Source organism: Apus apus, chromosome 3 (assembly GCF_020740795.1).
Source record: "Apus apus isolate bApuApu2 chromosome 3, bApuApu2.pri.cur, whole genome shotgun sequence".
NCBI lineage: Eukaryota > Metazoa > Chordata > Aves > Apodiformes > Apodidae > Apus > Apus apus.
Genome location: NC_067284.1, coordinates 55,086,104 through 55,187,615, shown reverse-complemented (window position 1 = coordinate 55,187,615; position 101,512 = coordinate 55,086,104). Strand labels below are relative to the sequence as shown.

The window sequence follows — 101,512 nt, the reverse complement described above, 5'->3', positions numbered from 1 at the left end:
GCATCGTGTGGTGGTGAGACTACAAGAACAATGGTGTCATCTGCACTGTTGGTGTAGATCCTTCTGGCTGGGAGTACAAGGGGTTGATTTTGCAGCAGCCTGACAGACAGGAGGAAATGGGGAGAGCTGTGCAGGGAGGAAAGGAATAAACACACGCACCCAGGGACACAGAGAGACTGGAGGCATCAAGTGCAAGAAAGGAAGACAGTCTGAAAACTTTCTCTTACAGAGGAAGCAGTGGAGGAGATGGCTGGAGGAGGCTGCAAAATAATAAAAAAAAAACCTGGACAAATTTTAATAAACAGATTAAGTAAGGGAGATAGTCCACACTTTCAGAACCTCCGCACCTTATTTTATACAACATGCCCAAGAATGTGACCAGAAAAAGAAGGATCCTCTGGATGTGCCTGAGCCCAGGTGGTCTGGACTATCAAACCCATCTGAAATACACTAATTACTAGGACTTGCTATAAGCATTGTAAGGACAATGACCACCTGCAAAGTCCTGGGCAGCTAGATCTGCCATATTTCTGTAGGGCATTCGTGATTCCAGAGTTTGTGTAGCTGGTATAGATTTGAAAAGGGTCATAATGTAGGTGGATTTTTCCTTTTCTTCTTCCTTCTTCACATGAGTCTGTGACCTGTGACGGCAGTACCCCTTGGTCTTAGGTATTCAGTCTTAGCATTGTGCTTTCCAGCTTTTTTTCCTCTGTTGCTAATTGACACAGACAGTTAACCCCAGCCTCCTGAAATCAGCCTCTTGCATTTCTGTTCCCAGAGAACCCCCCGTGCCTTGGCCAAGGCCTTCTGCTCTCTGCTCCTTCCAGCAGAACAGTTCATTTCTGTTAGTCCAAAAAAAAAGGCAGGCTGCTTTGCCCACCTGTTACGTCCAACTTACCATAACACACCTCTTTTAACTGCTCTGTCCCCTTCTGTAAGCGCTGATCTCTCGCTCTCTCTTGGAGCTCGCCACAAAAGCCAGGTGATACCATTCCCTATCTCTCACTGGGCTCTTCACAGCTATGAACTGTGAAATTATTGCCCTGTTCTGTGAGCACAGATATGATATAGCTCTTTATTTACCACTTCAGATTATTGCAAACCTTTGCCCTTTCCCTTCTGGCCTCCCTGTGAACTCCATTGCATTTATGCATTCACTGCATCTTTCTCCAGGACAGAGCCAAACCGGTCTCTCCACTGGGACTGAACTCCTAAGGACAAGGATTCCAGGCCAGATATTGGCTGGTAAAAGCTGGTGGAGTTGTACATCGTAGGAGTCAGAGCTGTAGTAGTTTCCAGTCCTGAGACAAAGTACTTTTCAGAAACCCATTCAAATTAGGCATTTATGAAGGCTTAGAACAAAGCTGTTTTATCTGTCAACCTCACCTGTCACTTGTAATCCTGTAAAAGGCTGCAATCCTAAGAAGTGATGGAGAGAAAATGTTAACCTGTTCTTGAAAAAGGCCTTCAGTTTGTTTTAGTAAAGAATGCCAAGGACTTTCTTCAATGAGGAGCCCAAGAGAAGCAAAATCCACTGTGTGTAAAATGCGTTGAAATGCTTTTTCATGTGACCTGTCAGCGTGAAACTTAGACTTACACCAGCATACCCATTTCTAGAGATCACAGTCAGTTAAAAGTTTTATACCTCTTCCAGACTACCACTACAGCCTTGCTCTTCCTTTGAGATTCTCCTTCCCTTGGGAAGATGTTACAAAAGGTGATGCCATGCCACAGAACTACGAAGAGAGGAAGAGGCTGGTCTCTGCCCAAGGCACCTGCTGTGAGAACTGCTGCCCCAGACGACACGTAAGAGTATTTGCTACACTGGTTTCTCCTGTTCCCCTCTCAAGGCATCACACCTTTTCCTTGAAGAATTGTCTTGCAGACATGAGGAACAGGCTCCTGCATGCCCCATTCCATAGAAGCTATTAAGATATGTGGATTTTCCCTTCATTTTCTTGTCTTAGTTTTCTTATCTTTGTCAGTATTCACCAAGAGTTGCACTCACACGATGTGCTCTCTCCTGCAGGCAATCCTGAGCTCAGCACCATCTCCTCTGTGTCTTCTGCCAGCTTCCACGAGAACAGTCACAGCACACACTGGTGTACTTGCTCCTTCCCATCTGGGAAGGGTTCTTCTGAAAATCTAATATGAAACAGTTAAGGCACCACTGGGCACTTATTTTAGAGTCACTTGTGCTTCTGAATTTGTCTGAAAATGCTGGGGTCCCCCAGGAAAGCAACAGGATTTAGTTTACAATAAGCCCAGCCTCAGGGTGCTGCCCATAAGTCTTCTGAAAAAGAACCTCCTGTGCCACGAGACTATTTCTGGCCAGCTTTCTGAGAGATTTTCATGTATGCCAGGTAGGCAGGCCAGATTTAATTACTGTGAAAATTAGAGAGTTCAGAAACTCAAGACTTCAGTAATTCTGTAATTCACACTAGCAGGATTCAATACACACTTTTAAATGTGCTGGGTGTCTACCTGCCCTTGGCACCTACAACATACGCAGTTTGTTCCGCAGCTCAACTGCATGAGCTGGGTGTGAAGAACCACACGCCTTTGTTTCTTTTCTTTCTGCCAACTCATAATTTCATGTAAAGCTCTCACTCCCTTACATTCTGAGGTGCAAACTCTGATTCCTTCTTTCCCCATCTCTCCTCTTCAGTGATGATATCACAGATCTCTTTCAATCTGCCTCTGAATTCTCCTTCCACAACACCTCAACTGAATTTCCTTTGCTTCATTTCAAGCCCATTCCTCCTTGCCCTCAATACAGAGAAGTCAATTCCTTTTTTGAAGGCTTCACCATACCACCCAGGAGGAGTGCTACACCATTTGTGTTTGTTTGTTTGTTACAGAGTCCTGCAGTGTTTGGGTTTTTTGGGAGCTCTGCACCATTTATTAGTTGGTTTTGTCAGGTTTTTTTAAGCCTCCAACCCAGGGCTTATTGGGAGCTCTTTCATGGTTTTGCTCTTTTTTGGAATGCTACAACACTTGGCATTTTTTGAATGCTTCACTGCACTGTTCTGGAGGAATGCATCAATGTTGGGTTTTCTGGGAGTCCCTCAACATCAGAGTGTTTTGGAATTCCTGCAGCCAAAGCCCTGTCTTTTTTTGAAGCTCTCCATATACTATGATGTTTTTGAGCTCTCCAGCCTGGGACTTTTTCACAGCACTTCAATGTTGGGATATCTTAAAGTGCTCAATTGTGGGGTTTCATAGGAAGCCTGGGGCACCACCTTGAGGTTTTTGGGAGTTCTGCACCCTAGGGCTGCACCATCCCAAAGATATGTGTCAGAGTTTGTATTCTTTTGAGAGTCCTGCACCATTTGTTTTTTGGGAGAATTGCTCCTGGGGACTTTTCAGGAGCCCTGCAACCGGGATTTTATTTTTTTTTAATGCTTCACCATTTGTTTTTTTTTTGTTTTCACTATTTTCTGGAATACTACAACACCCAAAGTCCTTAGAGTGCTTCACTGTGTCCTGCCCCACCCCCAGAGGAATGGATCAATGTTTGGTTTATTTGGAGTCATTCACCATTTTATTTTTTGGGAGTCCTGCCCCATTTGGGCAGGTTTGGGAATCCTGCCCCATTACAGTTTTTTATAAGCTCTGTACCCCAGGGCTTTTTTGCAGTTCTCCTCATACTAGGATTTTTAATGCTCTCTATACCAGGGATTTTTGGGAGCTCTACAGGAGGCTTTTGCAGCACTATCCATATGGGCATTTTGGAGTGCTCTATCCCAAAGCTTTTTAAGAGCCCTCCATCACTTGGGTATTTTGAAGCTCTGCACCCTGGGGCTTATCAAGTGTTCCTCAACCCAGGGCTTCTTTGGAATGCTTCACCATTTTGGTATTTTGGGAGCCCTTTACAGTCTTGCTATTTTCTGGAATGCTACAACACTCAGCATTTTTGGAGTGTTTCACTGCACTGCCTCAGAGAAGTGGATTATGATTTGGGAGTCCTGCACCATTTGGTTTTTTTAGCTAGTCCTGCACCCTGCAGCTTTTCTGAAGCCCTTCATACACTAGGAATTTTGTGGCTGTCTTGGTCATCTTGGGAGCTCTATAGCCTGGGGCTTTTTGCAGCAATTCAGCATTTGGATATTTTGGAGTGCTTCTCCATGGGGCTTTTTCAGAGCCTCCCATAGGTGTTGGGGCTTTGGGGAGCTCTCCACCCTGGGGCTCTATACACTGGGGCTTTTTTAGAGCACTTAACCATTTTGATTTTTTGGATGCCCTTTAAGGTTTGACTTTTTTCTCAGAATGCTACAAAACCTGGCATTTTTTGAGTGCTTCACCACACAGCCCTGGAGGAATGCGTCACCCTTCAGGGTTTTTTTGAATGCTTCATCTACCAGCTTTTTTGGGGACCTGTCCATCACTTAGATCTTTTCAAGCACTTCACTCCCTGGCTTTTATTGGAGGTCATCACTGTGAGTCCCTCGAAGAGTGCATTGCATTGGGGTTTTTGGCTCTTTTAAGTCAGTTTCAGTATAATGTCTCTTAGATTTGTAGATATTTGGAAGAATAAACATTATATAATGAAGGGAGTTCTCTGAAATTATCTGACTTAACTAGTGTTGACTTCTAAAATTGTCTGAGAACTCAACATTTAATGTTATGGAAAAATAAGGGTGAAAATAATTGTTGGGGGTTTCCTTGCTTAAGAGTAGTAGTGCTGTGTTAAGTTTTAAGGACAATTTCACACTTGTGCCTAGGATTGTAAACTGTACAGCCATTAAGAAGCCCACTGGTGATTAATGTTCTGTGCAGCTTCTTTTTTGGTCTTAAAAATTCTACTCACTCCTTGCAAAAGTGTTTCAACATCTTCATTAACCTTGCCTTCTGAACTTGGCTCCCAGTCTAATCTTGCTGTCTGAACTTGGCTCCCAGTTGAGTCTTCAAGAGTAGGGTAACACTCCTCTTCATCATCATCTATCAAGCTTGCATTAAGGTTGTATTCATTTGGTTCATAATCATCACTGTCACTGTCTTTCTCCACAGCCCTTCTTCCTACAGGGAAAAACCATCATGTGTTCATGAAACAAATAAAGAACAAGAGTGACATCCCAGAGATCTTCTCCTCAAGAGAGAGTCAATTTGGGTGTTGATATTCAAGACTGTCATGAAAATCTGTGCCACCTCTCTCTGACCCTTACTGCAGCACTTACCTATCTGATCACTTAGGAAGTTTTCCATCTTGGCCTTAAACCCAGTCTCTTGTTACAGAGGAGCCAGAAGGTGATTTCCTGTCTCTCTGCAGCACCTTTTATTTCTTTCCTCCTTCTCCTCAAATTTTCTCTAGCCTAGACTACACTACCTTTACTCTCCCTTTCAGCTCTCCTGCCTTTTTCCTGAGCATCTGATTGCTCATGCTCTCATCTGGAACTCAAGCCTTTTTCACAAGGTCATGGCCCAAACAAAGCTCCAGGTAAGGCACTGCCCATCCTAGGCAGACATAATGTACTGTTGCATGGTTAATCTACACTCACCTGGCTAATAAAATACATCACTAGGATGACTGCTTTTTGTAACTGCTGTTCCTGAAATACAGCCAAAGAACGTTTACTTGTCATCTACTGCACCTTCAAGACCAGTTTCTGCAGTACAGTTTTGTAAAAGCTAATGAATGACTCCCAGAAAAACAAAAGCTGAAGCACTCCCAAAAAAGACCCAGCAGCGAAGGCCTCCCACACTGCACTCTGCTCCAAGGTGGTGCAGTGAAGCATTCTGGAAACAAGCCCCCAAGGTGGACACACCCCCAAAAAAAGCCCCCAGGGAGGAAGTACCCCAGAAAAAAATTCCCATGGTGGGGCTCATTTTTTTCCCCCATGTCCATCTGCATATACCCTGCCAAGAGCCCAGGTTCTTAAAAACATGGCAGAACTTTGCTATTTTTGTTCACAGGTCCAACACCCATGAGATCATCTTCTTGAGCAAAAAAACCTTCAATAGTACACAGCTGCTGCAACTTTTCAGTACACTCAGTAAGCACATAAATTTATGGACTGAGCATCTGGAACAGATATACAAAATCCCAGACAAAGGAATAGAGTCTGAGCAACAGGCAGCCTTGCTAAACCTGTGCTTTCCACACCTCATGGCTGATTCAGCTCCCTCCCATGGCAAAGGGATTGCTCTTTTTAAAGAACTGGGCAGGAAAGAAAAATGTTGAATCTTTTAACCTTCAGTTTAGGTATTGCTTCCCTTCTTCACCACTAGCAGTAGTGGGACTCCTTGGCCAGCTGGTTGTTCTCTGGACCAGTATGAGTCAGGGCTCATAAAAGCCAGAAAGGAGGAACAAAATCTGATTAATGCAGAACACCAGCTCCTTCAGGAACAGCAGGCTAACAACTGCTTAAGGGCATGTTAAGAATGTTAAGAAAATATTACTTGAAATCAACAATCTGAATAAGTTATCCCTTTGCATCCTATTCCATCTGGGTTATTAGCACTGAAGGGGCTGTCACAAGTTCGTAAGAATATAAACTGTTTTTGTTAATTGCAAGCAAAAATCTCAAAGAAACTCATGTAAGAAAACACGTGTTCATTTTTTGTTTCACTTGCACCATAAGTGCTCCAACTCCCAGCCTTTGTGACGATGAGGTTAACAGCAATGGCCCGTTTTTCCTCCTGTCCCCGTTTCCATAAGCAGGAGCCTGAAACCAATTCCTTCACATGCAGATTTCACAAAATGTAGCCCATTTTTCCATCATCACTGCAACATGATCTATCTAGAAATCAAAACCAGTGTACAATTGGGCTGCCCATTTATACAAGTGAACCATGACAGTGGGATTGTATTACACAGGTCTTCCTGTCCTGGTGAACACCCAGCTGACCATGAGCCAAAAATGTGCCCTTGTGGCCAAGAAGGCCAACGGCATCCTGGGGTGAATTGAGAAGGGTGTTGCCACGAGGTCAAGGGAGATTATCTTCCTGCTCTACTCTGCCATGGTGAGGCCACATTTAGAATACTGCATCCAGTTCTGGGCTCCCCAGTTCATAAAGGATAAGGAACTACTGGGAAGAGTCCAGCACAGAGCCAAGAGGATGATTAGGGGAATGGAGCATCTGCCCTGTGAGCAAAGGCTGAGAGAGCTGGGGCTGTTGAGCCTGGAGAAGACTGAGGGGGATCTCATAAACACTTGAAAATATTTGAAGGGAGGGTGTCAGGAGGATGGGTCCAGTCTCTTCTCAGCAGTGTCCAATGACAGTACAAGGGGCAATGAGCACAAGCTGGAGAACAGGAGGTTCAAGTTAAACCTACAGAAAAAACTCTTTACTGTGTAAGCTGCCCAGAGAGATTGTGGAGTCTCCTTCCCTGGAGACATTCAAAACCCATGTGGATGTGTTCCGGTGTGATCTACCATAGGTGATCCTGCTCTAGAAAGGGGGTTGGACTAGATGATCTTCAGAGGTCCCTTCCAACCCCAGCCACCTTGTGATCCTGTGATTTCAGAAGCAAAGATAAGCCTACAATGCTTATATCTACACACAGTCACATTACTAAACATATACAGCATTTTTTCAATGTCTGCTCTGGAAAACCATGTAAGGATCCTGATTCAGAGATTCAGATTGCCATATATGGGGAGGAGTTCTAAAAAACCCACCAACCACTAAGTCAAACTGAAGAAGTACTACATAACTAAACAGGAAATAATTGCTACTGTTTCTGTGACAACAGTAGAATATCAGATCAAAACACTACCTGCAAAACAACCACCAAAATCCAGAGTTCATTGTTATTCCATCATACAAAAATTCATTAACCAAAATGCCTCACAACTGGAAAAGCCTTATTACTCTGGAACTGAGCTATGGAGTGGAGCAGAACTGGGATGGGCTCTATTGGGAAACACCAGCCAAGCAAGAGATGTGCAAGGTGTGTGTCTGAAAAGGAAAGGAGGAGGAAAGCTAGCATCTAGCACTGTCCCTAATATATGGCACAGTAGCAGATTCATGAGAAGAAGTCTATGCAGCTAAATCAGTAGAGACATAAAATCCAAGGTCCAAGGAAGTAAATCTCTTGCCAAGCTTATATTTGTCCTTCAAATGGAAGCTGGTAATATCAAGTGTATAAAACCAAAGTCTAAGACAGTAACAACAGGGTGCTTCTCCTTTTTACTATTACCTATGCAAACTGTTGAACAAAATGCAGTGATCTCTAAACAAGTTGCTGCTTCATGGTATAACTGGTCCCAGGGCACAGACAGGCTTCCTAACCTGCATTACGTCAGCTATTCAGGAAAAGACACGCAAATGGCTTCCCAATCCCCTAGCTCCCAGCCCTACAGGCCTCCCCTTCAGCCTCTCTCAAACCCACACAACTCCCCCAGGAGCTGATTCAACTCCCCAGCCAGGCAGAAGCCACTGGCTTCCCTTTTTTTTTTTTTTGTTAGTTTTCTGTCAGGTTAGCTAACCACGCTGACCCAGGCATCATGCTGAGTGCAGAAGCTAACATGAGGTAAGCTGAAATACAGAGCTTTCAAAACAGACAATTTATTCCTAGCAAAGTCATAAGGAGGTTCAACAGCTATGAAGTCAAATCAAGAAGAAATAAAGATTAAAATGCCTATCAAAAAGCACATAAATAGAAGTCCATTAATATTTCAGAAGCAGCAGAGCTGTAGAAGAATTGATGCCTTCCTGGATCACCCCAAGAAGGAGAAGCAAGGGCACAGACGTAGAGAGACGAGATTTGTACGTAGGACTCTGCAAAATGGGAGATGACTCAGGGTTATCTGTTCTTCACACATTCTCTTCCAGCAACACACAGGAGCAGTACCAGAAACCAGAGACTCCAAAACACAATTGAGAGTAAAAAGCAGTAACAGTCACCAGGTGTTCCCCAGAGAGGTCCACAGAATCCAGGAGTTTCAGTGTGAAGCAGCTGAGCTGGTAGATACACAACTTCCCTCACCTCATGCCAAACAGCTGGAAGCAGAAAATCAGGGTTTTTCTTTTTCAAAATGAGACCTCAAGCAAAGCACACCCTACAAGAGTTCTGTGTCTGCGTTTGTTAAACAGCTGAAGCCTAAATGACTGAAATAGGGCAGACATGGAATAACAGATACCTTTGCAGGAATGACAATCTCACTATTTATCACAACTATTTGAATTTCAGTGAAGAGGAAAGTAAAGGAAGGGCCTTTCCTTTTGTAATATGTTGAAAATCTTTGGAAGGGCCCACCCACACTTGATGAATGACCTGTTAGATGGCAAATGAAGTTCAGCCTTCATTAAACTAAAGCAATGACTTGGGTTTTTTTTTCCAAGATATGCTGTGATATAAATTAATCATATGAAGAAAAGAAATGGACATACAATCACCCTAGAATATGCTTCAAAGCAGTTAACACCCAAACCAAAAGTATTAGGATGCAGGCAAACAAGACAAATTATTCCTAAGTGTGCAACTCTTGTAACCCAGACCTTAAAAGAATGGCATAAATTACAAAGGTCCTGGGAACAGAGGTTATTAGAACAGCAATTACATACTAAGAGACACAAAAGTCTTTGTAAATGAAGATTAGGTAAATACTAAGCAAACAAAATTAAGCAATCATCTCATTTAACTCTAGGAATATTTCCTGAAACTGGACAGGACAGGATGTCTTTTCCACAACCAAAAAAACCTAACTCTTCTTTTACACTTTGCTGATCTCCCTACACAACTGAATTATTTGCAGCACTGAAATACAGAAGCAGGACAGAAGTTACATTTTCTTCTCTGGAGACATTAAAAACCTGACTAGATGTGTCCCTGTGTGATCTATCTGTAGCAGGGGGTTTGGACTAGATGATCTGAAGAGGGCCCTTCCAACCATGACAACTCTATGACATGCAGACAGCACAAACTAATTTTCACTCTTTCTAGCATATGTCATTTTGGATGAGAAAATTTGACAGAAGATAAAATTCAAGAATTTTTGAGACACAACTGCAATCAGAAAAGCAATTATGCTATCAGTCTCCCAGCTAGACTTTAGATGAAACTAAATTACTTGACGAAAAACAAAACCATGGAAGTGAAAATATGATATGCAACACTGAAGAATGCTCAACCCCCCCAAAAAAGCCATTACTAGCTAATTGTCTGTGTTTTGTTATATCAACCATTTTACAAAGTAGTCACTCGATTTCACCATTACTTTTAGTGGTCTTGAAAGAAGACACCTCTGGACAAAGAAACAGATTTTAAGTCCTACAAGAACTTCACTAAAAAAATTCTTTGTAAACTGAAACATCATCTGTCTTTCAGACTCTCACTGAAAAGAACGTTATGTCTCCTGATTATATCCCTAGGATACAAGAAGAACTAAGCAACACAGATGAAGCTTCATCTCCTGCAACAAATTTGCACTGGTGCTAGCTAGGTTCAGTCCACACCACAGGCTCTTACTTTAAATTCTAAGATGTCCAGAGTAGAGACATGCTTGCTATGGAAAGCACACGGATAAAGTAATGCTTCCAACAGGCAACAGACAACTTTTTTTTTCCCATCTTCCTTATTGTGCCCTGGGAGTAATATTACACATGTAAATGTTGCAACGAATTAATACAGAAAATAGTTTATTTTCCACACTGAGAGATCTCAATAGCTACACTTCAAATTAATCAGAAACTAGGTTTAAAGTAAAAGACTGCATGGTAAAGCATACATCCAGCCCTCAAAAGGAGCTGGAGACTTCATCAGATAAGAAGTGCTTCCTAAAAAATACTGCTGAAAGTAAAAATCCATTTACATTTGGTTTTGTAGTTCTGCAAATAGCGACGTGTCTCCCAAAGAAACTCCTCCCAACATTGCGAGGCTCTCTCTCATTACAGTATTTTAAAATAAAAGCATCTGAAACACTAGTAGACATCTTCCACCTCTCCTAAAAGCCAAAGAGAAAAGCAGTGCCTTAGGACAGCCAACAAAAGTGAGGTGAACTAACAAATGGCACAGGCTTCATTTGGATCAGCAGAGTTCCACCAGATCACTGCCATGCTGCTTTTCAAGTGTAATCAGGATGCAAGTTCACTTTGGCATGGTGCAAGAAAGCTACCAGTTCCCAGCAGCAGAGGTCTTCCTGTACTTGTATATGAAAGCATCTGTCTTTCCAAGGCTAACCCCATAGACACCATCTGGCACCAGAGACCCAAAACGTGTCTGTCGGCTGCTGAGAAGGGATCCTTCAACACCATTCCCCAAGGAGGAATTCCCATCAACATTCAGAGCTTTTGCAGCGGCGGTTTCACGTGCACCTTCAGAAGTGGCACTAGAAGAGTCCTTTTCAGCACACCTGGTAATGCCATCCATGCACTTATGGAGATCTTGACTCAGCAGCAACACAGCAGTGCCTCCAACACAGAGTACTCTGCAGCAAAAAGAAAGGTTAAGTGTTCAGCCTGCCTGGCATTCATTCATCTGTGCAGCACTCAACACTGCTGGCATTTCAGATGTCAGCTGCTTTCAATAAACCACCTAAGCATGTTCAGGGTCATGGCTCAACTCAGTAAGCTATGTCTCCAAAGGGAATTCAAATTTCCTGCTGTCATAACTCTTCCTAAATGAGAGAACTGGGCCCTGTCCTGACTCCCAAACATTTCTGACCCCAGGAGTTCTTTCCATTGGGTTGGCAGGGATGATGGAATCAGTTTTTTCCCTCTCAGTATAGTTCCAATGGTTTGAGGGCAACATCACCTGCAAACTCTGTTTTTGGGTCACATAAGCCTCCACCAGTCTTCAAAGTAACAACTTCCCAGGGCAGAAAGAGCTTCTCAGGTAGGTGAGGCAATTCCAAAGCTGGCCTTTCCCTTTGGAAATTTTAAAAGCTCTGTCTTTCCCATGCTCCACTGATTCTTAATGACTTTCAGACTCAGGGAACAGAGGAAAATTAACCACTGTTTGCAATCCATTTTCCTTAGCACATGAGCAAACACTACACTGGGCTTTGAAAGAGTGGAAGACTATCCTGGCTCTGTTCACAGCAAGTGGGTTCAACAGTCTTAGAGGTGGGACTCTCATGGTAATGGTCCCTTCCTCACCTCCACCTCTAAAGGAAATATTTTGCTTAGGATGGCCCAACAGAGCAAATGAAAACAGAAGACAGGCATAGCCAGAAGGATGCATAGACTGGATTGGGTGAGCGAGGTCAATCACCCACAAATGAACAGTCCTATAGAAAGGGCTTGTTTTCAGCCAAGAAAGGAAATAAAGGGACAGATGGTTTGAACTGCCCCTTAGAAGCAGCTCACGATTAGCCTGGCTCAACTCTGCCACAAAATGACAAGGTGAGAGATGAAAAGAGGTATCTAAAAGCAGAGCAGATGGCTAGCTGGGTATTTCAGTATATACTAACAGAAAGGAAAACACATACCACCAGTTCCTGGTCTGATTCTTCCTGCTAACGCAGGCTGCTAAAAGCTTTGTTGTGAACTCCAAACAAAAGCCTGTAACTTTATACAAGCAGACCTTAACCAAGAAAGGCTTATTGATTTATTTGCCTGGCTTGTGCTGCCATCAGCACTTCCACAGCTTGCAGGTCAAGCCACAACAGCCTCTAAGCAAGGAGTCAAGGGCTCAGAATTTCACAGCCTGCACAAGATCAGGCTACAGAGCTGCAGACTGTTTAAAATAAAGCAAACCTGAAGCTGCCTGAATGCTTAGGATCGCAAACCATCATGACACTTAGACCAAACCCAAGCATGTCAAAGGCCACACATACCTCTCCATTTCCTGGAGAATATCTGGCAGAAGCTCTATGTCTTTTGTGATCTTGAACTTCTTCCCAAACGGAATATCCGAAATCACAGCGTCAAAGCTTTCTGAAGGCAACGGCAATGCTGCAGAATAAAGGCAGGTCTTTACATCTAACTCTCTGAAAAATGAACAGCAGTTACGCTCCCATGCACCTTACGAAACTGTTTGCCAGCTCTTTTGTGGGTTACACCCCCAGGTTCATAGCTCCTTCTGTACTTATCCTCACCAACAGCACTACAAAGCCACCAACCCCGTGCAGAACAGGAAGAGACACATGCAGGACAGTGGGGTTTAGCTTGCAGATTCCCTGTTCCTGCTGGTATGAGAGTAAGGCTCTCTTAAAAGGGAACTGCACGGTTCCAAACTAACTGCTGCTTCTCAACATCTTTACAAGCAAAATGCAAAAGATGAGCTAAGCTTGCAAGTACTTAGCGCAGATGTTCAGATGCACACATATGAACATCAAGGACCTGCAGGTTCAATTCCTCTCCTTTTCTCTTTTCCCTTTTCTCCTCTGAAGAACCCAGTTACAGCCACCACCTGTGGGAGACTGTCGGTGCCTGTCGCAGTGACTCTCAAGTATTGCCACACACTCTCTGCATCCTGGGAACACTGGGTTCTCTTGACCACTGTGCATCCTTGTGGTGATGAAGGACAGGCACACACCAGGCTGTGCTGGCCACAGTGTAGCCAGCATATGAAACAAGGAGACTGTGGGTTCTCCACCCCTCAGAATGCTCAAAACTCAACTGGACAAAGCCCCAAGAAATCTCACCCAGCTTTGGGTTTAGCCCCCCTCCCAGAAAACTGCAGGACTACAGATCTCCAGCAGTCCCTTTCTCTCCTAAACCCTACTGTGACTCTATGCCAGCCTTTCCAGAACTGGCTGGAGATGGTTCTTGGACCATCCCTGGATCAACACTTAACAGCACAACTTTAAATCCATTTTATTTACAAATGGAAGGACAAGTAACCTACAGTCCTTCTCAAAACATGCAGAAATAACAGTTTGACAAAGGCACCAGTTACTTTTTCAGTATTAGAAAAGCTTGACAGAGTACCTTCTGTTATCCTACAAGTCAAGCACAATCACGCCTTTTAAGTAAGAAATAAAGATATATATGTATATATATATATATTTAGCAAAAGGAAAGAATAATATTTCTTAGTATTCTGGTAAGAAATAAATATTGCAAGGTAAAAAAATACACATGTGTCATTGCCCATGCACAGGGATAACACAGCCAACTTCTGTCTGTCATGAATTTCATAAAGGACAAATTTAGATTCAGGCTTTGAGGACCAAAACAAGGTCATACAATTATCACCTTCTCCCCAGACTAGCTCATTCACTGAAAGCAAAGAGATTCCCTCTTCCAGGAGGAAGGCATCATCATTTAAAATAAGCCTACCACAAAACATCAACAATTCATCTCTGAACTTCAGGAGTCCTCACTATTACTCATTTGGTACAATCAAGTGTCAACTGACATTTTATCTGGATTTGTCCTTGTTCTGTTCCCCTTAGAAATAAAAAGCTCTCACACGTGTGTACCCTTAATGGTAAATTTGTGAATACCACAAAGACAGAATAACTGCCTTTATCTGACAATTATTATTTTCATTGTCTTCTGCTCAGTTTATTCTTGCCAATGTTCATATAGGGAAGTACAAATAATTATCCATTCACTAGCACTACAGAGTCACTATTCAGCTATATGTTAAGAGTTACCACTACTACACATCACCTCAAGAGAACCTACACTATCTGTATAATGCCAGAACCACAAAAAAAGTCAAATACGTCTCACTTGGAAAGCCTACAGACATACCTTTCACAGAAGCTTTAAGTAACTCAATCTTATCCATCAAGCCTGCAGTTCTAATATTCACATCTGCACCCTCTAACTGTGAATCACTTATATCAACACCCCAGTAACAGGCTTCCTGTTCAGAGAAAAAGATAAAAGTAATTTAGTTGACAAATGAACCTTTCTCAGAACAACCTTGATGCACAGGCCTTCTACCACAAACCCCTTTCTGGAAGATCTACTACCATTACAGAGTAATACACAGACCCAGAGGACAGCAGAATGAAGTCCATGCTATCTCAACTCCATGTTCTGATCTGCTCAAACCACTTGTAAGTTACAGAAGCACTGAGGTTATGTTCTTACAGCAAGACCCCAGCTAGCTACAGACAGCCACACTGCCTCTGACACTGACAACTGACTGTACCACCACACCAACAGCTCTGCTCCCAGGATAAGCCCAGACAATTTTAGAACTCCACGGTTGCCTCACACAAACCCCACAGTATATATACAGGGCTGTCAGCACCCATCTGCACAAATATGCAGGATGTGGATGCACGTTCCTCTGGAGGAAGGTCTGTACTAAAACACTTCTAACTGCCTAGGAAGATCAGTTTGGTTCCACTTTCCAGTAATGGACTTTGGTGTAGCTGTGGGACAGATTTTTCTTGATGCAACTTGCCATCTTGCAAAGGTCCCAGCTGTTGCCACTGTGATACTCACAGGCCACTCCTTAGCAGCTTCCAGCAGTATTGTTCCTACTCCACACATGGGATCCAGCACAAAGGCACCTGCCTACAAAATTAAAGGGGTCATTGCATCCCAAGCCCAACAGACTCCTCTCCCAGGACACAGCTTACTCAGGGATGTACAGATCACCTACAGACTCCCACTGAATCCTGTGCAAGTAACAATAATCACTGGTTTACCAGGTCAAACTTGCTTATTAGAGTATAGTAAAAAGAATTAATGGTTTCACTAAAGACTATGCATCCAATCTTGAGGTGACATTTAGAGAAACAAATTATGACACTGCTGCAGACAGATACTGGTACTAAAATAACATGTAGAAAACATCAGATTTGCTTCTGTCTCCCTTGGGAGAACAACCCCAAGCCAGGTTTGAAGGAATAGCACCTTCCTGAGAAGGACCTGAGATTACAGCAGATATCTGGTTGAACTGCAGGTGACAGCACACTCTGATCACAGATAAGGCAAATCCTGTCCACAGGCGTTAGCGTATGGGGCATTAAAGTCACCACACTTCTTCAAAGACTCCAGCTCCAGCCCTGACGAGCAGCAGCCTAACCCCCCCCCCTCAGGACTCCACATTTTAGCCGTGGACATTCACTTACACTGATTTCAGCCAGAGATGCCATGGTCCACGCGACGGTCGATCGCAGCCCCGCCGCCTTGATGTACTCGCGGTTTGCCAACGGAAGCCTGCAGACAGGGAAAAACCAACACAAGATAATGGTATAACCACCCAGAAAAGCTCATGCAATATGAAAGAACAAATGAACTGAACAGACAGAAATCACAGCATGCTTTTATCCATAACTCACTGCAAAGTCTGGCCTACATGCTCAGATAAGCTCCAGACGCGTCATCAGACTAACAGGGGAGTCCAGTGAATACTGAACCAGAAGGCAAATACTCACAGGGCACAGCAAGACTATTTAGAAATTATGTCTGGTCTGATACTGCCAAGACAAATCTGGTGAGGAGAATGCCTACCTGAAAAGAGGAATCCCCACCACAGAATAAATGTCATTAAGATGTACAAAGACCTGAAAGAGGAAAAAAAATACCTTAGACACACTCAGCCTGGCACAACAACAGCTTTATCTCATTTAATCTAGACACAGAAGATGATTCTACAAACTTCTGATCCCAGTTCTTAGGAAAATACACATTGTAGACAATTATGATTAGTTGACAGAAATCACACTATATGATCCGAATGCCACTTTAAAGAGGATTTAAAATTTAAGCAAGCTGAGAAGGGAATTTTGTCAGCCAGGAATCCATCAGCAAACAACTGAACCTTTCAGGGAACCTATTTTTGTAACAATGGATGGATATTTTTAATTATTAAACCATTTACTCTAAGCAGGAACAGATTATTCCCTGTATACTAGCACTCAGCTATTTACACACACAAAAAACCCAAGTGCCACTAAGCAGCATTTCAGACGGAAGGCAAATGTGGTGAATCCTTCCAAAAAAATAGGCAGCTCAAAGGAACTGTCCTCCTGTCCCATAGAGAACACTCTAAAAGTTGACTGAGCTCCCCAACAGGTCTTGCATAACTGCAGTCCCTCCCCAGACACCCCAAAGGGACACAGGATGCTTTTGCAATATCCCAGTCCTCAGCACTTGAATGGTTCCAGAGCAAAAATCTGGACAAGAACAAGAGCCCCGCTTAAGACTCAACAAAGCTGTACCTGATGCACAGCCTGAGAAAGCCAAAGGCAGGAGATGAACTTTGTGCTTATACAGAAGGCCTCAGACCTCCCAGCATCAGTGCTGAGAGCAGCCTCCATAGGCCAAGCACAGGGATGGATAAACAGCTTGTCAAGAGCTATGAGTTATCTCCAGACTCCAGACAGCTTGCACCATGGAGAGTGCCTTAAGCGAGCTGTTTGTCAGGGGCAGGGCCTAGGAGGAGGCTCTTCCATAAGCAGAATTCTCAAGTCCAGTTCCTTGAGAAGACGACCTTGCTGCTTGCTCTCTTCCCCTACAGAGGCTAAGAGAGCTGCCCAGTGCCTCAGGTGATCTCCACTTTCAACACAGGCAGAGTCCTGCAGTTTATAAGCGTGCCAGATCCTGAGACATCGCCTGTCTGGATCCCTGCCCTCACGTTGAGCTCCACACTGGCCTTTCTGGTATTTATTTAAGTGCCCTGGAAGGCACACACATGGTGGCTACCAAAAAGCTTTGTTCAGTACTGCTAGGTGATTTCTAGCTAAATTCAGCTGAAGAAGGACGAACAGGGAAAGACCAAGGTCCCGAGTGCAAAGGGAGCAGAGAACAAGACAAAATACACAAGGGACAATTCCAGAAGCAGCAACAGGCCATCTGGCACGCAAGCACTGACTGCTACCTCCAGGTTTGGGTTCCGCAGATCTGTCCACCATCCAAACTGCTTCATGAGTGCTATGCCAATGGCTCTTCCAATCTCCTGCAAGAGGGAAGCACAGTCACAGCAGGAAAAATAACAGAATTAAGAAAACTACAGATCACAGCCTTGACTCCGCAATCCTTAGAAATAGCTGGGAAAAAGTCTCTCTTTATCCCTAGGAAAACAATTTGTACAAAGACCAGAAGGGATGCAAAAGGGCAGAGCAAGTGAGCAAGGGGCAGAGCACAAACATCACAGGACAAAATTACTACCACTCAGCTGGAGCACTGGAAGCTGAAGCTGAAGTCCTGCCCAAAGTACAACAAAAGTTGTTATCATTTTAGCATAATATAAAATGCACAAAATATTTCTGATGGCTGTAAATTTGATTACCTAAGAGAAAACCTGAGAACACACAACTGCAACTCACAGTTTTATTGCTTTTATGGCACCTAGAATGCCCTGACTATCTTCAGAATATGACAGTTCAAATGTGCAGTACAAATTTAAGCAAATATTCATGTTGGCCAGCTCATTTATTCCACCTTTCCAAGGCACCAGCTTTGGTAGAGGAAAAAAAAAATCTAGTTAAACTACTCTTATCTTCAAGTAAGAGAGAGTTGCATAATGTGAAGCTACACAGAGTTTCTTTTTTTCTTTTCATCACAGTAGAAAAGTATTATAGATGGAAAGAGAACTGTATGGAAAAGGCCACTGGAAGTGTCCACATCACTATTCCCTCCCACGAACCAAGACCCACACAAGCCCCCATGACACATTTCAAGGCTGAGTTCCCCTCCTGGGGAACAAGTTCTCCCCAGTACCCAATCAGAGTCCACCAGAACTGAAACATTCTGGTTTTGAGCTTTCTTTTACATTGTCTGCCACGAAGGCATTAACTTGAAAAATATTCAGGGTAACAATGCCCAGAAATGAACAACAGCCCTTGTGTTTCCATTTGTTTAAGGTAAATGCAGGTTAAGGGCTTTTTTGAGAAAATACAGAAAAAGCTGAGATTAGTTTCTTATTCTAAAACATACAACAGAATTTAAAGACAATGAAAGGACACATTGTCCTTCACCTTTGTTAAATTATTTTAAAATATTGATACATTAGCATACCTGTGAAGTAAGTATTTTGGCAATTGCTCCACTACAACGACAAGAAACTCTGAAGCTAAGCTGCTCATTTGCAATAGGTTCCTCTCCACTGCTTTTGGAAGGGTCTTCTAAGGAAGCCTTGCTTTCAGTTGAGCTGTCCTGGTTGCTCTCCTCTGGTACCACACACCTCTCTCCAGGTTCCATTTGACATTCCTCAGATACAGTCTTTCTCACTTGTTCTGTTTTCTGCCTTTTAGCTGCAGGATTTGTTCCTTCTTCTGATTTCCTTTTCAAAGGCAGCTGGCTTTCTTGAGAGACATCTTCTCTCCCCTCACTCCCATGAAGGTTTCTCCACATAGAGATAACATCTTGCAAATACTTCGGTTCCCCAGTGACAAGGCTTATGATGTCATGCAGCATTTTCCCTGGAAGAAACAGCAGTTCCAGGTTAAGTAGTTCAGCCTCATTTTATTTTCCTGTGGATTGAGAACGGCTGTTAACAGAGACCGTGTTGAGATTTCACTCATGTGTGAATCCAGGAGCCACAGCAGCAGCAGCAACAACCGCAAGAGCTGAGCTCTCAGCACCCACATACCCCACCAGCAAGACACCCGGGCATCCCTCTGCTTACAAACTCTGCAGAACCGATGCTGAGCCGTTCGGGGGTTGGATGCTGCAGCAATACGCAGCAGCTCGAGAAAGCCAGGCCACCTCTCAGCGTGCCGTACCTTTATTTCTAAAAACCCCGAGCGGGGGATGCTTCCTCAGCAGCAGAAACAGTCTCTCTCCCGACTTCAGCTTCCGCAGCTCGCCCAGCTCCGCCCCTGTGCTGAAGAAGACCTTTCCCGAGACGCAGGCCACCTCGGGGGAAAAGACAAGACAGCGGGCCGGGGAGGTGTTTCAGGCCAGCCCTGCCGGCAGCCCCTCACACCCGCAAGGCCCCGCGGCCAGACCGCGGCTCCCCGCGGCGTGCTGCGGCGGGAGGCGGCCACCCCGCGGCAGGGCTGGCACCCGCCGCTCCGCAGGCCCCTGCCGACCCACGCCAGGCCCGGCCCGGCCCGGCCCCAGCGAGCCCGCGCTCCCCACCGCACCGCACCGCGCCGCACCGCGCCGCGCCGCAGCGGGCAGGGCCGCCCCTCACCTCCGTGGCGCCCAGCCGCGCCCGCACCTCCCGCGCCAGGAAGGGCTCCAGGCCGCGGCCCGCCGTGCAGAAGTAGCGCCCGGGCCCCGCCGCCATCTCGGCCCGCTCCCGCCTCCCGCAGCCCCGCAGGGACCGGCCCTGCTGGGCGGGGCCGCTGCTGCCGCCGCCGCCGCCGTCCGGGAGCGAACCTCCGCCGCGGCGGGAGGCGGCGGCCCGAGGGAGCTCGGTGCAGGCGCCGAGACGCGTTCGAGCGGCGCGGCTCTCCCGCCGCCCGTCTCGGCAGCGGCCCCGGCCACCGGCCCCGGCGGGGCGGGCGGGGGTCGCCGTGGCGCCGAGGGGCTGGGTGGCTGCGTCGGCGCCACCCGGGAGGGAAACCACCCCCCGTGAGGCGTTCAGCATCCCCAGCCCCCGAGGGAGCAGCAGGAGGGCTCCTTCCCCCCGCCTCGCGGGGCACCTCCTCTGCCACAGGTGTGCAGGACTCTTGTTCTCCGGACTGCTCTCTTGTACGGGGCAACGCTCTCATCCTCCCTCCCTCCTTACTGAGGGGGGACGGAGCCAGGGCGTGAAGTAACACGGGCCTCATGGGTCACGTACAGCCCCGTCTCTGGGTGGGCCCAGAAGGAGACGCTCCGAATCAGGAGTGAAGCTGTCTCAGCTGCCACAGGTCTCAAGTCTCTGGGTTGGTTGAAGAACTGTAGCCCCCCCCCCCGGGTGGAGCAAAGCCACCTGTCCGCCAGACCACACTGGTCCACAAACGCTCAAAAGCAAGAGGTGGTGGCAGGATCCAAACCCGCCAGAGAGTACAGATTTCAGCAGAAAATTCAGACCAATCAAAAATCCTCACACTCTTGGTTCCCTTCCCTCAAGTCAGCCAGGGACGGGTTCCAGCTTTTTATTTCTCTGTAAACGGATTCTGAGCCAGCCTTGGAACACCAAACACCAGCTGAGCACCCCACAGCACACGCCCAGCCTGGGCTACTCTCATGGGGAAGGGGAGGCCACCTCCAGCGTAAGCAGTTAATGAGAGCACCTTCTGGAAACAGCCACCAATTTAGGTTATTGAAATGTCTTCGCCTGAAGATTGTTACACAAACCTCTCACACTCAGAGGAATACAGAGGTCCACTCAAGAAAGCCAGTCTTTCACTATTTTTGTTTTGATGCCCGTTTTAAGTGAGCTGGTTTACAGCTAGGGGAGAGCCAAGGAGACAGTTCTAGAGGAACTGGAAGTACTGAACAACCTATACAACGCTATTTACACACTGGCTGAGTGGCAACCTGACAGCTGCCTTTCAGCAGGCAACATGCTTACTGTAGTGACCTGCTGCTGCCATGCAGGAGCAGCTGCCAGAGCAGTCAGGCTGCAGAGTCGTCTCAGGCAAAATCCTGCCTTTCCAAGGAGCCTTTACCCCAGCATCAGTGAAGAGCAGATGTAAGTGCATGTGAGGGTGGGGGCAATGGAACGATTTCACAAGAATACCTAAAATCCTCTTTGGCCACACCACAGAGTTTCCCTCCAAGAGCTGTACATTCAACAGGCAAGTCACTTTCAGGATTTTTTGCTCCTTCCAATGAAGTCTCATAAACCTCAACCCTGGCCATTTCAGCATAAGGCTTACCAGCAGCTGACAGGACAGCCACAGAGCAACACAGATAGACACTCCAGTCTTCGCTCATCACCATGGCATTTCCTTAAAGGAGAAGTTTTGGTACGATACAGTTGAACTAACTCCTCCCACCAGTCCCCACAGCCCTGCTCTTTGGTCCCCTCTACCCCTGCTGGATTGCCCTGTTGACTGTAGCTCAACAGCCACTGCACGTGCCCAGGCTGTGAGCCCAGCTCCAACAAGTGACACAGCAGAAGAGCTTGTCAAAAGGTGGTCAGGTTTGGAGCAAGTTACCAACACAATTTACTTGTAAAATAAGGGAGTCAGCAAGAATACACTGAAATTGTAGCATTGCTCAAAACTATCTTGTAAAATGATCATCACAGCGGGTGTATTTATTTACAGGCAAATACTATACTCTGAGCATCCAAAGGCTGGTAAACAAGTTTTTAAGGGTACCAAGCCCTTCTCAGCATCACATGATTAGTCTGAGAGAGTGCTTCATACAGCACAACTTTTAAACCACCTTCACACAAAACAGCTCTCACGTTCAACATCTCTGTGGATGCAGTCACTGCCCAGCATTCATGAGCAGTGACTCACAGCTCTGGTAAGGGCTGCACATCTGTTGGAAAAGCCCTTGAGACCTGTCAAGAGAACCTGAAAGCAACACAAATTAAAAAATAAATAAGTAAATTAAAAAAAAAAATCACATAAGTGAGGACTTCCTGTATCAGGCAACAACCACAGGTTCCTGATGCCAAGAATCAGGTTCGGTGCCCCCTCCCTCCCAAAAACACAGCTCACACACTTCCAAAATTTTGGTTTCTTTTTTAATTATTATTATTTTTTTAAATAAAAGACAGCTTCCAGATATCTAATCATTATTGTGCTGTTTGTGCAGGACAAACGAACTTTAAATACTAAAATGCACAGGGCAAGTCGAAACAAGCTGTTTGTTTCAAACTGCTCAGCGGTGCAGGCTTCAAGCACTTATTTGCAATGGCTTTACTCATTTGTATAATCAGTTCTATGTAGCAATGGCTGTATATAAAGAATATAGTACACGCTATTGTCTTCATTATCAATTTACAAGAGAAAAAAAATAAATATTTTCCATTCTTATTATACATTAACACTTCAGTAGAAAGTTACAGCTGTTGTGTTGGCATGACCTGCAACTTGAGGAAGAAAAAGGACATGCATACCTATCTATTAAGAACTCTAAACTATGACTTTGTAATAAATTAGAGAGGAGAGATACCAGTCAACAGAATTACTGATTATCTGAATTCATTACATTTGTGATTCTTGCTCTGATGAAAAAAAAAAAATAATCTTGCAAAATACAAAGGCTAGTAGCTTGTGTTATGTAAATAAGAGAAACCATGTATGGTATAGCCTTTTCTTCACCTGTTTGTGGATAATAGGCTTGTGGTTTTAGGCAAAGAAGATTAAGCAGTTGAGTTAGTCCTTGCACCCTTCACACATAACTAGCACCATAAAGATGCAAGGACCTCAGCAAACACCTAAATTTCATGCTCAGTAACTGAAGCATGCATTTTATAGTTTGTGCATGGTACATACTCTGTTTATTAAGGTTGCTGTGCAAAAAAGATTCTCAACCACTGAAGATGTTTCTGCAATTCTCTCAAAATTATTAGTAATATTTCTAAGTTTAGCAGGCCTGAGATTTAATGAAAAAATCATACTTGTGGTTTGCCCTCGACTACTATACACAGACACTGTACCAATGAACTGGCAAAGCAGAAAATAATGGCAGTAGCCCAAGTATCCAATGAAGTGGGGAAAAAATGAGCTAATATGCATTGCAGCTTACTTAAAAATATACACATTTTTAAATGGCACAGAGCTTTGTACAGGTGGATCTATCAGTGCAAATAACATATATATGAGGTACCAATTTATTCAGACCAGATCTAATTATATGGGTCTTACAATCACACTCAGTTTCCTGTTGTCTGATGCAAGCTGACAAGCTGCAGCATTGAAGTGAAAGTCAAAACAATTTTTCAGCATACTCAATATGAGAAATACAATATCAGATCATTGTAATTTCCCTACAGTTTTGTTTCTGAGCTTCCACTCCACAGTCTACTTATTTTTTTTTATTTGTAAAAACACACTTAGCATTAATATTTTATTTACTTTTCCAAATTTTGAGACTTAATTATACGAAAAAAGTTAAAACTGTATATGTAAACTGGAACTATAACTGGCTGAATATTTTAACATTGTTTGAAATTTTAACAAGTTCTGTCAGGAAGGAGGAACATAGTTATTGCTATTTGTGGACTTAAAAATAAAACTAACAAATCAAAGGCATTTACAGCACTGTTCCAATGGTGAAAGTTAAATAGATACAAAACAACATTCTACCTAGATTCAGTCCTTTTGCATTTGAACACTCTTCAAGTTATCTACAGCTTTCTCTTCCAGGCAACTATGATGACATTTACATGGAGATATGGATTTAAAGTGGCTAACTGTGGGACACACACAGCTTTTCAACTCTGGTAATTCATTCTTGAGACGTTCTAGCTGCTCCACCTGGAATATATTTGGTTGTTCAGGATTCGAGTCATATATCCTGAATAAACAAGAAAAGAAAAATCACTCATCAGTATAACCTGAAAATTCACAGAAATGCAGACTACATGAAACAACTGCTCTGTTTTTTTCCCTACTAGAGTAAGATTAGTTATCAGCAAGTCTACAGAAACAGAATGTTCAAGATTAGTACCCTAAGTTTCATCTGGCAATATAACATGGTATTCCTTTTACACAATGGTTAATATTTCATTGGACATACTAAAAAGCGACCCACTGGCATCTACCTCACTTAAGTCTCCTGAAAAACATGGTATTATAGATGGCACGAAGCAGTGAAGAAGAGTTCCAGGCTTCAAACTTAGAAGCTTAAGAAATTTCAGAGCCCTGAAATTATCTGAACAGACTGTGAAACACTACTTGTACATAATGCCAAATGGAGTTTATATTTACTGTTTCAAGAAGTATTCTATTTTGCCCCTCCTCCCCCCCAATTCAGAATAATTTTTAAAAATTACCATTACAATATTAGGTGAAGACTGAAAAACAGAAAATCTGATCTTTGTCATACCTAACGCAAATTTAACTAGCCACGCTATTTTAGACAGTATATCCTCTTCTCACTTTCATGTTTTCACACAAGTAAACAAATCTGCAGGATTTGAATTGTCAACATTGAGTTTGACAGTGTAGGCACTGAGCTTAGTTCAAATACTATTTTGGTGTAATTATAAAGCAAAAACATTAACGTACCTGTAACTTAGCTTTGGTAAACCCTTCCTGTGACAAGGATATACTCTGATCTCTCAACATTTATTTCTAACATCAGTATCTTATTTGTATTAAAAATTTAAATCCTGGCATCTGATTCCCCTCACTTGTAGCTATTGTGCATATACAGTTTCAGGTACTGCAGGTCTGCAGGTTTATCTCCTTCAAAGGAAAACCTCTGGAACAAATTACTGTGGCTCCTGCCTTAAGTTTTCCATGAATATTCATGATTTGGTATAAGATTCCTTCAAGGAAGTGGTTTGTTTTATCTCGCATCACCCTTTCTCTTTTCATAACATAATTTCAAGGCATGTCCAAAAGGAACAAAATACCACAAGCAAAACAACAGACTGCTGTATGATAGATACAGTGCCAGGTGCCTTTTTCCCCACTAAGACAACTTCTGAACAGCTGCTAAGTCCAAGACATCAAAAATAATATACAGCTCAAAGACTGACAGAGTAAATGAGATTCAAATGAGGAAATGCTGCTACAGGAAATCTAGATCACATGCCCTACCTGAAGACCAAGGATTGTTTTTGTAAAGAAACTCCTATAAGTGAGGACAAATGCTGTCCAGTTTTACGGAATATAAATAGAAGGCACAGCAATTGAATTTCTTACACAGCACCTATAATCCAATACAAGCCTAAGAGATGACCTGAAATTGCCTAACATAAGATATCTGCAAAATAGAAGCCCAACCATGCTTCCCTGCAGGTATTATCTGTGTTTTCTTCAGTTAGCTTACACTTTATGAATGAACATACAAGACAAAACACTGAAACTAGAAGGTAGTTTTCTATACAGCAGTACACCTTAGAAACTGCAAATCTTAAGGTCTTCCCATCAGTTAAACACTAGAAAAGCAAAGGCACGTTTCTAAGCCTTTTGTTCTTAGAACATGGCTAATCATGTTTCTAAGCAGCTTCTGGCAGGTATTTAATTATTTCTTTACGAGGGTAAGCATAAATTCTAATTCTTGCTTCATATTCATTCTGTTCAATTGAGATTTTGGCCAAGTCCAACCCTCCAAGCTCCTTTCAGACTGTTCACTGGAGCCACTCTGCTCTGATACATATGTATTATTTCTTCTACACCAAAAGCAGATAAGTCAATTTGAAGAACAGCTACACGTGTAACTCAACATTTCTCGTCCCCACTTTTCTTTTGGGTCCATTAAAGTATACCAGCAGTTTGCTAAAACAGAGCATAGCTCCAGGACTTCTCTTATGAATAATTTCCATCATCATCACCAAAATATGGAATAAACTCTTACGTCCTTTAATTTCATTCTTCAACAGGACAATTATTGACAAGTAACTATACCCCAAAGTTCCTCCATTTCACTTCCTATGAAGAAGCCCCACAGAAGACTGAGAAGTCCCTTGTTACTTTAAAAAATTATTTTCTACAAGCAGCTTTGCAGGACATCCTAGGGTTATGCTGCAGGCATAGGACTGATGTGTTTGGCTCCTATTAGGTGTTTTTGCAACACATATATCCAGCAAGTCTCAGTCACAGCTGTTTTTCTTTGATATTGCTTGGTCCAAAACCGAAGAGTCAGCATCAGCAAAATACTGTTTTAATGCTATAAAGTTTTAATCAAAACTCTTCATTTTTCTTTATATCAAGGTACACTTGAGCTTACTTTGCAATTCACAAAACAGGAAAGACTCAGACTGCCATTGCATAACATTTTAATTCAATAATGGATTAGATTAGTTATAAATCAACTAATTCTACTTAACCTCCTACATATACCCATGCTGTTATTGATTTAAACAACACTCTGTTTCAGGCAAATAAAATGGTGCAGATTTAGACAGTCTTCTAATTTTTAAAAGTGTTTTGAATGCTTTTGCCTTTATTGCTAGCTAAATTTTTGTTAGCTTTGGAAAGTTACTACCAGAGCAGAGAGGTTTTGTCTGGAGTCTGCAAATGCAACATGCAGCCATAAGAAACTGTACTGTTTACACATGAGCCAAACACACTGAAAATTCTCACAGAAAAGCTTTCAGCATAAATGTTTGAGGATCAGTGATTTAATATTTTCATGCAGCTGTATGATTCAACAAACAGAATGCGGAACATGTAAAGTGAATTAAAAAAAATAATAATAAAAAAATGCAAGTCTAAGTTAGCACCCACCCTGTCTCCATGTTTTTATTTAACACATACCCAAGTGGTGTAAAAACGTAAGACTGCATTGTTCCTAACCAAGTTTAAGTATACTCAAACACAGATATATTTCCTGGACAGTTTACAAAGCTTATCCAGAAAAAAATACCAGGCAAATCGCCCCACAAATCCTGCTTTAAAATTCGTAAGTTTTGCCAGTCCAGAGAACTTCACTGCAGTAGGATAAAGTTTATTCTCTAAATAAAAATCTAAATATCAAACTAACAGAGCATGAGATTCAATTTTCTGTGTGAACAGAAAACATCTATTCACGCATTTAAAGTACTTTTCCAGATCAGGGCCCAAACAGAAGCCTGGAGGCAAAGGTGGCATCTTTTCTGTAAGTTGCCCTTTTAACATAAGTAGTGTGGATATTTTAGATGCTGAGATGAATTCTGGTTGGACATAGTAAAAAAGCAAAATATTGTCCTGGCAACTGCACTAGATCATCCATTTGGTTTAATGACTTTGGGTATGTTTAATATTCTGCAGCCCAAGTGGAGAAAAGACTGGACAGGGAGAGGAAGAAATTTTAAAAAAAAAAAAATAAAAAAAATTTCCCTGCCCCAGTGAGATAATTCTTTCAATAGCATTGGCATTTGTAAGCTTCCCAGATTTAGTCTTGCAGTTTTTCTCCATGCAAAACCATGTCAGACTCCCCTACCTGCACACTTGGTAACAGCAACTTTTGGTATTCAGGACACGGTTTTTCTGCCATCTTCACAAGTGGCTACAAAGCTTTGATCAATTCTACATAGATTATTGAAGTTCAGAAAAAACAGCTTACAGAAATAATCTCTACCCAGACAGTTCATAATCTTTGAAATAATTACCGCATGCAACAGCAGTAACTCAGGGCCATCTCCAAACAACCTAAAATTCACAACAATTCCTAGCTTATTCAGACAAATAAAACTTAATAAAATGGCTTAAGCAAAAGACTAATCAACAGCAACACAAAACACCAGGCACAGCAATTTTTCATAAATATCTGGACTTGGGCTTAAGTTAAAAATTCTGCAGAAGCCATGGATGAAGCACATCTTGTTTCAACCCTGGAAATATTCTGGAATTTGAAGATGCAAGAGTAGCATAAACTGGCTTTACTCTAATGAACAGTTTGCAGCAGTCCCCACTGATTTCTAGACCTTGCAACAGACATGCACAGCTCACTCTCTAAGTGACTTCTGCTTCACAGTAGTTTCAAATTTATCTATTTCTAAACTTCACAGAACAGGGTATGGATGAATACACTATACCTATTTGAACTTCTGACAATGCAAACTCTTTACATTAATTTCATACTCTCAAATTATCTGAAAGACTGCGTCTTTATCCAGCAGCTCCAGCTGTTAAAGGAAACACTTACTGCCAGGTTTTACATTTAGACATGCCATTGAGGACTTGTAGGTACTACCTGCATTTCAAAATGTCCTGCTTGGGATTTCTGATGCAATTTTCAGAAAGTATCATGTTCCTTTTAAGGAACTTACATTAGGAACAAATTTAATTCTATTCAGACAATTAGTAAATTTTGAAAAACAATTAGAAATTGTAAAGGAACAGTCTTTTATTTGTATTGGCCTACAGGAAAAAAAAATGTCAATGACATTTAGAAATTCATGAGCTCACAACAATTATACTAACAATAAGACAATTGTTTGCTACTCAGCTGCAGTTTGTAACTTGAAAAATAAAGAGGAAACACATCACCAAACTACTGTATTTTTAAACAGTTTTGGAGTTAATATATATTTTGGGGTTTTTCCTCAATGAAGTGGAAAGGTATCAACAAGGAGGAAGAAATACAGGGGGCAGGCAGTTGGAGAGATAAATAACACTAAGAATCTAGATGGTCTAAATATTGCAAAAAGGTTAACAATTTTTTGTTCAGTTAAATCCACAGGGAAATCAGCCTGTAAGCAATTCCAAAGAATTGGTTAATTATCAAAAGGTGAGATAAAAGGTATTCTGCTATCGTACTGCAACTCAAATCACACTGAACAGTACAAAAGAGAACTTAGGATAACGTATATCAGATTTGCAGCCTTGACATAAATGCAACATTATTTAAGTAATGTTGAGGGATTAAGTATCTAAAGTAATAAAACTAACATGAAGTCAATAATGTTTTCACCTGCTTTACTATTTTACCATAATACTACATATCTATTACATCAGGAGTAATTAATAACTCGAGAATACTAGATTAGAAAACATCAGATGAACAGCCATTTCATAAGAACACTTTTTTGCAGTAGTATCTGATTAAAACACCCCACCTGTGTACAGACCAGTAATTTATCACTTCAAGTTATGCATACCAATGGATCACAGTTCCTAACAAACCTATGACTCTATGCTGAAGCATCAGAGCATGATTTCATCTGCGTACTAATCCAGAGGTATTTTTCATAATCTGCTAAGGGTGTAAGGGTGCCTCACTTGAACTGCAGGAGCAGCACTGCTGTGGCAGGAAAGAGGACTTAGGTTTCAATGACCAGTGTGAAGCTGATCCTCGATGTAAAAATCCTGCTATTCCTTTTTACCATCAATGAAAAAGAGGCATATGATTCAGTACAAGCAGGAAGACCTCCAGCAAAAGACCACAGAAGCACTGGACCCACCACTCTTGAAGGACTCTCAGTAGTCAATAGCTTGAAGGGAGTTAACTCCTTTTTACACCAGGAGCATAGAACTCAAGAACAAACATTGGATTTCATGCCTCTTTAAGCTGACTCTCAGTTTCCACTTTATAAAACAGAGCCCTTGACAATTTCTTGACTCTGTCCCTACCCCCTTTTTTTCAGGTAAAACAATATGCAAAGCAATGCCCTTGCTAAAGCAAAAGGTTTGAAGGTCTTCTATAATTTAACACTTGAGTTACACTTCACGCTTTCCCAACTCCACGTTCTTTGCAATCCATCAGAAAGCCTAATTTAATACAGCTTCCCAAACTAATCAGCATCTTGTAGTAATTATGTTTTGAAGTGACTTTCTGAACTTGGCAGTTTGCCCTCAGAGTCACTGTAGGCTAATTTTAATGAGTGCTGGCAAAAAAAAAATAGTTAAATCATTCCAGTTGAGTTAACTATTTCTGTAACTAAATATAGAAAACTGAAGATTTCAGCCAAACAGTTAAATAACATTGTCCTTGCCACATCATGCACAAATTACCACCAGGAACATTAACAGCACGTTGAGCGTGTAAGCCATACACTAGTTCTTAAAAGGATCAAATTACATTTACATTAACCTCAGCAGAAACAAAAATTACTTTGCTTCATACATACATACGTACAGCTGAAAGAGCAGGGATTAGTGTTAGCTTTGTTCTTGAGCTGGCTTATGGGCTTCTTGTATTTAATAGTACTAAAGGAAGATATTCTGCACCCAGTCAACCAAAAAGCAATGCCAAATTTCACAAGAATCCACATACAATAGTTTGTCAGCTTCATTATTATTATTTTTAAAGCACGATTAAGTACCTGTCATATATTAGCCCATGAACGCCATATTCTCTCAATTTCTTCCTGTTATCTGGGTCATTTGCATCATCACCCCATGAAAAAATAACTAGGCCTTTAGATTTGGCCCTTTTAATAAAAGATGGATTCCTCAGAAGGTCTTCAGAGTGCACATTAATTCCCTGAAATACAAAAGACTTGAATTAAAATGTGTGTTTCTGAAACACTCACATCAGGTTTTCTCATTTTTTTACATTTGCTGCTCCTTACAAATTCATCCATAATAATAAAAAATAATTTAATACAATTACAGAGTTTACTGTTAGCTCTATTGTGAAACAATGTATTAAGCAGACATTCAAAACAAAGGACATTACTTTGGTGGTTGCCAAGTGTTAGCATATTTCTTTTATGAGGTTAGTTATAATTTTAAGCATGAATGCCAAAACCTGTAGATTTACACCAAATAGTAACAACCTCGTCTCATTTTACTGCAGCGTAATACCAGAACTTGTCAGCTTACCAGCAAGTTTTCAAATTGTGCAAAAGTAATGGCAATTGGAGTTGTACGAGATCTAAGATCCATAAGTTCTGGATAGAGTTTAGATTCTCCTTGGGTGAGAAATAACACAGGATACTTATTTTGCTTATGCCGAACCCTGTTAGAAAAAAAAAGCACAAGTAGCAAATGTGCTAAAAAGCAGGAGAATTCAACTCTACTGTTTGAGGAAGGTTATGCTCTTGACTGCATGTTGTTCTAGCTCTTAACTGGTACAACAAGATGGTACTACGGTTTGGTATCAAACTATGTGACAAACTGCTCCATAGGTTCCTTCTGCTGCCATTAGAGAGTAATGCACAGCTTAAGGGAAGCCAGACCTCCAAGTTGAACTCAGATCCACATCCTCAAAATGTTTACATAAAATCCTTGAAAATTCAATTCTGTAATTTTCTTCTTAAATGCATGTTAGAGTAAAATGAAGATTCATATGAATTTCTAAACCTGGTCAATATAAAACACCTAACCTTACTAACTTATTTGTCAAGCCAGATGCCAGTACAGTGATATGAAATGACAACAGATGGAAGCCAAGTTTTGAGATTTGAGATTTGATTTTGTTCTTCCCATTTACCCTTCAATGGTATTTTATCACTTAACACCCCCCCCAAAAAAAAAAAAAAAACAACAAACCCAAACAAAAAAAGCCTACAAAAAAACAAATCAAACACATGTAGTCCAAAGCTGTTTCATTTTCTGTCCTTTTAAAAAGGCAGATACGGTAAAAAAATTATAACAAGATTATTTTGTGTGTAAGTTGGCTTGCATATCCTTCAAGTATGACTGAAAAAGACTTTGTGATACCAGAAGAAATCTTGACATTTTCTACCGTGTCAAGAAAGACTGAAGCATCTAGGAAAGCACTTGGCAAAAATATCTACTTTGACTTTGTTCTCCTAGTTTATCTTTGGCACAGCTCAGATAGCAAAGTGGTCTCGTTTCTCTTCTGAACTATTTTGTCTCCTAATGTAATCAAAATGTGTTGTTTCCCATTGTATATCCTTATATCCAAAGTAAATTTAACAAAATTAAAAAAAGAAGAAAATACATTATTAACTATTCTTAACTTACATTGTACAAATATCTGCATTAAAAGAAGAAAATACAATTCTTCTTCTTCCAGCATTCATCAAAACAGTTTTTAGAATAATATCTAGAAAGAGGTTCATGTCAAAGTAAGTTGACAAGTTGCCATCCCACTGTCCATCCTAGAAAAAGAAAGGTCAAGTTTCAGCCATTTAAATTAATGCTTACTAAAATTACTTCAACAAGCAATGCTCTCTGTACTGAATGCCAGCTACACCTCTACAGGACTGTCAGTCTGCGAGGTGCAGCTGCACTCTAATAGCAGTGAGATTCACTGAAAAATTCCGTCTTCCCATCAAAGGAGAGAGTCTCTATGAAGCCTTTTCTGATTTCAAAACCAAAAAGGAATTGCATGAAAAGATCACCAAAAGCTATTATGGATATTTTGTATTGCTATTTCTAAACACAAAAAAGGCAACAAGATTTGTAGGGAAAAAATGCGATATTCCTTTGACTTTCAGAACAGCAGGTATAATTCTTTGTGCAGATGACACCTCCCCGAGAGCATTAGCAAGTCTCTACACCTACAAACTACAACCCATCACCCTGCTTAGTTTCTTCCCTCCACTGCACACTTCCAGTTCTAGACATGACAACTTTCATTCTCGATGGAGCACTAAGCAATCCAGCCGAAGCCACAGAACTGCAGACTAGAAGGAAACAGTTCCTTTTATTACTGCACCACGTTGTAGGGAGCAGCTCATGCACCAGGCCAGAAGAGTTTCAACTTCTAGTCACTTCTCCCATGTACAGCATGACTGACCTCCTGTGATTCACTGACTTGTAAAAGGGTCTTCTACTAAAAGCAATCTGAGCTGCATAATTAGCTCAATCCTGTAAGTACTTCCTATTGTTTTAAGAGTACATTGGTTCATTGGGTAGCGCGGTGCTATTGTACTCCCAGTTTTAAAGACAGTGGTTATAATAAGAGGTTATAATAAAGAGGCTATAATAAAAGAATCAACTTTAAAAAAAACCAACAAACGGAATTATGCTTTGTAACCCATAGATTGCCATGTCAAATTACAAGCTTTAGCCATGAGAAAAGTATTCAAAGTAAACCACATATACATTTACCTACCCTTTGTTGGCAGATCCATTTTATTTCTATGTTGAACCCAACATCTTCAGAAACAGACTCCAGGACCTGAAAAAAAATCATTATGAAGAGAACCCACAGCAAAGGAGGACAACTAAAAGCACAATGAGTGTATTTACTGAGAGACTACATTGAACCTTAAAGTTAATGGGGTCTAACAGTAAAATAAACACCTAAGTTGTTAACTTTAACACACGATATATATACAGATTTTTCTACTTCAGTTTTATTATTGGAAACATACAAAGATGGATAAAATATTAGGGATAAAATTTTGACACGATACAAATGCAAGTCAATTCACCCTAATGTGTAAGAAACACCCCATCTGCATATTTTTTACTTCTCCACAAAGTTTTTTTTAATACAAAAAGTCATAGCCCCAAATATGAAATCCATGAGCTTGCCATTACGGTAAGGACAAAAGAATGTGAAATTCTTTAGAGAATTAGTTGTAAGGTGACTTCAGATCACCAGGTGAAGTGAACAACTAATGAAATTGAGGAAATATTGATAGATTATTCTTTAACCTTATAAAGATTAGATATAGAAAAGAGTAACATACCCCTTCTTGAAGGAAGAAAATTCAATTAAATAAAATTAAACTGAACCTCAGTCTATTATTACACAAAGTTCCCTATTTTCTACAATTATGCAGTAATCTAATTACCCAGCAAAAAAATACTGTGGCTCATACCATCTGTAAGTGACGGATATTTTATACATGCTCTGACATAAGCCTATAAATATCTGTGTTTGGTCAACAAGTGTCAGTTGTTTCTGTGAAAAATAAGCCAACACAAAGGCTAGAGTTGGCAGATAGTCATAAATGAGACCATACTAAAAATTCATTTAACCTTTCCTTGTGTAGCTCTACTAGATGGCCAAGAGTATGTAATGAACTGCCAAAGCCTTTTTTTTTTTTCAGAATTAGCAAATAATTGTTGATGCACTGAAGTGCAATGTCCAGATGTTAACCAGCTGTAAACCCAAGTATATCCTGAGCTATACATCTTGGGTTCATGAACTAGGAAGCTTTAAAGATGCCATTAAATGATGAAAAGGCTCCAGTGGCCAACAATAAAGCTTTTCTTCTCAGTTCAGTATCAGAGGTCTAAAATAAAAAATGAATATGCCCTGCTATGTGTGCAAAGCTGAATGATAAATGCATGTTTTCGTGTTCCTCAATCATCGTAATTTCTATTGCTCTATATTCACTGCTTACTCTCTGTAGAGAAGGAAATGGCTGGGTCTCAAAAGCAGAGTTTTCTTCTTCTTTAAAAGATGCTAAAAAGAAGTAACAAATACTGAATCAAAACAAATAGCAGCACTGTTAATCCTACCAGGAATCAGGTCTATCATTTGATTACCTAGGCCTTCACCCAACACTGATGTACCCCAACAATGGTGTTGGCAATTCCTATTATGGCAGTGGAAAAATGTTCTTATCCCCACTAAAATCCTTGCCAAAGTATTTATCAGAAACAGCTTCTCCCATCCCTCATGGTGTCAGTCATCAAATCTGACACCGTAGAAGCAGCCTTGCCTGTCAAGGTTTCTTATTGATTTTGTCCTTTCCCAGACAGGTAGGATGCATGAGATACTGTGCCAATTTGCCGTCCCTGTAAAAGGGATGAATTAAGGCCAAAAATTTACACCACCCATAAGACACACTACAGCAGCTACCAAGGTTCTTGTTAGCAATTCTGAAGAACTGCCAAAAAGGTCCAATTAGAGAAGTGTAAGATGGAAACATTAGTAGAAATTTTATTATGAATATTCATTAATATGCAATTATCTATGCATTTATCTTCTACTCTCCTGCCCCCTCTTCCCAAAGGGAGTAACTTCTGTCCAGGTATTTACTTCCTAGCAAATAACTCTATAGCATGCACAAAATTGAAGTAACTACAGTTAACTTACTTCTAAGTGTTTAGAAATGTTCAGGAAGAAGCCAAATGTGATTAGAACAAGTGAATGCAACCACAGGATATATATGTCATCATATGGTAATTAATAAATCTCAAGACTCTTACAAACTAGTACATACCATTGTGATCTTTTACTTTCAGGGCAGTCACATGAGCCAGCTAAGGAGCATAAGAAGAGTAAAATCAACAAATACTCTACCCATGGAAATCTCACTACATGTAAAATGTAACTAATTTTCCTTATAACTAGCTTTTGTTAAAGTTTCAAGGTCCATTATAAACACAGTTTTAGTAATTTGTAAAAGAATAAAGGAAACCCTAGTATACATCACAATTTTCTTTCAAACTTTAAAATACAGATTCTAATGAAAGCTTAAAAACAAACCAGAAATATTCGTACTGAAAAATCAGAAAACATGCTCAAGGATAGAAACACAAATAATAGAATTTAACATTAACATGTGAGGAAGTCTGAGCATTAAATCCTCCTCTGTCAGATGTCAGACTCCTGTGTTTCCAGTGAAGTGCAGGCAGAGGGCCAACAGCAGTTTTATGACACAGTCACACACTGAGGTAGAATCAGGCCAGGCATAGGGACACCTCCCTTGCTCCATTCAAATTCTCTCTCCACAAACAGTAAGAGACCAAGTAATCTTAAGTAAAAAGAAATAATAGTTCTTGGGCCAAGCAGGTGCTCCCTTGGGCTGAGGACATATATCTCAGCTGGGTCTTTAGTAGCCCACTCTCATGCCTTGACCCTCCTTTTATCCAGGCAGGATATTTATGTTTGGAAGATACTGTGATATCTAATTAAAAAAACTACAGAACTATCAGTTCTAGACAGTTTGCTCAATCCATACCCCTGAATTAGGGACCCTGTTACACCTCCACATGCACCTCCAAAAAGCAGCTCAACGTAATTTGAATCTCCCTTGCTAAAAGGGTAGCATTTGAAAATTAGATAGACTTTGGGACAAATACTTTTCTTCTTCAACACAGACTCCAAAGCACTGGCTTTCAATGAGCCCACCACCACCTTCACTCTTTCTTTTTACAAATTATCAATGCTAGCATACTTACATAGATCTACACAAGTTCTCACACCATCTTTTTATAAGATACAAGTAAAGAAATTTATTTAAGTTGCAAAAACACCATTCTTACAATTAGTTAGTTGTTACACTTTTACAACTTTTAAAACTTGTGCTCTCCCAAAGCATCTACAGTTACTCCAAAAATAAGTAAGCTTCATATACAGTTTCAAATTCTACATGTAGCGTATCGTACTAGCCCAAGCAACAATACCTTCAACAACTGCAGCTGATCAAACGTGAGTTCTTTGACTGCAATCTCAAACAGTTCCAAAGGCTCCGTATCCAGTTTCTTTCAAGAAAAACAAACCATAATTAAGCACCACTGAAAACTACAAAAAAGGCTATCTTCTTTTAATATAGCAACATTAAAGCAATAACTTTTTCTCTTTAATTGATAAAGATAACATGTGAGCTCTTAATAGAATATATGTAAGATGATCAATTTTTAGGAGACAACACAGGCTCTGAGAAGTATAGAACAGGTGCCAATTTATATAAAAACAGAATCTGATCTTGCATGCAAGTCAGAGGCTTCTGTGTTTTTTCTTCAGAAAAGGTTAGCATATTTATTCTGCAAAAACTTCATCAGTTAATATATTCAGGAAGAAAAGTTTGCAAGTAAAGAAATGCATTAAAATAGTTCTCCAAGGCAGTTCAGTTCATTACTGTGTATCCAATATGTCAGAAACAAATTTTAAAAAGACAAGTGTCCTGGTAAAACTGAGATACACACCCCCTGCCCCCCAAATTAAATATGGTATAAAAAAATTCTGTCGATCCATTTTTTAAGAAATTTCTACTCAACTAGAAAATACTGATTCATTATACACCTTCATTTCCACAACTGTTCAAAACCAAACTTCTTAAAACTGCAGCATCACAACAAGTGTGAGTTTGATGACACAGACTTAGTAACAAGGAGAAAACTTATTTTGCAGGCTGCCATCCCATGCTATCTTTTTCACTGCCAGAACTAGAAAGGAAGAAAACTAGAAGAGTCCAGCTTTTTGTACTGCTGCTGAACGCAACTATTCTGGTCTCAGTGGAGAACATGCAGGAGACCAGATGGAAAGGCACCACAGTGGGTTTTTTTGAGTCCACTGGTCCTCATGCTTATGGTTCTCCTGTTATTGAGTATCGTGACACTTTACTCCAATAAAACACTCAACTGTGATGCTTCATAAAACTTGGGTATTTAAGAGGTATTGTGACAGTCTGTTCAGAGAACCTTTTAAGGAATGCCTAAATGTATGCACAAGTAACAGTATTGTTCACTACTGCTTATATACTATTGATGCTTACAAAAACAGCAGAAAAGAGGTTTTGGTTAAAAAAGAAGGAACAATTGCAACCTCATGAAAGGAAAGGAATAGGACACTTGCTTTTAAGAGCCATTTTCCTGCTTCTAGAATATGTCTGAACTCCTTTTCTTTTATTCCACAAACAATCCAAAATGGTCACATTCAAAGATAAAATACAGATTACCATCTTTACCTTTTTCATGGCCATGCAACATGTGAGATCATGGTACACAATAGGCACATGATCTTTAGAAAGATGTACATCAAATTCCACATACGCTGCTCCCTACAGAAAATTGAAGAACACACAAAACAAAAACACATTAACTATTTATGCATCAGGACTACAGAACTACAGACAAGCTGCCAAGTATTCACAGGTCCTAGACATCAACCACAAGTTGAATGCAACTGGCTATTACCAGTTTAATCATACTAAACAATGGATTAGAAAAATAATTAATAGCATTAATTAATTTAGCTTGGAGGAGACTGAGGGGTGACCTCATCAATGTTTACAAATATGTTAAGGACAAGTGTCAGGAGGATGGAGCCAGGCTTTTTTCAGTGATGTCCAGTGATAGGACAAGGGCCAATGGGTGCAAACTGGAGCATAGGAGGTTCCAGGTAAACACCAGAAAAAACTTCTTTCCTGTGAGAGTGACAGAGCACTGGAACAGGCTGCCCAGAGAGGTTGTGGAGTCTTCTTCAGTGGAGACATTCAAAACCTGCCTGGACACATTCCTGTGTGATGTGTTCTGGGTGATCTTGCTCTGTCAGGGGGGTTGGACTAGATGGTCTTTCGAGGTCCCTTCCACCCCTAAGATTCTGTGATTCTGTGGTTAATAATTAATAATAAGAATGGAAAGAATTTTAATTATCATGATGCAGTGCAGCTCTGAGATACACATACATATGTATACACAGATGTATATGGCTTGCTTAATCTTGTAAACCTTCTAGTAACACTGAAGTATTGTAAACTTGATTTCAGGGAAAGGCTAAAATGTTTTTGAATAGATGCCTTTGCAGTGCCCTTCTTCTCAGTGCTCCAGCAAGAGACAAATGATTGCTACAAACTGGCATACCTTTAGAGAGTTGCTCCGTATATTCAGGAGCTTTTGGAGTCACTGGTGACTTGCGTTATGCGTGCAAGACCAGAAAGCTATGTCATGTACTATCCTGTCCTTTCAACTGTATGTTATTTTCTGTTAAGCTTAAAAAGGAAGAAAAACCAAACAAGAGCTCCAAGTACAATGTTTTTGAAAAGAGGGAGGGCCAGAACAGAAGAGAGAGAAACACACCGAAATTTTTTTTTTTTTTTACTTATTTTGACTGTCTGTAAAGCATTCCTTTGAAAGTCAATAATCACCCTGACTCACACACTCCTTTTCAATCAATACAGAAAGAAAACAGGACAGGCTTTTTGTCAGTCCTTTTCACAGCAGAAGTATTTCTAGACTGGTGGCTTTCAGCATATTCATCTGCAAACAAATGAAACTATTTTTCTGGTGATGCCTTTGCAGTATTATTTCTTGTGCATATTTTAAAAGCCTGCGTATTTCTTGAGGGCTTTTTAAAAGCTGTCTATAAACCTGAGTGAACACGTAGAAATCAAGAACTACTGTTTAAAAGGAGCATTTAGTAGCTGTAATTTTCTTTGGCTCTATCATAAGCAGATGCTCCACACTCTCCACATCCAAGTTTATCCAAGTTATACTCTGACTCCCAAATGAAAGAAAGCTCAAAGTTTTTCACATCAGTGGTTTGATGTAATTTTTATCAGTGCGATTGCCAGTCATTGTATCGAGTCATGGAAATTAAGCACACCAGCCAAGCTAGCTTTATACAGGTACAATGCATGTGCAAATGTGCATACATACATGACTAGCAGCATTCCTCAGAGAGGCAATAGTGTTCTCTTGAACTTTAGCAAGTCTGAAATAATGGCAAAAAAAAGGTTTTGTTAGATGCAGCACGGCACAAAAGTCCATTGAAACAATACGAATCAGGAGTCTAATTTTAGAGAACACACACATTTGGTATCAAAGTGACTTACATGATTATGAGTTGCAGCTTCTCATCAGCTGATGTCTGTGAAACTAAACATAACCCCCCCCTTAGATGACATTACAAATTAACTTACTTAGCTGTTGTTGTAGAATTTCCTGCTCCCCTGTGTCCAACATCTAGAGTTGTTCTTGGTTTCCAGTATTTTGCATATGAAGCCTTCATATCACAAGTGTATCCCTGGATTGGCTTAATAATTATGTAGTCCACTACAAGGAAAATACCAAGTGTGTCACACGTCCATAAATAATGGATGACTTCCAGTAAAGTTATCTACATCTCTTTGCATCAACTGTACCTCTAACTTTTCCAATTGTCTTCCTTGGATTTCTGCTCATAATAGCAAGTGTAAGAATTCCAGCACTCTTTCCAGGTTCAGCAATTGTGGATGAGAGGAGGCAGGCAGAACCTACATGACCTGGGAGCACATCGCCTTGTACCACCTTCTCACCTAAATCTTCCTATAAACAACACAAACAAAAAAACCAGAACACTACTGTTATATGTAGGTGAGAATGCTAAACAAACTGTTCTTAGAAACCATGCTCCTCAGGAAGACATATACAGAAATTTCTTGTGTGTTACAGAAAACATTCGTTTCAGGCTAAAAATTGCTTCTTAATATTAATACAACTGTGTGCTGGAAGTTACGATCAGGAATATGAAATCATTGATGGAAACCTGTGAAACTGCATACATTTCTCTTTGAAAACTCTTAGGATTTTATAAGCTTTTCCGAACAAAATCACATTCATGAAATAGTCTGTCTTCTGAAAAGCCCAAGTCATGCTGAGAACAAAGATGAACTGGATATATGCTTAAAATAACATGATATTAACTTGCAGGGAAGGAAGAGGGCAACTAGCATGCAGAACATACACCTCTTGACTGTCATCAGGTTCAGAACCTAGGCAGTCACATTACAACTATGAACAGAAGCTATCCTTAGGGTATTTTTAGACCAAAGAGACAATGCTTAAAACTTGCTCCTCTGTAAGTAGCAGGATGAGACAAAAGTTGTATCCTTTTAAAAAGGACTAAATATTAAACTCTTTCAGGAGTAAAAAATAGTGCAAAATAACAGATGTAGTAGGGAATATGCAAATATCCAGTTTTCATTTGCACTATTTAGTTTGGATAAATCTCGTTTAGAACTTAAAAATGAGTATCAAATAATTGTAATGTAACTAGCTCACACACATTGTTCAGATTTAAGAAAGGTAAGCAAAACTTAGCTCTGATAAAGCATAAAGAGCAAGACAACCTAACTACATGCAGTACTGCACACTGAGATTCGAGTCTCATTTGTACTGACTTCTAAATAAGCAGAAACTGCAAAACTTTCTGTGCCATAATGAGAAGATTCATAACTTGTTTACAGAAGTCCAGAAGATTAATATCCAGCGACAGTCCTATACCAACAGTGAACTCTTCATAGTAATTGACCCTTATCACCAAGAAGCAGCTCCAGTCTACCTTCAGGAGTTGAAGAGACATACCTCAAAAAAATCAAAGATTAATTCCAAGTTATCAGGCTCCATGGTTTGTATGGTGTATTCTATCCATCGGTCTGGCTGCAGCGCATAACCACAGTCTGGCTGAGTGTGTCGACATTTATACTCGTTGTTACTTATTAAGGAGAACTCCACAGTGTTTGCCATTTTCTGAGGGACAGTAGGAGATGTTTTTTGTTGGCCCTCTTCATCATCCTCATCTTCCTCTAGGCCTTCTAGCGTCAATTTTACTCTACTCAACCAGAAATACAGAACAAATGGTTAAGTCACAACAGTGTCTTTGTAAACACTACACAATTAAGACAGACCCCTAACATTCTGTGATTCTGTAATACCTGAATGTTGGCTGCTGATAAGCACACAGATAACATTAAGTCTCTCTGAACACCAGTGAGGTGGATAAACGTATTCCACTAGACATAAACAAGATGGTATGAAGTAATTAGTAATTCCCTAAGAAATCCTAAATGATCATTTAAAAGTCAACTGAATGCCATTTCTGAAAAATGATGACCGAGAAGAACAAGCCCCTCTCCAAGACTCAGAATAATTTATTCTCATACAGAGCAAACCTTCCACACCGAATGAATTACGCCAGTGATGGAAGCACATCTATGAGTGATCCAAATCCCTTTCTGAATCATCTAAGCAGTAGGTTGCATAAAGCGTTATCATTTAGTTAGAGGCCAATTCACCAGTAAAACTGAAGTTATACCTCAAATAAACAATTACAATAATCAATCCTTTACACTAAGTCCACTACACAGATGCTCCACAAAATTCAAAAAGGACACCACCATAGCAGGTGGGAGCCACAAAAACTACCTGGGCAGATCTAATTTTTTAGATAGAACGCGGAAAACAGAGTATATAATGAATGTATCTGGCTTGTCAAGTTTGGAGCTCTACATGCTACAACACAGAGAAAATTTTCAAAACTCTAGAGAACAGAACAAATATTTTCTTAATATCATATTTTACAGTGAGACTTAACCTTCTCCTCATCAGAAGAGTTAGGGGGGGGAGCAAGGAAATAAAAATAATAAAAAGAAAACCAAGTGTCAGACCATCAAAATCAGGGACACAGTAAAGAAGCAACTCCCAGGTTAACTGAGTGTGGTGTGCTGGAAGTTACTCATATGTCACAAGCTCAAAATCTGATTTCTGGCAATTAAATACAAAATTGTTTGGGGTTTTTTTATGCTTTCCATTTAAGAAAACAGGGAACCATAACCCTGTCCAAACAAGAAGATGCGTTGTATGTAAGATTATGAGTCAAAGGATCTCAGAACTCCTACTCCCCTCTTTCCCATTGGTAAGACATGGCTAACATACTACCAAAAATTGCTATTGTAAAAAGGCACTTTTGCTTAGAATTGTTAGTAGTGACAACTGTCATGCATTCAGAGATCTGTCAGGCTCTAGTTAAGGAAGAGCGACTTTTCTGTATGTCTCTACTCCCTTTTTCATTGTTTCACAAAAAAAGACTGTGCAGAAAACAAGCCTACAGTGTCACACAGTATAACGCTATATTCTGGGATAAAGTTTGCCAAACACGGAGATCCAAAAAAGCGCAGGAAGGAAGGAAAAGGGCTTTGGGCTGAGGTGAAAGGAAGGAGGTGAACGACAGCAGGGAAAACAGAACAAGCTCCAGATTTCAGAAACTCAAGAGCGGAAGGAGATCAAACACCCAGGGCAACAGCACAGTCCTCAAAACATAAGGCCTAAGCTATCCACTTCTGTCAGTCAATATATATATATATAGTTGTTATAATAATGTCTGCTTTTTGAGACACCTTTACAGATAAAATCATCAAACTCATCTAAACAGCAACACAAGTGACTTAAGAATGCTATTATCTCCACCATCCATGTTGACTGGAAATATGTAATGCCAGTGGATAATTAACCATACATTATAAGGAGAGAGCTGTTTATTTTGGCAAGGAGAAAAAGCAGTAAGCAACAAAAATCCAGACCCTTCCTTTACCCCCAACACTCCCTTCCATTCTACTCTTTTTGAGAAGAACAACAAAGAAGAAAACTGAAAGCAATAGCAGAGAACTATGTAAAACACTATGGTTCCAGCCAAGAAGCAGGAAATACCAAAGCAAGTATGGGATAAGTATTTGTGGAAGACACCTCTTACCTACCACTACCACATCTGCTTTATACATATGTATAAAGTAATACACATACTTAGTAACTACCAGAAAGGCAAGAGCAGAAAAGTATTAAATCAGCAGTGAAACTGTTTGTCTTTGTCGAAATAGAAAGAACTCTTTTGACATCATATTAACAACACGAAGTAACTGACAAACACACCACTGATAAAAAGTTATCCCCATATTTTTAAGAAACGCTTAAACACCTGGAAATCAGCGTGACAGTACAGTCCTCTTAGCAACTCAAAATTAATGTAAAGGCTACATTAACTAAAAAAGATACACCGGTATTGATAAATTACATGCAACAAACTGCAAACTGAGATGAGCAGGCTCTTACCTGAAACGTGATGTTTTAAATTTCTTCTTAGATATCACTACAGGTGATTTCTCAGAATAATGCAGACGTAATCTTATCTCTGTCTGACACGTCAGCCATCCAGCATCCACAGTTTCTATACCATCTATCAAAAATAAAACACTTTAATAACTTTATTTTCTAAAGGGAGATGCCGACAGTTTCATGTACAAAGTATGAGTTCCCCTAACACCATTTTCCAGACAATCCTCCTTATCACCAGCCTTATTTAATACTACTTCCAGAACAACTGTTGAGTGTGTCCTTTCATCCATCTTTGCTGAACTACCCAAAACATATAGTGCAGTTGTTTGCTGGCTTTAAAGGGGATTAAATAACAGAATCATAGAATGGTTAAGGTTGGAAGGGACCTTAAAGATCATCACCTGGAGTACTGTGTCCAACTCTGGAGCCCTCAACACAAGAAGGGCATGGACCTGTTGGAGCATGCCCAGAAGAGGCAAGGAAAAAGATCAGAGGGCTGGAGTACCTCTCTTACAAAGACAGGCTGAGGGAGTTGGGGTTGTTCAGCCTGAAGAAAAGAAGACTCTAGAGCAACCTCACAGCAACCTTCCAATACCTGAAAGGGGCCTATAAGAAGGCTGGAGAAGACCTGTTCACAAGGGCATGTAGTGATAGGACAAGGGGTAATGGTTTTAAGGTAGAGAAGGGTACATTTAGGTTGGACATTAGGAAAAAGTTCTAATATGAGGGTGGTGGATCACTGGGCCAGGTTGCCTAGAGAGGTGGTGGAAGCCCCATCAAGGTCAGGCTTGGTGGAGCTCTGAGCAATCTGGTCTAGTTGGAGATGGTCCCTGCTTATTGTAGGGGGGCTAGACCAGATGACCTTTAGAGGCCCCTTCCAGCTCAAGTCATTCTATATGATGGGGAAACAAAGCACAGAAGACAATCCTCAAACCTCATCATCAGGACAAGAAAAGCCTACAAAAAGGCTGACCAGAAAGCACAAAGTGCCAAGACGAGGTGTTGAAGCAGATCCTGCAATTTTTATGAGCTCCTTACAAAACATACTATTCCGTGAGGATATGAGGAGTGGAAAAATGGAAAAGCTTTAAGATGATATGTATGAAACATAACAAAGAGTTTCCTTAGATGCCACAGGGCTGAGCATTAAGCAAGAGGTGGGCTAGAATGCCAAAAAGTGAGAAGCACAAGAACATGAGGTTTGAGCTTATAAGGGGTCTTGGTACTTATATGCCTGCCTCACCAAAGAGGCAGACTGTGGATGTTTAGTACAAGTGATATTTTTATAGCCAGGAAAAGTTTTTTTTAAGGATAGGTTTTAAGAGAAAGCTAACAGTCTACTCTGTATTTCCTAAAATACATGCTCAAGATCTAAAGTTCTCAAATTTCAACCTTTCACACTGACAGTATTTCAACTCTTCCTAGCAGTCTTTATTAACATTAGAAGGGATTACAGCCTGAGTACCTATTCAGAAATGCCAGATACAAAATTAACCATATAAGCAGAGAAAACAAACACTAACAGGCAATTCCTGTCAAAATTAACTTAGCAGCTCAAAATATTTTACAGCTACAACACTTAATCTTGTTAAAATTAAACGTGGCGAAGAATAAAGATCAATATATCTCACTTACTACGGATTCCGAAGTATCCATCGTCAATAGTAGTTTCATCTTCTAGAATTAAAAAGGAGGGGAAAAAATTAAAGAAGCTAATTAGTATTCACATTATAAAGAAACACCGCCAAGTTAAATCAATTCTACTTTTCCACTTAATTTCTAAAAATATTTCTAATAAAAAAGTAGAAAAACTGAGACAAAGAACAAGTATGTTTATTGCAACCTTCTATAAAGCTTTTACCAAATTTATGCTTTTTCTTAAGTTTCTGGAAAAAAAAAAAAGTAATCAAAACCTGAGCTGTCAAAAGATGTTTTAGCTGAAGTAATCTAAACTGAGAAAAGCAAGCAGGTTGCACGATTTCCTAGTCTTCTGCAGTATTTTGCTGACTTAGTAGAACTTAATATGCTTTTCTTGTTAGTGTTAAAGACATTAGTTTCTTGCAAACATACAAGAAAACTGTCCTCCTGCACATGTATGGCTTCTATTACAAGTTAGTCACAATTAAAATGCTTATTCTGCCCACATGACAGAAAACAACCTAGGGTGACATATTCAAAACACTAATTTCACAGTTACTTTTATCCTTACCCCCTCCAAAATGTTAATAACTAAAATATTAAGGCACTAAGTAAATTCACCAGCATTAACAAAATTGCAGTAGACTAAACAAACTACACATTTCTCAAAACATAAATCTTAAAAGTTTCTCTCTACAGCCATTAGTCCTATTTTATTTTTTTTCTAAGAATCACAGGCTTGCTCTCTATTTTTAATAACCATAGGCAACAATTTAGGATCCTAACGACAAAATGCTAACATCTTGGTTTTGCTGCATTTTCTTAAAGACTGCTTTATGAAGCATTGAGTACTACTTGGGAAATAAAACGAAACAACAACAAAAAAAATCAAACTCAACTATTTGGAATTAAGTTATCTAAATTTAGAGATAAAGTCTAGATCCTAACAGAGGGTAGGCTGCTTCCCTAATTGGCAAATACGTAAGCATTTTACAGGAATAGAAACACCTAACTAATTCAATTTAAATTTAAAAAAAGGGCAGGGAGGGGGAAAAACAGTATGGTACTATACATGATTAACGGTTTCTCTAATACCAACTTCTTTCTGAAAGACATTCTTTCAATGTATCAGAAAACACTGATTAGACAAACTTCTAAGTGTGGAGGAAATAACACTTTTCATATCCTAGAAAAGACAGTGCATAAAACATGCCATCCCACAGCAGCGTAAGAGATCTAAGTTACAACCTACATTCAAAGGTTCAGCCACTCTTAAAAAACAAACTTTTCCCCTGTTCAGAAAAGCATTACGAACTTGTATGCAAGTGTGCATGCCACCTTTTCTTCCAGCAAAATAAAACTGTTGAGTAAATAAGCCCATTCATGTTTCTACTTACATTAATACACTTACTTAAAGAAGCCTAATTAAGAACTTTTGCTGTAAAATCTTATTAATTAAATAATAGTTAAATAAAAACAGCAGTGACTTGACAACCCCCCCACCCTCCATTTGCTCTGAAAAAATAATATGGATCCTTAGTCTCAAAGAATTAAGTTCACAAAAAAATATTACAAGTCCAAATTAATAAAAAAAAACATATCATGTTGATGGCAGCAAGGAATTTAACTTCCCCTCCTTTTTTAAGACACTTATTTATATATGTATTTTGAGAGTAAGGCCCATGTTGTGCAAAGAAAAAGTTTATACCTCCAACTTATTAATAACTTAAGTATTTTAAAGCTATAGTTATCATTCCCTCTAAACCAATGTGCAGCATATTAGCAATCATATGCATATGCCTCAAACAGATGCAGTTGATGCCCATACCTAAAGGGGTAATTGATCGTGGTTGTAGATGAGTCTCCCACGTGTGAACTATGACTTCGCAGGGACCATCGATAGTCTGTAATTTAAAAGTTAAATGTCTGCAATAATTTCTTTTGTTGTATCTGATTTTCTACCCATGAAGCTGTTTGGGATGGTTGTGAACTAAACGTACAGATTGAAGAAAGAAAAAAGATGAAGGAGAAGAAGAGGGATGGAGGGGAGAGAGAATATGAAAGCGAGAAAACAGGTCAGGCTCATTTCTTACCCCTGCAACTGCTGCTGACACTATCAAATTATTAAATCTTTACTGTTTATAGTTACTTCACTGTAATACTTTAGGTCCCTACCAATAAAGAAAACCAAACAATCAAGTGTCTCTGAACTCATTAAGTGTGCTTTCTTTTTTCTTAAGACACTACAACACCAATTTATGAAAAACACATATCCCACATCTCTAATTGCAAACAGTGCTCAGCATCTACTCATGCAGTTCACAGTTGCAGGGCTGGGTTCTCCCTCAAAGTTTGCTTTAATAAGTCAAAGTCTATAAAACACAGTTATTTTAGTTGTGGTAAAGAAACCAAATTTTACACCATCTAATTAAAACATAAACACTTGGAAATTTGCTGCCTCAGAATGAGAAAGGCACTGATACAATCCAATCAGTCAGCAGTGAGCAGGATAAATTAAGACTCTTCCGCCAAAAAACTACTGTCCCTCTAAAGCCTACATTTGTTGACAATCACAGCAAGACTCAGACAGATAATCAGAATAGTTAATCTCTTCTTTCAGAACAACATAAATTCTAAACAGGTGAAAGGTTTTAGGTAACCACTTGCTAACAACATATGCCTGATTCCCAGCTCACTCAGCTGAAATAAGTTTCCTGTAACATTGCATCGTTACTATCAGTCATATGAAGCACTGTCAAATAACTGCAGTTGGTAATTTTGGCGTTTTGGGCCTAAGTAAGTATTATTATCAAAAAGATCTGCTAGTATTGCCCACCTGAGTCATATAAACTTCAATGCCAACTTGTCCCAGTACTTCTGGTTTTTGTTTAAATAGATTTCAGATCAACAAGGACATCCAAACAAGCTTCAAACTCAGCAGTATAATTACACAGTATCGTAATGCTTTGCTAGATTACAGCTCACTGAATATATTCTTCAGCAGCAGATGGGATTTCCTGACATGTATCAGATTTTATCTAGTATGCTTTTGGATGAGTTAACAGCAAACACCAAGTATTTTAAAAGCACTTGGTAAGATGGGTTTGTTCTGCGAGTCTTGGCTAAAAGCAATTTATTTTTTCTAATTAATTCTGAGGCATCTATACTTAAGGGTCATGTCAGAATAAAATGCGTACGCATAAAGTTCTGCTTTAAAGACAGAATGCATGTAAATATAAATAAAACTATACTAGTGTTTTCAGTTTATTCCTAATATAGGGCAGCTTTAATTCCTATCTTCTCTGCTGCTGCCACAATGATTGCTCTTACGGACTTCTGTAAAAGTAAACCAGTTATTTCCAGTTCCACACCTGCATGTCAATCTCAGTTTCTGAAGCTGAAACCCATGTTTGCCAGCAGGGAGGCTACCATTTCCTAAGACCATGCAGGCCTGCAAGCTCTCCAACAGCAACTCCCATGATCACATACAGAACCTGCAGCTTGTGAACTTGTCCTGAACTTGCACACCCGTCCTAACATGAATTCAGCAGTTTCCTTCAAAAGGTAAGCAAAGGTTTGTCCTCATAGAATCCCCCAACATATTGTATTAAATTATCAATAACAGTTAACTTCTTACACTACTATAGTTGTACATTTTAATTTGGGGTTCTGAAATTATGAGTAAGAACTTGAGTAACGTTATCCCAACAGTAAGTACCACATACTGGATACATTAAGGAAAATGTCATCTCCTGAGAGGAATGCAGTGAGATGATTATGCATTTAATCCCAGGAACCCTCAACACTTTCTATACTAAGAAGAGCCAGGCAAGGCTACCTGGAAAAAAAGGGGGCAACAGATCAGACAACAGGCACAGACACGACTCGGAGCCCTCTCACAATCCCTGCTCTTTGTATTTATAGGCATATAAATAATCTACAGCTAAGATGTTTTAATGACATGTAACAGAAGCCATTGTTACAATGAGGTTAAATTACTGATGTCATTTTAGTGGCATATACTGACAGCACTTGAACAGCCCAGATCAGCCTATAGCAGAAGCTAATAATGTATCATCAGTATTCACAGTATGGTAACATCTAAAAAGTCAGCCTCTGCTAGGACAGTCTTCAAAGGGCACCTATCCTAATGTCACATTAAGTATCCCAGTTGGCAGTACACTAAGATTAGAGTAAATGGCACTGTATGGCATGGATCCTGCTCTAGTAACACAAATTTGGTTTTTGCTTTTTTTTTTTTTTTAAAGCAAATACATAAAAACTGATTCAATTTTAAATCTCTTAAAGGACACTCAAGAATTTTCTAAAAAATCAAGTCCTCTTCCACTGTCAAAAACTGGAGGGTCCCCCAGTAGTCATTAGACACACTCAATATGAAGAGCAAAGTAAAGAGCATAATGTTCTAGAGGTTGAAAGCAATCTGACATACACTGGGCATGAAGTTCTTGGGTGCTCAGTAGAGTTAAAAAATTAAAGCACTTCTGTGGATGTTTCAATTATTATTTAGAAGACCAGCTCCAAAATCTGATCCAAGGCAACACAAAAGAGTAACCATCAGGAAAAAAGGTCTTGAAAGTACCACACATAACTACATTTCTCCAGCTGCACTTCTCAAAAGCTGTGTTTCAAGAATATTTATCTACCTCATGAACGCGAAACAACTAAATGACTTAGATGTAACTGCTAGTGCTGGGTTTCTGACAAAAATCTCACTGGATTTCTGTACCATGTAAGAGATAACAACTAAGCACAAAACTAAATACTCAACCAAAGCCAGCATAACTAACTTTGCAGGCAACTCCACTTTTAAGTTACCTGTCATGAAGTCCTGAGATCAACAGATTGTATAGCTCTGGTATTGCCATAACAGTTTAATACACAATCGGCTACCTCAGCGCAGTCATGGCAGAGGGGAGGGGTTCCTCTCTTATTATCAGGGTAACCATGAGTTATTAGTCTGCAAAGGATTTTTCTAAGACATTACTGAGTCTAGACCTAAGTTTCACCTTTATTACTATACCCCAGGCACTAAGTGGGTTTGTTTTATTTTTATTGGAAAAAATATAATCCGAAACCTCTAGAATTAAGCAATATTCTTACAGGTGTGAGAAAAACCCACAACAAATTATTGACCAATCCAGTTTTAAATGTTCTGCTACATACAAGGATAGCTTAGTTATTTTACACTTCCCTTGAAAGAAATAACTCTAAACTTGCATGCTTATTTATTGTCAGAAAAACAGATTTAAAACAAAGCTTAACAAAATAAGGCATGTCTTTTCCTTACTAAGGCTTTCAAATACACAATATGCAAACAACACATATCTAAGCATTCTGCTCAAACATACGATATACTCAAGGCTTGTATTCTAGACAAGGGGGTTTGGGTTCTCACCCTCCCCCTGAACACACAGACAGTATGTGTAGAATAAAACATGGGAAGATCCTCACAGTAAGGTAACTGCTACTGGACTATGTGGAAGAAGCCTCATGCAAAATAATTTAAATTACTGTCTTATTTAATTAAGTGTATATATTTACTTTTCCTTTAAAACACTTAAGATTACTCTTATCATTAAAATGTTTAAAACATAATAAAAGCTCTTGCTTTGCAGAAGCTGAGATTTACATTAATTTACACATTTATTTGTATTCCTACAAATATTCTATAAAATTTAATATATATATAGATATAATATTTTAAAATGCTATTTACATAACCATAATCTGTTAATGTCAAAAAGCTTCAGCAGAAACAAACCAAACTTCCCATCACATTGTACTATCCTTCAAGCAGAATAATTTAACCGAGATCAAATTAATGGCTTTTTTTTCCTAAAGGGAGGTGAAAAAATTACTTTATTGGGTTTTTTCCCAAAAAATGTGAATCATAATGTTTTGTCACATCTATTCAGTAACATTATCTTTAAGATAAGAGCTGTCACTTCTCTGTATAAACATGAATCAGTCCCAGCTTTGCTACCATGCCCATCACAAGCATCTTCAAAGATGCAGTGGTATAAAAAGGAAGGGAACAATAACTTAGCTGGGTGTGTCTTCATCATGATTGACTCCATTATATGGTGTCAAATTCATCTAGTCAGACTTTAACATATATTTAAGACTAAACATGTATAAGTTATCCTACTACAGGCCACGACACAAAAAACTGCACTGATTTAAATATCTAACAGTGTCTGAAGGCAAGGATATGGCAAGGATATCAAATTTAGATTAATAACATGCATTGCCTAATAAAAAAAAATTACCAACATAAAAATATTCAGAATCATTTAATTTAGAAGTATCTTTTCCTTATCAGAGTTGTTAATGCTTAAGTCCTCCATATACTGTCTCATTTGCACTATACTGTGCATTATATTCCTGTTAAAATCAAGGGATCCTGCTTTTTTATTGTTCTTCAAATAATTTACAAAAAGAGAAGAAAATATTGTAGCTGGATTTATTTTCTTCAAGGACTGTATGTTATGAGAAATAAAGTCCTGTGCACTTAGCAGGTACAGGCTAGACACTGCTAAGTGTATAACCATGTACTACAACAATTAATATACTTTGTTTTGTAGGTTGGTTTTCTTTTTTTCCTCCTTTTTATATACAGTAGCTCTTCATGCTGTTATTCCATAAAATGTATACTTACCTTGGCAGACTCTGCATCACACGGTACATAAAGCGTGCACGATACAGAGCACCTACTTAAAGAAACACACTCACCAATACATATTGTAAACTTTTTCAAATAATAGAAAGAAAATTGTCTTGTCTACGAGGACATTTTTCTGCCAGCCTGCTCTTGCTAAGCATGTTTTTTCTAGAGTGCTGTTGCTTCCACTTTAAACTTATGGGCATTTGAGAGAAACAGAGCCCCATCAGAGCTGCTGGGCTGTAAAAACTCTACTTTTGGCCTTAGTTTGACCTCAGAAAAAGAAATCTGTTATTTGCCTTCCCTTCTTTTGCCTCAGAACAACAATTCACACATCACTTTCAGATTAGACTATTTCACATTCTGTAATGAAAAAACAGAATGGACTCTCTTATGTTTCATTTAGTATTAACATCCTTCACTGAGATGGTACGTCTATCAAGTATTTTTTTCAGTGAAAGAAAGGCTAGTCCAGCTGATAAAAACTTACACACTCTTGACAGTAATTTTAAATATTTAAAAGATATAGACCAGATGATTCTATAACTCCTTTGCACATTTAGCTACACCCTTCATAATCCCAATTGAAGAACTAAAGCCCAGGGTGAACAGCTACATTATATTGAGTAAGAAAGACAACAAAGACAGCTTTAAATGGGTTATTTCTTACAGTTACTACTTGTTATTAAGAAAAACAATTAAAGAGTAGCTGCTTATTTTCTCAAATTAGTCCAGGTTTTTTTTTGGATGCAGTCTCATTCTTAGTCTGAAGAAAAGCCTCCCCCTTACCCTAGCATTTCCACAGACCAGTGTACTGCCACATAAACTCAACTCAAACTTTGACATCAATACCTGCAAAAACACATCTGTGCCTGTTTCTTGGGCTTCCCCACACCCCCCAGGTCAGGCAAGTACCTATATATAAATCTAGAGAAAACACTGGGGTGCCTCATTCATTTTACATTTTCACTCCAAGAGATTAACATGTTAATTACGCAGCACAAAAGCTAGTCAATACTTCTCATGCTTAGCCAAAAAAATCTGCACTAATTTTTAAAACTGTAGTAGATCAGGCAAATTTAAAGACACCTGCTCACACTAACCACTTTTCTCCTGCTATTGCTTGCTTCCATGCCAGAGATGCTTGCCCTGATGAAGTCCATATTCAATTATAAGTACAGAAGTTGTTACATCCTCACTGTAACTCCTAAGAATTTCACCATAAAATTTAAGCTTTCAGGCATTCCACTGTCACTGGAATTTTAGAAACACGCTAGTAAAAAAGAGAAGACAATTCAACAAAAATAATTAAAGTTAAAAGTATATGGTCATATATTTCCAGAAGTGAACTGCTTGTACTTCCACAAGTGTTTGCACTTTAGCATTTATTTTTAAAAACTCAAGTTTAACTCAGAAAATCTTTTTTACTTCAAATAAGTGAATTTTTACTAGGGATGAGCCAACTTAAAAAAAGAAAGGGTTGTACCTACCTTAGGTTCTAGGAAGTACCCTTTAAAATACCGATACCAAACAGGAACTCCTCTAGGAAGCTCTACAGTAGCTTTCCATAATTGACTGGGAAAAAAAAAACAAAACAGTTTCAAATGCAGCCTAACAGCCACCTCAGGCCTATGTCTGTCCTAAGTGATATTAAAAAATTAGCATATTGCTGCAAGATAGGTTTTTACAAGCTAACTTAGCCAAACATGCACAAAGTGCATACTTAGAACTGAAATTGTACTTTCTAACCTACAGATCTGAGGTGCTCTAACGGAGCAAGAATTCTCATCCTCATTTAAATATTTCAAGGTCTCATCCAAGATCACACAGTGAATCACTCACAGAAATATAAATACATCCTATGAGTTTCATATTCCTGCATCATACAAACAACAACAGGCAGGGCACCACTTTAAGAAAACACAGAACTTCTCCACTGTATTTAAGCTTTCCCCATACACACAAACCGCTGATGTGTTTTAATGCAACTCATTTTAAATATTCTTTTCCCCATCTCTCTGTAGCCACAATAATAACTTGCAGAAGTTAAAAGAAAGTAAACACTATAAACATCTCCTATGAGTTGCTGTACAGTTGTAGGACTGAGAATTATCCCCAGCAGTTTTTATTCAAAATATCTACAACTGAACTACCGAAATATGCCACCCACAATGGCAGAAGCATCATATGTAACTAGAATAAACATATCCAAGTAAAAAAAATTTTCTTAGACACTTCCCTAAATATTCAAAATGTCCAAGAGCAACAGAAGAAATTCTGGAGAGTTTCACTAACAGCAGGTGTAGCTCAATAGTCTCCAAACTCAAAACCAGAATAAATGTTGTTGCTCCAGAACTCCAGCTATTACAAAGGAAAGAAATAAAAAAACAAACCAAAACAAAAAACAACTTACTGATCATCGGTTTGGAGGACCACTGCAGCTTGTGGATTCCAGCTTCCCAAAGCACTGCAGCTCCCACATATTGCAAAAACCTCCCCTAGAAAAACAAACAAACAAACAAGCCCCCCCCCAAGTCATTATTATTCAAACCTATATGGAATTAATAAATACAGCCTACATGGTCAAACCTTTAAATATTTTAAACACGTATCCAAACTCCCTCTTTTTGTTTCAGAAAGGATTTTCCTATCCACTCAAAATAAAAAGTGTTTTCTTTTCCAGCATAAATAAGGACCTCATTGAGAGAAGCACTACTGGCATTCCTAGCCCTTAAAAGGGTTGGCTTCCAAATCTACTAATACTGATCAAAAATCTCTGCAAGTGCAGCAGACAAATTTTCAGGGCAAAACAGTTACTGTCAAGATGAACCAGTTTTATCCTGTATATTGTATAGCATTGTTATTATATATGTGTGTATATATATATATCATTTTACATATATATGTCAAAAATATGTCTCTGAAATTCATACCAATAGAAAGCACACATAAATGAGAGGTTACTAGCATCATTATCAAGACAATAAATCCATTTAATGTTACTCCTGTGAGGAGTGAAATTAATTTTGCTGCTATGCTTTCTGGTTTTCCTTGGCCATAAAACCATAATGCTGTTACACTAAAAAATGCACACTGAATTGTTACACTCTGTCAACCCTAAAGCATACATATATATGGAAAAAACCTAAAACATTACAATAGTATAAGAATACCTGATTTTGGGTTAACCAGGAGTTAAAGGTTAACCTTGCAATTTATCCTTATTTTAATACAAAACCTATAAATACATGCATGTACATATCTGTAAGAATAACAATAATAATATAAAAAATTGAAAGGACAAACTAGTATTTTGTGTTTATAGAGATTTTCAACAATATTTTTAGGCACATGACAAATATGTGTTGTAGAAGGAGAAAATATGAAGTTTTTAAAGTATATTTATGCACTATCTTCTTAACCGTTTAGTCTTGCTAAGTGAAATGTAAGACCTACCAGAGTATTGGAACTACTTTTAAATAAAATGTAATACCAAAATAATATTGAAATTTACTCCAGCCTCTAATAAGAAATTCCCAAATGCAAAGTTTCAAAGTCATCCTTAAAGCAAAGGAGACATGAAGAAGTTCATCTAAAGTTAAATTAGCCTCTAATGGAAGGGCAGGGGACAATACCATTTGAGAAAAAGGGGTCAGAGTATCCAGAACCATCCTACATGCCTCATCAATAGGAAAAGCAAGGATCAAACTGACAGCTGAAAAAGTAGTAGTCTTATAAAAGGCAAAATTCAAGTATCAGAGATGGTGATTTCATGTTCTCAAGCTAGGAAAGCAGTAACTACAGTGTTGCAGCCACAATACTATGAAGATACAAAGTAGGCAAGCTAGATAACAACAAAGATAGAAGCTCTTATCAAGTCAAATACCACAGCTGGATTTTGGGAAAAAACTGCTTTGCGGATGTACTTATACCTCTAAAACTGTGTCCTTTTTCTCCAGCTATATACACAGTGCAATCCAAGATAGGTTTGTTTGTCACCAGGTTTGTTTATGAAAGGAAATCCTGCACACAAGTTTTCATAAGCCAAGAATTAAGTAACATAGTTTGTTCCTAAAAATGGCTTACTGAAATATTCTTTGAGAGCATCCTGAACTATAAACCATTCTTTAAATAAAATACTTTATTCCAGTTAATTTAAAAAAAAAATAAAATAAAATTTAAGGTGCTCACTGTAAGCATACAAATGCAGATACAGAGAAGCTAAAATTCTTTTAATATCCCTTTAAAATAGCAACAATCAGTACCTCTTAGTGTACACATCAGCCAGTATCCGAAGTGCTAAAACTAAGTAACATTCATCTCAGCAGCAGCTAGCCAGAAGAGCTTTCTGGTCTTCTTCAAACAAAAATGTGTGAATAATTCAGTGGATACTTACAACCCAGGAAGGTACAACAAACAAAAGCCAACATTTGGACAAGGTGCTCAGTGACCCCTAACCTCACTTTAACATTGCAAGGCTGAATCAGGACTTTTAAAATGGCACTTAAGACTACCCCAAGAAAGGCAGAAGAGAAATGCAGGATAAACCGCAACCGCCTTTTCAAACGCAATTCTAAACTCAGCAGAGTTTTGTTTTGCGTTTCAAGCTCAGGGATCCTCAACTTCTCCCTCTGCTCTTGCCAGGGAACCCAATGCTGCTACTGGGTAGAGCTATTTTAGCTACAGCAAAGAGGAAGCTACTCCATCCCTTCTGCCCAGTCTCAAGGCAGCCTCACTGATGTTGCAATCCCTCTGGTCTGGCCAGTTCTCTTGGAGCAGAATTTCTGTGTACAGTTAGGACCTAGAAGCTCCATTTTTTATTTTATATTAACTAGTATTTGGGTACCTAGCAGTCCCTTGGTATGGGACTGTGCCCTGATAAAGACCTAAAGGAGTCAAAGCCAGTAACCAGAGACCCTCTTCCACTGCTAGCGTGAAGCAAAAGTGAAGCACTCCATGTCACAAGTATGTAAAAGCCTAGACCAGTGTGTCAGGCTTCACCACCAATGTTGACTCTAGAAGTGGCTTGGCTAGAGGGAGAGAGTCAAATCACCTTTCCTATGCTGGTGATGCCCTTTTATCTTGCCTGGGAACTACTGGCTTTGACAGCAACAGGAGGGGACAGTGATGAGGACACAGGGAGCTCATTAGTGCTCCAGGTGAGGATTCTTGTCTCACCAACTAGCTACTCACAGTGGTACATCTGAAAAAAATTGCAAATGACCTTTCTAAATAAACTGGAAATGCTGCTGTTTGTAGAACTGCTGATTGCTCTGAAAACCTAACCCCTCCCTCAGAAGAGTACATCTTGCCACTGCTGCATTTCAAAGCTCTTCTCACCAGCCAAACCACAAGTATCAATACTGCCCTAAGCAGAAGCAACCTTCTGTGTCACCTCCAGGTAATTCTTTGTAACCAGCCACTGAGGCAGGATCCAGCTCTCCCTAATACTAATTTTGGTTGCAGTTATCAACAGGAAAAGTTACACATGCAAAGTCAACTTTGCTAGTGACAGTGCCATCACAACAGTGGAAGCAACACTGTAAAAAGGGCAAAAAGAGCATGGCTTGCAATACTCAAGTGTATAGTTATACCAGTGCTGTATAGCCTTACTTGATCTAAGGTCAATTTATTTTAAAATTTTAAAATTTTCTCCCAAATGCTGTAAAAACACTAGTCCTTTCTAAAGGCTTCATACATCCAAGTTGTGTGTCAATGTTCAGTTCCTAAATTCCCAATAAAATGGGAGAAACACAGGAGAGGTCTAATATGTGGCACATGTCAAAAACTTTTTAGACGTTCTTATGGGTTATTTTTCCCCAACAACAACAGACACCTATGTCACCTGCTATCTGCCTCTAACAGCAATTGTGCCAATTTGTACACGTTCCCACATTCATCTGTTTCTGCTAAGTAATCTCTAATTTCTTTTTTGGTATCCTTCCTTCAAAGTTCCTAAAGATTAATGTGATCAAAGTAGCAAATATAAAATCTTGGTGCTGTACATGATCTGACACTCTTGTGCTCCTCATTTAAATTATGGAAGTTATTTTACACATTTTTGCACACATAAGACTACTGAATTCAGCTGCATATTCTTTCTGTCTTTAACTCCGAGTAGAGGTCACATCTCATTATATGAGGAACTTCCAACAGGGATGCAGAGAAAATAAAAAAAGACCAACCACATCAATGCATGACTGATTATCATGATGCAACATGCAAATACTCACTCCCATAGGAAAAAAAGTTAGAGACAGAACATTGATTTTAAAACAATCATAACCATATCTGCTCACATAAAAAAATTTCTAGCTCAGTATGAAATTGTTGTATGAAGAAAAGTGTAAAAATTCCCAAGTATAATTTTCAAATTCCTATGAGAAATTTCTTAATTATTTTCCAGGGACTTATCATTTTGATATTTCATCTGACAAGTTTTTACCTCTGAGGAAGACAGACAAGACAGCCTTTGAATGTTCTTTTTTCAATTTTCTTCTAGCTAAAACATGCAAAAAGGAGAAAGCATGATTTGGGTACCTGGTACTGATGGTCCTCTTACTTCAAAAGTGACTTGAGAAGAGGTCATATTTGCAGAGGTTTTGTCTTAGGATAGTTGAAATCTCCTATAGTGGGAGGAAAAAGACAGTACACTTAAGGAACAATACACTACATCTGTTGCTGTCCTGAGTAAGATGAAACACAAATCCCACCAGTTGCAGTGAAGCAAGCTGCTAGTGATGTTCCTGTTTGAGTGAGCAGTAAAAATAGAAAGTTCTTTCAAACCAGCAGCAGCCTCAGAAAATGTCATCCAGCTGCAGAAGACACTACTGCAACACTGGCATGAGAAAAATACTAAATTAAATATCATATGGAAGTATCAATATAATGCAGCATTAACAAGTCTTAAGCTTTTTCAAAAACCTCTGTTTTGACTAATTTTGCTCCCAAAGAGGACAAGACATATAAGCAAGTAAAACCTTTGGACTGTCATCCTATGCTATTTTTCAGTATCCTCTTCAATACGTAAGAAAGGTTTCATAGACAAGCACTACCACCTTGAAGGAAAAAAGGGAGGAACCCATGACAGAAGACAGACAAGACATCTGTTGTCACAGGCAGCAAGTTGTTCATCACCCTGGACTGTGCTCCCCTACCAAGACTTCCAGCCTTTCCTTCTGCCAGGAACTAGAAAATCCAAGCAGTCTTATCTTCAAACCACCATAGCAGGAAGGGTCTGTAGCCAGGACAGTAGTTGGAGGATTAATCCTGCTTCAATTTTCTACCCTCCTCCAATACACTAAATTGACGGAAAAAAGCTGGCAAAATCCCACTCTCCCCATTACAGCAGAAACACCACTGAGGAAAAATATCCGTTTACATTATTTATGAAAGTAGTAGTCATATCAAAGTCTATGTCTGGATGTTGCTAGACTAACAGTCATCACCTAAGTATAAATTTTGGACAGAGGTTGCAAAATAATCATACTAATTATATTCACATTTGACTTTACAGTGTTGTCAACTGATTCATTTATTCATGTGAGTTTATTACATCACTGTGGGTTTGTTGTTCTTTTCAAACCAAGCAAGTAGAACGCTTTTATTACTCTTTTTCAACAGGACAAACAACACTTCATCTCAGTACAATGTTGGTCATCAGTCCTTTAGTAACAGCTTTAATTATAATGCCAAGGATAACTAACAGCACAAGAGAGGCATCTATCTTTCATTAGCACTACTGCCCTTCAAAGAGCACAGGGTAGTTTAACAGAAGCCTTGAAATCAAGAAAAGCTAAAGTCAGTCAGAGATCAAGCAGGAAAAAATAGAGGAAAAAAAGCTTATAATCAATCCCCATTCTTCCCAGGGAATCAAAAAGTTAATTTGAGGTCTGAAGTTTAAAGACCAAGATTTTTTTCTTCTTGATCTTCTCTTCCTCTCTTATTTACTCCTTTTCTCACTATTGCTGTCCTTACTTTACACTCTTCTTCCTCCACCCCTGGTGCCCCTCTCTCCATGTCAAGGAAGATGTCTTTTCAGTGGTAAAATTAGAGCAAGAAAATCATAGCAACAGAGATGTTTCCAGTCATATACTCCAATTCTGCATGTAATCTTTTACAAGTAACATTTCTGTAAATAATATCTCAGACTAATTCCTTGAAGGGCACATGCTTTATGAACTTTGTCACGTGTGCCATTAGGTGGTCTGTATGTTAACAGTGACACATTCTAGCATTTATATTTAGCAGTCATTTAGAGACACAGAAGCACAGCATGCTTCGGTGCTGATTGGACTTGTGAAACTAGTCCAGTATGACACACAAATCTCAGTTTCAAGCAGAGAATACAAACTAATAATGTGCATTCATGAGGACACTGAATAGTTCAAGGCCTTGTTCACCAACTGTCCTTGCTTGGACAACCTTTAACTGAAAAGGAAGAGGAACCTAAGGGGAGACAAAGCAGGCAAAAATGCATTGCTAAAGACAACAAAGCAAATAAGTGACTGCTGAAGCCTGAACCCAGTTCCCCAAAGCAGTAACAGGCTTTTGCCTTATAAAAGAATCTGATGCCAAAGCCAATGAAACATGACACAATACTAAACTTGACAAAAACCAGAATGTCTCTCTTACTCCCAAATTAATTAACTGCCCATGCATTCCTAGAGAAAATCTGAAAACATGTTATTAAGCTTTTAGCCATTCTGGTAAAAATTCTGTTTAGCTGCTTGCAAGACGTGGGCTTTTCTAAGCCACCTAGCAAAAGAATACTACTCTTTATATAATAGCAGTTAATAGTAAAGAGACTTTCATAAACTACCTTTCTAAAGCTGTCAAAATTCTGCTCAAAAGACATTTTATCTTCAAGAAGTACTCAACTTGCCCAAGGATGTATATCAGGGGAAGAAAAACTCTAGTGTACATCACCAAACACAGGGATGATTTTTCTAGAGGAGCTCCAGCTACAGGTATTGCACTTAAACACACAGCAAGGAAAAAAAAAAAAAAAAAAAAAAAGAGAGATCCACTTTTTGTTAATGAGCCAAGCCGATGTTCTACATTATCATGCATTTACAAAGCATGCTTTCAAGACATGAGACAAAAAAATTATTTAGATAAAACAGCATAAGTTTAACTGTCCCACTCTTCTGATGGTTCCTGAGAAGAAGGAGTGATTTAATCGCCGGAGAAAAATGGCAAGAGATCCCAGATAATCAAACCTTCTGACCAGTAGGTGTCAGGCGATCTTTTAAATCCTATGCTCCTTCCTTCAGACTTTCAGTACTGCCTCACCAAAGAGGCTGACAATAACAAAATTCTCTCTGCTCCCCACACTTGTAAAGGTAAGAATGCTTGGGTGAATTTAAATAATCCTCTGCTCAGAGGGGTCATAACTGTCTGCTCAGCAGAAATGAAACAAGTTAGAACAGTTACATCAGAAAAGTTTAATGCTACCAAATCAGCAAATACTTATGAACTAGAAGTCCTTGTGTGACAATTTTTAAACAACCTTTGGGTTCAAAACTATTAAAGTTTAATTCATATCTGCTGCAACTGCATATAAGCATAGAATCATAAAATTGTTGTGGTTGGAAAAGACCTTTAAGATCATCAAGTCCAACTGTTATCCCAACACTGCCAAGGCCACCACTGACTGATCCAAGTCCCTTAGCATCACATCTACATGGCTTTTAAATCCCTCCAGGGATGGTGACTCCATCACTGCCCTGGGCAGCCTGTGCCAGGGCCTGATAATCCTTTTGGGGAAGGAATTGTCCTCAGCATCCAATCTAAAACTCCCCTGGCACAACTTGAGGCCATTTCCACATGTTCTATCACTTACCCAAATGATAGCCTGGTGTGCAAACCCCTAAAGGCACATGGAAGAAAAGACATTTCAGACTCTCCTTCTGGCATAACACAATCAACTACTGATTTATCAAAAAATACCATAGTTTTCCTCTAAAATGAGGTAACAAAGTTCATCGTGGATGGGGAAGACTAAGATAATTTTCAGTTGTAGGCAAAATATACCAGAAGGTGGATTTAAATTTAATAATTCCAAGATTGAAGTTCATTTGAATCTTCTGTCTTACATGTCTGGTACTATGTAAAACCCCTTCACAACCCTTCAGCTTTAGTAGACAATTTCTGCTCCCCCTGCTCCCCTTAATTTCCTTAACATTTCCAATATATTTTTAAGAGGTTTTCACTGTTTGCTGTCCTGTATCTTACACTCAGTGTTTCAGACTTTGATAACTACATATCAAGTAATCTGGGACAATCCTGGAATACAATAGCCTAGCTTGCAAAGACTGAACAAATTTTAGACTCATAAAAATTCATTGCATTCATAGAGTCAGATGACATGTTCTCTCTCTATAGAAGTGAGATTTTTTTAATAGCAACTCAAATAGGCTTGCAAGGGTATGACTTCTAATGCTCTAAGGATAATGTTCAAGACATGCTTGAAGTACGGTGGGATAATTCTTTTCTCCTGCAGAGACTTAAAAGCCTGAAGACCCTGAAGTTTCTTTTTGTTGTATGGACAGGAAGCTTTCAAAATTACTCAGGAAAAACTTTAGGCAATGAAATTAAGACAGATACGAATGAAAAGCTTACTTTATCAACTCTGATTTGGCTTAAAGGGCTGAAGAATGGCTGGTTATACCTACCACTAGAAGGAATAAATACACATTGACATCTAATGGGGGAAGAGAAAGGAGACAAACAAACTAAGCCTCACTAAATTCCAGGTTATCTTTTCAAACTTGGAAGGGGGCAAAGGGAAGATTTCTATTGAAAATGATCAGAACTCACAACTAAAATAACTCCAAGAAGAAAGGAGAAACAAAAGGCAGCTCTTCCAGTACATGATGGGAGCCCAAAGTTTTTTAAGGTCTGTCCTCTCTAGGATGCATCTGAGTGCAAACTGAACCAACTTCAATTAAGCTCCTAGAAGTTAGATGACCAGGATCATTTGAGAGCTTGAGCCTTTGCATGGACTTAGTCCACTGAGGATAACTGGTATTTGACAACAAGTCGAAAAGCAGTACTTACACCAAAATACACTGTGCCACATCTCTCCTCCTCTAACCCCCAAGAAGACCCAAAATCTTATCTAATAAACTATTAGTAGAAATGTTCTATATAAAGCTATCAATTAAAAACTCTCTTGGATGACACTATGTTTAAGGAAGACTGGGTAATACACAGCACAGATTTTTCAATGGGGAAAAATACAACTTATTGAAATCTCTTTTTAATAGGTGATTTAAGATATTTAGGTATATACATTTTTTGTAGGTATTTAAGGGGACTTTTCTAAGGCAATTGGACAATTAAAATGAGACAGCTAGGTACCTAGGTGCTGTGATATTCCCATAAAGCATTTTAATACTTTCAAACATCTGGTTCTTAATGTAAGAATATTTTTAACCACTTTATTGCTGAATTCACTTAGTTATCTACAGAAAAATAAAGACTATCTGTGCACTAACAGGCTCTTTCATACCATTAGCACACATTTCATCACAGACCGCAGACTACTGGAACTGCAAAAAGTAAACATATGCTCAATTATTTCAAAATACCACTCCATTTTTTTTTTTTTCATACAAAGATGAAAAGGGCAAGCACTAGAAGGCTGCAGTGTTGCTGCTTTTATTTTTCTGATTTTAAAGCAGACATTCTCCACCTTAAAAGTACAGACTTGTAAGACCTATCAACAAGGAGAGGTCCAACTCCAGCTTGCAGCAGGGGAAAGGTGCCACAGTTCCAGCCAAGTCATCAGACAGCTGATAGTGCAGGCTGGCAGGAGCAGGGCAATGCAGGGCACCCCAGCCTCCTGCAGCCTCCCTCAGGAAGCCTGCACTTCAGCACCACCGTGCACTGCAGGAGAACGTACTCATGCACATTTTACCTTCTTGAAAGCTGTACTACACACAGCAAGAGTATACCCACCATGCATCAGATCTGGTGCTATGCTGAAGAGAGATATAACGCTAACCACAGAAAAAAACTGCTGTTTTAAGACACGGTTTTGTTATTTTTACTCATAGCATTAGACTCTCAATCCTAAAAATATCCACTTGTGCTATTTCAGACTATACCTTTAATATTTAAATGGTACCTATTAAAATCCGATTAAACTTGTAGCATGAAGAGCAGATTTTGCTGCTTGTGGTTGTTCCCAACAAGGTATCAGAATATTATAAAGTATATGTAAAGTTACAAATTAGGTATGTAATACAATTAAGTAGCAATAGATGACAACACCTGGATGTTAGAACAAGGTCAGAGGATAAGCTTGTCAGGACATTCATTCACGCTAACAACTGGAGGAGAATTTTTAGAAACAGGCTACTGCATCAACTCCTTCATTTTCACTCAAACAACCAGAAGGTTCTTCCTGCCCCTCCGCACCTTGACTGCATGAGAAAGGACGGTCACAAAGTCAGCAGCTCTCTCATACTGCATTGCAGCATTAAGACCGGACAGAAACAAACTTGCACACAAGATTTGGACACACTGTTCAGATTCAAAGGCTGGAATTTTTCCAATAGGGTTATGCTGACATTTAGAAAGCAGCAAATCCCCAGTACTATTTCTGCAACAGCAACACATTTGTGTACAGCAACAGAGAAAAATATCCTTAAGATGCTATTTCCAGTATCAATTTAACTACACTCACCTGCAGGACCAGGACAGCCCTAGAAATCAAACACAAGCTCCCTATCTGACATACCATGTTAATCTGTAACACATCTGCTTTCTTTTAAATAGCAAGAACCTAACGACTTCCAGCATTTCTTCAATACCTGTCCACATAGCAGGCTCTCCTCTCTTAGCCCTGTCATAGCAGTTTTACAGAGTTTTTGAAAAAGACAGGAAATGGCTGGGGCGTGTTTATTTGCAAGTAAAGCAGAACAGCCCGAGTTTGATTTTTCTGCTGAAGTGCTGCTCGTTATTAACTTGCAGCTGACAAGATCCTCGCCAGGCAGGAATTCAGCTCTTTGTGATCACACTAACATTCCTCGCTTAGAAATGACATCGACAAATAACAAGTATAATCCTCCCCAAAGCTCTCAAAACAAGAAAAAACTGCTTTTAAAGAGGTTTTTCAAAGCCTGTACCCATTTTACCGAGGAGCAACCTGCTTTAGATTAATCACGTGGCAGTTTACACTACTAGCTTCCATTCCAGACAAAGTTTGCCCCGGTTTTTTTTGTATTTTCTACAGCTATTTTACAGGCAAGACTGCTAAAATCGAAATACACGTAGAAAAACGTATTTTATAATAAAAAGTAACTGCACTTATCAGCTATGTCGAGATGCCACTGACGTTTAAAATATCTTGGAAGGCTAAATCACCACCTACCAGTTAAGGAACCGACACCCCGCAAGACAAGCTGTTGACTGACAAAGAAAAATGGTAACAATCATTAAAAAAGTAAATGAATCTGTGGCTCCTGCGACTGCCTGATGAGGAAAGAAACAAGGAAGTTAATAGCGAGTGGTCTCATTAGCCGCCAGGAGACCAAGCACGCCCAGCCAGGAGCCGCTAGCGCCACCAGAGCCTTCCTGCCGACAAAACGCGGAGCGCCGCGCACGCCTCCCACCGCACGCAGCGCCGCCCGGCCCCGCAGCCGCCCCGCACGGCGCAGGCCGGGCCGGCCCAGCCTCCGGCCCTTTCCGGGCCCGCCCCGGGCGACACGACCCACCCGAGCCGGCGCGGCCCCCGCCCGGCCACGCTGGCCGGGGGGGCGGCCACAACCGGCCGCCGCCAGGCCGAGCGGCGCCCGGCCCGCAGCCTCTCCCTCCCCGCCGCGGCGCGGGGCGGCGCGGGGCGGGCGGCCATCCCGCGGGCACGCACCGGTCGCCCCCGGACACCGCACGGCGCCGCCGCCACACCCGGACCCACCTGGCCGGGAGCGCTGCTCGGCTCCCGCTGTGCGTGCGCGGCTGCGGGCTCCGCCGCGCGGGCCGCCGGCCCCTGCCCCTCCTCCCGCGGCCGCTGCCCGGGGCCGCCCGAGGGCGCGGGGGAACGGGGGGGGGGGGGGGGGAGGGGGGCGGCGGGGCCAACCGGTTCCAGCCGCCGCGCCGGGGCGGGGCCTCACGTGACCGCGCCGTGCCGACGCGCCCCTCCCGGTGGCCTCGGCCCCGCCCCCCCCGCCGCAGCCAATAGCGCGCGGGCAGGAAGGGCGGGGCGGCCGCGCCGGTTCCTCGAAAGCCGCGGGGCGGGGGCGGGGCTCGTCTCCGGTCCCCGGCGTGGGGAGCAGCCTCGTTTCCCTGAGGTGCTGTCGCACCAGGCCGGCTGGGAGGTCCTGGGACCAGGGCCGCGGTGCCGTTTCTCTCTCTCCTCTCCTTTCTCTCTCTTTCTCCTTTCTCTCTCTCTTTCTCCTTTCTCTCTCTCTTTCTCCTTTCTCTCTCTCTTTCTCCTTTCTCTCTCTCTTTCTCCTTTCTCTCTCTCTTTCTCCTTTCTCTCTCTCTTTCTCCTTTCTCTCTCTCTCTCTCCTTTCTCTCTCTCTCTCTCCTTTCTCTCTCTCTCTCTCCCTCTCTCTCTTTCTTTCTCTCTCTCTTTCTTTCTCTCTCTCTCTCTTTCTCTCTCTCTCTCTTTCTCTCTCTCTCTTTCTCTCTCTCTCTTTCTCTCTCTCTCTTTCTCTCTCTCTCTTTCTCTCTCTCTCTTTCTCTCTCTCTCTTTCTCTCTCTCTCTTTCTCTCTCTCTCTTTCTCTCTCTCTCTTTCTCTCTCTCTCTTTCTCTCTCTCTCTTTCTCTCTCTCTCTTTCTCTCTCTCTTTCTCTCTCTCTTTCTCTCTCTCTTTCTCTCTCTCTTTCTCTCTCTCTTTCTCTCTCTCTTTCTCTCTCTCTTTCTCTCTCTCTTTCTCTCTCTCTCTTTCTCTCTTTCTCTCTCTCTTTCTCTCTCTCTTTCTCTCTCTCTTTCTCTCTCTCTTTCTCTCTCTCTTTCTCTCTCTCTTTCTCTCTCTCTTTCTCTCTCTCTTTCTCTCTCTCTCTTTCTCTCTCTCTCTTTCTCTCTCTCTCTCTCTCTCTCTCTCTCTCTTTCTCTTTCTCTCTTTCTCTTTCTCTCTTTCTCTCTCTTTCTCTCTTTCTCTCTCTTTCTCTCTTTCTCTCTCTTTCTCTCTTTCTCTCTCTCTCTCTTTCTCTCTCTCTCTCTCTCTCCTTTCTCTCTCTCTCTCTCCTTTCTCTCTCTCTCTCTCCTTTCTCTCTCTCTCTCTCCTTTCTCTCTCTCTCTCTCCTTTCTCTCTCTCTCTCTCCTTTCTCTCTCTCTCTCTCCTTTCTTCCTTTCCCTGCCGTGTGAAGGGGCTGGCAGCACACCTTTCTTGACAGGCTTCGATCCCCATGGGTTTGCGGGTGCCACCTACCTCCGCCTGCGCGCTTCCGAGGTGTGCGGGTGTCCCGGCCCTGCCGGCAGGCTGTGGCTCCTTGTCACCCCCTGAAACGCAGAGCGGCAAACGCTGGTGCCCCTTGTTCCCCACCGTGTAGGTTCTGCCCCTCCCTCTGCTCAGGTCTGTTTGCCCCTGTGCCCAGCTGCATGAGCAGAAGGGCTGTCGTTCACGGTGCAGCTAAAGACGTCTTCACAGGAATGGCAGCAGGGCAAGCCGCCGTGGGAATGCCCCCGGCAGAATTTCAGCGTGAGACTTGCCTCTCCTTCAGGGTGGCTGAGGTTGCTGGGTGAAGACCTCAGGAAGCTTTGCTAGGCTACAAGGTAGTGTTGTGTTTGGGGTTGTGGCCTTTTGGCCCTCTGGAGACCTGATTTTATGACAAAAAGGCTCTCCTACTAGAATTCACCCAACCGAGTAATAGCGAAAAAAGGGGAAACTATTTTCCTCTATGTTTTTGAGGGAGCTTGTGCTCTCTTTTGTAGCAGAGCTATGGAGGGGTGATAATGTGACCAGACCTTTCACTTTAATAATACGCTTCCATAAACAGTTTGATAAATAACTTGCTTCTGGTTTATACAACTTGTGTCAGCTGACAAAGAAGCTGCTCATGTTGTGTTGGGAATCAGTGCCTTTAAAAGTATGATGCTTTATGCTGTCCTTCTATCTGTAATTTAAACAGCAGGCTATTTTCCATTCATTCATCCCTTGCAAATCCAGCCATGTTTGTAAGTAATTTGTGACACAGCCCTGGATGTTGCAGGGAAAAGGAACGTTAGTGTCAGATGTTCTATACCAGAAAATTATGTAATACTTCTGGATTGCTGAGTTCTTCATGTGAGTATTGCAGGACTAGAGTATGCTGCTTAAAGGGAAAAATATGTAGAGGGAGGTATGTGTAAAAAGAAGTTATATCTGAAAGCAGTTTATTTTGAAGCCAAAAAGATAAGAGGAATTCCTCTCTGCAAGGAGGAGGGAGGGTTGGTGGAAGGTGCTTGTTGGAAAGTGAGGATCTTTTTAAACATGAATGTGAGCTACTCTAGTTACAAACCCTTAATAATGAAGTAAACATTAGGAGCCATCACTTCTACAGGTGTAATCAGCTGTAAGCTGAAAAAAGAGGAAGAAGAAACTCTAGAGAAAATAGTATTTAGAAAAGTCATTGCCTACTTGTTTTCTCTTGCCCGTTTTCAATGTTTTTTAGTTCAAATCTTTTGTTGTAAAGTTGGAATGGAATAGAACATTTTCACACATGCTTTGGTGTGTTAATATTTTTTTTTTAATTATCTCTTATATGGTGCCAGTCTTGTTATAAAATAGTACCTATGAATTTTTGTTTAAAATTATAAGTGTAACACTTGGTCTATTTCAGCCCTGCCATTTATTTCAAAAAATGCCTGTATCTAGTTAAAACTATTATTGCATTTCCTACAGTAATTCATTATAGCTAAAAATTGAAATTTAGGCCCTAAGTGGATTCAAGAAATCCTCATGTGTTCATTTTATTAAAGATGAACATTTCTCGATTTCTTCACTAAGATAATCTAATATAATGAACTCAATTGAAATACTTAGTGAATTCTTTTTCTTCTTGTAAAAACATATGTGGTTTATTTTGGATAAAGCTGAGATTCTGTTGAATAAACCATTTAAAAATTATTCAGTTATCTTAAAATAGTATATATTTATTAATTTGGAAAGAATGTTAATAGAAATTTCTATGCTACATTAAGAGAAACAGCTGATTTTAAAGAGCATAATTGGTCATGGCAAGTTTCAAGGACTAATTTTCTGTTTAAAGGTAACTCGAGTTTGTAAAAATCAAAGACTATGTTCTTTATTCTGTAATTTTCAAAGGGAAGATATTTCATTTATCTGTATGACTTTTCTCTAAACAGCTGAATTTACCATGATTGCATCAGTAGGACTGCTCTTTGGGTTGAAGCAAGCAGTCTGCTCTTGACTCTGCCTCAACCTGTGAGATCCCCATCTTGCTTTGTTCTTAAGCCTTTCACTGAAATACAAATGTTAATAACTTTACTCCTGTAAATAATTCCACTGCATCTTGCTGAATGAATCAAAACCAGCTAATTAGGAATGATGATTAAGTTTGTGCTCAGTGCAGAGCAAGTAGAAGAAAGGAAGGGATGGGAAATATTATGCCTTAGCTTAGCCTGAAAAAACTCTACATTTAATTAAGCTTGACAGTGTACTTGTCCTTCTTTTTTTATCCTTAAAGAGCTGCCTCAATATGGTTGGATCAGATAAGGTCATATTTTGCCATGACGCAGCATGCAAGTCTCAGCTAATCCTTAAGATAATATAAAACTGCAGAGTCATTTGTGCATGTAGATGAGTTATGCAACTCTTAAATGTCTGTCAAAAAAATTGGTAGTCAGCTTTTAATGCTTTTGTAAAGAGAGGGGGGGGGAAAGAAAAACAACAAACCAAACCACAAAGGAAATGGGATTTTTATCTCATAACCTGAGTTGAGTCAAGTTGCTGTTTGTTAAAAAAAGTCCCAACGAGATCCAGAAAGACAAGATCTGTTTTGAGTTTGCAAACACAAACTGTGTATTTAAGCTCTGTGTATACATGTTGGACAGCACGTTTCCCCTTTTCCACTATAGCAGTCCAATACAAATTACTAGAACTTAGCCAGTACTATTGGGCAAAATGTTTTGTCTTTGTTCTGGCAATGATACTGTTGTGATGAAGTCAAAGAGCTAAAAGATGCCACGTGAACGCAACCTCCCCAAATACCTTGTGAAATCTGCCTTAAAGCTGTACTTTGCTCTTAGCTGTGACACAGGGGACAACGGAGGACACAGGTGTTCACCACAGGCAGAACATCAAAGTAGCCTTGAGGCTGTGCTAGTAGAGATGTGCAGCTCAGTGGGACTTACGCAGTGTGGTGTTTGTAAACAGTGACAAGAAAACTTGCCTGGGTGCAGAAAATAAGTGGTTGAGGCTAATGTATAGATTACACCAGCAAACACAATACAATAGCAAACCTCTACTACAGAGGCACTAGGAAATGCCTTCCAGGTTTTATGTCCTTTTCTGTAGCCAGTGTTGTATTTTCTTCACCTGACAGAATTAGAGATTCAACCTATGTATCACTCATACTATCAGTCGTTACAAAGATAATGAAGATCAAATTATAGATGTGCTTCTTCCTTCTCTGTAGTTTGCATTATCATTTCCAGTGAACTGGTTATACTGACGCCAGTGCTCACAGCTGATGAAAGCTGCATGCATTTAGATGAATTGTGCTCCTCATTATACTGCATTTGAGTTTTCTGCACTTGTCCTGGCTCTGATGGGTTATTTTGAATAAAAATAGCTGGCAAATGGATGCACAGCATTAGGCATGCAGTATGTCATTAGCTATTTTTCACACTCTTTGTAGTATCTCTTTTTCTTGAAAGCACACCACTTCTGACTCCTTCTCTGACACTGAGAATATTGCTGTATCATTACGTTATCTCATTACATTATCCATTACATTATCTAATGTGAAATTTGGACAATTTACAGGTGCTAAGAGACTGGAAAGTATCAAACAAGAATGAAAACTGCAAGACACTATCACTGCTATTAGCATGGTAGAAGCCTCTTAGTCTCATGGAGAATGATGAGAAAGGATTGTTACAAAAAGGCCTGAAGTGCAGTGGCATGTTCCCTGTAATGTATCCTATATAATATATCTTTCTCTGTGGACAAGTTAGGCTGGGATACAGAAACACATCAGAGAAGTGAGTGATAAGAATTAAGCAAGAAGTTAAGGCTGTGTTCAAAACTTTTTAAACACCTACAGTAGGTAAGCCTAGAAGGTGAGCGAAAGGTGTGGAGGGAGGGGAAGAATGTTACTCTGCATTTGCAATAGCTCGAATTTCTCTTTGACTAGGGGAAAATACTGCCTAACACAAGGACTAGGTGTGCTGGTAGCAAATGTGACAATGTATCAGAAAGGTGGATGAGAGAGAGCATCACTAAATATTAAATAACAAATATAAAATGAAACCCTTATGTGGCTACTACTAACAATTATCAGATTTATAACACGGAAAATATTATAGATATTTCACTTTCTCCTGTAGAAAATTCAGTCATTTTCAAACAATGCTAACTTTCATGTATAATCTGGCACCAGTGGAAGACAATGTTACAGCAGAATATTTTCCCCCAAAAAATGCAAGTGCTAATACAAGGCAGAAATGAGATTTGGATTAGAAATTACACATTCTAATCTAGTCTTGAGGGTGCCTGAACATGATTTGCTTCTTGATCTAAGCTATTTTATAGTTTCCAAAATATGTATAAGATAAGCTTTCTTGTGAAGCACCCAAGAAGCTCAAGTACCACACCATCAAAGGACTACATTTAAACTGGCCAGAGCTGATTACAAATATGAAACTTTCAGGGTTGTTTTTTTTTTAATAACCAAACAGGTTACCTAGTCAGTTTTATGTGTGTATATAACTTAAGTGATATGGTGAGTTATATACGTAACTTTTTTTTGTTTTGTATAAATGAATCTGTGGTATTCTGTGAACCCTCATCTCTGTTTGCATGCCCATTATAAGCCATTCTCGTGTTCTTAAACAAAATTTTCTTGTGTTCTTATGATCTCCATCTCATCTCTGAAATTGTATTCAAGACTTCCCATGCTTCATTAGCCAGCAGCACCCCTTGAATTTTGTCAGAGTGGGTGGTCAGCAAGCTAAGAAGAGCAGCCTTTGTGGTATATGATAATGTTGGTTGGTTTGGGGGGTTTTTTGTGGTTTTTTTTTTTTTTTCTTCTTTTTTCTTTTCCTTTCAGCTCAACACCTGCTCTAAGATAGGGAAAGTCAGGGTTTCCTGTGACAGCAGGAACATTTGACTCTGGTGCTGTTCAAAATACCATTTCAAAGGTCGTGTTTGTGCTTTAAATGAAATGTCTGGCTGGATTTTATGCTCTGCTAGATAACAATAGTAGTGATGCAAGTGCTTCCTTTGGACTCCACAGGTCAGGGCTAAGGATAATGTGGGGTTGTGTTGTGGTGGTGCCCAGTGTTCTCCAGGGGAAAAGGACAGTGGTGCTGCCAGTGCCCATCTGAACAGCAAAGGGCTTAACAGGGGCAGAAATATGCTACTTCTTACTGTCCATTGGAGCTCTCTACTTCCAGACTCAGCATTTCTTGAAATGTACTGGTACAGAATATTCTGACATGCACCAAGTTAAGAGGGAGACTCCAAATTCAATAGAGGAACAAGTTAGCTTTTCATATTCTCTATAACTTCCATTCCTCCTCTATTTATTACATGTTCCAATGCTGATGGAGAAATTTTACGTTTCCCTTACAGACATGAAATTATTTAAAAGTACAGACTCTTGTCTGTGACTGACATTTCATCCTTTTTATACTTACTAAGTAGGTATCTGTTCTCATGCAGTAACCCTAGGTTTACTGCACTGTTGTTCCCTGGGCATGCAGCTGTACTCCAGAGACACAATTTCTTTCTTGTCAGCAAAGCTCAGCCTGAGGAGAAGCTAAGAGTGTGCCTGGCCTAAGCCAGCCTGGCTGCAGCATTTTGGCTCTGCTACACCTCCTCTTGCACTCCTACATGCCCTTTGTACTCTCTCTGGCCCTGTCTAACCTTTCATTGAGCTATAGAAGCTCCCTGTCAGAGAGGTTTTTTTGTTTTGTTTTAATTAGGTTAGTTCTGTGTTGAGTCAGTGAGCTGAAAGAATTCAAGGCCGGGTTGGATGAATGTTAGAAATGCTTTGGCAGGAGTTGGGGCATCAACAGCTACAAGTTAAATCCTTTTTAGATATCAGGGAACTTCTTGTTGTGAAAATGGAGTTGTGGGAAAAAACAGCTCGGAGATAGACATCATTTGAGGTTTAAAACACAGACAGGTATCACTGAGCAACCTCAAAGAGGACTTCTGTAGGAAAACAGAAGAACATGGCAGTTACTGTACACCTACTCTGTTTTTGGCTGTCTCTGTCACGCTTAGCCAATAGCCCTTGTAAGCAGAATATGCCTATTCTGCTAATAACATTGAAAGCATCAAAACATGATTTTTTTCTTAAGACTAAGAAGATACAAACCAAGAAAACTTTTGGAACAATTCTGACACTTATTCTCTTTGCTGGGAGGAAGTAAGAACTCCCATTTCCAAACTTCTGCAGATACATACAGCATTTGTAACTTTAAAGTTGACAATTTTCCTTGTTCTACAAATCCAGATTTGCTTGCAGGGTTGTTGCTCCAGCTGAGTCTGACAGTTGTTGGTGGCTGTCTCCACCTGAAGTTGTTCACAAGTTTGCCATTCACATTTTAGTCAAAGCTTTAAAAATTAAGAGCAGCCACTAAGAAAATACATGATCAGTGATAAAAATTACATGCTGTACAGCTGAACAATGCATAGCATTTGTGTAACAGCAGCAGAAACTGGTTTATCAAGTTCACCTCAGGCATGTAAAGGGTAGATAAACTTTTGAAACAATACATAATCTATTGGAGTATTGGCTGATTTTCTCACCAAAAGACTACCAGGACTAATGGTAGCAAAATAAAAGCTGCAAAATCTCGGCTGTAACTGCGGTGAAGTAGGAAAAACTCAAGACTAGCTTGTTGGTTGGTGTGAATGCCCTTTTCTGTGAACCACTGAAGAGTGCTGAAAATAACCTCAGCTGCTCTCAGCCCCGAGACCAAAAGAGGTCAAGGTGTGCCAGAGAACTGGCCTGATCCCAAGCCTGTGCACAAAGGCAGCAGAGATAAAGCTACGGACAGGGAACTGATGAGCTAAAATGTGCAAGGCTCTGTTTTGTGAGCACTGGCAGCTCTGCTGGCGAGATTGCAGTCACACAGCTCAGCTGCTGTTCACGGTCTAGGGAAGCTGCATGTTGCTGGAAAACAACAACTGAAGGAATAGCCCTCTGAGCTGTCTCTCAACTCTTCCTCTTGGGACCTGACCCTGGGGAGAGGTCAGATGAAATCATGATTAAAATAATCCATGGGGAAGGCTTCCAGTGAGGAGGGGCTATGCTGCAGTCCCAGGCTGAGTTAGGTCAGTGTGAACCCAAAATGCAGCAAGCACGTTCTCACTGGGTGCTAGTGGCAGGAAAGGGGGCACTGTTGAGGTGTGACCGCCAGTCTCATGAAGACTTGCGTTGTGTGAAGTTACTCTAGAGGACCACGTAGGCAGAAAATATCTTTTCGTATCATGTATGTTACACTTTGCATTTCTCCAGGCTGCAAAAAGTCCTGCTGACTTGCAAGGAGATGGTGTGGAGTTCCTACCAATTTTGTTAAGGATTGCCTTGAGCTGAGACTGTTGCAGAGAGGTATGCATGCTGCTTCATAAACACCACCCACCTTCTTCCACAGTGGAAAAGTACTTGCCTTTAAAATTTGCTAGTGTTGAATTAAGGCCAGTTATGCATTATATAACAAAACTTTCATGTTTTTAAAGTACAAAAAAATAGGTTAGGATGAGGAGAGAACAGAAATTATCTCATTTAGTGTTAATAGGAAGCCTGTAGCAGTTTCCTGCTCTCTTCCAGAACAAGATACAGCTGTAATTATTTCTGCTGTTTCCCTTCAAAGTATTGCTCCACAAATAGTTATAACCCTTAAAAACTGAACCTATTTTTAACATTATTCTATGATTCTGGAGTCTCCAAACATCGACTGTTTTCAGGGATGCTGTGACACTCAAAAGACTTTTTGGAGACTAAATATCCTCCTTTGTTCAGTGGAATTAGAACCACAGAACAGATTCAGTTGAAAGGGAACTTTGAAAATCATCTAGTCCAACCCCCCTGCCATGGGACACCTTCCACTAGATCAGGTTGCTCAAAGCCCATCCAACCTGTCGAACTTCCAGTGACAGAGCATCCAGAACTTCTCTGGGCAACCAGTTCCAGTGTCTCACCACCTTCATTATAAAGAATGTTTTCCTTATGTCCACTCTAAATCTACCCTCTTTAATTTTAAAACCATTGGCCCTTGTCGTATCACTACAGGCCCTGGTAAAAAGTTTCTCTCCATGTTTCTTAAAGGTCCTTTTAAGTATTGAAAGGCTATGGTGAAGTCTCTAAGGTTCATCCATGTTGATAATCAAACAATAGAAACAAGAGTGATCTTTCACAAGGTTTCTCTTTTTGGGTTCCGGGACTGTGTGCATGCAGGCAAAATCTGCAAAGGTTCTTAGATGCTGTCTGAAATGAGGAGTCTTTTAGGGAATGGGTGTTAAAAGGCCCCTCCAAAATCCATTATTTTTATGGAGGGATGGAAGTACTGGGGGGTTTTGAATTAAGTAGTCTGATTCTGAGACAGGGGGCTGCCTTGCCTCAACAAATTGGTATATTAGCTTTCTAATTCCTTTATCCCATGGATCTTCTGCAAAGGATCCAGAACCAAGCCAATGGTCAGGCTGAATTTTATCAAAGTAATTGAAAAGACAATAAATGAGCCAGGGTTTTACATATTCTGAAACACAATTTGTGGCTTGTGCATTGGAATCATTGCCTCCAGCTGCAGACCTGAGATAAAAGTTTATTTATTCAAACTTTTAAGGACAGAAGGGAATGATTCAATTAAAGCAGGAAAGGAAAAGCAGCAGTTAACCAAAAAAAAAAAAAAAAAAAAAAGAGAAGAAAATTCCTGGAAAAAAACCACAATGGGAAAGGATACAGTTTAAAGCTAAATCAGGGGGAACTGACCTTAAAATATTGTGGCTACTCAGTCACTTATTTCCTGTTTATTTCTGTTTACTTTGTTTTGCACTTGCTCCAGACCTTTAATATTTTCTAATCTAAATAAAGAGTTATAGTTTGTTTTGTCAAATAACTTCACACACAGCAGATGTTTTAGCAGAAATGCATATTCAGAAAATGCTTTTTGTTTTAGTAAGGAAGGCAGTTTGCAAACTATTATAGAAACCAAACAAAGATTTCTTGTTTTTTCAACTCATGCATTTGCACAAAATTACTCTGGTTCTCAGAGATGGCTTTATATTTATTAACTGAGTTAAAACATTCTTTTTTAAAGTGTTTTTAAATTAAATATTACAGGCTTTTAAATTAAATATTACCAGGACACTATGAAAATAAAAATAAAAGCTGACTGTCAGCATCTCATTCCTCCTTGTGTGTTTTAAAGATTAATTTCATGCTGCAAGTTTCCCTCAGCAGTGGTACAGGAGCTCTCTGTCTCCTGTGCCAAACGTGCACCTCATGTCCTAGGTCATTAAGATCCTCTTCTGTGCCACTGGGAGGGTAAGAAGGCAAGATGCTGCAGGGTTTTCCCCAGCTCTCAATAAGAAAATCCCAACAACAAGCAGCATAATAAAATAGCTACTTTAATACAATAGAATAAAAATAGGAAAGCAGACAGTGATTTAACCTTTCATCCCTTCAGGTGCCAGGAATCTGGCTTGCATATGGCATGGGACAGACCCCGGATGGATTTTCCCACAACCCGCTGTGCAGATTCCGCTGTGAAGAGGCTCTGCCTCCCTCACATGCCACAGGGCCTTTTAGTTTGCATAACAAACAAAACCAGGTATCTTCTCATGACAGCCTGGGCTGCCATCACTCTCATAACAGCCACTGATGCACAGGTCATCACAGGACACTCCAGCAGCTTCCCTTGCAGCAGCTACTCTTGCTAATGTACAGGCTGCTCAAGCCCTGCATATAACACCTGGTAGGGCAGACACAGTCTGTTCATGGTCACTGATTCCTCAAATACATCTTCCATGAGGCTTCCAAGGCAGATCCCAAAGGCTCTTGCCACTTTGTCAATATTGTCCAAAACCGATGGATGGATTAAAAATGTACTAGTAAACAGCAAAACACACAGCCTAGCAACATAAACCTCCATTTTCTTAGGAAGCCTGGCAAAAGAAATTAAGCATATTAAAAAGCAAAATTGGCAATAGCTGGGAAGAGAACAGGGAGAGTGACTTGCACAACAATAACACTGAGCTCCTGCCAAAACTTTATGCTCTGGGTGACATTGTCATCTTTATTTGCCTAGTTACAGACAGGTTACAACCTCGGCCATAACTTTTTGGACCAATATAGAACCATGGCTTTGCACTAAAAACAGTTTAGCTCATAAGGTCAGGAAAACTTAATGCCTTGTGATTCATGGCCATCCTGACGTCATTATCTGCTTATTTCTAAACACTAATTAATGGTTGTAATATCACACTTTGTTTACTCTGCATCTTATCTCAGGGCTTCATCCTACAGCCCTTAGTTGTATTGTAATCCTTGTGTTCAATAGGACTGTTTGCATGCTAGAGGATTATTAATTTATTAATAAATTAATAACTGGAAAGTATGTGTACGAGGCCCCTCTAAGTACTCCACTTGGCTATCTCCAGCTCAAGAAGTAATTAGTTATTTGCTAAAGGCCTGATACACCATCTGTATCCATCAATGAGTATGTGTTTACTTCACTATGCTTTAATTTGGGCTTTAATACTATGGTCTGTAATCCTCTGGGACTTGGTAAGGCCTTCTGCACTGAATGCCTGTTTCCTGGAAGGCAAGGGTTGGGAGCATTGTGGAGACAGTAGCCACAGCTGGGGTACATGAGGGAAAGGACTCTGTCCTCGTCCCAGGTCAGCAAAACCTACAAGGCCAGTGTTAAGTGCCTATGCACTTCAAATTTAGCATGTTCCTAGTGTTTTGCCAAATGCATTCCTAAGTGGTGGCAATTTCCAAGGGGGTCACACTTATCACCCCGTGGCCCCTGTTTATTTACACAGGGGTGTTGTTTATCTGTAGACACTTTCCCTCATACCTCAAGGAGAGCTGACACTGTATTGAAAAGAGAAAGAGCAGTGACACATGGGACAACAAAATAAGGAGCCATTTGCCTTGTTTCCTGTGTTTTCTGTGGAGAAATGCTGGGGTGAGTCCTGCAGCCCTCCTTTGCTCTACAGAGAGTCCTGCCGTGGGTGAATAACTCACCTGGCAGAAAGCCTGGCCCCATAAATCATCTTCTGAATCTTTTCTCAGGAAGCCGCTTCAGGGGTGAAGTCACAGCCCTTCTATCAGCAGTTTCAGATAATTTGATCAATACTGCAGTGGGCTGGGGTTGCATGCATAACATCAGGTTAGAGCACAGAAGTGTCAGGCAAATACGTTCCTCTGATGCCCAAGTTTGCAAAGCAGTTGAACGCCCTCCCTTGAGCCCCATGCCAATAAGTTGCACAGACTGGGGGCGAAGCCTTTGGATCTGTCACCTCTGTGTCATGCTGCCCATGTCTTTCTCATCTTGCCTGCAGGGTACCTGTGATGTCTGTACTGTGCTACACACCCCATTGGGAGCCAGTCCCACCCAAGAGGAGAGCAGCTTGACCAGGGATGAGATGGAAAGGAAGTGAGAGGAAATTAAGGTAATCATGCTAGAATGTGTTAATATTATTTGGTACCTTGGGATCCCATCAGTGTTTATACAGATAAAGCAGCCTTTCTTCATCTGTCCTGGGCAATGGCTGGACACCATCCTGTGTAACCAGCTCTAGGTGACCCTGCTTGAGCAGCAGCATTGGCCCAGATGATGTCCAGAGATTCCACCTCATCCCCTCTGTGATTGTGTGATCTCAAAGCCAGCTGTTACAGGTTTCCCTGTGCAGGAGAGAAGTCCCAGCTGGTTCACTAAGTCAGAGAAGTGGTGGTTTTTTCCATCTGTGCTCACAATGCTAACAGGGAATGTGTTTAGGAAGTGAGAACATGCAAGAAATGTGGAGTGGAGCTCTGCTGCACCGGCTCCCACCTTTTATGCAGTGACTTGGGGAGGTGGTACTGGTTGTGGGGAGACAGGAATTAATTCAGAACTAATATCTTTGGGCAAAGACAGATGAGTTAGTTTCAGAACGTGGCTCGGATACCACAAGGATGGGCTGCTACATGTGGAAAAGGAGGTAGAGATAAATGACCATGTCTTTTCTGGGGCACAAGAAGGATGCAATGAATGCCTCTGTCTAAATTTAACACTAGCATAAGCCATGTTACTGATCATTAATTTAGGAAATAGAAACAACACATTCCTTTTTAGATCTTAACTTAATTTTCTGATGTTTAGATGCTTCATCTTTCGCTATGCAAACATATCCACATTAACTGCTTTATGAGCAGTAAAGTATCACTTTTATTGCAACTGCCTCTATTCAGAAGGCCAGAGGAAGTAATTATCATTGTTTACATCAGCCCTGGCCTTGCAAGTATTGTGTTAAGAGAACAACTCCTAAGATACTCAGTGTTTTATAACTGTTTTTTCCTTCTAAAGTGTCTAATCTTTGTGTCTTCTATTTCTTGTGGTGTGACCAAGTCTTGCACAAAGGCAGATAAAATCTTCAAGTTGGGAAATAGGTGAAGAGTTTGGGAGAGCTGAGTTTGGAAGGAGCTATATTTGTTTGTTATCATATTCATATTGCAATGAATAGACACGCCTTTATTATTTTCCCAAACAAAGTGTGACATCATATTTTGCAATTCTAAGTTATCTAACATAACAGTATCTTGAACAAGGATAACAAAGGTAGCATGTGATATGAAGGCTAGCTTATAAGGGAAGACCAAAGAACACAGAATATTCTTCAAATAGAAGAAGCAGTTTTTCTGGATAAGTTCATTTTCTTAATTACTCATCACCACAAAGTGTTGAACAATGGTAAGTTTTAAAGAGAATTTGGTAAAAATCTCTGGAAACAGAAGTTACTTGTCTGAGATTCCACATTATACTTTTGCTCAACAGACAAAAAAAATGTAGATGAAGTGCCTGGTTCACTGGGGAAATGTGTTCTGCTCTTCATCCAGGAGCAAGATGAGGTAATTTTCAGTCCCAGAGCTATGTCACAGCACAAATACTCAGTACCACTTTAAGGATGAGCAGAAGTACAAATCATGCCCATCCTCTCAACATTAAATATGCACGTTTTTTTATTTGATTGCATCATAGAGGAGTGTACTTCTATGGATTTTGATAGTAGTTTCACTCTTTTAATAATATTTATATTCTTTTTGACCCACAGTCAGGCCCCTTGGATGCCTCTGCTTCTCCAGAGCAAGGATGTAAACAAGCAAAACAACCTGCTTCTCAAAGAAAAATACACAAACCTTGAAAGGTAAAGGGAAAGCTAATGTGGTAAGTAGGCAGTGTTTAGACCCCAGAAAGCTCAGGAAATCTCATTAAGACTCCTTCTAGAAATCTTAGAGCTTCAATCCAGCACTTGGACTCCACAGCTCCGGCTGTACTGAGCCAGCACTTGAGAGTGGTGTCCTGGACACTGTGCTCTGTGGGCTTAAGAACAGCAAGTAGGGTATGAGTTGTAGGCAGTGATGTCTCCTCCTCTTGCTTTCTGCATGTGACAGGTATGTGGGTGTCTGGGTGTCTCCGTTTTTCACAAAGGTTTAGAGACAGCCTCTTTGAAGGCTTACTCATGGTGGGTTTCACTCCAACTATAGGGCAGTATTTCACCCTGAGCAGATTTCTGCTCTGCAGCAATGCTGTTGATTTTCCTAAGGGACTCTTCTTTTAAAATATGGTTTATAAATACCATCTCCTCTCTGCTTAAGGGGATTGTACTTACACAACGTGTAAAAAGCTGCTGGCAATTTTCTGTAGAGAGGAAGCTGAAGATGGAAGAAGAATGTTAGGATTAGGATTTCAGTTACCACTGAGACAGGCTTAGTAAGAACAAAAATATAGAATTTGAGTGCAAATTTGTTGTGGTCCGTCCCACAACTGCTGCATAAAGGCATATTCTTGTGGGTACTGGCAGTGACAAGTACACCTGAAGAAGTAAGGAAATTGTCCTTGATTCTAGGACTCAAGTGTATTATCAGCACAAAATGCACACCTTCAAGTCCCAGGAGTTCCCTGGTGCAACAACTGGCAAGTTCCTTCAGCTGCAGGGAAACTGAGTTGATGGCGAGCTAGGGCAGAACCTCTCAACACATCAGTCCTTTAAATCCCCAGTTCAGCCTATCTGCTTGCTGTGGTGTTTCTAAGTTTACTACCTTCAGTCCTTCCTTGTACATCCAAAGCATGAAATATCATTTTCACCTTTTAAATTCACCAGTCAGGAAACAACTGACATTTTGTTGGCACACTTTTTTTGCCAGTTGAGTGGCAGAGACCTATTCCAAAACAGGAAGCAGATTCCCACCTAAGTATTGCTGCAAGGAAGTTGCTAAGTCAACACTGGCAAGGTCTGATGGGTGTTAACTTGATGTGATAACGCTTGTGAGCAGTAGACACGTGGGGCACACCTGCAGAGGATCCTGCAATGAGTGGCCAACAGTCCTCAAGAGAAACTATGCCTCAGTTTCTGGAAGCTGATCAAGGAGAGGTCTGAAATGTTGTCTGCCAGATAACAAAAATGAGTTAGGGGTAGGTTTTAAAAAAACGTCATACATTCTTCTTTGCCCTGAGCTGGAGTGCTGGTGAAAGACTGCAAACTTGAGAAAGAAAGACCACTTTGAGGAGTGCTGAAAGTGTCACGCTGAATTAAACAATTCTGCTTCTCATGGAAACCTCAATCCTATTCCTGCTGAGCTCACTGTTAAAACTCCCTCTGCTTCTAATACGGACCAAAACTAGCATCAAACATGTGTGCGGCCTTGCCACGGGGCTGTGTTGCTGGAAGTAACTGCTTTCTGATACAGTTCCCACAGAGGCCCGCACAATTCCCAGTCTGAAAGAAACCACAGCTACAGCAGAGACCTTGTTCCAGCAAACAATTCAGCTCTTCTGGTTATTTGAATAGGTAGTTACCTAGGCTTGCAGTCAGATATACACAATTACGAGGGAAACAGATGAAGACAGAGGTTCAAGAGGCTCGAGTTTACACAGGGAGGGGAAACAAACCAAACCAAACAACCCCCAAACCCTTTGTTTGCATTTGTTGTCTGTCTACACATCTTTGGAGTTCAGTTGCAGGCAGCTAACATCTAAAATTAGGATAAGTTCTTGTATTTCCTTATATTATTTCAAAGCTGTGGAAAGGGTTCAGATGCCCGTGGATGTAATCTCAGCAACAGATTTTTTTTTTTGCGTTCCCACCATATGTAACAAAGGCAGATGTATTTATAAATAGATTTTCTTGTTGTGATGGATGACTTCAAAAAGCATGGTCTCTCTCTGTCCCTGGGAATCTGCTGCTAGCTGATTTTATTCTCATCCTTGTGGAGCAAGGGAGGAGCGGCAGCCTAGCTGGCCAACTTCAGAAGAAGAATTGGAGCTGCCAGACCCAGGTCAGTGCAGTTCAAGCCACTAATTATAAATGTTGACCTTTTATGTATTCAGGGAAGCCATGACTGTTTTCTTGACCAAGAGTATCAGCTGCAGTTTCCTGAAGCCACAGAGATATTTTACACCTCACAGGCAAAACAACCCTGAGGCAGGTGGTGATCTTGCCACACTTCTCCTAGGGACAGCACAGGGCACAAACATCATTTCACCCTGGAAGAAAAGAGATGCTCTTAAGGGTAAGATTTGTTCCACTGCAAATAATACCTATCTACAGTCAAGCATCTCCTTTACTCTCCTCTCCTGATCAAGGGAGGAGAAAGCATTCCTAGAATAGGGTTATTCTGATTTATTTAGGTGTTTCCCTTAGTTTGGAATGAGCAGCATTGTGCTTGTTGCCCTCTATCAACTCAAAATCTGCTAAAATCTCCCCTACTGTTCCACAAACCCAAAGCCAAGCTCGTGGCAAGTCTGAGCTCAAATGTTTCCAAGATCAGTTATGTCCTTGCAAGTTGCTCAGGGACCCGGTTTCCAACAAGAAAGGTGGAAGAAACTAGCCTATGTTTTAAGGAGATTATCTTCAACAAAGATTTGTCAAGCTGAGGCACAGCAAAGGGTGAAGCCAAGGCACGTGCTTCTGTGACCCAGTTACCTTCAGGAAACCCAAGCAGGACAGAGAAGATTCTGGCTTTCAGCTACAGGAGAGGAGCTGAGCATTAAGGTGTAGTAAATCATCATTAATTTATTCCCCAAAAGGATAATTACCAGCAATTTTTCATTTTTTCTTTTTTTTTCTGCAAAGTAGCAGCCTAATATTGGTGCTGATTTAATTAACTAGCCAACGGGAGGCAGGATGGGCTGAGAAGAGATTTCATACAAAAGTTAATTAATGCTCCAACCTAGTTTAAAGTGTTGCTTAAGTGGAAATTGGGGGGAAGTTGACATCAACCAGTTATGGATCTTTTAGTATCCGTATTACCGGTCATATAATGACTCCTCCCACGTGATCCACAGCACTTCAATTAGCAACCCAGAAGAAATTAGTGAACTCAAAAGAAATAAGGAAGTAATTTCCAAGGCAAACATAATTCCTTCTTCATGAACACGCCTGAGTTAGAAGAGGAAAAAGCCAAGCACCTGGTTTACAGCTGAGCTCAGCTCAGAGCACTGGATGAGTGATGCAGGCTCTGCTGCTCAGCCAGGAGGCAGGTCTGAGTAACACCAGTCCAGCTGAACCACAGAGTGGGACCAAGCCAGAGCCCAGCACCTGGGAGCAGAGCTCGATACCTTTTTGCTCAGTGTTACTTTGGAGAACTGTACTTCTGGGGGACAGTATTTTGCACCTCATGGAAAATGTGCTGGGTTTACAGAAGCATCCTAATCATAGCTCGTTATCTCTTTAATGAGACTGTAAGCTACCTCTGGGTTTTTTCCTTTTGCTCTTCCCAGATCTGTTTTAATCATATGTGTCTCAGATTAATAACTTTTGCTTTGATTTATTTTCCCCATGACTGAAAATAAGACACTTCAGGATTTTATTTAATCTTTTGTTTGTTTGAGAAATAAAAGATGGTTTATCTTACTGATAATTTCTAAGTTCTTCATATAAAAGCAGATTTCTCCTTATCTCCAGAAACCAGAGCCCTCTGTGATTCTTGCCTTGAGCACACAGCTATTTATAACCACCAGATCACTTTTGCATAGTGATACCAAGGAATGCAAGACGTTGATTATTGTATTATTACTATTCCTGGGCTATGTTTTGCTTGGCATTGCCCCTGTCTTGAAAAGTTAGCAATCTGAACAGGCAGAGTAATCACACAGTGGGAGAAATGAGGTTTTAGTTCAATCCTATTTCACAAGCAGGAATCTGAGGCACAAGGACATGAAATGACCAAGGTCACACTAGTGCAGAGTCAAACCATGCCATCCTTTACCCATTCCTCAGCATTACAACATCTTCCTCTCAGCTGGAAAAGTGCAATTCCAGCAAATTATTACTGTTGGAAGGGCACAGAAAGATATAATTTTAGAAGCAGTGTATCAAGTTAAGTATAGTCTTGCAAGAAACTCTTCCTTTTCATAAACAGCTCTGTCAAGGTGGTTGGGAGTCAGATCCTGTATCCAAATTTTGTGAAACATTGACTCATCAGGCAGGGAGCTCTGTTTGAGTCACTTTAAATCACTGAATCATTGAAGCAAAATATTATCTGGCGGCTGAGCATCACATCCTTGTTTAGGTCCCTCCACAGATAAGCAGTGGCTTATACACTCTGCTAGTGGAACCTCACAGCCTTTTCTAGGTCACTTCACAAAAAACCATACAAAATTACTTCTCTGCAAATCATAGCCTGATGTTTTGCTGGCAGCCTGAGGCAACTCCTTCCTGGGAGGCAGGATTTACATAACCCTTGGTATCTCACTTCTCCCTAAAATGCATCCCAGTCTCCTAGGTGGGGAATAAATGTTTAGACCTTTCTGAATCCTACTAAAAATACTTTTTGTCAAGGATACACCAAATATCTCTTTTCTCATTTTTCTGTGGGAGTGAGTAAATAACACATTGTCTGGTTGGTATTCAGAGAACACCGAGGTTGGAAAGAGTTAATGAATTGTGTCCCTGCTTGTAGCACCTGCTTGGGGTAGGGAAGACAGGTTCCTACAAGATAAGGGAGAGCTGCATACAAGTGTCTTAAGGAATTGGTCAGTGCTGGGCTCGGGAGAAGCTTTAGCTTTTTACTGCTGTGATTTTGTCCTGAATAAGGGATCAATGGCTTTCAAAGAAGATCCTGAAGGACTTGGGTGCTAACTCCTGGGTGGCAGGGAAGACAGGCTGCCCACCTTTAGTTATCTATTTTGCTCTTATTTTCAATATTGCTGCTGTTCCTTTTCCCTTGCTGTGTTGAATATTCTACCATTTTACCTAGTTTTTCTCCATTTCTTCCCTGAATAGAGATGTTCCTGCTGCCTGCTTCTGGTTCCCTTCACCTTTCTGTCCTAGGACATGGCTGAAGACCAAAGCTGTGCTGTGTGTCTGTCTGTCTTGGTGCAAGTGGATTCTGGCCTGTGCTTTGTTATGCTGCAAGACTCTGGTCTCCCATGTCTTGATGCAGGTTTGATTTCCATCAGTTCCTTCTTCCTGTCCCCTGGAGGCACAGGAGAAGAGGATCTGACCTTTTGCAGGGCCCTTCCCCTTGAGGCTGTGCACACTGAGCAGGATTAGAAGTCATGTCAATATGCCCCTGCCATGTCTAAAAGGAAACACTAGTTGTTCTGATAGCTGGTGGCTGCCCTCAGAGGAGGTGATATGTCTGCACTAAGGAAAACAAGACATGGTCTTGTTGGGCACATTCACTTTTTTGGTGGAAGATTTTGCTGTGGTAACGACCCTTGGAACAAGATATGTCTCATCTGCCAAGTAGGTAAGCATGCTGCTGAGACCTCTGCTCCATGGGTCTGCTGATGTCCTACCTTGCACATCCCATCTCTCCTCTTGATTCCTGCCTGCACACTTTGCACACTCCTCCCTTCTCAAGAAGGGCACCCTGTGAGCTCTGTCACTAAAACTGGAAAGCATTGAATAGTCAGAATTACAGAATTGCCAGAATTGGAAGGGACCTCTAGAGATCATCTAGTCCAGTTCCCCCACTAAAGCAGGATCCCTTAGAACATTACCCAGGACTGCATCCAGGCAGGTTTTGAATATACCCAGAGAAGGAGACTCCACAGCCTCCCTGGGCAGCCTGTTCCAGGGCTCCATCACTCTCACCATAAAGAAGTTTTTCTTCATACTTAAATGGAACTTTCCATGTTCCAGCTTGTGCCCATTGCCCCTTGTCCTGTCACTGGGAACTACTAAAAAAAGTCTGGCTCCATCCTCCTTGCACCCACCCTTTAGATATTTATGGGCATTAATAAGGTCTCCCCTCAGCCTTCTCTTCTCCAAGCTAAAGAGTCCCAGCTCCCTCAGCCTTTCCTCATAAGGGAGATGCTCCAATCCTCAAATCATCTTTGTTGTCCTCTGCTGGACTTCCCCCAGTAGCTCCCTGTCTCTTGAGCTGGGGAGCCCAGAACTGGACACAGTATTCCAGCTGTGGCCTCACCAGGACAGAGTAGATGGGGAGAATGACCTCTCTTGACCTACCAGCCACACTCTGCCTTATGCACCCCAGGATTCCATTGGCCCTCTTGGCAGCAAGGGCAGACTGCTGGCTTATGGACATTTTACTGTCTACCAGGACTCCCAGCTGCTGCTCCTCAGAACTGCTTTCCAGCAGGTCCACCCCTAACCTATATTGGTGCTTAGGGTTCTTCCTCCCCAGGAGCAGAACCCTACACTTGCCCCTGTTGAACCTCATTGGGTTCTTCTCTGCCCAGCTCTCCAGCCTGTCCAGGTCACACTGGATGGCAGCACAGCCCTCTGTAGTGTCAGCCACCCCTCCCAGTTTAATATCATCAGTGAACTTGCTGAGGATACACTTTGTCCCCTCATCCAGGTCATTGATGAAGATGTTCAACAAGACCAGACTGAGTATTGACCCCTGGGGAACACCCCTGTCTACAGGCCTCCAACTCGACCCTGCTCCATTGATCACAACCCTCTGAGTTCTGAACACAGCCAGCTCTCAATCCACCTCACTGTCCACTCATCCAGCCCACACTCCCTCAGTTTCCTGATGAGGATGCTATGGGAGACAGAGTCAAAAGCTTTGCTGAAGTCAAGGTAGATGGTATCTGCTGCTCTCCCCTTATCTAGCCAGCCAGTAATGACATCATAGAGGGCAATCAGATTGTTCAAGCATGATTACCCTTTAGTAAATCCATGCTGACTTCTCTGATGACATTCTTTACTTTCACATTTTTTGTGATGATGTCCAGAACAACCTTACCTGGGACAGAGGTGAGACTAACTGGCCGGTAGTTCCCTAGATCCTCCTTTTTACCCTTTTTGAAGACTGAGTGACATTGGCCCTCCTCTAGTCCTCAGGCACCTCTTCTGTTCCCCATGACCTCCCAAAGTTGATGGAGAACGGCCTAGCAATGGCATCTGCCAGCTCTCTCAGAACTCATGGATGCAATGTCCATATATACATGGGGAGCAATGCTCTCCTCTCTTCTTTCATGGGTACTTCACAAACACTGGACCTTTACCCCATGATGCTGGTTTGGGCTGAGCTCCACAGCAGTCTCCTTCGCCATGTCTTTGCACAAGTTTTCTGTGAATATCACTGAGCTAAACTGGTCCTGGAAAGATACATGCTTCAGTGATGCTACTTGATTTCACTGCAGGTTTTGATACTTGATGAAAGAAAATAATGAAATATTATCTCCCACCTCTCCCTTCCAAAAGGGATTTGGGGGAACTGAATAGGCAGCTGTCAAGAGATTCCTGGCAGAGGATCTTGCCCTTGGCACCCTGACTCAAAGCACGTGATTGTTTGGCTCTGTCTACACGTACACCCACTTGCATGGATGCAATGTGGCTTGTTTGCAAATACCGGCAACTCCAGCTGAAAGCTGCCAGGTGACCACAAGCATCCAGCAGGATGTTGTTGGTGACATCCTTAGTGAAGAATGTCCCATCAGTGGTGCCAACAACAAAGTCCCATCGTGACCAGGAAGCAAAAGGACAATGTAATAGTATCCTCCAACTTCTTGAAGGGCAGTTGAAAAGATGACAGAGCCAAACTCTTCTCACTGGTGGTTTGGTAACAAGCAAAGCAAAGGTCACAATTTATGGTGTGGGAGGTTCAGGTTGGATGCTGGGGATAAACGTCCTCATGGGGAAAGTGTGCAGCTGTGGGATGGATTACCAGAAAGGTTGAGGGAACCTCCATCCTTGGAGGGGTTTCAAGTATCTCCTGACCTGATTCTGAGCAGGAGGTTGGAATAGAGACTTCCGGAGGTTCCTTCCAACCAAATACCCATATGATGACAATTGCCTGTCGGCATACACTACTGAAAGACCCAGGATGGAGCCTGTGGATTAGTGGCTGGCAAGTCTGATGAGCCCATGTAGTGGGAGGAAGGAAGAACTCAAACAGCAGCAGATACTGGCTCCCAGGGAGCTTGCATGCAGTCGCACCAGGAAGCAAGCACTCTGGCCTTTCTTTAGACACAGGGCAGCTGCAAGAACAGATCTGTGTTCTGAAATCACCCTTTGCAGTATGGGGTGCACTAGAGCTACAAACAGACAAGATATTTGCCCACTTCTGGTGCTGTCATCAGGGGCAGGGGAGGGAAAGAGCTTGCAAAAGTCCAACTGTTGATTAAAACTAATTGTATAACTCTTACCATCCCTGTCTGTATCTTATCCGTTTGTCCAGTACCTATGGGCATGAACCTGCTTACAGTTTATGCTGACATGTAATGTATTAGCTTCTATCCACTGGTCAAGGCTAGTGACTGCAATAATTCACAGGTTGTATTACCTCCAGAAATGGAATACCATCCCCACAGGTATGTGACACATTATCTTCATTATTACTCTGGGCTTAATTTTGTTTAAAAAAATGTATTTAAATGCATTTTAAAAAAAATAGGTATCATATTCTATTGTTAGAGATTGCTAGCCTCTTTGGCATTCAGTGCCATGAATCAACAGTCACTTATCTCTTGGCAGGGAAGTAAAATTACTGTCTTGAATCATATTTTAAATAAGACAGCATGTACAGCCTAAAAGCTTAATGGGCAAGAGATTATGTAAACAATGTATCATTTAACTTTTCTTTTTGGTTGCTGGAGGTGGTGGTGTAGCTGAATTTAAAGTGTGCTAGGCCTCCGAGGAAGGAATTGGAGCACTACAGAGGCAGCTTGTGTTACTGAGAGGCAGTTGTATGCTAGTCCTTGGTTTTGGGAAAATGAAACCTTATCTTTAATTGAAAAGGCTTACACAACACAAAAGTGTATTTTCAAGGGGGAAATTCAGATGAATCTTGCATCTTGTAGTTACACAAGGGAACTGGATGGGTAACTGCTATTAGTGCTAACATAAAAATCCACCGCACTTCACTTGATTCAGGGGCACATAAATGATATGTACCATTAGCTCAAAAAAAGTCTCAAATTAATTAATTAGTATTCATGCCTGTCCTCAGTGAGGTAAGAGAGATAGTGCTAAATGACAGGATCAAGGAGCAAGGTCTGAATGGTGAGGGTTTGTCCCTCTGATTCATACCCCAGGCAGGAAGGGCGAATTTGGGCAGCTGTTCGGATCAATTCACAGCCTTCAGTGCAAGAGGTTGCCTGGCACCAGCATTTGGACTGTGGAATTCCACCCTTTGCTCACTTGTTGGCCCAATGTAGCTGTGTGTCTTCTGGAGCAGGCATCATGCATGTCACAAGGGGCAGGTGACTCAGGTTTGACCCTGTCTGTGCTGCTTATTCATGCAGTTCACAGCATTTTAGGGGAGAAGGGGCAGATTGGCTGTACTCTGCTCCCTGCTGAAGCATTTATCCTATCTGTGACAGTTCAGCAATCTAACTCCTAAAGCCTTGGCTCCTGCATTTGAACCCAAGGTATTTAGTTTGGTGTTTTCTTGTTGCCTTCAGCAGACTTTATGATCCACTTTCCTGCATGCCATGTAGCATGGATATCCTGAGCCACAGTAAATGCAGGGTCTAAGCATGACTACAAGGTGTAAGCAGGACTGCAGGGGCTTAGCTCCTGGGGCTTGCCCACCAGCAATGGTCCAGCAAGAGCACTCAGCTGGCCAATGTTTAGAGATGACATTGCTGTGCTGAAGGGTGAGGTCCTGCAAGACACTGCAGGTGATGAAATGGTTCCATAGTGCCAAAGAGCTTCTATCCCCAAAGTCGTTTTTCAGCCTCTCTAACCCTTTGTGCAACCTCTTGTGCTCCACAGTGAGCTGGTGTAGCTGGCACATAACTTACTTGCTGTGGGAGGAGAAAAGCTGTGCTGGTGATCCTCACACCAGGAGGCTGAAGGAACACTGGAGTGGGTGCAAGGAACAGGGTGCGCCTGCTGGTTTTGGTGGCAATGAGCTGTGAAACAGGCTTCCCAGTGTGAGATGGCACCCTATAGCCCTGCGACTGATGGGGGGGCTGAGATGCAGCCAGGAATGCAACAATCCCATATAATCCTGGGTTGGACCTGATGCTGGAGCTGCTGGAGACACATGTGAGGTTACAGCCCTCTGCCAGCATCTCTTGCTGCCATGACCCCTGTTTTAAACTGGGATGGCTCTCCCACTGGGACTATCTCCATGGTTGTCTTTAGATTTTTAACTCCTTATGATTCCAGTTTCACTTCTGTGCTAAGAATGAATGGGAGAGACTAACACCAGCCCTGGTATTGCAATATCTGTGGACAAGATACCTATACACCCCTGTAAACTTCACAGTAGCTCTTGGTGATGGGAGGTTCCACCCACTGAGAAGCATTAGGCCTACTCCTTGTTTAAAATATTTTAATTTTTTTCCCCTCCCCTTTAAAAGTTTTGATTGAAAATTACTTGGACACTCAAGGAAATACCACTGTTATCATCCTGTGGGTGGAATATCTTCTTTCTGCTGTCATTAGGGTTAAACTTTGCTTTGAGTGATGCTCCTACTAATATAGGTGGGGTTCTCTTACACAGAAGCACTTTTAAGGGGCATTAAGAGTTGTAAATAGAGCTTTTATTCATTCCTGAAGCCTTCTTTATACTGAAGCCCATGAATCATGCCAGCTGATACCAGCTTGAGCTCTGATGGCCAATGGTTTCAGTGCTCCACTCTGCAGGGAAAGTCCCAGAGATTGTGAAGTTTTAACATCTTTTTTCACAAGATTTTGGATGGATTTGATCTTTATGTAGATGCAGAAGATAACCACAGTTGCTGTCCCTAGCATGTGTTCTGATCCCAGTCACAGTTTTGGAATTCAGATCTAGTCTGGCATTTTTAACTGTGGCTTACAGATTTCTGGATGCTCTACTTAGGGCAGGGTTTCTAAAAGGAATACTTTTCCCATCATCTCTCAATGCTAACAGGGGGTTCCCAGCAGGGATATTCCAAGGATATTTTGCATTTTTGTGCTGCTTCATATCTGGTTTAGTTGCCTTTCAGTCCTCAGTAGTTCCTAGAGTCTCATTTAATATCCTTTGCTATGGAAACTTGTATTAATGCCAGGGAACTGCTAAACAAATGCCAATGCAGAGTTTAAGAGTGGGAGAGAAGCATCATGAGATATGATGTTTATAAGGAAAGTGAAAGGTGGAATTCCTTTCATTTAAAACCAAAAAACTGCATCAGTACTTCCATTGTATCACATTGCCACTCCTCTCCTACTCTTTCTCAGGTTCCTGTAGCTTTGCACTTTTGTTAGCATGAGTATCTGTGTTCTGTATGTATATTTAAAAAAAAAAAAATTATGGGATTTTCTAAAGTAATAATGAGGATACTGTAAAGGAAACAAAGCCTGCTTTGCCCATGCTGTTGTCTTCCTCAAAAATTGGTGGATGGATACTGGAAGGGGGTGGGGGGAGCTGGGAAAATGAAGGAAGGTCGGATATACACATTGCCAGAGCAATTGTCTTGCAAGAATCATGTAGCTGTTTTAATTTCTGTAAAAAGAAACACCCTGTGCTCTCAAATTACAAGATTTCTTTCCTAACTAATGGAAGTTGCTGTTATTTAGTAATTCCAGGTTACCCTGACGGCGAGTTCCTATTAAATTTTAAGAGTCATGAAGATGACAGCCCTGTGGAGATCCAGTTTTGATGCCTAGTCACCATATCCCTATGTGGTATCGACCCTCTGAGCAGTCCTGGCTACCTAAAGTGACTGATTTAAGGCAATACAGTACTGGTAGGTGGAGAGAGCAGATGTGTCTTGAACTCAGGGACAGATCCCACCAAAATTAAAGATACCATTGCTCTAATTCTGACATAAAAGGTTAAATGAAAGTAAAAATACCCACTTGGCACTACTAAGCTACAGATGCACATGGTTTGGCTGTGACAGTTTTGCCATGGTAAGCACTACCACTTAATGCACTAGGTAACAGAATCACAGAATGACAGGGGTTGGAAGGGACCTCTGGAGATCATCTAGTCCGACCCCCGTGCCAGAGCAGGTTCACCTACAGCAAGTTGCACAGGAACGCATCCAGGTGGGTTTTGAATGTCTCCAGAGATGGAGACTCAACAACTGCTCCGGGCAGCTTGTTCCAGTGCTCTGCCACCCTCAGAGTAAATAAGTTCCTCCTCATGTGTTAATTCCTTTTTGGTCTTCCAAAATACATTACAGATCTCTTGGCTTGCTTGTCTGGTACTGGTGCTGCACTTTGGAACGAAGCCTTGGCTTGAAACTTTCAGAGTTGCAGCAAAAATTGCAATAAGTGGCACCCACTCTCTGAGGCTGAGCCCTGAGTTACCTGGGTCAGAAGAACAGGACTAGCTGGAGCTTCTAAGCACAGCAAAGCGTATTTTTTTTCTCTTTGGTGTAGTTGGGGAATAGTGTTTTTCTTACAGAGATTCATTATTGCTGTGATCATGCATCAGAAGCCATCATGTAGACTGTTTTTATTTGAGATTATTAGCAACAAGCTGCTAAGCTTATCTTTGTTAGGTTGACTTTATATATATACATTAATTACAGAAGTTCATCTAGTCTAATAGCCCCTTGAAAAGCTACAAACCTTCATCCAAAATGTCTGCATTCCAAAAATTCAGCATGTTCTGTCAGCACAGCCACCATTAGAGTTGGAAACATTTGATTTGGTATGAAAGCCTTGCAGTGCAAAGCTGCAGTGACTGGCAGCATAGTTTGATCTCTGTGCAACTACCAGGCAGAATTGTGGTGAACAGGCAGAAGGCTGCTGTCTTCTCTACCTAGATAGGAGATTTGTGTGAAGCTGAGTGCTTGGGATCCAGCACAGTTGTCTCTATTGGGAAGAAAAATGGGTACTAACAGCCTGACACAATTTTTGTGGGCTGGTAACAACAAGCCAAGACAGTATTTTATGAATACAGTGGGGTTCTCTTTGCTCAGGTAGCTGAGTAGCAGACAAGCATATCCTACTTCCCAGCTGTTTCTGATGCCTCTAAACACAAACACTCCAGACTCTCTGTTTATTCTTGGAGCGGAGTTGTGGTTTGCCAGGGCCTGTAGCTGCCCTCCCTTGGTTTTGAAGACCTTTCCTCTGGAGATCAGGGACTTGGTGACAGCTAATGGAAACCTTCAGCAAAACAACATGCAAACCTGGTTTAAAGAGTGCTCAAGATACTCTCCTGGGGCGAACAAAGCATGACAAACTCCTTAGTTCCCAGTCTTGTGGTTCCTTAGTAAAAACACAATGGTATCCTTGTCTGGGCATGCCTCCATTTCCTTTTCTGTGTAAGGAAGGAGTGCAAAAATTCCCCAGGCTGAGAAGTCAAGCACCTCAGTTAGCCATGCTTCACCCAAGCCTTTGCAACATCAGCTTGGATGAGGCACAGAAGAGGGTCATGCCCACATAAAGGCACGGTTGTGTGGTTCTGTGGTGCCCCTCAAAGGGTCTTGTAGGACCATCTGAGTTAGGGTTGCTGAGAAACTGGCAGTGGGGACAGGAATGAAAGTCAGCACAAGTGGCTTGTGTTGTGCTGAGAAGAGAAGGCCAGTGCTGGGAGCTGGTCATGGTGGTCCAGCAGGTAACTGCAGCTGATAGCTTGTTTCTATCAGCAAACAGATTTTTTTTGCAGAGGAATAAAGAGTTCTCCCTGCTCCCTACTCCCCTGCTTTTTCAAAGGAAACGTTAAAAGTTTAAAGTTACATTTGAAAATAGAAGAGGAATATCCACCTGCCTGTCATTGTAACATAGCCCTGAGGCACATGCCAAATTCTACCTATGGCAGCCTGGTTTAAAAATTGTTGAGAGACCAGGACTTGCAGATTGCATCACTCCTCAAAAAGAGGTCTCCACCAGGAGAATCAGCTCTGTTCCCACAGTAAAGTGAGCCAGTGAGTGAGTCACTTAAGCTTTGATATTATTTTTTAATTTTTTTTTTTTTTTTTTAATTAAAGGTCTCAGATCCCATGCCTGCCCAAGCGTAACACTGTGATCCAGTCAGTAGAATATGAACCTGTATGATATAACTGCAGATAAAGCAGAGCATGCAGCACTGAGACATGTGAGCATCAAAAACCTTCAAGGAAGTAGGCAGGCAAAGGGCATCAAGCAATCTCTTAAAAATAGCTAATCTAAAAATAACAGATTAGGGAGGGAGCTCTCCTGAAGAACACTTAAGGAGCTTAGGTCTGGAGACTAAGGACAAAGAACAGTGCTCAGTCTGCAATGTTATCTTTGCTTTTGCAGCTGCGAGGATTGAAGCTGGAGGTCCATGTGATAGCTTGGTGTTCCTGCTGAGGCAGTCATGTAGATTAACTGCACGATCGCATGTTCTCAGTGTTGGTGACACTGGATCAGGGTAGCTCACATGAACACTTGCAAGCCAGCTGAAGGCTGCCACAGACTGAGGGGAAGGTCAGTTTACTCATTAATGGATCACTCTTCCAGGTTTCGCTTTGCTTGCCTATCAGTCTCCAGGCTGGAGGACAATTTCCATTGTGCTTCTACTCTTTTGACAGCTCAGAGAAGGAAGGCCCAAAACCACACTCTGATTGCTGAACAGCCCAAAGCAAAAAGGCAGCAGTGAAAAGTGGCCTTTCTTTTCCTCCTGATATAACTGCTAGGCCTCCTAGGGAAACCAGCAGGACTTTGTGAGCATTTCACTGCTCAGGAAAGAGCCCTGCCCAGGTGTAGTAGTGGAGAAAAGCTGGAAGCCAGCATCCCTCTGAGCATTTTCTTGCCACTTTCCATCAGCACGTCTCTGCAGACAGAGCTTTACAGTGTCCCTTTCATTCAGGAGCACTGACAGACACCTGGCTTTTGACGGGCTTTAGTCCTTTTAGCTGTGACTCAGCCACAGCAAGGCACTAGAAGTGGACATTTCTTGAATGGACCTTAGCAGAAATCCAGACTTGAGCAGCCATAACCTCATAAAAATAAAACAACTCTGGGAGAAGTGTAACTACTCCAAAACAATCCCCAGTCATCCCACCATAGTATTTGGGGCAGGTAGTAGAACAGTAATCTCAAATCAAGATACACTGAACAGGTTAAGAATGGGGCCTCTCTTTTAAGTTACAAAGATGCTCTCCAAGGACTGATGTGTTAAATTAACAACAAAGCCATTGTCAATCCTATGTCTTTTGAATGAGAATTCAGTTAAAGTAAAATTATATGCTGACAACTGCAAAAACTAGTTAGAAGCTCCCTGAAGCAATATGGTGTCTGGATGCCTTTCTGAGTGATCTGCCCTAGTGTTTTTTGTTTTTTGGTTTTGTTTGTGTGTTTGTTTTGGTCCTGCTCTGGCAGAGGGGTTGGACTTGATCTTCGGAGGCCCCTTCCAACCCTAACATTCTGTGATTCTGTGTTTCTGTTTCATCAATCTGGATGTACTAATCCCAAGTTACTTTTGAATTCTTTGATCAAATCTGATTAATAAGCAATGATCTCAGAGCTGAAGTGCTTGCTGTAACAGATGTCTGTTACTAGACAGGGAGAGAACCTAGCAGTGTAGAAAGTCAGTGGAGGTGGCACAGCTCCTGAGCACTGGAGGAATTCTAGTGTAGAGAAGTGCTTGAGTACTGTAGTTGACACTTCCTGATGGACCTCCATACTAAATCAGGCACTGGAAAAGGAGTCAGACTTATTTCCTGTTCTCCTGGGACTATTTACGTAAAGTAAGGCTGGAAGCATCTTTTGGAAATTCCCTGAAGGCCCAAAAGCATGAGAACATGACAAATCCTTGTCGATATTTATGTGTATGTAGACATATGTAGGTCCAGCTGTAACAATTTCCATCCAGATCCCAGGAGTACAAGAACTGGAAACTCAGACACACACTCCCTGCCAGAATTGAAGGAGTCTAGTTGCTGGCTGGTGTCTATGGTGACTAAGAAGCTGAAGAGCCTGTAGATCACTTGGTTCATAGGGTAGAAATAAGAATTAAAGGGGATAAACAACAGAGGATAAAACAAGGCTTAAAGGGTTATTTCACCCCAAAGGGAGACTGAGAGATGAGCTTAGATAAGACCTGTTCTGTTACTCCAAATGTCTCTGCTCTTCCCATGTGCTTCTTGCATCATGGCTACAAAATGCAAGATTGCCTTTGGACAGCAGCTGTGTCACAGGGACAGGCAGAACAATGAGGATGTAAAAAAATCACTGGGTAGCAGGAATGCAAGGGAAGAGCGTGGGTGTGGAGACTTAAATAGAAATACATTAGAAGAGGGGAAGTCAGGAAGAAGGATATAAAATGCTAGTTAAGACAGACTCAAGTTTTGCTGAGGTGCAAGATGACAGCTAAGTTACAGTGTGCTTCGTGTCTGCCCTTGAGTCACATAATGCTTTTGTTTTATAGTTAGTGAAGATTCACAGAGGCTCTTTGTAGGGAGGAAATGAGGCCCCACAGAGCCCATGTCTGCCCCCACTGTGCCAAAAGTTTGAGCAGAACAAGAATACTAGTGTTGGTATCCTAAAAAAACCTTCCTTCAAGGTGGATTCAAGCAGATGCAAAGGAGGTAGGCCAAAATGTAAGAGAGGTAATATCAATGGGAGGGGTAGGAGAGATGCTTCTGTGCCGATTCCAGCAAAGGCTCTCGAAGTAAAGAGACAGGATTTGGTACAGGATTGTAAGAGAAAAAATTTGGCTCCTCGTTGTACTACAATATTGCCAGCATTCACATTTTCAAGCCTTTGCCACAGAAGACTACTTTTTGAAGGGAGAGCAAGTTTCTCCTGAAATCACAAAATTCCAAGACACGGTATTAATACATGAACTAGCTCTTATGATTTCATGTTGAATTTGTAAGTGGCACCTTAAAAAGTCAGATACTGCTGGTAGATCCACAGCCACAGATTCCCACGAGGGGAAAAAAAAAAAACCTAACTAAAAAAAAAAAAAGAAAAAAAAAAAGTAAATTTACTGGCATGTGTTGCAGCAGAACTAACATTTGTTCTTTGAAACTTCCTGTACCTTAAGGCATTGATTACAGCAAGCAAAGGGCTTAAACTCCAAGTTACTGAAGGAGGAAGCATAAAGCATTCCTTGTCTTATGGCCAAGGAAAAGAAGGCAAATAATTTTTCAGATGCCTAGCTGACCCACTGTTTGTAATGCAGACAACTGCTTGCTGTTTGTAACCTTATCCTGTCTTGAAGAGAAGTACGGCTACCGGAGCAGAGTTTATGGGGCTGGGGTAACTTGGCAGATGCCTACTTGACTATGTATGAGACAGACAAGTAGGAAATCTTATATGTTGACTTCAGTGTTAAACAGGAACCTGAATCAGCAGTAAGTGCTCTGTGATAGCTCAGTCCAAACTCTGCAAGGCATTAGCCCTGCAGTTATCACTGTTGGGAGATAGCAATGACAAGGAGAGGTAATTCAGTTTAAGTGGAACTGACCCTTTAGAGGGAGGTTTGCTGGTTTGAATGTCTTTGATGTGGCAAAATATGAAACACAATTATTTTTATGCAGTCCTGGAAACTTACCTGCAGCAAATCTGGGGGGACTGGTAATACCTCCATTTGATTAGCTAATAGAGTTGGATAAATTAATACATTTTAGGGCAACCAAACCTTTTATTTTGGGGTTGCACAGGTATCGTTTCTTTTTTTTTTTTTTTTTTCCCCTAGGTAAGCAAGTGTATTCCCCCAAGTGTATTAACCCAGGTCTGACCTTGGTAGGAATGGATAATATGCCTAGACCTAGGAGCCTGGAGACACTCCTTGTGTGCCTGCTGTTGTACTGCAGCTTTTACGTCTTTTGCCTGTGCAGGTGAGCTGCACCTTCCATGCTGTACTATGGTGGGCACACAAGGGACACCACTGAAGGTGAAGGCAGGATCATACAAAAAGTTACCTGAGAATGCAGGTCTTTTAACTTTCAGAGGGTGGTGAAAAAGTTCTTCCAGTGTTCTTCTGCCCTTTGGTATTTGCAGTACCACCAGCAAACCTCACTGGTCTAGGAACAGTGACGAGTTGCCTGCTGGAGTTTCTCATTTCACATGTTCAAAGAGCTGTTTCTCAAGCCTGAAAGCCTGAAGCTTAAAAACACTCGTTCCTGGGGTAGCTGCAAGAGGTTTTTCCAGAGAAAAGGTCACTAACACACTGTCTGCAGGTAACGAGGGGAACTACAGAATGGGAATCCAGCACAGCCTGATCCTCCATCCATTTTAATAACAGTCTCTAGAGCTTGGAAGTAAAACGCATGCAAGTAATAGTTTAAATATACTGATATTATTTTGTGCTTTCAGTTTTGAGAACAAGGGTCTAGTTGGCTGTGAGGAAGTGAAATCAAAACGCTTAAGTATACAGACTGCAAACTTTGGTTTAATCGTTTGTACTAAACAACAGAAGAGTCTTTGCACAGAACAATTCAACAGTGAGAAAATCAACCTTGTTTTTGTCTCCTTAGCATCACTTCTGCCCTGAGCACTTCCTGCTGAATAGAAGCTATTCAGCTGTTACTCTGTTTTTGTGTACTAAATTCACTTTTAGCTATTGTGAAAGAAGGAAGTGAGTAGATAGAGTTGCTCCCCTGTGGTATGCCAGTGGGAAAGAACTGAAAAGACATGAACTTGCTAGTTCTGCTGCTTATGAAGACAAACTTTTAACTTCATGTTAGGTATTAAGTTTTTAAGATGGTAAGTTGGCAGGTACACAATAGCTTCAATGACATGAAATTGTACAGCGTAAGACTCTGGCCCCTGCAGCTGTCAACACTCTGAAAACTCACATTGCAACAGCGCTGCAGTAGTCAGAAAATGTATTTCCTTTTCCCCATCTGTGACTCTCAATAGTTTCATCTTGGTAAATGTCATGTGTGGGGTTTAATTCTGCATTTCCTGGCTCTAGTGTACCTTCCACTTTAACCAACTTCAGACACAGCTGCTGGTGTAGTTTTATCATGTGCTAACATTAACACACTGATAAAAACAAGGAGCATAGTACGTACTTGCAGACTTGTCTTAAATAATGTAGGCAAATGTAATATTTTTGCTGAGAATGCAGTCCATAAAGGTATAGTATAGATTACAATGGCAGGGGGAGCAGGACAGTGCACTGATCTATCAGCAGGGTGCAAGATCTCTCCCTTCTGGTGAGGGAGAGCAGGGAAACTAAAGTAAATTCAAAGATTTGGTTGTCACCTAGTATGACAAATTGAAACTGGTAAACTGGAGATGTTTGTTAATAAGCACTACAGCTTCCTTGTCAGTTCTGTTTGCTGGAGCTCCTTACTTTTCCAGAAGCTAGCAGTACCCACCAGTGATATTCCCCACTGTCAGAGCTTTTCTAATGGCAGACACTTGGGCTGATCCAGTGGGCTGAAATCACAGAGGTGGCTGGTTTCTGGATGCTGTAATATTGCATGTGCTCCCATAGCTAAAATAAGGCAGCACAGCTTATGTTTTGCATTTCGCAGTTCAGCTTCAGCCCCACTCCCCAGAAGGAAATTAAGTTCTAGGGTGCTGCCTTCCAGGTCACAGAAAATGTGCCACCCCACCTCACTCTGCAGAGGTATACGTAGTTTTTGGGGCAGACAGTGAATGGCAAGAGGTAGCGTGGCACTAGAGCAGCGTCTGGCTTTAGTTAGAGCCCAGGAGGTAGCTAGGTTTGAATCTCTACTTGCACAGTGACCCCAGAAGCCCAAGCCTGGCTCATTGGGAGGCTGTAAGTGCAAGGCAGTGTCACAGCTGCTGTGCCTGAAAAGCAGATTCCAAGGCTCTCCCAGTGGGAACCTCCCTCGGGTCGAGCCAGCTCACCGGGGAGGAAAAAATGGCTTTCTTGGCAGCCACGGGGCTTCCAGTTTATTTTCTTCTTTTTAACAACTTCCTTCTGAACACATCATTTTGCCACCAGTAACTTTGCAAAACAAAGGCTCTTGGAAAAACAACCAGCTCCTTTCCAGTCTCACTAGCAGCGTGCTTGCCAAGAAACACAGCCAGCTGTCCTCTGGCAGCACTTCTCCTCGGCAGGCCAGCCGGCAGCTTTCCTCCCCGACTGCCTTCCTGGGCAATAATGGGCTGCTCCATGAACTCCACTGGCAGCGGTGTCCCAGGACATCCAGCTGTGCCACACACACTCCATCAGGCCACGTGGCAATACATTCTCTTTGCTGGGAAAGCAGCAGGCACGTGTTCGGGGGCACTGGCTGCACCCGCTAGCAGGTCAGAACGTCTGTGTCGCTCCCCCATGACAGCCGCTGGGGTCCTTGCGTCTGTTGCAGCCCGTGGCAATCGTGCCATGTGCCAAAGTGATGCGTATACTCCAAATTCAGCGTGGTCTGTACCCTATCTCACAGCAGAGTTTATGACACTTCTACTGTGTGGCCTGTTGAAGTCCTTGCTGCTGTGTGGGAGAGCGCAGACACCCTTGGTGCTCAGCAGCCAACCACTGGCCTCCCGTTTCCTCCACCTCCCTACGAATTACTGTAGCAGACCTCTGTAAGCACTGGGAGGAAGACTCACAGCCTCCTACAGCCTGCTCACTGCCTACGTCCTGGGCGAGAAATGCACTTGATTTTATTTTCCCTGGGTCCCACTGTGGTGTTGCCACTTCTCAGGCCCAGTGCAGCCCTCTGTTCAGGGCTTTTCCAAGCTGCTGCGTGAGGGCTCATACAGCAGGTGTGTAAAATCACCATGTCCTGAGCTGGAGGAAATAAAAGCCCCTGTGCCAGGCGGCTGCTGGTGAGGGGCAGTGGTACTGTTACCGTTCTAAGATAGCTCCTGAAATGCTGACAAAGAAACTACCTTTAGGAAGGAGACATTGTTATTTATTGCAGGGTT

At 41.1% G+C, this 101,512-nt stretch overlaps 2 protein-coding genes across 5 annotated transcripts; both read right to left on the bottom strand.

Moving 5' to 3' along the window:
• Positions 1-4,811: 4,811 nt before the first annotated feature.
• On the bottom strand, positions 4,812-20,033 carry THUMPD2 (THUMP domain containing 2). 2 transcript variants are annotated; one of them, XM_051615292.1, is made up of 11 exons: positions 19,937-20,033; positions 19,524-19,656; positions 18,817-19,220; positions 17,678-17,755; positions 16,309-16,361; positions 15,927-16,014; positions 15,295-15,366; positions 14,590-14,704; positions 12,723-12,840; positions 11,298-11,372; positions 4,812-5,019 (listed from the first exon to the last, which is right to left on the bottom strand). In XM_051615292.1, exons 1-11 carry the CDS (start codon positions 20,030-20,032, stop codon positions 4,992-4,994), a joined length of 1,260 nt encoding a protein of 419 aa, XP_051471252.1. In that variant the 5' UTR covers position 20,033; the 3' UTR covers positions 4,812-4,991. The 2 variants fall into 2 exon arrangements, with proteins under 2 accessions (XP_051471252.1, XP_051471251.1); XM_051615291.1 differs by lacking the exon at positions 4,812-5,019 and having other exon boundaries at positions 10,568-11,372.
• Positions 20,034-22,361: 2,328 nt separating this feature from the next.
• On the bottom strand, positions 22,362-66,054 carry GPCPD1 (glycerophosphocholine phosphodiesterase 1). 3 transcript variants are annotated; one of them, XM_051613362.1, is made up of 21 exons: positions 65,939-66,054; positions 58,555-58,640; positions 54,428-54,512; positions 53,505-53,589; positions 47,161-47,236; positions 45,330-45,371; positions 43,692-43,815; positions 41,172-41,418; positions 39,971-40,133; positions 39,749-39,881; positions 39,486-39,540; positions 37,796-37,888; positions 36,513-36,590; positions 35,327-35,366; positions 34,502-34,563; positions 33,259-33,324; positions 32,163-32,299; positions 31,056-31,191; positions 30,554-30,714; positions 27,730-27,815; positions 24,054-24,153 (listed from the first exon to the last, which is right to left on the bottom strand). In XM_051613362.1, exons 2-20 carry the CDS (start codon positions 58,601-58,603, stop codon positions 27,761-27,763), a joined length of 1,887 nt encoding a protein of 628 aa, XP_051469322.1. In that variant the 5' UTR covers positions 58,604-58,640; positions 65,939-66,054; the 3' UTR covers positions 24,054-24,153; positions 27,730-27,760. The 3 variants fall into 3 exon arrangements, with proteins under 3 accessions (XP_051469320.1, XP_051469321.1, XP_051469322.1); XM_051613360.1 differs by lacking the exon at positions 27,730-27,815 and having other exon boundaries at positions 22,362-24,153; positions 65,939-66,053; XM_051613361.1 differs by lacking the exons at positions 27,730-27,815; positions 65,939-66,054 and adding an exon at positions 65,396-65,614 and having other exon boundaries at positions 22,362-24,153.
• Between the last annotated feature and the right edge of the window lie 35,458 nt (positions 66,055-101,512).

Excerpts from the sequence above, each read along its gene's own strand:
- GPCPD1 (XM_051613360.1), bottom strand. The coding sequence starts at position 58,603 with ATGACCTCTTCTCAAGTCACTTTTGAAGTAAGAGGACCATCAGTACCA. Across the intron at positions 54,513-58,554 it reads AAGAGGACCATCAGTACCAG|GGGAGGTTTTTGCAATATGT; the intron begins GTACCCAAATCA and ends TTGTTTTTCTAG. Across the intron at positions 47,237-53,504 it reads GGTACTTCCTAGAACCTAAG|ACTATCGATGGTCCCTGCGA; the intron begins GTAGGTACAACC and ends TTTAAATTACAG.
- THUMPD2 (XM_051615291.1), bottom strand. The coding sequence starts at position 20,032 with ATGGCGGCGGGGCCCGGGCGCTACTTCTGCACGGCGGGCCGCGGCCTG. Across the intron at positions 17,756-18,816 it reads CCAAAATACTTACTTCACAG|GAGATTGGAAGAGCCATTGG; the intron begins GTATGCTAATGT and ends TCCCTCTTGCAG. Across the intron at positions 11,373-12,722 it reads ATTCTCCAGGAAATGGAGAG|AGTACTCTGTGTTGGAGGCA; the intron begins GTATGTGTGGCC and ends TTTTTGCTGCAG.